The 144,179-nt window shown below is 38.5% G+C and overlaps 4 protein-coding genes and 2 long non-coding RNA genes across 9 annotated transcripts; 3 read left to right on the top strand and 3 right to left on the bottom strand.

Moving 5' to 3' along the window:
* Positions 1–6,769: 6,769 nt before the first annotated feature.
* On the top strand, positions 6,770–14,842 carry LOC133221896 (uncharacterized). Its single transcript, XR_009728101.1, has 3 exons — positions 6,770–8,733; positions 8,887–9,029; positions 14,595–14,842. It is a non-coding gene; the product is annotated as an uncharacterized LOC133221896 (long non-coding RNA).
* Positions 14,843–41,779: 26,937 nt separating this feature from the next.
* TMC3 (transmembrane channel like 3) lies at positions 41,780–64,478 on the top strand. Its single transcript, XM_061371393.1, has 22 exons — positions 41,780–43,149; positions 44,434–44,577; positions 45,710–45,785; positions 48,577–48,658; positions 49,299–49,405; positions 50,420–50,518; positions 50,608–50,750; positions 52,185–52,332; positions 53,924–53,967; positions 54,116–54,263; positions 54,532–54,641; positions 54,780–54,858; positions 55,263–55,508; positions 56,910–57,038; positions 57,614–57,681; positions 57,909–58,037; positions 58,651–58,761; positions 59,188–59,313; positions 60,690–60,768; positions 60,966–61,008; positions 62,096–62,390; positions 62,869–64,478. The coding sequence occupies exons 1-22, from the start codon at positions 43,040–43,042 to the stop codon at positions 63,707–63,709; spliced, it is 3,357 nt and encodes a 1,118-aa protein (XP_061227377.1). The 5' UTR covers positions 41,780–43,039; the 3' UTR covers positions 63,710–64,478.
* Positions 64,479–64,949: 471 nt separating this feature from the next.
* Positions 64,950–69,303, top strand: STARD5 (StAR related lipid transfer domain containing 5). Its single transcript, XM_061371390.1, has 6 exons — positions 64,950–65,111; positions 65,197–65,246; positions 65,382–65,514; positions 66,111–66,228; positions 67,217–67,310; positions 67,849–69,303. Exons 1-6 carry the CDS (start codon positions 65,022–65,024, stop codon positions 67,994–67,996), a joined length of 633 nt encoding a protein of 210 aa, XP_061227374.1. The 5' UTR covers positions 64,950–65,021; the 3' UTR covers positions 67,997–69,303.
* A 2,665-nt stretch (positions 69,304–71,968) lies between these two features.
* On the bottom strand, positions 71,969–103,130 carry IL16 (interleukin 16). 4 transcript variants are annotated; one of them, XM_061371387.1, is made up of 21 exons: positions 101,898–102,022; positions 93,729–93,838; positions 92,746–92,882; positions 91,962–92,094; positions 89,695–89,788; positions 89,086–89,228; positions 86,801–86,911; positions 86,348–86,462; positions 86,057–86,130; positions 85,761–85,974; positions 84,592–84,709; positions 83,435–83,567; positions 82,486–82,573; positions 81,339–81,811; positions 78,997–79,138; positions 76,736–77,825; positions 76,046–76,229; positions 74,341–74,442; positions 73,398–73,647; positions 72,464–72,589; positions 71,969–72,206 (listed from the first exon to the last, which is right to left on the bottom strand). In XM_061371387.1, the coding sequence occupies exons 2-21, from the start codon at positions 93,753–93,755 to the stop codon at positions 72,013–72,015; spliced, it is 3,948 nt and encodes a 1,315-aa protein (XP_061227371.1). In that variant the 5' UTR covers positions 93,756–93,838; positions 101,898–102,022; the 3' UTR covers positions 71,969–72,012. The 4 variants fall into 4 exon arrangements, with proteins under 4 accessions (XP_061227371.1, XP_061227369.1, XP_061227370.1 ...); XM_061371385.1 differs by lacking the exon at positions 93,729–93,838 and having other exon boundaries at positions 101,898–103,128; XM_061371386.1 differs by lacking the exon at positions 93,729–93,838 and having other exon boundaries at positions 78,997–79,135; positions 101,898–103,128.
* A 3,690-nt stretch (positions 103,131–106,820) lies between these two features.
* Positions 106,821–116,586, bottom strand: LOC133222035 (uncharacterized). The gene is made up of 3 exons (XR_009728160.1): positions 116,241–116,586; positions 111,824–111,925; positions 106,821–106,910 (listed from the first exon to the last, which is right to left on the bottom strand). It is a non-coding gene; the product is annotated as an uncharacterized LOC133222035 (long non-coding RNA).
* A 13,603-nt stretch (positions 116,587–130,189) lies between these two features.
* CFAP161 (cilia and flagella associated protein 161) lies at positions 130,190–135,441 on the bottom strand. Its single transcript, XM_061371100.1, has 7 exons — positions 135,331–135,441; positions 135,101–135,190; positions 134,690–134,925; positions 133,371–133,455; positions 132,430–132,588; positions 131,024–131,097; positions 130,190–130,396 (listed from the first exon to the last, which is right to left on the bottom strand). The coding sequence occupies exons 1-7, from the start codon at positions 135,391–135,393 to the stop codon at positions 130,207–130,209; spliced, it is 897 nt and encodes a 298-aa protein (XP_061227084.1). The 5' UTR covers positions 135,394–135,441; the 3' UTR covers positions 130,190–130,206.
* Between the last annotated feature and the right edge of the window lie 8,738 nt (positions 135,442–144,179).

The raw sequence follows: 144,179 nt of genomic DNA, 5'->3' as shown, positions 1-144,179 counted from the left end.
CAACTGGAATTAACTGCAACCAAATGTACCCTTGGAACCAAAGCTGTAATTTATAATACAGGCAAGAATGAATTGCAGACTCCACAATTGATAAGCTAATGAGAAAAAGGTCTGCTATTAATTATGAATCAACTGGGTCAATACCCTCTAAATGAAATATATGAAATTGCTAACATTTGGATGAAACTTCTTTGCCAAATATATTTATAAACCTCATACAAAATATGATATTTATAAAAAGAATAAAAGCTCCTTTCACTGTTCAAAGGCAGCACTGTGAGTGCTTGATTTCCTTTTGCTCTAGAAATCCAACCGAACTATTTCAGCAAGTGCTATCCTGTGTATAAAAGAACTGAAGTAATCTTTTACCTTTAATTTGAGACCTTACAATGAAGCATAAGAGCTATAAATAGGTCTCCAAGGGTGATGGTACACCCATGACTTAATGGTCAAAACATCTAAACCGATGAAAGCTTGTGGCCAGGTGATTTCTCCTACTAGATGACAGGACCTTGAAGCATTTTAATAGGCAATCTTGGCATTCTAACATCTTGTCGTCTTTACAGAAATAGTCTCAAAAAGGGTAGCCAGGGACTGAGGAGATGGGCTAATGCTGCCTCTTGAAAGCAGCTTATCATCTGCGTGGGTCTCCAACTTCAAACAACACTATGCCTTTGTAACTTGCAAAATCAGGAGTGCCACTTACCCGGAATCCTTTTCATCTGGCAGTGATGATTTTTTTCATATATATTTTATAACACTTCTGTTTTTTTATTAAAAAGGCAGAAGACAGTCATTTCCTAAGAGGAAATAATAGTATTAAACATGTGAATCTCTAATTTTTGTGAGATAGGTCTATCTTATTACCTTGCTGCATGCTTTTTATTGTCCCTTTTGGGGAGGGGAATGGAAATCAGAGGATTGTTTTGTAATTATATGCAACATTAATGAGAGTTTAACTGGACAAAACTGTTCTTAAATTGTAATACATTTGTTAATATTGTAGAATTTTGTTCAAGCAGGTGGACAAAATGCTCTAAAAGACATTGACAATAAGGGACAGGTTAGGGCTTTATTACTTGGTTCCCCCTTCGTAACATCACTGTAGAGACTGCTGTATTTAATTTTTATCATCACAGGATTTCAGAGATGTTTCTTGGCTTTCCAGGTTGCCTGAGGTTCCTATGGTTGCTTGTTCACATTAAAAATATGCCAGTCCTGCTTATTTGTTGCAGAGAGAAGCAGGGTTTTTTTTAGTACACAAACAAGGAAATCCAACTCTGCTCACACAATGTTCCTGGTTTCACCATGGAAGTCCAAACCACAGTAGCCATGGGAGAGGTTGAGACATGATGTGTGAACAAGGTCCCTTTGTTTTCTTCATCTTTCAGAGTAGATTGAGGCTGCACTTTTCAAATTAGCTGAAATAAAACATAAAAATATAGAAAGAATCTGGCAGAGTGTGTGGAAGTCAGTGAGTACTGACCCACTGAAAAAGGGTCTTTACTCTGAAAGGGGCAAATGTCTGGAGCAACCGTTACAGCAAGTACAGGAATAATGGCATTTATTAACTTTTTCTAGACTTTACAAATTTAGAAGTATGTTAATGCTTAATTTTTAAGTTGCCACTACTTTATTAAGTTTTATTTTTTATGAAAGTCCCTGAGGTCCATTTTATTTAATGATAAAATACTAATAAATCAAGGTCTTTCTATTTGTGTTAAAATGATTGTATTCATGATGGAAACTACTGACTGCAAGTTTAAACCACCAGAATATTTGATACAAAAATACACTAAGGCTTCAGTTTTATATCTTGGGAAAGATATATGGTAAAAAATATAGCTAAGGCGTATAGTATTGCATGACTGTAGAGCAAAGTGCCTGACAGCTTATTTGATAGGAAATGATGGGGTGATATTTGACTGTCATCATAGCTTTGATAGCAGCTCCAGCTTACTGCTTTTTCTGTCTGACTTCAATGCAACTAGCATCACACCTGAAGTCAAGAGTTTTGTGCTAATATTTGAGTTGGTGCTTTTCCACCTCATGAATCTTGATGGTTAGGATATCTTTCTTTTGTCCCCTCCTTTCCATATTGTAATGATTAAGATACAGTGTCCCCATCTACCCAAGGCTTCAAACTCATATGAGTAGTCCCATGAGGACAGTAGTTGAAGGAAGCCTTTGAGTCTTGTCTGCTGTGTGGGTTTCATGAGACTTACATGAAACATCTTCAATCTGTGCTGTGGTTTTCTTTTCAGATAGCACATTGCTGAGCTCAGCTAGCTCTGTTGAGGCTAGAAGTATTAAATCACTACCAACATTGAAAGTTTTTAGGTAAGAGAAGCATGGTCTGTCTCCACATGAATTATATCCTTGGCTTACAAAACACTTGTTACTTGGAACAAGAGTGGGATCTGTTTCCTTTACTTTGTTCTTTCTTGTGCCACATCTTTTCTCAGCCTCTTCCAATAAAATCTTTGGGGTTTATAACGTATAATAAAATGTAGATATATTAGTGTATTATAACTTGTCCATTAATCTAAAAGTAGGAAAGAAGAAAAGGGTAGGTATGGTAAAGAAAACTGTAACTGTTCATGATTCTATCAAAGAAAACCCTTTTTGGAGTGGAAAGTGTGTGTCATGATGATTGTGTGTTATTACAGTAACTAGAATTTCCTATATCGTTGAACTCTTTCAGTTCATTTTTTATACATCCAAGAAGTTGTACTGCCATGTATTTTTTACCTCCAGACTTTCAGTGCTTCTGTCTTGGTCATTTTATCTTTCTAGAGACTCAATTTTAATTTGAGTAGTTTTTTCTTACTTGCAGTGGCAGTGAGAAGCATTAGTCAGCCTTACCTGGAAGAGGAATTTATTATATAAATGTCCAATTATACACTGTTAAAAAAAAAAAAAAAAAAGAAAACAACACAGAAAAAATAAGACATTCCCACATTTCACATTTATAGAATTAGCACTGCAGAGTTAAGACCACTTCTACTTCAAACACATTCCACCTGCTCAGGAAGTTGCAGATAGATTAGAAATGTCTATGAAATCTATCCACCAAGAAATTCTGTTACAGTAACATTAGCTGATTTCCATTCAACCTGAAGAGGCACAATCATTTTCTGTCTGCATTTTCCTCATTAGGTATTCAAATGAAATCTAAACACATGAAATCTGCATTACTATGAATATATTTTTTCATTAAGCTACAGAAACTAATTGGCACTGAAATTAGATTTCACATACAATTCATGTAGTTAAGTCTTTTGAAGAATCAAAAACATAAACCCCAACAAACAACCCCAATCAAACAAAACCTGCTAGCAGTTTTACACAGAGATATCTGCTGGTTTAGTAAACTAAAGAATACTGCCTCTACGACTCCATTCTAGGCCATGCTTCATTTCTTTTGTCTTTCTATACAGTTATTAATTTGTTTTCCAAAGTGCAAATGCATTATGACAATAATCAGCTTTTAATTTAAATTCATTCCTTAGTATATCAAGTCAAGCAGTTTTCCGTCCTTCCTTCAGTCCTTCCTTCCTGTGGATTTTTTGGGGAAAGTGAGGGTAACATGACATTTCTTTTTTCTGTCTTTGTCGCTGTTTATTCAATTAGAGACAGATTGTGTATCTTTTACAGTCATTAGCATGATAAGTCTATTGGCATTGATTGGTCTTATGGTGTAAATGGGAGGAGAAAAGGGTCTCAGTATGACTTTTACAAGGAATTTGTAAGTGATGCAGCACAGATGAGTTCAGTGGGCTGGGAAAGGGAGACATCTTGAAAAATAATAAGCTAGAGGTAATTTCTTATGTTACATACTCTATTTCAAGAGTTAGCAGTGGTCAGTTATTTAAAGGAATAAAAAGGAACGAAAATACTTACCTTGGTATTACAAGTTTCTTGTTCATTTTGATGACTAAAATTCTGAGGCATGCTAACGATTGGCCATTTAATAGCTGAGCAGATGAGAAACTAGAGAAACAATTCAAGTAGCCTCTTGCTGGGTTATCTCTTTCCATACAGGCATGTTATTCTATCTAAATGTCAAAGGTAATATTTTTCTCCTGAAAGTTTGGGGAAGGGGCAGGGCAGAAGTCTATAATATATACAGCACCTCTTCTGTCACATCTTCAGCTCCAGCAAGGGAGGTGACTTCTGTGTTGTTAGTTGACATTAAGCAACAAGTAGTTCTCTGAACAGCAATGAACCTTTCTTTCTAAGAAACATCTGCTGGATGCAGTGGAGAGTGTGTCATATGTGCTGCTTATATCCGGTGGGCTTAGTTAAAATAAATAGTGAGATAAGATTTCTTGCTTTGATTTCCAAGTCTGCTGTTACTTTGTTCCGTCACCTTGTTCAATTCAGTTCAGTTTACCCAGTTGTAAAATGTGTTCCATAATATTTACTTGATTTACTGTGATTAAATCTTCTGTTATTAGTTTGGGTCCCCTTTGTTCTAGTTATTGTATACATTTATAAGAAATCAAAGTCTCTGCTTCAAGGAAGGTATTACCTTCATAAATAATGTAGGCCGTAGTAGTAAGAAATTCTAGAATGAATTAGGGGAAGTTGGGCAGCTGAGAACACAGCTAAACATTGTCATTTTGCAAAGAACATTGGGAGGTGTTAGGTATTGAGCCGACATCTAATAACTCATGAATAAATATTATCTGCCGTTTCTTCAGGAGGGGCTAACTTAAATTTTTTGACAGTTTGTTAAAGGATTTTCTGAAATCCTGTGAGTTTAGAAAAATAATTATATAAACCATATATGTGTTTTATGTGAACTGTAAAAAGTAAGCCATATAAAAACAATATCTTGTAGGAGCTTTTTTAAATGTGTATTTTATCAAACTGACAAATGGAGAACTTTCTATTATTTTAAATTAAAACAATAGCCAATTTTTCATGAATTTTAACATTAATTTTAGTGCTTTCCTCCTTGCATGTCCTCACATAATTTCTCAACTTGGTTTTAGCAGCTATGTATATTTATTTACATGCTGTATCTGGAGTAAAATACTTCTGATTTAGCTTTTAAGTTAAAAATACATATGTTCATGACTTGAGTCAGCCTAACAAAGCTGAGCTTTATTGGTCAGTTCTCATGAGACAGCAGTATACCAATGTTAGACATTGGTACCTTGAAGTTAACTACTAGAAGGCATGCTGCACTCTCCTGGATTTTTAAAAACTATTCTAGTGTCCTGACACAACGTCTCTTTGGTATGAACTGCTGCCAACAGTAAATACAAATCATGTGTGTCCCCTGTTTTGTGAAATTACGGCAACTTTGAAATTATGCCAATTTATGATACAAGCAGAAGTGCTGCTGGCTCTGGGTTGCTACTGTAAGTGTAAAACATTAAAATGATGATTAATGAGAAATACAGAATTTAGTCCTGCCCAGGATTCAAAGACCTAACAGGGAGAGGAGGCAGGAATATGTATCATAGGCTGTAGGCCTGTTTGTTTTCTTGAAACTTGATTCTCTTCTGCCTGAAAACAGCTAGAAGTTGGGGAAGATCAACAGCACTTGATTGTGTGCCCTAGGAAGGAAAGGATTGCTTTGGGTGGTGCTAACAAGTGATAATTTGGATTTGGCACTGGTTTTCCTCCCCTCTCTTTTATCATCTGCCAAATTCACTTTACTTTGGCACTGTTTGGTGTGTGACCTTTTTATCTAAATTGCTTCTGGAGTTTGTTAGCTATTTTCTTTCATTACCATCATCATCTAACCTGAGTACTTGCCACTACTTACACAAACTTCTCCAAAGGTAGGGATCATTATCCAAATCTAGGAGAAAAAGCTTGTCCAGCATTAAGAACTAAATATCAGTGAGAGCATTAAATGTAGACTGCAGAGTTGGTCCAACACAAGCTTTTTTCCATTGTTTTGAACACAGTTAAGTGGTGGCTTGGAGAGCCCTCGTATCACAGGGAGACATGAGAAAAGAAGGAAGGGACACCTGTTGAGAGTTTCACTTTACTGTTTTCAAATTCCATTCAACACATAAAGTAAGAGGTATTATTACTTACCTATTATTAATTCTCTATTATTATCCTAGCAAGATTCCACTCTAGGCATTAATTTTAATTGCTCAATATATTTATTCTTTAACAATCCTCTCTCCCCTGGAGTCTGGAAATGCAGATGAATCTGAATGACACACAAGCAAAATCTGACTGTATTTATGTGACAGGTGAAGTCAAAAGAAGGAAACAGTCATGTCACTTGTGCAGAAGACCATTCAAAAAAAGCTTCAACACTGCTAGAAATACTCATGGCTTCATTCTGGTCACATCTACATAACTTAATACTTCTATAGCTGGTACTTTTTGTTTTCTGATTGTGTTATAGTTGTGCAACAAAACTGAAAAGAGGAAAGTAACATTTGGGACGAATTTCACATCATTAAGTTGAAGTGTATCATTTCCTTTAAAAAAGTTAACATGGCAAGAGATTTAAAATGTATGTTAATTAATAGATACAAATTACTGTAATCACATCGAGATATAAATTACTGTAATCATGTCCGCTTAAATCTGTTAGTGATTATAATGCCATCATTTCAGTGTCATGTTTCTAAAGATATTAATTCTTTGCTGAGAGTAATTTTTGAATTGGTGTAACTGTATATCTGAAAACCCATTGCTCCTGAGAGACACAGATTTCACTTTCAGTGGTGAAAAACATTCATAAAGGCAAATTGCTGTAGGTAGACATGAAAATCAGATAACTCTGAGTCTGTATTGACTTAACTACTGTAGTGCAATGCCATTGCTACCCCTTTCTTGAAAACAGTTTTGATGAATGCACATGGAAATAAGAATCCAAGGAGGCAGCCAGTGTTAACATTGACATCTCCCAGCTTAAAAGAAAAAGGTGTGGGGCTGAAGTGAAAAATTTCCAGCAAAGATCTGATGTGTATAACACATAGAGAGCCCTGAGGCAGGGGGATTACAAGGGGGTTAAAATCACTGTTTTTTCCACTGCTGTAGGAGAGTCCTGGAATTTACCAGGGTACTCACGCAACATGAGGACCTCTGTAGAGAAACACATGCTTACCGTGGTAATTTAGAGTGACTTGAGAAAATTGGTCTGACAGTGAAAAGGGCTTTTATTTTCTACAAAGTTGAGGGTGAACTGCTATAGTATTTAGCTCCTGCTTTTATCAAAATTAAAGTGGACTTCTAAAAGCCAAAACAAAGGAGTGGAGTCTGTTTTGTAACATTTTTGTGTGTCACTTTTCCTGGTGTGGGTAAGGGAGAAGAAGCTGTTTTGTACTGGAAGTTTCTGCTCTGTAGTCAAAGAAGGGTGTTCACAAGATACAGATGTTTGCTGTGTCTGGGATTTTTTTGCCCATCTCTGCTGGGGAAATTAAAAAAAAAAAAAAAGAGTTAAAAAAATTAGTACTTTCTAAGTCTAAATGATTTACACTTCTGATTTGCTTTTAGTCAACTCCTTGATTGACAGAATCTCTGACCATCTATAATTTTAATACTTGTGTTTTTAATTGGACAATACATTCCTCATAACTTTTCCTTGCTTCCTCTTAATGACTGACCCTGTTCATTGAGAAAAGAGTTAATAGCCTTTAATGGCTTAAATTTTGTGAACAACCATGTCCATGAGAAGCCCCGTACACAAACAGTCCTGGTAAATTCAGCAGGGTTCTTCATGTACTAAAATTGCTCATACAAGTAAGTGTTTGAGAGCAAACAGTCAGTATTCCTCTCCCACATTCCTTCTATTCCTCCATGAAAGAAAGCCAGCATATGACTATCAGAAGCCATTTTTAATCTACTGTGTTCCAAATAAGGATTTAATCTAAACTAAACAACTGGTTTGAATATTTGCTGTAACTATTAATTATTGAAAAAGTTTTGAATTTTTCTATGGATTCCTAGCTTTTAGTCCTTCATTTGAATCATCTGTAGTGTTCCTACTTAGGGCGTTCATTAGGTATTTAATGTTTAAAGTATCTATTTATTACAATTTTAAAACCTCTAGTTAGCTGCATTTTACTTAAAGTGAATTTATTACTCTAAAGAGGTTCTGGAATGAGTGTTTTATCAAGGAAGCATAAATAGTTCAAACTTTTGCCCTTCTAACAAAGCACTGCATATTTGCTTAATTATAAACGCATATTCAGAACACATACAATAGGCTGTAGTATATTTATCAAAGACAAACTGCCTGTATAAAGCTATCATTTTTGTCTGAAATGAGGTTACTTCAAAATTCACAATTTGCACTGCAGGCACTGATGTTATCCAATTACACTTTTTATTAATTTTATTATAATTGGTGCATTCTTGATACAGCTGTTTCACAGATACATGTTTTAATAAATTGATTAAACCACCTATTTTTCTGAAGCAGTTAGTAAAACTGACCACAACAGACCTGTGAGTTTCTGGAAACAAGTCTGCAAATTTTCCCATAGTGTTTCTTGGGGGGTTGGGATTTCGCTTTTTCCCTACCTGCTGCATTGTCCTTGATCCTAATGGTAAAATGAAAATAACTGCATTTAATTTAGGCTGCTTGTGAGTCAACTGTGTATCTGATCTACAGGTGCTGAGACAGTTAACCGGTTCACCCTGTAATTAGGTCTCTGCAGCACCTTCTCCATACATAAATGGGCAGACGGATCCCTGGTTGTTTTCTTGTGGTCACCAATGCAACTGAGGGACCCATCTGAGTGACAGGTACTTACATTCATTTGGAATTTTTAATCATAGCTTAACACTTGTCAGCTTCAAAGTATACACTGTTGGGAAATTAGTGTCACATCATTTGATACAGCGGTTGTAACTCTGAAAAGAAAATGGATTGTTTGATTATTGGGTTTTTTTCCATAGCCAAGGTTAACTGTCTGGACAGCTGTGAGTCAAGCCTTCAAGACACGCTGCTTTATCTGATTGGTCTCAGTCTTGATCTGGCACATGAAAGGAAATGTGAGGAAGTTTCAAGCAGAGATCATTTTGCAAGTCCAAAGATGAGGGTAAGGTCAAGTTTGCTTGCATTTTCACAGTATCTTGTTACACCCATAAAACAAAGTGCCATGCAGACAAGATGAGGTTTAATGTAGCAGTGGTTTTCAGCTTCAGAAGATTTACATTGCTGAAGTATTTTTCATGTTCTGTTTCCCAGCATCAAAGACAAACAGCACAGCAAAGAACGAGCGGTTATAATTTTTTAAAGGTGACTTTTCCTTCCAGGGGACAAACATATGGTGACTTCATCTGAGTTTTGATGTTTAACTCGCACATGTGCTGCCACTATCTCATGGACCTGCAGGGTAATGTTAGCATTTAGTTAAGGAGTAAGTTGTCATGGTTCACGTTACATTAATTTAGCCCATAATGTTGCTGTAGCTGCTTTCCTGCAGTAGTAAACTACCACTTCCTCCATGCATTCAGAACTCTGGAGATTACTGCAGGAATTTATCGGGTGGGAAAATACAGCTTGCTTTCTTTCTGTCCTTTATGGCTATTGTGAGCTGTGTGCAAAACTTAAGAATTTTAGCCTGCAGGGTAGAAGGAGCTCTTTTTTCCTCCATACGGCTCACCAAAAACGTTTCCTGAGCTATGGATGAGCATTGCCTTACAAAGCCAGCCCTACCAACTGCCTTCCCTCTGGAGAAACTGTTCTAGGCTTGAGGCTGGCTCCTCAGATTGTAAAAATTGTCCTAATTCCACCAAAGTCTTTGTGAGATTTCCTAACTACTCATTTTCCTGGAAGGTTTTAGATCTGAAATGTGTGCATTGTCATGCTGCAATGCTTTATGGCTTTATGTAATCACTTTTTCTTTCAGGAGGATTGTTGGTTAGCTGTACATTTCAGTAAAACCACAATTTAAAATTGTGTTGGCTGTTGTAGCATGCAGTAAATTCTGTGGTTAAAGGAAGAGGCATGTTGAGCAAGACTTCTCACTCTCCAGTTCAATTGTACAAAATGCTATTTTGTGTGTGTTGCGCACGAGGAACAGGCCTGTGCACTAGTCACTGTTGCAGTGGACATGTATTTCTCAACATCTACCACAGAGACGCAGAAGCTGGGAGGGTTTTTTTTCCTCCAAAAATACAAATGCAGAAGAGATAATGAGCAGAGGTTGTCATTGGTACCTCTGAGCAACTCCCATAGGGTCACTGGGTATCAGCATTTTTGTTCTTTGCGCATTCAGCTATGTGGAGACTTTGCGCATGTAGTTATGGCCAATGCTTAATATGACACAAACCGTGGGAAAGCATTTTGTTTCCTTAAGGTTTTTTTCACACTTCACACTTCAGCCTTATATTTACAGGTCCATTAAATGCCAGAAAATATACGATGTAGCTCTATGGTGAAGAATCTTTTCTTCAGGTCTTCAGATCTCTTAGCCTGATATTTATAAGGTAAAGCCATCATCCCCCGAACTAAAAATCTGTGCATTTAAATAAATCAGCCTTCTTACATGAAGATGTTCATTATAAATGCCATGAAAATATAAGATTATAAATCAGCTGTAGAAAATAGCTGGCATGCAAATTGTTCTATCACAGTAATATAAATAAGCACAACAAACACACTATGTAAAAGGCCACAATAATGAACACCTTTCTGAATCCTTTTGGGATCTCTGTTCAGAGAGGTAATTACAGTGGTGCAAACTGTAATGTAATAGTGAAATTAAAGTGAAAGATGTTTTGCTACACAAAACTTGAAAAGAGAGAGCACTGCTCTGTTAGAAATTAGCTATGGTTTTATTTTATTGTAAATTTGAAAATTCTCCAGGGTTTTAGTCTGTTTTGGATTTGGGATGGGTGGTGGTGGTTCTTTTGTCTTCAGAAAAACTCCTTTTAGAATCAAAAAGGCACAGTCCTAGGATGCTCTGGTCACTTGGATGGTTGTTAGGGAGAGCTGTGCGCAAGCTGGCTCTAAACACTCCGCAAATCCCCACGGTGCTCTGAGGAGAGAATAATATAAGAGGGAGCATGACATGTCCTTATGTCTCCTTTGCTTGCCTTAATAAGAACTGGGAGGATTTCATAGGGAATTTTAATATGTGCATGTTCAGCTGCCCTACAGCAATCCATACAGAAATGCTCCCCCATTAGGTGACAGAGTCCATTAAAAAGACTCAATGTTAGGTGTTAGGGTAATCCTGGCCTAATTTTTATCACTTCCTTTGAAAGTCACTTCATTTATAAATGCTGAGTATCTCAAAGTATTTCTCTGCTTTTTTGTGTTGTTTTCATCATTTTTTCATAATACCATGAAACTATGTTTAACTTCATGCAGTGCTTTTTTCCAGGGAGAGCTGATCTCCAAATGAGTTTATCCTGATCAATCTGTGTCCAATCTGTTACTGGCTTGATCAGATAGAAAGGAATGATATCAGCAAAGCTGGCATATTGCTCCTAACCCTTCCTGATGGTATATGCATATTGCTCCTAATCCTTCCTGATGGTGTACTCAATACTTGAAAATACCAAAGGTCTAAATTTAAAGGAAGATTTGCAAAATCATTGTCCCCTTTCCAAGAGAAAGGGGCAATTTCTGTAACATTTAGCTTCCCTCTCTCTAAAAATCTCAACAGCAAAAAGTGATTTCAAACTATGTAGTTTTTATTCCCATTTAACTTCTAGGGCATGCTATATTCCCCCAAAATACACCATTATTGTTCCCCCCAAAACACACCATTATTATTGTTCAGGTTTTTATACATACAAGTAAGAAGTGTTTGCCTTTAAGCAGACCTGGTTTTTCTTTTCAAAACAGTCTTTCATTATTAACTTTCAAAGAGCAAATCAATCCCTCTAAGCTGCCACACTTTTATCCTAATTATTTTTCCATTTGCTACGAGAGTTTCTTATTCCACATCTGCATTAATATAACTTTGGTCTTCTCCCTTTTAAAAGTAATATTAATACTCATTTATGTTTCTTGACTTTCCAGCTTTATTAAGGCATTATTGAATATTGACTCTCACCTTTGTGAATGTTTGCCCTTGAAGTTTTTAATGTTTCTGATAAACATGCACATTTGCTGCTATCACTAGCAGCCATTAGTCGTAAATTAACTGGTTCAGCTCCTATTCAGCTCCCAGGTCTCCTAAGGTACCATCAAGAATCCTTCTCTCTGAGCCAGCCTTGCACGGGAGGAGCAGGGAGACCAATTTCAACACTCTAAGAGCTGCACCTCAGTATAATAATGTTTATAGCCAAGAATATCTCCTCCTTAAGTATTTTCTTACTTCTTTTTGAGTAATGGAAATCCTTTGGATACTTCTGATGGTGTATGCCCCCTGCACTGTCTGTGCAAAAGTATCCAGACATTCCAAGACAATGGTGGCATGATCCTGAAGTGTAACCGTAGTAAATTTTTGTGGGTGTTACTGCCTTTTTAGTTCTTTGTGGCAGATCGTATCTTTAATCATGCAGTCAGACCCTCCTCTGTGGTTATGTCTGCAACTTGCATGAAAAAAATAGCTGTCCAGTAACATAATACACTTCTGTGATGTACTCTTGTGACTGCTAATTTTAAGGTGTGATTACTGACTACAAGAAGAATCTGGTAAGACACAGGTTCTTATATTAGTCCTCAGATAAAAATGACATGCCTTCTGTAAGCATGTGATGGACTATATGAAAGACAATACATCTTGTGCTTGATAACCTGCATTTTTAGCTTATTCAGTCAACTGTTTAAGTTTGAGAAGCAAAGACAAAACCAAAAGCAGATAGTTTTGGAGAGAAGTGATAGCCAATCTGTGATAGTAGTAAAGAAAACTTCAGTGGTGTCATTAGTCATTTGTGACAAGTTAAAAAACTTCTGATAAAGTCTTCCCTGATAACAAAGTTTAATTTTTAGGAATTCTACATATCCTGTTGGTTTTTAATTTATATTTTACATATGCACACTTTTTTACCAGCCGAACAACATAAAGTTGCTTAGGTCTCCTGGCAAAGCCCATTGTACAGCATGTACAGCAGGTTTACCTCATTAACTTTTCATTCCTCTTCTCACAAGTTCACATGGGTTCCTCGTGCTGATGTTAGTGCTAATGATGTGTACATTTTTCTGAGGTTTTAGGTTAGTATTGGCACCTTCTCACTGAAACAGAGGGAGATATCTGTCTGGGAGACAACAGGTTGCAAAGGTCATCTAAAAGCTGCAGAATAAGATTTCAAAGTCTTGGTCCAAGGGAGAGGCTGGAGCAGTCTTGAGTCATCTGACAGGATTTGACAAATTCTCCAGAAAGACGTTAGAATCAAATACATTTGAAAACTGCACATTGATGGGCTTTTATAGAGTTACTCTGTGGGAGGTGCTGTACTGTATAGGCTAGTACAAACTCTGAACACAGGCTGCCTCAGAAACACAAATGTTTTGTTCTCTGATTGTTAATTTATTTATTTTTTTAGTTCTACACAATGTAGTAATTCCTTTGCTAAAGCTACTCCCTAATTTACACATAAATGTGCCAGTCCCCTTCTGTCTCTGTCTATATTAGAGCAGCATGAGAAAATTCAGTTTTGTTCACTTACTTTTCAGTAGAACACAATAACAATTATTTCTTAAAGTAGATAATAAATTCTTAAAGTAGAAATAAATGGTAGGAATATTACATTTTGACATGCAACATTAAAAAAACTGCAAAGACTGATGGCCTCTTGTACCAAAAACTCCTTGTTCTAAAATGCAATTTGAATTAGTTTGTTTGAAACATTTCTAGGCATAAAGCCCAATTTTTGCCCCCTCTAGCTTGCAGAGAAATATACACAAGATAATATAATACTTGATGGATAATTTTTCCTTACTGTGAGATGCCTTTTAAATATGAATACTGTACACATGTACACATATTACAAGCTAACAGTAAGAAGTCCTAATAAAATCTATACCAGAGTCCTGTAGATTATTCAGGTATGTTAGTGCATAGAATCAAATAGTTATTTTACACTTAAAAATTGATGGAAAGTTGCATCCTAAGAAATTTATCTTAGTTAATGCATTCTCCAGTACTTTGATATATGCTACAGTTAATGCAATTAAGAGAAGGGTACTGTGATTCTACACTGGCCATGGGATAGCTGATATCTGTGGAGTGAAGGCTGCTGCATGTACATATGTATCCTGCTGGTTTTCCAACTAGTGTTCTCCATTATTTGTGCTCTACCTGACTTTTCCATTTCAGTAAAATATAAACCTATCTTTAAACAGTGGTTGCACTTGAGGTGCTTCTTTAATCAGTTTTCTCTTAAAGGGCTCTCTGGCATCTGATTTTGCCAAGTTGTGAAAAAGCTAATTGCTTCCATTAGGCTGCTTTAGGTGAATGTGGACTTTCAGAAGGGACATTCACATGTTTCATATTCAGCGGAAAGGAAGAAACCTGGTGAGTAGAGCAGCACTATAGACAAAATGCTCAGCTTATGCCTCAAAGCCAGTTGTAGTCAATAGGTGCTTCTTCAGCAGCCTTGTGCAGGACTGACTTCTATGCAGGGCAAGGATGAATCTTGGGGTCAGTCTTCAGTGACAACTTAAGTGAACATCCAGAAAATTAATTCACTATATTGCTCTCTAGGTCTTCGCTTCATCTCTAGAGGAAATCCATGCAGGAAAAATCCACCAAGGGATATTTAACAGAAAGATAACATCTGACTTGAAGTCCCTGAGCCAGAAATTGCTGGAAGCTGGGAAAGGACACCTGGGAAAGTATCACTTACTCTCCTGTTACAGTCCTCTACATTTATCTTCTATCACACAGAGTAATTTGGATTAACCTAGCAGGGCTGTTCTTTCATGCACTCAGATTTATATAGATTCATTGATGTATAGTAGATATTTACATGTCCATTTTAGCTAGTATTTGTTGTAGCTCTTCCTAAATCACCTATAGAACCAATGAGAAGGAAATTATTTTGCAGAAGGCTTTTTGGAGAAACATAGATTGAGTTCTCTTTCTCCAGGTAATCCTCTATCTACTGATAGCAGAGGGAGATACAACAGCTGAGCTGGCTGATACAGCTGCATAGCATTGAATGGTTCCTCCTGTCCCCAGCCTGTCCATCACCATGGTATGTACTCCATTTTTAACTCAGACATGCACAGTCTGTAGCAAGTCTTGTGTAATAAAAATTTGTGTTGTGCTGTGTCAGAATACCACAGTCAGATTTAACAGAGAATAACAGTCGTAACACAATTACCCTATTTCATAGCTGCAACAAGAATGAGACATGGTGTGACTTTTTTGGGTGCCTGTGTGTGGGGTTATCACTATTTAGTTGCAGTGTGAAATTCACTGTATCTCTCAAGCCTCCAAGGGACACCTCTTGACCCTTCTGACTGGTTCTCAGCATGGTGGACCGGGCAGCTCAGTGTCCCTGTGAATAGCTGTCATTCTGGTGACATACCCATTTGCTGTCAGCACAGTCACAAGCAGAGATTCCAACAGAGAAATAACATGCAAAGCTTTGCCCACGCAGGCTGGGACAGAGGGGAAGACTGGTAGCTGGGTGAGGCTACTGCAGTTTTGAAACACTGGTGTAAATGCTGGTGGCTGAACATGCCCCTGGAGCTGCCGTGGGGTTGGTCCCATGGGCTTCCAGCCCTGCCTGCTTTTCCTCATTCATTTGAGACAACCAGGAGAACAAAAGACTGTTTGTAACACATTTAACCGGGGTTTTCCCCCCTCTTTGTTTGGGATTATGCTGAGCATAGCTTAAACCCTAGTGCCCTCTTCTGATCTTGAAATAGGTGTCAGTTCTCAGCACACCTGCCCCTACAGCTCCAGCTCAGCAGACAGTGGCAGACAATTGTTTAAAAGTTAGGCAAGCGTTTGGGGACACATATTTTAATTTGTAATCAGCTTTAAAGCCTTCAGCGTTCATTCTGATCAGAAACAGCAGCTTAGGCAGAAATCAGTCTTTCCTATTTATAAAAAACATTTTTTTCTTCCTGAGGAGCTGAAGGCTTGATCTGAAATCCACAGAAGTAAACGGCTAAACCCTTATCAGCTCTGGTGCAGCCCTTAATGCAGCAAGTTCTTTGGCCAGTAGAGTCACTTAGGCTGAAAGAGGCATACTATTGTACAATCTACAAGGAACAAACAGTAATTAAGGATAATCTTGTACAAAATGTTACAAATGTTACCTTTTTGGGCATATTCAATATGGGAAACACTGGTCAGTGATAATTCTACAATGCCTTACTTTTGGGAGGCTTTTCAGTGCTTACTAAATCAAATTTAGTTTCTGCGTACGTATCTCTAGACAGATGTATGTAATGCATATTAGGTATATCTCTTACACTCAGATAGCTGCTGACTGTATGAATAAGTTCATTCATCATTTCCAGGCTGCTGCCTCTGGGCTGGAAGGCAGCAGCTGTCAAGGAGCACACAGCAGTCACTTGGTGTATTCAGAAACTCTGCGTCCAGTTTGCGTTTTAGGGTGATTCCGCACAAGGGAAAGTAGAAACTGCATTATAAAAATGTGTGTTTGTTTTCTAAAATCATTTTGAAATATTTTGCACTCATCACCATTTAAAAAATCTAATAAAACGTTTGCCCTTAAGGCACTTGATATGTCCAAGATTTAGCAACATTTAGCCACACGTTGCTAAATCTTATAACCCTAAATTTACTGCAAAATAAGGTTATGAATTAATTTTCACAGTACTGGCTTTTCTAGACTGTGGCTGTTTGCTTATGTTTTAAGCAGCTAATATTCTGCAAACTGAGGGTTGTGCAACTGCAAATAAACATTCTCTACTGACAAAAGTATTTGTTGATAATTTTAGAAGGGAATTGTTGAGAGACTGATGGGCAGATTAACACTAGAGGCCTCTCTAGCAAGAGGTTTATCAACACATTAAGCAACAAAAGGGATATTTATAGTTCTTTCCTGCAATATGCTTTTTCCAGCTCTCTATTGCCATCTTGAGTCTCTTACTGCCTTTTACAGAAAATCCAAATTGGGGCGTAACACATTTAGAGACAAAGGGAAAACAGTTTTCCAGTCCCAATGACTAGAGCCCCTTCCAGTCATGAAGTATAACAACATGACTTAGTTTAGTTGAGATTATGCACATTGTGACAAACTATAGCACGAGCTGAAGTGGAATGCCGGGGCAGTGTCAGTGGAAGTTTGTTATAAGGGGTGGCAGAATAAGGTTCTTGGAAAGCAGCCGAGTTCAGGCCCAGTGGGGAATTCTTGGATATGTGCATCATGCAGACACCACTGGCAGTGGCTGTCAGAGAAGCTAATAAGAGTTTAGAGCATATTTGCAGGGGAATAGAGAAATCCTGACAGCACTGTCCTATCTGTTATGCAGATGTCTTGATACCCTTCTCTTTGTCCTATAATCACCTTTCACAAAATTTTTACCTCCTTCTAAAAATAGTTAAGGCAGGATAAATCATATATTGTGGTTTGCATGATCCTAACTGCATACTAAATAAAATCTATGGATTTCAAAGTCCCTTGGGATGGATGGATGGATGGATAGATAGATAGATAGATAGATAGATAGATAGATAGATAGATAGATGACATAAAAAGTAGAAGCCTGAGGTCTCCCTATGTGGGCATTTCTCCAGCACCTTGTGCTTTCTGCTTCAGACTTCTTTTTATAAACTTATAACTTGTAAAAGTATTTATTATTATTTATTATTCTCTCCCATTATTTCACACTTTGTGACAGTGTTTTCATTCAGTATTCAGAACTCAGTATTTTATGAGTAACCAGTGTCCTAAGCAGCAGGAGTATGATTGTGAGATCATTGCTACTAATGGAATACTTGGTGGGGGATCTTCCCCTCCACCGAGTGCTTGACATTGACTAAAAATAAGTTGCTAAAATTTGACTCTAAAAAAAATCTACTGTCTATAGACCATTTTACAGTTGTGGGTGTATTTGGGCTTAATATTAGCAAGTATTTTCCTCTTCCAGAGGATACAGTTTTGAGGCACCACTTGCACTCCTTCCTAATACATCTCTTAGTAGTAGCTGACACTAATGCAGCTTAAACTGTGCTATCACAGGGTTAAATAAAACCCTGATGGAAAAAGCCTGAGCTGGATTTTCCACCTTGCTTTCTGCTGCTGCTCTACTGTAGTAAATATTGGTCCTCTCTCTTAGCTTGTCAAACCTGAGTTTCTGCAGTGTGTGCCAAGCCAGTACAACTAGCTTCTAGACCCTCCTGACTGGTGCATGGGATATGCTGTGGTGAGATACAGAAATGCCACTCATTAATTTTCAGATGCAAGTAAAACTTTGAAGATGTTAGGCCACAGGATTGTTATTATGCAGAATAACTGGCACAAAGGGAAAATATGTATGCTTTGTACCCGCTAAACTGAACACATGGGTGTCTCCCAGTCCTCTGGAGACCTAACTTCTCTACTATGTCATGGTTGTATACTCATTTCAGTACTTGTGTTGCCTCTCTAGGATTTGTGTTGTTCCTCAGATACAGGTTAGGTATCAAACTTAGTGTTTCTTCAAAAGGTTGGCCTAATTTATCAGATCCTGCCTTCTGCTATCGGACTGCTGGCAATGATCTTGCAGAGAGGTACTTTGGCACACCCATCTCAGGCTCTCAGAATCTATATTTCGGATTAAGTTTAGTAACGTTCTTGGGAATAATCTTTGGATGCTCTGTATTGGTGTTACCACACTGTTGTAGTGCTGCCTTCAACACTCCTTTTCATGTATTTCCTGCAAGTGCCATGTTAAATGATGATGGGATTCTTGGAAAAACAACAGGAAATGTTATAGTGGTGTCCGTAAGTTCTGTCCATTGATTTTTCCACAGAATTGCTAGTCTCTGGGCCTAAAATTGTTAGTGAAACATGCATGTTTGATCATATTCTCTGTTGTTGATTCTTGTTTGTGTGTTAGAAGCCCTGACCTTTTTTTGTTTTATTATAAGGAAAAAAAGGATAAAAAGAACTAATTATAGCGATTATTGTGTATTTGATTATAGGGATAGTTGTTTAAATTAGTTATATTTCTAAAAACTATTAGCAGTAATTCATATGGACAAACTCTTTTACCTGCAGGTATTGAGATGCAGGAGAAATGTCTGTATAGAGTCATAGCTCTGGTATAAAATTTGTACGACATGGAATAAGCAATTGCTTTTTGAGTCCACCTCAGTACATTCAAAGTATATAGGATGGCATACAAAAATGAAGGGAAGCTACAGGGAAAACTGTCTGTGGTATTGTTCCTTGGTAGCCTTAGAGGGGTCATGAGTTGTGGAGGACAAGACAGAGATTATGGTGGAAAATTATAAAAGATGACCTGCTACCAGTGTCACAAAACCAGGAGTAGCTGGAAGGTCTGTGCTTCTGACCATGTGTAAGGAGATCTCAAAGTGCTTCTTAGATGATTTTGAATATTTATAGCTGAGAATTCAAAATCCTGAAAATAGCTTTGCTTTTGAAAAGAGAATGATTCTTTCTGATTTATTGGGGTGCATTTACCAAATAACTTTACCCTCTCATGGCTTTAGTTTCCATTTGAGGGGATAGTTTATCCCCTAGATGCTAGCAATAAACAAGACCTATTACGTTCTTTAGAGCCTTCCAGGCTCATATGGGTAATTCCTTCAGTAAATTCCCTCTTCATCTGGATGATTCCTCAATAAATTCCCATGACCAAGCTCGGTTTTCACTACATTTCTTTAAAGTCTGATCACTGGATGAGTCCCAGTAGATGTCTTAGAACAGCAAAGCATTGGGATGGTGAAACTGTGTATTCTTGCCCGCCAGGCAAAGCACTGACTCTTCATTTGTGCCATGCTGTTGACAATGGCTTGTCAGGAGCCTTCTGTGATGCTCCAAGCTTGTGTACTCCTATATATGTGTTACTGTAGAATATATGAATACAGTTTTAAACTGATACGCACTAACCCAAAGAAATGAAAAGAGCAGTCTTCCTTCTCTGAATCCTGCAATAAAGTCTTTCACTATGTTAAAATAACTCTGGTACCAGGAAAGTCTAATCTTATTAGGATGAGGTCAAAAAGTGCTACTTTACCCTAAAGCAGGATATTTACTCAAGCAATAGATGAAATTAATGTCTCCCAATCTCTCTATTGTGACTGCTGGATGGCTTCCAAGGCTCAAGCAGGCTTGTGTAGCATTAACTTGAGTTCTTCAGGATTCCTGTGATCTGAAAAAAAAGACATAACCTATAAATGCTGCTTTAGTTCTTCATTCATGGCACTGGCAGCACTGTAATGAAGCAAAGGACAGAACACAGTGGTGCATTTGCTGAGCCTTCCAGAAGGACTCAAACCAAGTGCAGTTTCGCTGGTTATAGCTTATCAGTCCCAGACTTCACCCTCTCTAGAACAGAGACACTGACAGTTGTCCTAAGTCATTAAGTATTCTTATTAAAAATATATTTTAAAAAACCCCAAATGAAAAAAAAAAAACCAACATCAAAAAGCAAACCAACCTCCACCCCCCCTAAAAAACTACCTGGGTTGTGACTACTTTGTACATTTTAATTCCACAGGCACAAGATTCTCAGACCCACTGCGATTCCTGAGTTTCCTACTTCACATTTAATTGAAATGGAGTATGGATTTGTATTCTCTGAATGGGAATAGCACTTCTTCAGCACTTACTTTAAGATAGACAACATGCAGCATGAATTCTGAATACAACTGACATCAGCTCAATGTAGTAATATACTGAACAGAAAGTTCACTGAAAAGTCTGTTATTTTTCCTCCTCCAGCACAAACTCACTGTATTACTGTCCTATGCAAACTGTTTCCTTTCTACTGCTTGGGAGTTTAGGCTGTTTGGAGGGTTTACAAGTGAATCTTATTCCACAGAAGATTTTTGTACCCATTTTGTACTACTATTGAAAAGATTTGAATCAACTGAGGAGCTAAATGAGAATGAATGATTGAGAATGAATTAAAATGAAGCCTCTTTCCATTGTAAATACTTACATGCTGAGTAGTGCAAAAATTTGTTTTGGGATGAGAAAATGAACATGAGCCAGCAGTGTGCGCTTGCAGCCCAGAAAGCCAACAGTATCCTGGGCTGCATCAAAAGGAGTGTGACCAGCAGGTTGAAGGAGGTGATCCTGCCCCTTTATTCTGCTCTCGTGAGACCTCACTTGGAGTATTGTGTGCAGTTCTAGTGTCCTCAACATAAAAAGGACATGGAACTGTTGGAACAAGTCCAGAGGAGGGCCACGAGAATGATCAGGGGACTGGAGCACCTCCCATACGAAGACAGGCTGGAACTTGATGATCTTAAGGTCCTTTCCGACCCTAACTATTCTATGATTCTATGATAAGTGTTTACAGTGGAAATATTGACCATTCTTTAAGTAGTCATAATGTTCTGAATGTTGCTGCTAAACCTTAGTTACTTTTTTTCCTCTGTTTTCTGTCACACTGTATGAAATGTCAGGTAATACACTTACGGAGCACGAACCATCAACCCACTTTGTCTAACTCACTGTGAAAGGAATGATTCGTTCACTGTGTAATCACACTTCTGACTATGCTCATTTTAATAGGATAAGTATTTTCCTAATTTCTCTGCTAATCATGAGAAACGCTTTCGGTCTCAGTTCAGAGATTGTTGTTAAATTTCAAGCTGGGATTAACACAGTGCTAAGAAATCAAAACAAGTCTAAGTAATGGATTTATTTTGCACACACTCAGGTGAGAACAAGTAGGGCTGATTGTTTATATGCTTAGATTAATATGTACCCATCTCCACTTGCACCTGTAAAGGCCAGGATTTTCACTGGTTAATGCAACTTTCTCAGCAGAGTTTAATTACCAGAAATAAGCACAATGACAGAAAAGTCAGTTTATTGCACAATTAAATTGGTCTTGCACTGGTTTAGAGAGATGTTTTTGAGCTGGGTGAATAATTGTATGTACTTCAATTGTAGTGGCTGTACTGTAAATGGACTTGTATCTTCACTGGAATGAAACTTGCTTTTCTGAAAGTTTGGCAGGAGTCAGGAAAGGTAAGATTAACTTCTAGCACTATCATAAATCTGTTCAGCACAAATGTGCAAATTTTATCTATAAATCAGGTATTAGGTTTTGTTAGCATAATTTCCCCACACCAAGCTAAATGCTGGGAAACATTGCTCATCTTTCTTGTCTAACAGAAAGTAGTCCTTACTATTTATTTATGGAATTATGGATATTATTGGTTTTGACAGCATTATCTATATAACTAAATGCTTATTATAAACAAGCCTGACCAATGAAAACTATGGGGATTTTTTAGATGTGGTTCTAAAATCTGGTCATGTTTTAATTTGGACCTTACATGAAGATACTACCAAGAAGAAGGTTTCTAATAAATCTCAGAGCATCCTGCTAAATAAGAATTTATCTCAAAAGTAATGTGTTTTTGAATATGAATAAGTAATTTCATAAAACCTTGAGTCTTTATTTCACTACAAATGGTAGTGATATGATATGATGTTCAGTTTCCTGTTGGGCTATTATTAGATGGAGAAAACCAGGCTTCCCAGACCTCCCCAGAATGGGGCTTTTTCTGAAAAACAAAGAAAAAATTATTAATGTCCATAAAAGCTAACTCCTACTCTGCAGGGTAAATAGAAATAGTCCAACCATCTGCAGTAGCATCAGTAGAGTTAAATAACTTATATAATATCTGGAGTCAAGAAGAAAAGATAATGAAATAAGTCATCCTATTGGCAATATAATACTTAGTGACAGCTACAATATTTAGCAAAGTGCATACAGACTAAACACAGTTTTGATATCACTCAAGGACACCTATGAGAGAAATTATATAATTTTAACAGAGCTACTTTAACTGTGATGAAATGCCTGGTATGATCCCTTCTTGGAGAACCACATCTTCATATTCCAAGATGATGCACTTGTTGCTTTTAGCATTTTATGTTCCTAGTTATGCAGTGAGAGTTGACTGACAAACAGCAAATGTCATATTCCTCCTCCTCACCCTGTAACCATAAGGTTGGGGTTAAAAGTGGGAGGGAAAAACAGGATAGGGATAAAATAGAGCACAAGAAATTTGGCAGCCTCAGAAATCTGTATGTACGATGAAGTGCTGAATGACGCATTAAGGCAAACCACCTTAATTATACATTACATGTGGTAAATTACAAGATAAAAGTATTCTAGAAACTAAATCCACCCTATATCCCTATGTTGCATTATCCTGAAGTGACCCTGGGCAGCCAAATGTTCTTGCAGTCTGTCCTTGGCTCATTTTGCATTATACAGGTTCCCAAGCCAAATTTGCTAAGTTAAACATCTGAGCTGCAAATAAAGATCCCCAAAGCCTACTGTGCTTTCCTTGTTCTAAGACTCCCTTCACAGTATGGCCTCAATTCAAATAAGTACTTAATATGTACTTAAATCCCACTTAAATCAATGGGATTTAAACATTTGCTTAAATGCTTAGCTAAATCATGGTCTATTAAACTGTCTATGTTGGAGATCAAATTATAATTTATATTGCTGTGATTTTTTTTCTGGTGTTCTTTATGAGACCCCAAACTACATTTCACTGTAGTCTTGCTTGAACCAAAGTTGGAACTGTTGAGAGGGAATGTGTCTAAGACCTCAATTCATCATATTCAAGAAACAGGTTATTTTGGGCATCAGATATTGTTAAATTTGTGTTCCTGATACAGTGAAACCAGATAAGCTCAGTTAAGAGACTCAATGCTTTTCAATCACCATCATTCTGAAGATGAATAACATAAGCTTTTCTGTAACGATTGCAACCCCTGGTAAATGTGGGAGCATAGTTTTTACAGAAGGCAAATACATGAAAATATTTGAGGAGGAAGGGAGATTCTCTTTTCTTCTTTCACTGATTTGTTGGCAGTCTTGACTATCTTTTTTTTTTTTTCCCCACAAATGCAAATAGGATTGATAAGGAAAAGAGTCTTTGTAGCAGAGGAGGCAGCAGGAAAAGAAGTTGCCAAAAGGGCCATCAAGAATCCCCAAGAAATAGGATGTGTAGGGAAAATATGTTAAAAATATTGCAACTGTATATGCTTTAATTTTTTAGGAGAGAGTCACATGTCCTGCTATGCCTGGGATGCCCAAAGTGATTCCTCTGGCCTTATCACTGTGTTTTTGGAAAAGAGTGAAGATGGATGGTGGGAAAGTGAGGACTCTTCTTGACTTCTGTAGAGCAAGTTCTCTGCTTGTAGTGGAAATCAGCCAAAAGACAGCTCATATGTCAAGAAAGCCCAAGTTAAAGGATGAGTGGAAAATACCAGATGCTTACATTTGTCTTTGATTTTCTCAAAGCTGCTAATACTGGTTTTCTGCTTAATTAGCTAAGTAAGGGATGGGCTGTCCTTCTCTTTCATGTACAGATATTTCTCAGATCATGTTAAGATCTGAGTTAGCCACCACTAGGGCACTGCCGTCCATGAAAGAGGAAGACCTTGATGCTGCTTTCTTTAACAGCATTAACAGGAGATAATTGCTGTAGAGCACATCCAATACTTCTCTCACAGTTCAGCTACCCTACCAGAATTGCCTCAAGACAAGGATTCCTGAGACAACTCTTTGTCTGACAGCTTACATTTCTGTCCTTGGAAGAAATTATACTCATAGGGTACATTTTCCCAGTTCAGCAAGATTTATTTCTAGTCAAAGTGTTGTCTTTTGTTCACTGCTTTAGTTTTCTGTTAAGCAGCTAGGCTTTTCCTAAGAGATTTCAGTATGTTGTCCGTAACCTCAGGGGTACAGATGGACAAATAAATCTAACTCTCTTGGACATGAAGTGACTTTTCTGTAAGGGAACTTTTTACGGGCATCTGTAAGTGTTCCTCAGCATTTTTATGCTTCCTGAAAGGTGAGAATAAGTCAAACATGCAAGAAAACATTTCACAAGAAAAGGTGAGCCTCTTAACTGAGGAAAAACTGTATGGTGTTGATCAGCTGTAGGATCAGCAAAGCAAAAATCAAACAGGTTCTGGAGAGGAGTAAGTGGGATCAACAAAGCCATCATTATTAGATATCATAAAGCCATTTAAAGTACACTTTTCTTTGCGTCACTTGTCTCATTACAAAGCCTACAACAGAGTCTACTGAGTATATCTGATACGGCCTTTTCAGGCAGCAATTATAAGTGGTCTGAACAGATATAATTTCATAGTAATTTTAATATTCCATTTGTTTCCATATTTTTATAAGATATACATGTATAGTCAGCTGTACTTATAGAAAAATGAAATGCAGAATAGGTTGTAATTTTAAACAACTGGCAAAGTTATATTCAGAATATAGTTTAATAATAAATGAATACTAACACTTGAAATTCATGCATCACTATTTGGAAAAATCCTACTTCAGAATGTAAAACATGAAAAAAATAATAAGACTGCGTCTCTGATTGACAGTTCTTTTTATGCATTAATTGATACATATTTTTAAGGTATTTCTTACTAGGGTTTTTGATAATCTCCAGTAAGCCATTACTACTTCCCACTCTTTTCTCACAACTATTAAGTGTATATATATGATAACAATTAGATTTAATTTAAAATAAAATATTGATAAAGTATTAATTTTTCTTGGTGGGAAATGCCATTAATGGAACAGTTTCCCAGGGAAACAGAAACAGAGTGATTAACTGTCCTTTCTACTTGAGTAATGAGATATTTCTAAAATAAATAGTTTTGCCTGGTTTAACATTTGTCTCTTAGTTATTTATGCACAGGTCTAGGACCTCAATCTATACATGGTATGTTCAACCTTGTTTTGGAGTGTCTTAACTCTCTTAATTCTCACACTTTTTAGAAGGGGTAAATTGCAGCAGGCTAGAAGAGAATTTATTTCAGATTCCATAATTAGAAAGAAGGGAAAAGTTATACATGTGTCTAATTTCAGCGACACAATGACTGAAACTATTTTTAAATGGGAAATATGTCCAAATGCAAATTCTCATGAAAAGGTTCAGAGTTTGAAAATTAGATAATTTTAATGTAGCCTTATGGTTGTTTTTCAGTTAGAAAATTAAACTCCAGAAATGTCCCCTCAGCTAAATGAGGTTTCTGCAATGTTGAAATTAATCAATCAACTCTTCAATAAAAGCCAAGCCTCAAATCCACAAGCATGAAACAACAGCTAGTAATGGCTACATAAATTGATTTCAGAAGGTTAAATATGCACATTCAGGGCTTAAAGAACAAAGTCTTTACAGCCTTATCCAAACCAGTATCTGTGTGACTCGCATTACTTTGCATACACTGTAATCATGAAAATTAGGGACTGGATTTAGATGAGGCCATGAAGGTTGATTCATGTTGGAATGCTGGATCAGAGTAAGTTTTTTTCTGATGAACAAGATCTGTGGAAATCTTGACACTGAATCATTTTGTTCACTGCTGGGGCAGGAAGAGGGATATAAAAAACCCAAAGGTACTAAGTATATGTGTGAGGGTAGAATTTTTTTGCCTGATGGCTGGGCACATTTAAAGGATAACAGTAGGGTTTCTCATTAGACCTAGATGAAAGTCAAAGCCAGCAACTGTAGCTGGCTTCCATGCTAAAGCTGTGGCTGAAGTTGGCATCAATACTTTTGACTAAACCTTGAAGCTGGTTTGACAAATGGGTGCATGTAAATGTAAATTGACAATGGGTGCATGTAAATCTGTAAACAATCACTCCTAAAGCCTGACTGGGTAGAAATAGGTAGGCTTTGGTTTTAGCCAAAAGGTTGCTCCATTATGGGCGTATCAAATGGGTTTGAATAAATCTAAAAATTCCAAATGGCAGAGAAACCTGATAAGAGCAAGATTTCAACCAAGAGAGGTCTTCTGTAGGTTTTTTTTCTGTGGGATTTTCTAAACTAATGCTGTAACCAGATACAGGGTAAAAAAGGGATCCTGGGCTGTGTTGACATTTCATATCTGTTACAGAAGAGGTTCTCAGGCTAAAATCAATGTTATGTCCTTCAGATCTCAAAAAATTACGGTTAGGGTAAAGGCATATAGATCTGGACTAAAGTTTTTGTGTTACCCATGCTAAAACTGTTTCAGGTGAAATAAGGTAAAATTTGGATTGCAGTTTTTGCATTAAGTCAGAGTAGGAGTCCTTGGCTTTCATTTGTTTTGGTTGTGGTGCCCTTCCTTGTCAGGACAAGGCTTCCAGGCCTAGGTGACTGACCAAGCAACTGGCCAAGCTTTTCACACTAAAGCTCATGTTTGGATTTATGCATATGTTCCTTGGCTGAATTAGAACTTAAGACCCACAGTCAGTGTCGAGCTAGGATGTGAAATGACCAGTGGTCAAAAAATACAAAATTAGGACTGGTAGGTGTATAGTGATCAGGCACCATGAATGTTAATAAAAACAGCTGAAAAGCAGCCAAAGACAGGAAAGATGAAAGGTGTAATCAAGTGTAATCAGCACAAAAAGCCTAACTGCAGAAGACAGAAATGTACTGAATTCAAATGATCTTCCAAAAAAAATTTTATTTCAAAAAAGCAGAAAGAAAAAATAATCTGATGGTGATGATTTGAATCATGTGCAGCATATGATCACAAACTGAATGAGAAGATCAAAATTAAAAACAGGAAAGAAAAAAATTGCCTCAAAAATGGGGAATTATTTAAGTATTTTTTCCATCATTTTTAGTGAGGTTTTGACAATTATCACAAGAATTTATGGTTTTGAAAGAAGCAGCATTTTGGTGCGTCCATGTGCATTAGAAATATCTTGAGCCCTTTGGCTGAGACTCTGCACCTCCAGCTATAACACTGCGGTCTCTGCAGCCATCTCGTGAGGAGTCTGTTTGTGTTCACTGACGCAGAGCTAAGGAGGGTACTCATGTAGTAAGTAAGTAGCACATAGTCTTGCTGGTAAGGTCCAAACTCTAACCTTAACTTCCCTGTCACAATTAATTTTATTGGGCCAGGGTAAGCAGAGTGCTATGGCATATGGCAATGAGTAGCAATTGTAGATAGAATCATAGAATAGTTAGGGTTGGAAAAGACCTCAAGATCATCAAGCTCCAACCCCCTTGCCATGGGCAGGGACACCTCGCTCTAAACCGTATTACCTAAGGCCTCATCCAACCTGGCCTTGAACACTGCCAGGGATGAAGCATTCACAACCTCCCTGGACAACCTATTCCAGTGCCTCACCACCCTAACAGGAAAGAATTTCCTCCTTATATCCAATCTAAACTTCCCCTGTTTAAGTTTTAACCCATTACCCCTCGTCCTGTCACTACAGTCCCTAATGAAGAGTCCATCCCCAGCATCCCTTCAGATACTGGAAGGCTGCTATGAGGTCAGCGGTAGACAATTTCCCCTTCACATTTAAATCTTGTTTCCCCTCCTCCTAATCACCATAGACTTACTATAAGAGTAAGTATGCAGAGTTTGGGGCACTGGCTGCAGAGCAGCTGAAGGTCCTTTTCATGCTGAAGCTGAATCTATCGTATTATAGCACAGCAACCATCAGAGCTGCTGTTGACTTTCCTAAGGAGCCTTAACAGCATATTGATAGGCTGAAAGGCTGAACAGTCCATTTCTGTTTCCTCTTTACATCAACTTAGATGCTTCTGTTTTCGTGTTTGCTCTGATTATAGCCTTACTGTTCCCATCCTGCCAACTCAAGCAGCCAAATTTGACTTGGGGATGGTTTTTCCTTTCTTTTCATAACTGCTCTACTGTCCTCCACTCCATGTCTTCTTGGCAGTTCTTTGCTCTGTGAATCAGTAAAACAAAGGGTGCTCACTTCACTAGAAATAGCAATCATTTTCCTGAGGGTTTTGTGGATTCAGCTTATAGGAAAGCAGAGACTACCCAGGCTTCCCTCAAAAACAGATTTGTCCTGACAGGATCAAGTGATGGAGGTATAAGCCATTCAGTTCACGATTTCTTCTCTGAAGAGTCTTAATGCCTTTTGAGGGTGCTGATCCCTGTGTCCTGCTGCTGTACTGCTGCCAGCAGTCAGTCTTTTGCCACAGCATGTGCTGTTGTGTCCCTGTCAAAGCTTCCCTTTCTGCTTCTAGTGCTTCAGCAGCAGCAGTTCAGATCAGAAGGGCAGTCATACGCTGTTAACCCATGCAGGTAGAAATATGTTCATAACACTGAACACCATTTTTCTTTTAATTACTTAGAACATCCTGAAGATCTCTAACAAGCTGGCCTACCACTACCATCCTCTCCGCATGTGAGCTGGCCTTGTTTAACCATCCACTTGGCCAACAGGAGGATTCCAGTCCTCAGATATGTCTTCAAGTGACCTTGCTTCCTTGTTATCACAGGCAGCGAAGAAATGGTTTCTTGGTGTTGGCTCATGCCTTTGTTCTAAATAGATACCTGCTTTATCATGGGTAAACATCTCAACTGGAAACCAAGAGTATCTGTGCACCATTTTTGGAGAGCATGGCAGAGAGCTGCCAAAAGAAGCTTATGTCCAAAGCTTTGCAAAGAGCTGAGTAGTTTGAGTAGCTGTGACCTCTGCTTTCTCCTCTGGCTTTGGTCCACCACTGAAAGGAGTTCTGTCAACTGTGCTTCAGAAATACATACACAGAAAAGGGTTGTTTTATTAAAAAATACATTTTCTTGCTGTTTGATCAGAGAATTGCATTTTTTGTAGCACTCATTTAAATGCTCAGAGACTATTATGCCCAACAGATGATCTTGCAAGATTTAACAGCCGAACCACCTACATTCAGATAAAAAAGCAACGTAAATTGATTAAGCAGTTGTCAACCGGATCTGAGATGTAGGAAGAGATGGGAGAGCTAAATCAAAGCATAATTACCAAGAGTATAATAATTATTGACATGGCTTTCTGGGTTTTCAAAGATGTTCATTACTAAAAGAAAATCTTCAGACATCTCAATATTTCTTCTGTAACTTCTGTTCCCAGGAATCTCTCAAGAATTTGCCCTAAACTGATAATTCATCCTCATATGTCACATATTATTCGCTGAACCATGGATGGTTCATGAAGTATCAGTGAAACTCATTGATAATTGATCTTTTAGATATTCTGAGATACAGACTTCATGGCACATTTGGAGATGACAACATGCTATTTATCAAACCAGTCTTGCAAAATAATTCCTTTCAGATTGGTTTGGTATGAGTCATATCGTCCTTAATAACAGCTCCAGCAACAGGTCTGATGCAACCTATTCCCCTCCAGTTCTTCCTGTTTTTGTCTGGTAGCTGATGCATTACTATATTTCCCATTTCTATAAAACTCTATATTGTAGACACTTTCCCTCCTCAGGAGACAAGCTCTACGCATTGCTTTTCTGCCTTTTCTTTCCATTACAGAATTTCTTGCCAGGTGCTGCACTGGCCAGAGTAAGATTACCATCATGAATGGGTACCTGAGGATTTTCACCTTCTAAATGGAGATTTGTGATCCAGTGACTCAAACCTTTCCCTTTCAGGTATTCGTAGTTCCTAAATGATCTATAGTAAATCACATTATTGTTAAATGTTCCAGGAAGTTAGTGCATGTCGTTGCAAATGACAGAACCTTGTTTAGTTACATACATCTCAGATTCCAGTTGTTTTGTCTCTGTCTATGTCTGTGGATGTATTCTGTTGGCTTTTTTTCCTCAGGGAAGTACAGGTTCCTAATCACATTGTTCTGGTTTCTTCATATCAGGTCATGTTACAAAGTCCAAATCTGGTTAAAGCAAAATCCGATTACTTTCTAGTTTTTAAACAGAAAAATGAATGTCTGGACCTCATACTTCAAAATTTCTGTTTTGTAGAATTTGTCTACTTTTGGTGAGCAAGAGGAACAGAGCGCTCAGCATTGGGTGTATCACCCCCTTAATTTTCTTTCAAGAGGCTATCCATAGTAAGTAAACAGTGGATTAAACTAATAGCCTGATAAAATAGTATTCAGAAGAATGCTTTGGCAGTCAAAATGCTGCTGTTCCCACTGTGTCATTTACCTTCTTCAAAAACTCCTATGAACAAGACTGCACTCCAAGCTTGTTTTATCATCTGGCACTTACAATTTATTGATTTTATTATTTATCATTATGAGAAGAAAGAATGACAGAAAAGAGTCACATTTCTAGGAAATGTATTACTCATCTGAATCAGACTTCTCTTTTGTATCAAACCCATATAATTACTTATGAGAGCTTCACTTCTGCTTTCAGCGGATGGTGTTTCTGTAAATATTTGAATCTGCTCCAGGTCAGAAGATGTGGAACTAGGCCTCAAAAAAAGCTGTAATGCATTCCCACATTTTCAGCTGTTCTATGATGGGCAATTAATTGCAGGTGGAGTTCTCATCCTATCAATATTATGTTTTCAAGTTCTTATGGTTGGAGTCATAGAATAGTTAGGGTTGGAAAGGACCTTAAGATCATCAAGTTCCATCCCTGCTGCCATGGACAGGGACACCTCCCACTAAACCATCTCACTCAAGGCTCTGTCCAACCTGGCCTTGAACGCTGCCAGGGATGGAGCATTCACAACTTCCCTGGGCAACCCATTCCAGTGCCTCACCACCCTTACAGTAAAGAACTTCTTCCTTATATCCCATCTAAACTTCCCCTGTTTAAGTTTTAACCCATTACCTCTTGTCCTATCACTACAGTCCCTAATGAAGAGTCCCTCCCCAGCATCCCTATAGGCCCCCTTCAGATACTGGAAGGCTGCTATGAGGTCTCCACGCAGCCTTCTCTTGTCCAGGCTGAACAGCCCCAACTTTCTCAGCCGATCTTCATATGGGAGGTGCTCCAGGCCCCTGATCATCCCTGTGGCCCTCCTCTGGACTTGTTCCAACAGTTCCATGTCCTTTTTATGTTGAGGGCACCAGAACTGCACACAATACTCCAGGTGAGGTCTCACGAGAGCAGAATAAAGGGGCAGGATCACCTCCTTCAACCTGCTGGTCATGTCCCTTTTGATGCAGCCCAGGATACGGTTGGCTTTCTGGGCTGCAAGCGCACACTGCCGGCTCATGTTCATTTTCTCATCGACCAGCACCCCCAAGTCCTTCTCCACAGGGCTGCTCTGAATCTCTTCTTTGCCCAACCTGTAGCTGTGCCTGGGATAGCTCCAACCCAGGTGAAGGACCTTGCACTTGGCATGGTTAAACTTCATGAGGTTGGCATCAGCCCACCTCACAGATGTGTCAAGGTCCCTCTGGATGGCATTCCTTCCTTCCAGCGTATCAACTGAACCACACATCTTGGTGTCATTGGCAAACTTGCTGAGGGCGCACTCAATCCCACTGTCCATGTCACTGACAAAGATGTTAAAGAAGACCGGTCCCAACACTGATCCCTGAGGGACACAGCTCGTTACTGCTCTCCAGCTGGACATTGAGCCATTGACCACAACTCTTTGTGTGCGGCCATCCAGCCAGTTCTTTATCCACCGAGTGGTCCATTCATCAAATTGATGTCTCTCCAATTTAGAGACAAGGATGTCATCTGGGACAGTGTCGAATGCTCTGCACAAGTCCAGGTAGATGACGTCAACTGCTCTACTCCTGTCCATCAGTTCTGTAGCCCCATCACAGAAGGTCACCAAATTGGTCAGGCAGGATACTTGGTCCCACTAGCACATTTTCAAAGTCCTTAGAAAGCACAGGAAAAACTGCACAAAATCTTTAGTAGGCTTTGAGTCAGAGCCTAAATATCCTTCATTTAAGTTTTCTGATGATAACTCTTAGTAACAGTAACACTCATTTCTCTAGTAATCTGCAGATACTAAGCATTTAATGTGGCATGGAATATTTATGTTATACTGAAAAAGTAGTGCTTGAAAAGTTCACTGAAGACTTAACCAAAAAGGATAAATTTAAAAACATTCTATCCTTAATTTCTGATTTTAAAATTTCTGATATTAAAAGTAAAGAAAAAGAAGAACCCTTAGTGAAAGAGTGATGCAGTCTATATATCTCAGAGAGGAAGGAAGATAATGAAAGTGCTTTGCATGTTACATAGGTTCTCTTTTTTGTCCCTAATTAATTGCTCATTATTTCCTATTAACAAATCCAAAAAACTGTCTTTGAGTTTTAAATGCTGATCTGGACTTCAAATGGGGATTTAGTTGTTTCTATACTTTCAAATCAATTTCCTATGACTTTAGTGTTCTTGGGCTTATATCAGGTTTCCAGTGCCATCTCTTATGCTGTGGAATTAAACTAGATGTACACAACTGTATCTGGGGTTGTTTTTCAGTCAAAAGTGTCTTGTCACAATTGTACTGCAAGTAAGTTAGTGGAAAGAAAAAGGGGGAATAAAAAAAGATTAATGGTATGAATCCATGCTATTTGAATGGGCCGTATATTCGAAGTCCCAAATTTCACTAGTTACTAGTTCAAGAACTGTAATAGTGGCAGAGCTAGTCCAGTGGCCAAGGAAAACATTTCAAACCTTCCAAATGAAACTGTGATGGCTGTAAAGAGATACTCAGGTCAGGATATGTCCTAGTAAACGATCTACCTTTCCTCTTGTTTAGCTGACAACAACATTTGTTTTTCCAATGTTTTGTTTTCTTTCCCAAGGGCTAATCGACATTTAATTACAGATAAAACACATTTACCAAAGCTAACTCGACAGCAGCAATGTACAAGGAAGCAACTTGGCCACATGGTGGAGCTTTCTCCTCTCTCTGCAGGAAAATTGGTCAAAGGAGCTGCCTGACTGCCAGAATCCTCCAGCAAAGAGGGAGATACTAAGTCCTGTGAGTTGTCCTAGAAAAATTATTCTTTATGGTGATTTATGCTTTTATGTGTAATGAGGGGTGTGGATGGGGCTTCTTTTATTATTTTCTCCAGGTCTGGAAATCGTTTCTAATGGTGAAACTAATTACATTTAATTCAGAGTAGCAAATTCCTGTTCACTTCCAGCGCCCTTAGCCTACTGTCACATGCAGATGAAGGGGTCCCCAGCCTATTCATCCCTGAATGCATCAAATTCATAATACATATACATTTATTTTACAAATAAAAGCAGCATACTGTCCTCACCATGTTTCCTCACTGGACTCATTGTATGCTTTGCCTCCCTCAGCCTCATCTTGTATAGTACATGACTTGGATCACATTGAACAAAAAGGCTAAGGACCAGCAGCAGATGCAGGAACATTACTTAATAAATTGCTAATCCATCCTCATTAACAAAGAAGTCCAATCAGAATGGATATTAAGACAAAGAGCTGTTAGCATTTGTGCAGACTTAAGGGAACATCTGTGCTTGTGATGGAAGAAGATTCACTGTGTGGTGATAGAAACAAAGCCTCAAAGGAAAATCATTTCACTTCTAGAAGACTTTTTATAAGAACTCACTTTCACTGATTTTTTTCCCAAATTTCCTTGGTTTCGTCATCTTTTCTTACCTATGGTTTAACATGTTATCCCTTTAGAAATGTGTACTCATTATGTAAGAACTAATTAGATGATGAACCAAGACTTTCAGGGATTCTCTTCTCTCACTCACTTTTGTGTGCTTTGAATTAGAATCCCAATTTAAAGGTCTGTCTATAGGTACATATTGCACAGTCTGGAACTCAGAGTTGGTTCTGTTTAATTCTTTAGGCATTTAAATCAGTTACCCAATCAAACAAATCAATATTAGTTACAGATAAGATGATTTATGAGTATTCAGAGAATACACTCATTTAATTAAACCTACAAAGATTTGATTTCATTTCATTGATAAAATTTCTGCATTTAAGTTTCACCTTGGGAACATTTTTAAATTGTGAAAAGAACTGCATGTCCTAAAACACTGAGACAAACACATAGCTTTATAAAAATGTGTGAAAACTAAATTTTGTGGCTAGAAGACAATTTCATGATGATGCCATAAGCAGGAAAAGACTAGAAAGGAGAGCAAAAAGGAGATGATCACACTAATTCTGTTGTGCAATGTTAATGAAAATCTAAATATTAATGATGGGTTGTGAGTCACAATCCTGTTATCAGACTTAAACTGTTTTGCATGAACTGAGACTTAGAAGCTGTCTATATGTGTCTTCATAGCCCATCTCAGAGGAGTTAATTTAGCTAAGCCTGTGCTGCCTATTACAGGGCTTTCTCAAAACATTTCACCCACGAGGCATATAAAAAATACCATGAGACCAATGAACACAATATACGAACTTACAAAAACCAGCATGTGTTCAATGTGTCTCCTTCTGGCAGGAAGGAGAAGATCATCACCACAGTATCTAAGAGAGTCTCTATACTGCTTATAGTTTTTGAGGTTTTTCTTTTAACTTTTGGTCTCAAACACCTGACCTCCACAACCTTGATAATAACATTTAATTCAGCAGCAAAATAAGGCTTATGTATTTTTTATCATGAGGGCCTTGGAAGAAAGGACTATTTGAAATATACATTATGATTGTGTTAGTATTTACTTAATGATTATAAACTTTATTTTATATTGCTGCATTGTTTTTACAATACTTTTGCACTGAGAAACATGCAGAGAAGCCCCCAAACCAAACAAGCAAAAATCCAAGACTTTTACTCTGTAAATATAGGTTAAGAAAGGATTTTCCCTTGAAGATGTGAACATTCTGTTCTCTTTTCTAAACAGCAGGCTATAAATGGTTAACGTAAGGGCTGTAGGTCTGATCATCCACTGAAGTCAGGGGCAGAAATGTGATTTTATTCATCATTTTAGTGTTCCTTCTGTTCAGCTGAATCACATCAATTCAGAATACTCAAAAGCTTGATAGCTTTGTCTTTTCCTTTTGAGACTAAAAAGCTATTATGAGAAAATTTGTTCTGTTGAAAAATTGAGGGTGCTAATGGATTATTAAATGTCTGGGTTAACCTTACTAGAGATGTTTTCATTGGGATAACTCAATTTAATACAGTATAATAGAATTTTCTAGTATATGTTAAAGCCCAAACGGTTATGTGTAAAAGCAAAGATGAAAGTCCCTTTGAGAAATCTGCTTGAAAGCTGATTATTTGAAATTGCTGTAACCTTATAACTGCTTATTCCAGTGATGAGATAATGACATAATTTAGAAGTGGGTGGCTTAGTGATATATGTTTCATTTAGATTCTTCCTAATAGGTGACATTTATTGAAAGCTAACTCTTGAACTGTGTTCCATGCCTTGTGCTATCTATCTGCCTTGGAGCCGTTGGGCACTGTAATTACATTTTGCTTCATTTCCTGTATAATTTATGAGAAAATCCTTCCATGGCAGGAAAGTACAAAGTCCAGATAATGAGAACATGACAACGTATAAGATTTAAGATGGTTGTTCAAATTGCAACTCAAACTGCCCATGACTCAGGCACTTTCAAGGTCATTCAGTATGTGAAGAGCTCAGGCAACACAGTGTTTTTTGAGAGTGTATAAAATAAAAACATTTTTCACCTTTTAATAAACATCAGTCTTGACATCATTGTTCCTAGAAACAGAGGTGTGTCTCATGTATAGACTTAGAAGAAATGCCAAATTTTACCATGGCATTTAGCGACCAGCACCCTGTCTTTCTGTGAAGAATAAGAATAGTTTAGTGCCAGGACATAATGTTTTAAAGTCTCCAAAGCTTTGCTGTTTTGTTTTGCTACACTTTCAAAGTTTTCCCCTTGGCAGTTTCTTGACGGTAATAGATGTATTTTTTAACTCATGTTTCTTAATGACAGTTGTTTGGGGTTTTTTTACGCTTTAGAAAACTCTTGTAGTTAAATAATTATGCTGCCAGCTCCTCTCATCACCAGCCTGGCCTACATTATATCTAGAGATAAGCAGCTGTATTTGTTTTCCAGGCTAATGATATTGTACATCCTCTTCAGGTACTGTTGACTCTGAGGGTGTATGGACTTTGTCTAAGTAGGATTTCTGAAACCTGTTCTAATCCTGCAAACTCTGTATATGCTTGGGTGTCTTTCATTGCATTGTTACCGTGTATTTCATGTGCCTAGAAACAGAAATGGGACACAAGACAACTGCCAATGAGCAGGTTGGCCACTGAAAGCAACATTTGGTTTTGTTTGCTTTGCCTCCTTGGTCTAAACAGAGAAAACTCATCCCAAATTCCTTGTGAGACAACTGCAGGGAGCAATTTTCCCCAGAGAAATGGATTCTGGTGAAGCCTTTTAAGTCCAAGCTTGGGAAAACTAAAGGATTCTGGGGACTGAATAAGGAAATGAGACAAGTTTAACAGAGGAAGCAGGTACATTTTCAAGGAATGAAGGAGGGACCAGCCAGAGCTAGAAGGAAACCTCGTGTAAAACGTACAGGCTGTGAATGAACTACTGCAGGGGCCCTGTGGTCCTTTGCTACACGGTACCTTTGACCTAAGTCTATGCTGCTGTTGAAAGGGATGAGCCTACTCAAGTCTCTACATCCTCCTGGTTCATTCCCACCACCTCTTCTGTGCTCACAGCAAGAATTATGCTGCTGAATGGTAGATGAATCAAAGAACTGATCTGCTGAAAAAAAATCTGGAAAGTGGAGAGAGGCAAGGGAGTGTCAAAAATATGATGCAGAAGTCTTTAACTTGAATGATCATTTAACCACAGCAAGGCCCACTTTGCTTTTCAAAGTACTCTGTTGATGCAACATCCTGGAGTGCAAGGGGAATGAGCATCTCTTTGCAGGCAATAATCTGAATTGTTGTGCTTGGGGTTTTTCCTTGGACAAATGATGATGTTTGCTAATGGGTTAATTATCGTGCATCTAAACAACCTCCTAGGTGATGCAGTAATAGAATTATTAACATTCTTTATGTAATGAATTAAGCTGATCTGGATTTCCTCTCCCATGTTTTGTGAACTTCTGGTTTATGAAGAAGTTAGAGAAGAAATGCAGGTGAACTAATATAACTATTTCAGTGGTAAAGGTCCTCTAAAATTGGAATACAGCATTCTTCTAGAAGGGGAAATGTACAATATTCCAAAACCCTTTAATATGAGACATAGAACTCACGTCTTGTAATTCTTCAATGCATGCTTTCCCAGCATTAAGATACTGAACAAAATTAGCATAATCATTTTCATATTCTTTATATCATAGAATGGTTATGAATAGAAGGGACCTTAAAGATCATCTAGCTCCAGCTGCCATGGGTGGTTACTCTGTGTGTGGAGGTCAGTCATGTTGTTCTATGCTAGGCATATGGAATAAAACCCTGGGGATTTGGGTATGACATAAACATGTAGCACCTCAACTGTCATTGATGGCAGAAAATCTGGTGAATGAAGCACAAGGGCGGCCTGACAAACTTGACCAGTGCAAACTCAAGCTTTCTGAGATAAGAAGGAAGTTTAGAGGCTTGACATCTTGCTGCCCAGATGTCCCTGCCTTGGCTGAAAAAAAAATGCTGACTGTTCTCTTTAAGGTCTTTCAGCTGAAGAACTTCATGAGATGCATTTCAACATGACCCTAAATTCTGACTGAAGGTACATTTTTCATGAATATTAGAAATGGTGCAAAACAACGTTCTAAGGTCTGGAGGACAATGAAAACCAGCTTGAATTGAGCCAGGCCCAAACTTTCTGTACTTCAGATGCTGACAGTTCTTTACTTCCTCGCCATAGGACAAAATAAGGCAATATAATAAATCATGTGTTCCCCAAAGACCCTTAAAAGACATTGTGCAAACTCAAGGATTTTATCTTAGTCAAAAATGTAAAACCAGGCCCAAGCCCTGACTATCCAGTTACTTTCTGTCACTGTCAATTCCTTTAGCTCTTCCTTTTTTTCTTTGAAAATGTGAAATTTATTTTATTAAAAAAAAAAAAAAAGTTCTTATTTTTCACTGACTCCTGCATCTGGCTGTGACGACTCATGCAAGCCTGGAAAATAATTTGGTTACAGTGCTTTCAGAAAGTTCTCTGGTGAAATGCATATGTCTGTAGGATCCACATGATACTTACTGCTGGATAGACAAAGCTGCACAAAATACAGATTCCCTTGTAGTAGAAGACACTACAGCCTATGACACTTGAACAATAAATTTTCTTATAGTGCCTAATTACTTTCTTGCCACCTGAAAGTAGAAAGCTGTAAGTCACAGGGGCAGTATGTCATTGCAAAGCAGGGCAGTGCTGCAAGCCATGTGCATCAGCTAAACTGGCTGCAACACCTGTTGGGGACTGCTCTGCCCCACCACGGGTGCTTGGCTTGACCTGTGGCTGCTTCTGTTTTGTCTTTAGCCCCCTCTGCTCCCCTTCTATTTGTCCTTAGCCTCTCTCTTGGCATTAGTCTTTAAAATACTCTTGATAATTTTCTGAATTCAATATATTCTGTTGTGGATTGTACTGTCACAGAAATGTATATTTTAATAGCCATGATACTCATCCAGGAATAAAAATAGTCATCTTATGATGATGTAAGATCACTTAATTGCACAGGAGGAGCTTTTTAAACGGAATATTTTTTTTATGTGGGATGTGAATCCACAAAGAAAACAACTATGATGGGAGTATTCCCCTTGATCCAAGCCTGATAAATGTCAGCAAGAGTTATGAACATGCTAAAATTGAAAAGCAAAACCTACTGTATGAAATTAAACTGTCCAAACAATCTTATGAGGAGACAATGACTTAAGAGGAGTTCAGTAGATCAATTTTGCTCTGAGTAAGTGAAGACAGTGGCTTTGGCATTGTTACCCTGGAAATCCCATAACTGCTCTTATGTCCAGCTGCACACCTATAATATCTCTGGGGACTAAACAGGTGAACTGAGATTGTAATTTGAGAATGAAACATCTTTCTCTGAAGTCCAACTGGGTTGTCTCTTGATCTTGGTTCTTTCAGCTCTAAATGTAAAGGTCCTCAAGCTAAGAGGAGTTTCAGGGTTTTCACACAGATTTGGATGCTGTACAGCATCATTACCTAGTGCTGGTTTCTATGGGATTGAATGTTTTTAGCACTACTAATAATTAGTTCACTTAAAGATGTACAGGTCAACTTTTTGAATGTTTCCAAATACTTTTTTCCCCTATCTGTTTTAAGTATTTAAGAATCGGGAGGTACAATATTCTTTTTATGCAGAGATGATTGAAAAACTCAGTCCTTCCAGGATTTTTTACCATGGAATTGGGATCAGCAGTGTTGTGAATCTTCCAAGCAGGGAGATTTTGAAAAGGTCCTAGAATTTAACTTCAGTGCTGGAAAATTTAATGGGTAAAATTTACACTGAAACTCCATGGTAATGGACACGCATGCAAAATATAGCGTACTGTTTGCCTGAATTTTCAGCAAGCAGAGTACATCAACCCAGCTTTTTCCTGCATAAGTGTTTGAAAATGCAAAATGATCCTATGGATCAAATGTGAGGCTTCCTATTACGCACAGAGAGCTGCCACTATAAATTTTGCAGTAAAAGGTTAATGTCCTGTTTTACATCCCGTTAATGGTAATTGAAATCAAATCTATAACCTCTGTAGTATTCATTCAGAGTAAAACAAACCCCAGTGGGTTTCTGGATTCAATAGAGCATATTGAAATGGGCAGCTGGGTGTTCTGGTTGCTAAACTGCTTGCTGAGTTGAAAAGCAAAACAAAAACCCTCTTTGTGGTCTGAGTTAATACTTGAGTTATTTAAAGGGGGCATTGCAGGGATCATGGGTGACAGAGGATGCCACCAACTTCACGGATAAGCTCTCGAAGCCTGCTTTCTATTTTCTCTTATAAAGCACTCTGCATCCTTCTGTCAGATGGACTCTGAATTCATAAGTCTCTTGCTGTTCATTGTCCTTTTAGTGTTTGGTAGTAACTTCATATTACATATGCAACTCCAGCCCTGGCAAGATTAGAGCTATAATAAATGTCAGGCTTGCATTGTCCCTTTGTCTTTTAGACTTTAGGCTTTCTTCTAACAAAGGGAAACAAAAAAAGATATCTTCCCTCTTAACATTTAAGATATACTAGCCAATTAAATCTATGTAAATCATTAATGTTAGTATTTAAATGGTTTTGGTATTGCTATACTACCATCATATTAAACGATACTGCTTTATCTGTGAAAGTTAGTAATCCTTGGAAACTACCAGTGATATTAAGTCTTAATCTCTCCCAGATTTCTGGGGAAGCTTCACATAAGATATACCATATGTGCTCTGCACTTTACTGTTGGCTACATTTTGGAAATGCAGCCATCTTTATGTAGTCCTTCCTTATAATCTGAAAAGTGTGGAGTGAGTTACACCCAATGGACTTACGCTTTCAAAATTGTAAAACCATGCAAGTAACTAGAGTATGAATAATCGGGCTTGTGACTAGTTAGCCCTTTAGTTCTTTAAGTACAGTACAATGGACAGAACCATGTTAATGGAAAAGTAACATTTCTCAGCAAGTGGCAATATTTTAGATTAACTCAGGGCAGAAGGAAAAAGCAGCCTGTGCTATTCTCTACAGGAATATTAGCAGAGAACTTGATGTTCTTTCTTGTCAGAGGCTACAAATAAAAGTTAACTACAACAGACCATTGATTTATGTAACTGAAAACCTTGCTGCATTGTGCATAGAGCTATTAAGGAGAGAAAATACCAAGTTAGGAACAAGTGAAAACTCTCTGTAAACTCTTCCTTTTCTTCAACATTCTAAGCATCATATTATGGCCATAGAAACTATCTATGTCAATTTTTCTTTGTCAGTTTTGCTGTTTTGATAATGTAACCCAGAATACCCACAACTCCTATGATGGAGAAGGGCATTGCAAATTCACTTGACGATATGTCAAGCTTTTCAGCTGCCCTGGTCCCAGCAAAGCTTGGAGCAGTTTCTCCTGACAATGCAACACCAGTATCACACAGATGCTGAAGGGAGAGGGTGGTGGTGATGCTGACTACAGGAATGGTGTCAGGGGACTCTACCTCATGAATATACAACTGCTGGCAAGTGCAGCATGTCAGCTGCCCAGTGCTTAACCTTGGGTTAAATGGATGGGTTACCTCTTGAGTTGATGTAACTGAGCAAAAACTATTGCTACTCTATTTTGGTTGAGACAGTCAAAACTGAAAACTAGGTTGTTTTTTTTCTATCAGTGTTATCATGGACATGAATACTTTGACTGAATTGGGAAGTTTATGCTCATATGATGCTAGTTAGTGATGTAAAAATATGTAAGCATTATATGATAGGCATTGAGTGCATCATTCCTGTGAAATGCAGGAATGCCATCCTTATTCTTCATGCTCACAGTACCAGTCCATACATTATCTTTAAAGAGATTCTGTGTTTTCATATCTATTAAATTAATTTTGTAACAAATAGTTCAGTAGAGCTGAAGAAATGAAATGAGCAACAGATGGTCATTTTTTGCAGTGCTTTATCTCTGTGAATAACCATTATTGTTATCACTAATCTAGTCAGTACTTACAGTAAATGCTAAAGATGATACAGCAATGACTGATACAGTTGATTAATGGAACATAATTGAGATATTACAACTGCCAAGAAACAGTGAATTGCTTGGTAATCTGTTCTTGCCTGGGTAGCAAGTGTTTTGATACCTCCAAGAGAAAAGCCATAAATTTAGGTATAATGAATACTGAGAGGTTGGGTACAGGGCCCAGGAAAGTAGCATCATGATGTTCTGTCAGGGCTGTCCTCTAGGAGAGGATCTGGAAGTCCTGTGGGAGAATGGCATTGTGTTTTTCTCTGTTAGTAAAAGCCAAAATGCAAACTATCTTACTTTATCCAAGAAGAATATTGTCTCAAGCACATGAAGCACAGATGTCAACAGTACATTGATGTTGGAAACATCACTCAGATCAGACCAGTGTGGTGGGATGACATTTTGAGGGAATACCTCATTGAATTAAACCCTGCAGCTGGCCCACTCTTGGACTCTGCTCCCTACCTTACTTCTGGGCATCCCACTTAGAAGCACCCTGGCCAGGACTGCTGTGCACTGCCTCTTTAAGGTCCTCTCCACGGCTGGAGCACCAGGCGCAGGCAGCAATCCTCTGCTCGGCAGGGCTTGCAGTCGCTCACTGCTCTTTACTTAATAACATTTGGCTGCATATGAGACGTCTGACGGCAAGCTGAAGGCTTCCTTCTCGTGTGGCAGAGTTTCACCTGCCCCCATGGCAGCAGCGACAGGCTCTGCTGCAGTGAAAACTGCCAAGTCCTGCAAGAAGTATCGCACAGTGAAGCGGCACGCCAGCATCTACACCTACCAGGAGCCACCCCACAGGTAAGAGACTCTCCTCTCCTGAAGAGCAAATCTCCCTTATCTAGCCCAGAAATAGGATCTTGTCTTTTTACTTTGATGTAGACAGTGTGGTTTTTGTTTTAACATGGAAAGGAGCATGAGAAAATTCATTCTTTTCTCTGTCTTTAGATGTATTTCAATCCTCTTTTATTTTCACAAGAGTCATGTTCTATGCTGCAACATAAATGCTGTACATAAAACAATGTGACTCCAATGAGTTTGGGGTATAGCAGGGTAAGAAATCTCTCAATACTTTTCCTGTGTAATTGTACATTTCCCTCAAATATCCCCTGTGACTGAGGGGACAAGACTGTGTACTGGTGGTTAGTGGTCTGAGGAAGTATGTCATTGAATGTTCTTACAAGGCATGCTTTAGTTTATGATTTATTTTTAAGTGATTAAAAGGTGTTGCTTCTTCAGCAAAATTGCAGGGAACTTTCCCAACAAGTATATAGCAATACAGTTAGAAAACTTCCCAGCTGGTGGTTGTTGAAGTACTTCAGATCCCTTCATTTCATTCAGGGGCAAAAGTCACCATAGGTTTATAGACCTAAGCCTGTGCGAGAATGAATATTGCTGCTGTTTCATATACAACAGCCTGTTTCAGATACAGAATTGCAAGAGCTGTAGCTTGCCAAAGGTGGTGACAGCATCAGAAAAGATGATTTAATAATCATCATCCACAGAAATCTGCATCAAAGCACATGAATCTTTTTAACAGGGACAAGTAATCTGTGGTGTGTGGAGTCCCACACTCCCATCCCTTTCAGCAGGGAGGAGCAACAAAGGGTGAGCGTGACTTAAGCATTTGTCCTCCCATTTTAACAGGAAAATATTTTATCATTATTACAATAAACAAAAAAGCCCAGCACCAGTAGTGAATAAATGATCGTCAGCGCTTTTGCTGGAAACGTTTAGACAGCACTTTGTTCTAGAAAAATATACAGAATGTCTTGCGAGCATGGTGTACAAGCTCTATGGCTGGAAAAGCTTGGAAAGAAAGACTGGGATTTGTGCTGGGGAATAGAGATAATTTATGACTGAGCAGCAAGTGGTGAGGAGGGAAAGAGGCACATCCTGGAGATAGGGGAATCATCCAAATTATTCATCAACCTTAAAAGAGTAAAGTTGTGCGAGTTCCCAAGCTCGCTGCTTTTATATTGCTCTAAGAGGTTAGATCCTGTGCAAATCCACAGTCTGCTGGAGATCTGAATGGGAAAAATTTGTCTTGTTTTTCCTCTCATGGGGTGTGTGTTGGGCTGTCAGCAACTCAGATGAAGATATCAGTGAAGAAAAGGCTGAGAGCCATGATCCAGAGCAGGTCTTCCAGAATATCCAATACCAGAAGGAGATTATGTCCAATATCCGCTGCCGGCCGTGGCCAATGAGGCAGAAGCTGAGAGCACTCAGGTAAAGGTGTTTGCACCAAAGCTTTCAATCTCCCTATGACAGTGCTTCCAGCCTTAGGAGATTCTATTTCAGTGTACCCTGGAAGGGACTATGCACAGAAATGATTAAGAGCTGCTAGGAAAGCATGCTCTGAGGGAGCTCTGACAAGATCCAAGGGCTGGCCGAAGGCAGCAGCCTTGGGTTGGAAAGTCTCCAGGTGAAGTTGTCTCTTCTGCATGCCTGTGGCTCCCCTTAGACAGTGACTGTGCAGAAAAGAGAGACTGAAACCACACTTTGGCTATTAGCTATTAAAATAGTGTGTCAGCTATTCAGTAGTCTAAGGAGAGGCTGTTGGTAATGCTCAGTAATACATTTTTAAGCTAAACTGTTTCACTCTGTCCCAAAAAGGAAAAGCAGTCTACTGTTTTAAAGGTAATTGCATGGTATGAAAGCAGAAGCTGATCAAAATCTCCAGTTAATACATAATGAATGATCTGTCTCGGGCTTACTTTATTTTTCTTTATTATCTGACATCTTTCTCATAAGCCTCTGTATATTCTAGGATGCCGTTTTAGTCATAAGGAATCCCTAGCAGCAGTGAAGACCCTTTGCAATCTTCAAAGCAAAGAGGGACTTTCCTCAGGCAGAGTCTGTGACTTGATGCCTTTTTATTCTTGATGAGATTTTGGTGTTCACCATCCCCCTTCTGCTGAGGTCAAAGACTGCATATGACTAGATGAATACTGCACCTCTTTGCTTCTTACAAGAGCGCTACACCATGTTTGCAGAAGAGGTGTTAGTATTTACATGAGATTCACCAGACCATAATGGTGATCTTTGAATTTTACTCATTTGGGTTGCACCAGAGTTTGAATCAAAAGGACAGATTAAAAAAAATAGAGGAATAGAAAACTCTTCCTGCAGTCAAACTTTTGAATGCTGAGTTTTCTCATTAAAAATTCTCAGTGGTTATACAGTATCAGTAAATCCTCAGCAGGAAAAGAAAAAAACTTTGTTTGGATAAGGGTTTATTGGTGAGAAAATCCACGATTGTATTTTTGAGCATTTGATACCTTTGATAGTTGCCACTTGCACGGAATAAGGGGCTCCATGTAATGGATCAATATTGACTGAATTCCCCCTTTTTGTGCAGACAGGCGAAGGAGATTGTGCTGAAGTATGAAGGGAGGCTCACTAGAACAAGAGGTTACCAAGCTGCTGGGGCAGAGGTACACCTGCTTTTTATTAAATTACAGCTCTTTTCTATACAACAGTCACCTGCAGATTTCATTCTTAGAAGCACACGTTTGCTCTGCAGTCCTGATCTCCGACTCAGGAACAGTGTCAAGGGAGGGAAAAGCAGTTTAAAGCTGCTGCTTTCTTTTTTTTCCATATTGTGAATTTATTAATTACATTCTTGCAGACTCATTTCATGTGTTGAGGGATGGTCCTTCTATGAACACAGTATACACTTCCTTCTCAAATAATTTACAAAAACTGATGCCAACACCACAATGCCAGTATTCTCTGAAGAGCTATTTCATCAGACTCTGGGGCCACAGATCAATAGTTTAGTATGAAAAATGTGTCTAGCTTTTAGTTTGGAAGACAATAGGTTATAATACATAGTTAAAGAAGATTTTTGCTTGCATAATGCTTAAATAATTTGAATCTAATCTTAGCAAATCTATTTACACCACTGAAAATAGACCCTGGCCATAATTCCTGGAAATTAATAACATCCAGGAAATTGTCCCTAATATACAACTAGCAGAGGAGAGATCTTTAGTCATGTAAGTAGTCAAGAATATTTTTGTCATCATAATGAGCAGATTTTTAATGATTAACTTATCGTCATTCAAAAAGGCAGGGTTGTAACAGTAAAATAGAACATCATGTGGTTTATTCACGTGAAGCAGTGAAAGGCTGTATATGTATTTGTTTTTCTGTTATATTGGCCTGCAGCAAAGGTTTACAGTACCACTTTCTAAGCTAGGAAAGAATCATTTATCCTTGTTCTGCCTTTGCGTGTGTGGCAAATGCACTGAAAGTAACAAATGCTGTCAAAACAAATACTGGGTATTGCCTTTGACCTGAGTAGGATTAGGGTGTTACCTAGAAAGAGAAGTGCTAAGGGTCTGCAATTTATGTCAGTAAATCAGAGATTGGGCTCATTACTTGCTCATATTCCCCTTCCTATAAAACACAGAGGTTTTCATCTTAGAGTTCACAGTGAATAAAAGTTTGTATCTAAACTAATTACCTCTGTTGTGTGTATTTGAAGATACTCAGCACAGGGATATAATTCAGCACCGCTCATTATGTGTAGGGGAAGTGTTCTTTTTTTTTTTTCCCCAGCACAAATTAGGGAATATAGCCTTTGCATCAGTACATCAGGACTAAATTTGGCAAATGCAACAGAATGAGTTGTGTTTTGGTTTTTAATTGGAAGGGTTTCATTTTCATGTATTTTCTTAGAAAATAGCATGGTGACCAAGGAGACAGGAATTGTGGCACAGCAAAACAAGCACTATATTATCAGAATTAAGAATTCAGTGGTCGAACATGTACTAAGAGCAAAATGCAACTGTAAGTGTATACATTTTTAAATGAGTTTTTAAACTTTGCAAAATACACACTGTTCATAATTGGACAATCCATTCATGCTATTACTTACGAAAATAAACATGGAAGGCTGTGGGGTTTCTTGGTTTTTTTCCTTCTCAGTTCAATTATTTTTTTGTATTTTTTTACTTTTTCAAGTAATTTTACATTTTCCATTAATGCCAGATGCCCATACTCTGGATTCTAAGAGCATAAATTACCTGTTCAGGTATGCAGTGGGTAAGAAAAGAGGTGACAGCTATCTTACAATTTTAACAAATACTACTCCCACATGGACATTTTTGTGTATTTTCTAAACCTCCAGTACAACTGGCACAAGCAGCTTGATTCCTTTCTCAGCCCGGTGCCCACTGTTTTCAAATGAAAGTAACCATCCCAACAATTTCCATGCAACTCACAGCATTCACAATTTCTTTGTCTAATTAAAACACTCCCTTTCATGCAATAAAATACCCACAGCACCATAAAAATTAATTAACTTTGGGCAAAGAGACTGATAATATATTCAGCAACTAAAATGTTATTTATTCCTCTTTGATCTAGAAGATTAGATTACATCATACAATATTGACACTGCTGCCGCCCAAAATATAGGGTTGGGGTTTTTTTTAATATCTAGCTGTACTAAAAAAACTTTATAGTGCACAATATATAAATATTATTTTTGTTGATACAGTAATGTTATAGCTCTAATTCAACACATCCAAAACCGCACTCAATTTTGCACATGCAGATTTTGTTTCTTCTCCCACGTGTATGTACAGCCCAGTGTCTGCAGGAAGATGCTTTCCTGCGACTGTGCAAAAAGTTGAGTTTGAATAAATTCTCTAGAAAATGTAACTGCAGGTTTTCTACTGGTGTCAGCTGAGAATATAACAGTTGAATTTGCTGCTGTTGAATACAAAACCTAAGTTTTCCTTCTAGAAATTTTTTTCTTAGGCATTATGATTCTCTAAAATTTCTAGTTAGTTATTCATTTGTTTATCCTAGAAGTCAAACTTATTACTGGTAGTGCAGTGGGATTCCTTCATAAACTATAGGGAGGCGATGTGTCTCGGCAGGACTCAACATGGATGACTTCAGCTGCCTGGAGCTGCTGCCTGGCCCTTCTCTGCAGTTCTCCTCCACAGCCACCAAGGGCGACAGGGAATGGCACCTGTTGGCTTCCTTCTGTTGGCTCCTCATGGTCTTTATGTGTAAAAGATGTAGATTGGTGGTGCCTGACTGTACTCTCAAACATGCTCCAAGATCTTAGTTATTCATGTTTGCAATACTTTTTGTGATATGAGACATATGAGCAAAATATTCTGAATTTGCTTGGGATTTTTTGGTTGGTTGGTTGTTTTTTTTACATGCATAACTGTCATGTTTCTCATTTCTCTGCTTTTTGCTCAGCTTTGGAGAAAGTTTATTCGACTTGCATATAATTTTGTGGTCATTTTTATTCCTTGGGAAATGAGAATAAAGAAAATAGAAAGTAAGTATAAAGACTTAATGGTATCGTACAGCAAAGCACTTTTTAAAATGCTGAGTGTTAGAGTTCATTTTTTAATTCACTGAATTAAATAATATTTGGGAGAGTTAAATGCACACTTTCAGCAGTTTCGTTTTCATTTAAAACTGTTTTTTCTTCTTGGTGCTTTAGACACTGCACCATTCTCATTTATGGTCTCGGTGGGGGCTAGCTTTTAAAAAGTGTAATTTGTCCTATTGTGGTTCTGAAAATGCAGTGAGATTTGGTTATAGTTTATCAGACTCCTTGGGGCAGCATCGTTGGGCCAGCATCCCCAGATCTGCCCAGGGTCAAGTGTGGTTGTAACCTGCGTCACCAGCCCTTGAATCTTTCAGCTGAATTAAAGCAGGCCTTAACATTACATAGCAATTAGGTCACACCTCCGTGCTCCTTGCTTAAACGCTGCTGGTAATTGTGGGACTTCCCGAACAGAGTTTGTATTGGAATTATTTTCTTCAATGACAAACTAACATTTTCTCTGCTGTATGTCCTGCATGAATAAGAAAGGTTTTTCCATTATTGTAGTATTCAAATAATACTTAATGAATAAATGATAAGAGCTTTTATAGACTGTGTAGCTCAGATAACTTTTCTGTGGTTTAAGGTCATTTTGGGTCTGGAGTAGCCTCTTACTTCATCTTCCTGAGATGGCTGTTTGGAATCAATATTGTACTTACTATAATGACAGGAGCATTTGTAGTCTTACCAGAGGTAAGAACATGCTGTTAATATTTACATAAAAATGCCTACTGCTGCACTTTACTTTCCAAATTAAGTAAATGCCACACTTACATGCGTACATCAGTTTGCAATGTACAATTTAAAATGAATTATTTAAAAATGAATTCACCTGCTAAGAGGGATTTTATCTGCCAAATGAGAAGAGAATGTTGCTATCAGTGTTAAGAGGTGATATTCTGTCAACATGGTACTAATGCTTTTACAGAATATATTTTTATCTGATTACTAAAATGGAGAAACAAATCCTAAAAGCTGTAGTTGGTACTGAGCACATTCAAGTCCTGTCAGTGTCATTTACAGGCAGAAAATATAACATCCCTCTCCAGGCTCTGGATTACTGTCCATCAGAACTTATTTTCTAGATGTTCTGAACAGCCACAACTTTGTTTGCTTCTGCATGCAAGTAAGGCTAGTTGTGAACTTTGTTAAATTATTCATAAACATTATTTCGCTTCACCTAATCTGAGCTTTAATAATGTTATCAGACAACATTTTAGCTAAGGCAAAAAAGAAATTGTACCCCCAGGAAAAATAAAAAGTAAACTGAAATAAAAAGGGCATTTACTTAATTTTTTTTATTTTTTTTCGATTTTTTTTTAAAGTAGATGTAATTTTGAAATATCATTCTGAGATCAAACACTGCCATGTTTAATTTTAAAATGCTTAAAATGAACATAGGTTCTAAAGCTATTTTGTTACTGGCTTTAGTTATCTCTTTCCATTTCTCAGCCATTTCGAAGATGTCTACAGAGCACTAAATTTCCTCATTGGTAAACCACAGATAGCAAAAACGAACAACCCACCTGGTTAAGTGGGAGTTGAATGCAGGATTTCTCATGGAGTTTCTAGTTTAGAACAAGGAGAGTCCTAATACTCACTCTCCTGGTAGTATCATCTGTGCGGGCAGCTCTTGGTGGGTTCTGCTGGGCACCAGTGGGTCAGATGGGCTCACACAGTGTCTGAGACCTCCTCTCTCTTTCCCAGCTACTGGCCGGGGCAGCGTTTGGCACCACAGACAGAAAGACCATTCCTGAGGAGCGTGTTAAATCTGCTCAAGACCTGGACACCATCTGGTCACTAGGGGCAAGACTAAAACCACTCTTTATTGTTTCACTGTTATTATGTTGTTATCATTAGTTACTGCTCTTATTTACAGTCTCTGGTCTTTGCAGGGCTACCTCCAGTACTCTGTTTTGTTTTATGGCTACTACGGTCATGACAGGAAGATTGGGAAAGCTGGGTATCGGCTGCCTCTTGCCTACTTCCTTGTTGGAATGGCAGTGTTTGCTTACAGCTTCATCATTCTCTTAAAAAAGTAAGACTTCCCATTTATTGCTGTTAATAAGCTTGTGTGTTCAGGCAATCATAATGGCGTATTTATTCTGCATAGTTCTATTAATCTGGTCAAGTCTGCTAATATCAGGGAGGCAGGCTCTGTTTAATTTAGCTTTCTCTTCATCTTGCTATCGTCTCTCTTCAATATCCCAGTCTATAACAGGAGGGTCACAAAGGAAATGATCTGTGTGTTTTGTGTTTGTATAAAGTCTGACACTCATTGAGGTCCTTTCTATTTTCCTCTTTTCTGGTATAAATATTGCTATGACAAAAATTTACATTTTAACTATAATGCTTTCAGCATTATTATTCCCATCTATTGAAATACAAGTACAAAACCCCCTCCTAGTTGTAATATAATTTGCGTTATTTCAGCTCGTATGTGGCACCCCTTCAAATGTAAGCTTCATTTCTTCGTTGTTGAAGGGCCAGGAGTAGGAGTTAGCAAAGAGAGCAAGGCTGCGAGTGCTGACCATAAATCCAGGAATGTGCATTGCTTGTAGAGGAGCAAGGTCACTCTATCCTCTCCTGATCTGCTTTCATTTCCCTTCTGGATACCTATTACCTGTCACAATGCAGTCCAGGGACATTTTGAGCACTGCCTGTAACAATTCTCAGTTTTGATGTCAAACTTTCCCTTTTCATTTATTTTTATTCTACCTGCTGGTTTGTGCCAAGGGCCACCGGTATGTTTGGCACTGATCTACACACTTGCAGTTTCTGGATATGATTAGCCCTTCCCCTTCTGCCTTAGCTCACTGACTCTTCGCTTAGCTGCTTACAGTTCCCTTTTTGATGCTGTCCTTTTGGATGCCCTTTCATAAGCTATTAATTTTCATTTCATTTTTCATGCTTTGCAATATTCTGCTATCTTGCCTATCTGAGATGAGTAGATGGGGTTTTCTTTCTTTTTCCCAAGGTCTGTGAAAGGACACTGGGTTTCTATTTGACAATAACACGTATTTTGAGGGTGATAACAATACAGGAAACAAACAGATCTTGTGCATGATAGCTGGTTTTGCCAAACGACCTTGTAATCACAGTAACAGTGATCTTAGTGGGTGGTATCTTCCAGCAGGATCCTACCTGGAGATCGTAAAATTGAAATATGTTTAAGTCCATGCTCTGGTGAGATTTATTTGCTTACTTGCCAGCTATAAAGAATGTCAATATCAAAATGCCTTTCCACAGTGAGTCACTTCTGCATTAGAATAGAAGGGAAAGTCATGCTCAACCCCACCCTGTTTTATTCTCTTCAGAACACTGCCAACAATGACACGAGTTGCTGCAAAGTTCTGATAGCCCTAAAAGCAGCTAAACACTGAGCCAAACCAGTGATTTCCTTCATACCCATATTCATGCATTAACAGTTGAATATTTCTTTTCTTTTTTTTTTTTTTTTTTTTTTTTACAGAATGGCAAAAAACTCAAGAATGAGTTTAGCAAGTGCCTCTGATGAAAATTACACTTTTTGTTGGAGACTGTTCTGTGCCTGGGACTATTTAATAGGAAACCCCGAGGCTGCAGAGAGCAAAGCTGCTGCCATAGTTAATAGCATTAGGGTGAGCAACTGACCCTCAAATTATTTACAGTTGTTTTGTTTGTTAATCGGTAAGATATATAAGTCTTTCCTCTTGTTCCCTTGCATTTCCTATTCATTTACACATCTATTTGTCTATGGGAGCATGGGTATCATATTTCTGTGTAGTATTGCAGTCACATCAAACTTGTTGACACTGTCATTCTGTCCCAGCAAGGCCACTGTGCTCCTCTTTGGAAGAGCTTTATTTAATACTGTTGTATGTGCGACAAGAACTTCGGTAGACAGAAGTTAGATGCAACTTAATTGAGTAATAGAATCAAATTCATGTTAAGGAAAATATACAACTTCATAAAATTTTTATTTTTTTATGCAAAGCAAGTGTTTTATGCCTTAGGGATTCATTCATAACAGGTGGAGCAGGAGAACCCCACCTCACATTTTGCAAGATGATTTTTTAAATAGCAGTAACCTTTAGTTACCTCTTTTACTGAGAATCATAGAATCATAGAATGGTTTGGGTTGGAAGGGACCTTAAACATTATCTGGTTCTAACTCCCTACCACAGGCAGGGACACCTTCCATCAGATCAGGTTGCTCCAAGTCCCATCCAACCTCGCCTTGAACACTGCAAGGGATGGGGTAGCCACAGCTTCTCTGGGCGACCTGTGCCAGGGCCTCACCACCCTCACAATGAGGAGCTATTTCCTAATGTTTAATCTAAATCTACCTTTAGTTTGAAGACATTACCCCTTGTCCTATCACTACATGTCTGTAAAAAGACCTTTTCCAGATTGTCCAAGATTAAAGCTTGTTTATGATTTCCTGTGCATAATTTCTTGTTATTTCTTCATTATTTTACCAGCTATTATTCAGACTGCTCAGGGAAGTGGTCACAGCACCAAGCATGTTCAGAGTTCAAGGAGCATATGAAGAATGCTCTTAGTCATGTGGTTAAGTTTTAGTTAGTCCTGCAAGGAGCAAGGAATTGGATTAGATTTTCCTTGTAAGTCCCTTCCAACTGGAGATATTCTATGAATTCTGTGATTTATTTCATGTCTCTGTAACAAATGGTCTAGGGACATGTTTCAGCTCTCTCAACATTAGAAAATTACTTTAAACACAGATGTTTTCCATTTAGAATTTAAGAACAGCTGGGGTTATCATCAAGAGTAATTTATTTCCCAAATTTGGTGTATTCTCATTAAGTCATTGAACAAAATTACTTCAAATTGTGTCAAAGGTGAATTAAGAAGCTATGATACTTAGTCATTTCTATGACTGAGGATAACTTTTGACAGTTCTGTATTACAGTGCTGACACACGGATCCTGCAAAAAGATGTGGCAGTGTCAAGTCTCTGGTTGTACCCCATTGACGATGCATGACTGAAAGTGCACAAGTTATCTGATTACTGTATATTAGCTTCTCAGAAATCTTCCCTATTTGAGCTCACTTATCATTCCTAAAAAGCTGTGCGGGGCAGAGAGGTATTTATCTACTTGCACTTCCAGGATGTGAAGTTTTTTATTAGTATATTTGGTATCTTTTGTGAAATATATGTGCAATTTTTGCTGAACTCTATTCAAACGATAATGCTGTTTTTCTTTCAAGGAAGCTATACTGGAAGAGCAGGAAAAGAAGAAAAGCAAAAACTTGTATGTATATAAGATCAGAGATACTTTTCAAACCATTGTTTCAATGTAGATAGTGCTAATCTGCTTGTCTCATACTTCTAAACCCATATTAGAAAAGACCCCTGGTGTCATGAGACCTACTGTATTGGCTATGTCTTTATTTTTCCAGGGCAGTGACTATAAGCTTAAGAATTATTGCAAACATCCTTGTGCTTCTCTCGCTTGCTGGAAGTATTTACATTATATACTTTGTTGTGGATCGATCCCAAAAGTTAGAGCGCACCAAAAAGGAATTGACTCTTTGGGAAAAAAATGAGGTACGCAGTGTCTTTATGCCACTTCTGCGCTAGAATCAGGATTAGTAATTTTAAAGCTGAGATGTCTGGAATAAAGATTGATAAATGATATTCCAGATTGATAATTCTGGATCATAAGTACTGTTATTACAAATGTCAATAATAACTTCTTAAAGCATCTCTTCCAAGAAAAGCAGTCACCAAAGTATGTGCATCAGCATTATTTCACTCATGGCACCACAGATGATCCACATGAAAAGCTACAAAAATGCATCTTTCTGTTCTGTAGGTAAGCGTAGTTGTGTCACTGATTACAATGATTGCACCCTCTGCTTTTGAGCTTGTGGCAGCTCTGGAGATGTACCACCCAAGGACCACTCTTCGCTTCCAGCTTGCCAGGTAGGGGCATCAAGCAGTGTAGAATTGATGTGAGAAGAAAGGGAGGAAGAGATGTGTTCTGGTAGAATGTTTTAGTCCAACCAAACCAGACAATGTATGAGAATTCAATGGTATAACAATGCTCATTCTTGTTTTCAGGGTTCTTGTTCTATACCTGGGAAACCTTTACAGTTTAATCATAGCTCTCCTGGATAAAGTGGACAGTATGAGTGTCACTGTAAGTTTAACTTGATGTTCTCTGATGTGTAAAGCTAGAAGACTATACAGATAAATAGGCGTCATAATGTAGATAGTGATATAAATCAATTCTGATAAAATTTGTTTGAAATTGATTAAAACATTACAATTTAGGGTTGTTCAGTTCAGTTTGCAATGTTCATTTACAACTACTTGGAGGTTTTTTTTTGATAACTGGATCCATTTGATTGCTGATATAACATGATAAATAGGTTCCTGTGCATAGCTTAACTATTAATAATTAATTAAAAAAAAAAAGCCAGTCACTTAACTGCTGCTTAAAAATACACGAGGAGATGCCTCTGTGTGTGCACTGTAGAAGGTACAGACATCTGCATGTACATATAGTTGAAAAAGTAGCTTTTGGGACATTTATTATTTCAGGACTCTGATGTTAACCACAATGCAAGCAATTTTGCCACCTTCTCAACAACTAGAACTCCTTCTAAAGAAGACAATTTATCTACAACTATTCCCAACGTACACTTTAAGGGAAATGGCATTGCCACACTGGAAGAGAGTCGCACTCAAGGCATTACAATCTCTGACTCACTGGTTAACAGAACAGTTTCCTTAAACTCTAACACCCAGAATCCGCAGGATCAGTGCTGGGAGACATATGTTGGCCAAGTAAGTAATTGTTTTATTATGTCATCAACATATTCCTAACCCACATTTGTCAAAAATATTAAAATCACTTTGTGCTGTGTTCAGTTTTAGAGCTTTTCTTTATATAAATTCCAGATTTTAGCTAAGGATTGTGTAGAAAAATAAAGTCAGTGTGAAGTTACATGGCTGCAGATCCAAGCTTTGTTTTTTGTTTATTATCTACAATGTGTTTAGTGTTGAACAGATGTTCTTTTGGCAGTCTTTGGTTTATGTCGTCAGCTCTGTAGAGGCAGATCTCCAGAGATCCTTGCAGAGCCATATACACGTTCTCACAGTTAGACTGCAGAAAATCTGCAGACTTAATATGACAATTTTGCTTCCCTCTGTGTGAAGCATATGACCCCTTTACTTGGAGCAACTAGCAGTGGAACCAACACATTTTAACCACACACAAGATGTCCTTTGATCCCAGTGTGCTTTGGTCACTGTCAGTGTCTCATGTCTGCTTAAGCTACTAGACTGACTGATGATACTGTGCTTCTGACTTGCTGAGCTCCTTGTTCCAGAGTGCACAGTATTAAAGGTCCTGTTTGATTGTTTGGAGCAGCAGAACCCCCCTAGGTTTATTAGCCTGATTTCTATTCCCATATGCCACTTTCCCTGTTGCAAATCATCAGGAAATTTTTAGAATTAGTGTGCATGGCATCTGTGGGGTTTTTTGGTTGGTAGGTTTTGGGGTTTGGTTTGGGGTCTTTTTTGATTGGTTGGGTTTGGGTTTTTTTTTTTGTTTGTTTGTTTGGGTGTTTTTCTTCTTTGTTTGGGTGTTTTTTGTGGTTTTTTTTTTTTTTTTTTTTTTTTTGCCCATCAGAATGGGCTAGAAATGTTTGGAAATGAACCTTTTTATTTAATTGTATGTTTTTAAGATTCAATTAAATATAGGAAAAACCCCTTCATTTACAAGCAGTAAACAGGTCTCTTATGGCTTGATGATCCTACTGCCACTGGGGTTTGGTTTTCTACGAAAAATAAGCATTTGTCATTGTGAAACACTTAGCAAATACATATCACAACAGTCAGTGTAATAAAAAGGACTGGGTACAGTAGAAAAACCAGCCCATTCCAGTTTATGGAGATAAATTTTCAGAGCAGTCATTGAAAGAAAGCCTGAAGCCATCATCACCAGAGTTTTATTGCTGTAAGCAACAGAAGGAATGCTGGAAGTTTCATTATATTTGTTCTCTTTGCTAGATCAACGACAAGTAAGAGAATTGTCAAACTGAAAAATTTAAAAGGAAATTATTTATATTTAAATCGTATTTTATCAGGATACTAAGCTTGAGCCAAAATACAAGTGCAAATGCAACAAGAGCCACATGCATTTGCTTCCAGCATGACTTATTACCTGTGAATAATGTATTTCAGGAGATGCTAAAGCTTTCAATTATCGACATGATTTTCACAGTCGCAAGCATCCTGCTAATTGATTTTTTCCGTGGACTATGTGTCCGATATTTAAGTGATTGCTGGTGCTGGGATCTAGAAAGCAAGTTTGTAAGTACAGTCTTTATTTTATCAAACTAAGATACTGAAGATGATTAGGCTCCTTCCCTGTAAATGGGAAGTAGTGGGTAAATGGCACAGGGTAAATGAAGAGATTGGATGTTTTTCTCAAGCATGGCTATGGTGCTAAAATCTTTGTCTTTCTCAAAGCAAGATCACAGAGCCATCCCAGAGTCAAAGACGAGACAGCACAGAGTTGCCCCCCACATCATCTTTTCTGTATCTGTAACATCTATCCATAATGCAGTGGTCCATGGGACCCCAGCCAAAAGCATATAGCCCTTGAAGAAAACTACAGCTAGTAATATCTGCTTAGCAAGAAGCTGTTGGTATGAAAGGCCGAGGACTGTTCTTTGTCCTTAACTAAAGACGTGATGTAAACTAGAGAGAAATTAATCCACTTACTAGCTTTTACTGTGTTCCCACTGCCTGCCAGAAGTTGGTATTTCAGCTAGACATGTCAGTCTATGAGCTGTCTGCAAACTGATTTTGTCAAATGCTTCTAATTAAATGACCTGAAATAAAGATTAAGACAAGGTATTAATCCTACACTGTGCTTCTTGCAGCCAGAATATGGAGAATTCAAAATTGCAGAGAATGTACTGCATTTAGTCTACAACCAAGGAATGATCTGGTATGTAATCCAGAAGAGATTTTTCTTTGTTGGCTGATTACCAAATTAATCTGATGATTTTCAATGAAACCTATTCCAGTAGGATATTGGTAATGCCATCATTTATACCTTATTATAATATCATCTGTTCATGGTGAGCTGTTGGTTTGTTGTTTTCTTTTTCCTATGTTCTTTCACTATTAAAATTGCTTCTGGCAACACTGAGCACTGATATATTATTTTTCCAGGATGGGAGCTTTCTTTTCACCTTGCTTACCAGCATTCAATGTTCTCAAGTTGATTGGACTCATGTACCTGAGGAGCTGGGCTGTGTTAACGTGTAATGTACCACATCAGCAGGTTTTCAGAGCATCTCGGTTAGTCAAAATGAGAACAACAGATAAAGAATAAATCAAATGCAGGCAACAGAAATGTATTCTGTGCATAGAAGCAAAATAACAGAAGGTTTTAGCCCAGAAAGTTGGCAAATTTGACAATACTGATAATAAAGGTCTGTGGAAAAAAACAGTGAGAAACTGCAGGGTTTGTGAAGTTGCACAATATGCTTCTCCATTTTTTTCTATCATGGTGAATATCTTAATTATTTACTCAAAATTGAAATAATTTAGTGCATCTTTAATTCTTAAGAATCACTTATTTCGAACATGTTTTTAAGATTAATCAACATCTGCTACTGTTCTTTTTCCTCCCCAACAAAACTGGGCACTAATGTCAGGTTTTATTGAAGAGTGCCATAAAGCATTCTCTGTCTGCAGCAGTGGTATCTGGAAAACAGTGCAAATAGGATTTTGATCATTAAGAGCCTGTTTAAACTGGGTCTGTTCAGACTTTCTAATCATAGCAGAATGATTTTGATCTTTCAGAAATGTAGATCTTGAACTCGTTAGGAAGACAGAAACTTGCAACTTTCCTGTTTACTCTGTTTTTCTCTCTGATTAGTATAATCTGAAACGTTACATTTTCTTGCAGATCAAATAATTTCTACTTGGCCATGTTGCTGTTCATGTTGTTCTTATGCATGTTACCAACAATTTTTGCTATTGCCCGATATAAGCCATCTTTAAGCTGTGGTCCCTTTAGGTAAGTTATAATGGATAAATGAAAAGTGAAAAGACTTTATTTTATCCTCTCACAGTAAATTCATTGGGTTCAATACCCAAATTACCAATTAAAAAAAAGCTGATAGGACAGTGTTCTGCTGCTGCCGATGTTTTGCCAGTTTTAGATTTAATTGGGTGAATAAGTCAATGTTCTGAGTGAAGCTCGATGTTTTGCTTTATATCATGGTTCAGTTATTTTATGTTTACACAGTGTAATGTGCCATTGAGCAATCTGGCACATATCGCTGTCTTGTGCCTCAATTCAAGCACCCTCCAAGCCTGGCCAGTGCCTTTGTGCTTTGGAAAAATTGTTAAAAAACAAATAATTATTAAATTCCTTCCCCCCTCCCCCCCATTAGGGCTTTCTTACAATTTAATTTTACATTTATTTCTTTCCTTCCTGTAGTGGACAAGAAAAAATATATGATATTGTTTCTGAAACAATTAAAAGTGATTTTCCCACATGGTTTAACACGGTGATTACTTACATCAGCAGTCCTGTGGTTGTTCTCCCTGCACTATTACTATTATTGTAAGTACTTTGGTTTTCACAGGCAGGTTAAATTGGTTGTATTAATATTGGCCTTATCTCTGGAGAGTTAAACACTGATACTGAGGAGCAAACACTGCATTATTGTCATTTATTAAGCATGTCGGGGAAAAAAACAAACCACAACAAAACAACACCTTATTGACTATATGGCATAAGGATCAGACAGGAATTAGAGTATGTTAAAAAGACTTTCATCAAATTTTGAAGAGGAATTTCTTGTTCTGGGATACTGTTAGAGCAAGTTCCCTACATTGTGTCAAGGCTTGCAGTGCTGCTGGTTCCAGGAACTTTTAAGATCCTTCTTCCCCCTCAAATGCTCCTCAGAAATTAATTTTCCATTTTATCATGTTCAGTTTATGACTGTGAACAGGGCTCAGTCTATAATTTAAAGAGGCTACTCAGTCACCCTGATTTCTGACAAGATAAATCAATTATGAAGGTCTGCTCTTAAGCGTTAATGTAATATAACCTGCTGCAGACTTTCCAGAAGTAGTTCTTTCTTACTCTAGTTCCTAAATAATTGTTCACAGCTGGGAATTCATATTTATTTTGAGCTGTTTGAAAATCACTTTGCTTCTGCAAAGTATCATTAGTCTTGCATGTACCTTTGTATCATTTTTTGCCTTTAAACTACAGATGAATGCAGGGTTTGTCCCACCAGTGAACTTTTCAGATAAATCCAAAAGACTGAAGCTCTACTTCCTACTTGTAATTTGTCCCAGCCATGTAAATATGAACATATTTACAAATTTAAGTAGATCTATTGACTGCTTCAAACTGATGGCTAAGCACACATGTAAGTGTTTGTGGTACGAAGTCTAGCTGTAAGACTTTACCTCATCTGAAAGCCAGTGTAATCCATTATGTCAGGCCAACATTGATCTTGGTTGTGCCAGTGTAAACAAGGTGCTATTCTGGTCGGTCAACAAAATTACACTGGTATGAGTGTGCAAACTCAGCTGTAATTCTACTGTCTCAGTTCCATAACCTTGGACTGGGAAAAAAAGACAAAGTGTTTATCAAAATTTTCATTTTGAGCATGTCCAGAATTGAAACAAACAAAAAAAACCACCTAGAAATGCACCCAGGGATATATGCACAATGAAAAGACCTGCAAAAAAAAAACAGCAAAAACATAGGCACAATTAAAAGTGCTGCTAAATCCTTTGTTCAGTATCATTTCTTTTCCATGTGTGTTTGCTTGAAAGAAGGCCACATCCATTATCACATTATAAAAGAAATACTACAAAGCAGCAACTATAAACCTGGGTATCATTTTGCTGGCCTACAAACCCTCAAAGCGAAAACTGTCAGGAATGTTTGAAGTGACTCAAAATCACCTCTTTCATTTCTAGCATGCTGATCTATTACCTACAAAGCATTGCAAGATCATTAAAATACACCAACAATCAACTGAGAATGAAGATCCAAACAGTAAGTACAGGGAAAAGTACTTTTACATGCAGTTTGGTGGGTCCTCAGTTAAGGAACTAGCCTGATTAAGTCTCTAATTTTCAATGTTTCACAGTGTAACACCAATCCTATGGGGTTTTTTTGTCCTTACACAGCAGTGAATGTACTCTCTAATCCATAATAATTTAGTGCTGCTTATTCTTCTGAATGTATTTCAGGAAAGAACTGAAGATAAGAAAAAGGTGGTTCAGATGGCAGTAGGTAAGTCAGTGAGCTTTAGAAATGCCACTATTAATGAAGCACTTGTATTTAAAAAACATTTTGACTTCTCATACAGGGAAGTTCAACTACATTTTAAAAACTGTTTACTGTAAAGTCCTCCTTTTAGATGGTTTCTGAGCTCAGCTTGACGTAATCTTGGAAGCACTGAGACAAGGTGTGTAGTTTACACCTAGTTTCTGCTGGGATCTTTGGACTGTATACTTTCCTGCTTTTACCACCAACAGGGCAGAACCTGGGAGGCATCTCTGGTGATTCAAATCACGTCAGACCTTGCGTAAAATTCAGAGTCTAGCAGACAGAAGAGGAGATAGGGCATGGCCCCTATTCTTTCACCCGTGATGGTGAAATATTTCATCAGCTATGAAAAGATTTCAGACTTAATTGTCTATTGTGCCTGAGGGAATCTGAACCTGTACCTTCCACTTCTCAGATTTCAGCAATGAGAAACCACACAAAGGATGCCATCCCTCTAATAACTCCCAGTGAAAATAACCATGTAAAAATTTGCCAAGCCAAAGACATGATTCAGTAGCCTTATGGCTTGATTTTAATGCTACTGTAACACCCTAATAGCTCTCAGCAGACACACAGATGGTGAAATACCCAACATATAGTAATATAGTGACCAGGAGTGACTATCAAGGGCAAAAAGGTATGTGTCCTAGTTAGATTTACTTTGTAACAGAAGCCAAATTCAGGTTTTGGCTGTGGCCACCACAGACACTGGAACCAGCTTGATGAATTTGGCCACCTTCATATTGGAAGTGGTGTGCACTGGGTACTAAACGGGGCTCTGGAAAAGAGACACTGGCTTGTTGCCCATTTCAAAATCCTGCAGTGCAATACCCAGTGTCTTTTCTGTGTTCCCCAGTGCTACACCTGCCATTTACCATAGCATGCCAAAGCACCCCTTTATCACTGTGTCTCCCACTGTGGCACCACTTTCTCTTTTCTGAACACAGTGGGTTCTGTCAGCACTGGACCCCATGACTGCAGGACGAATTTAAGCCACTGCAACTTCTAAATTTAGAAACCTCAGTGGTTCCTGTAATAATTTGTTTTCTAGCCAGAATCCAAAATCTGGATGGGAATGACAAGAGACCAGAGAAAGAAACTGATATTACCCAGGAGTCTTCTGCTCGGTCCTCAACTCCCCGAAAGAATGGCAGTGTCCTGAACTTTGAATCTCCCGTGACCAAAGGCACCAGAATACAAACCATTTCCCAGTCTGTGCCCCAAACTGTGCCCTCAACTGATGTCGCAAGACCCATCAATGCAACTCCCACAGCTTCAACGTCTTTAACACCAGCTTGCTCAGCATCAAGTATACAGAAGCCAAGAAATGACCTTATCACAAACAGGCAAGTCTGCTTTGGTTTTAAAATGGCTTTTATTTCAGCAGCTCCATGACATACCTGTGTTTATTTACAAGATAGCTGGGTATTCCAACTGTCTGGAATAGTAAAATGGCTGAAGAATTTTTTTAAAAGGAGATTCATTCATGGATACTATCCAGATTGCTGGTTACATCACCTCTTTAACTCTCCCTTAATTGAGATGGGATTATACAACTTTTGAAACCTCAAGCGAAGATAAATACCAGGCTTCCCCTCAGGCACACAACTAAAAATGTTTGTGCAGGATCCTCTTTCCATGAACACAGTAAAAGTGAAGGAACTTGGTGCAGAATGCCTGTGCAGGTCTAGCTGAATTTCCACCCTTTAAATCTACAGTTTGACTTCCAGAGCAATGAACTTTTTATACTTTATTTATTTATTAATTGTGTTAATAGATAAGTGTGTATCTCAGTATCTCCTTTCTTTTTCCCCCATCCCAAAGGTACCCAAGCATTGTGCATAGGAGTGTAAGTGATCTCTCTAAAACAAAGCCCTACACACCAGTGAATTTCAAAAAGCACACTGAAGATGTTCATTCTGAGCCTCTCTTCAGAAAAGGGATCCGGCAGGTAAATCCGGATGCCCCTGGGGCAGGAGCTCCTGTTTTTGTGGAATGTAGACCATATGCTACCAGGTATTTTCTTGTTAATGAAAATGAGACCCGGAAAAAATCGCTGCGTTCTACCTCCCGACTCCAAAGGCACTTCAGGAAGGGGGAACCAGAAGGTATTATTGAGTTGTACCCACAAAACATCAGGAGATATGTGGTTCGAACACCACACCAGATGTATTCCCCTCATCCCAGCGAAGATGAGGAGGATGAAGAGGAACTTGGTAGAGAATTCATGAACAGATCTCATCGCCCGCGCTCACTGTCTGATCTTCGCCCAGCACCACGGTTTTACATTGGGGAACATGGTGATGGCCACATTCTTATGAGCAAAGATCTAGCCAGAGTGCATTACAAATCCTGGGATGATGGTTTTGAGCTAGACCTGGATAGGCCTCCATATGCTTATAAGAAAGTGCACCTGAACTACCCTGAGCCTCGTGTGAAACCAAAATCAAAGCAAAAGCTGGAGCAGTCTCTAACAGAGTCTGATTCCATCTCCATTGAATCCAGCAGTGATCCGCAGAATAGCGGCAATGACCAGTATATTCAAGTCATTCACAGCAAGGAAAAGTATCCGAAGCCTGGGTCAAAACTCAACAAAAAGAAACCAAAAAACAGTGTTGACCTAAATAAGTCTGAGCCTAATGAACTAGTATGCTCAAATGTCTGAGACAGCACCCCAGCCTTTCTGTGTCTTGAATGTACGTGAGCTTGTTGTAGTTGCTGTTTGAGGTCTACCAGAGTAACTATGGCATAATCTTTGCAACAACAGTGTATGTAGCCACTCAAGGTGGGAAAAGCATAGTCAGCCTTGTGTTTTACTGTTGATGGTATCCTGCTTTAATACCACAACTAGTAAGTTCCAAAATTTGGAAAATTACTCCAATTTATTATTCATTGCTATGCTGTTCAAAACCAAACCCCCACCTACTGGAAAACTGAAAGCTATGTACTTGGGGCACTTCCAATAAAGCTGTGCAGAAACATGTCGTATCAGGCTCTCTTTGTCTCTTTGACACAGTCACAGCTAAAGATGCTTCCACTGAATAAATTCAGCAGGTAAGTAGCTTCCTATTTACAGTACACCCTGATCGACCCTGCTTGAATATGGTGTATCTCCAATCAGCAATAGGTTGACTACAGAGAATGGTGAGTTTAAAAGTCTTGTTCAGTGTACTGCGCGGTCATCAGAGTTATTTGATAGTAGCAATACATGCCAGACTTCTGGATGAAATCCTACGTCTATTAATTTCCTGGCAAGATTCCCCAGTCCAGCCTCATAAGCTTCCCTGTGGAAAACTTTCTATCCATGGCTTCAAAAAACTCGCTTCATGACTCCTAATTTACTTTTATCCTGTTTTTTTAACACATCATTCCAATTTTTAACCTTCTTTGGATTCTGAAGATTGTTCCGGTATTTTGGGTTTGTTGTTTTTGTTTTTTCTTTTTCCTTCATGTTGATGTGGGTTACACAGGAATAAAAGGACCACTGGCCTTCAGCAAGAGCTGCCGTCTCCTTCCAGTTGGTTTCACCACACTGCGCCATGCCACCCAGGGCTGCATGGAAGATGGGCCTCCTGCCGTGTCTCGCTGGCCTCACACGGAGGTGTGACCAGCATGGCCGTATCACAGCCTGTCCGAAGTGGGTGAGTCCCAGCTTTAGGTAAGAGTACAGCACATCCTTTGCCCTGGCTCCCTGCCGGTTGTGAAGGCCGGGGGCGGCTGCCTGCGGCCTGGTGGCTGCGGCTGCTGCCTGACACGAGGGCCGGGAGAGCCACGCTTCAGTCACCCTCGGCTCTGGCCTAGCCTGCATGGGTGTTCTGGGCCTCGCCGCCCTCTCCCCTCCGTTAAGCATGCCGAACTTAACCGGCAGGCCCCGGCCCCTCAGGTGAGGAGGCGGTGCCGCCGCCATCGACCCAAGGGGGCGGTGCGCACGGTGGCCTCATAGGAGGCATCCGAGCGGTGGCTCCGCCTTCCCGGCCATGGACAACGCGCAGCTCGCCGAGGCGGCGGCCGAGAAGATGGGGTTGTACCGGCAGGACCCCAGTGGCTGGCGGGGCTGCCGGCGCACGGTGAGCGGGCAGGGCACAGCGGGGCGCTTGCGGAGGGCCGGGGGGCTGACCCGGCCCGGCGGCTGAAAGCTTCCCGTTTCCGCAGAGCGAGGTTTCGGTGTCATGGAGACCTTCCGCGGAGTTTGCTGGCAATGTGTGAGTACGCCCGGCGTCCCGCGTTTGGTTCCCGAGGCGCCGGGGTGAGGGATCGCCCCCAGTGCTGCTGCCGCGGGTGTTTGAGGCCGGGAAGGGTAGACCAGCGAGGTTTGGATTCATTTCATCCCACCGCAGGTACAGGGGAGAGGGGATCTTGCCTGCCAGCCCCATGGATGTCTGGGAATGTATAAAGCCGGTGGCCGGAGGGCTCAGGACCAAGTGGGACCAAAACGTGAAGGACTTTGAGGTCATCGAAGTCATCAGTGATGTAAGTTCCTTAAAAACCGTGCTGGTGTGATAGTGCAGCATGGTGTTCAAGGGCGCTGGGCCCTGCACCGACCTTCTGGCGTGCAGCCTGTATTAAATTCAGGGCAGTCAAAAATGCTTCCAGAAGTTGTACAGCCTCTGTCTGGATCAGTCTGGTGCTACTGGGATTAGAAATATTTTTTCTTTTACTTCTCTGTAAATTGTATATATTTGCTTAACAATGGCTTATCTTTCTGAAAAGAGCTACTAATATATTCTTGGCTAAATACTTCAGGCATAAAATATGTGTTTAACATTAAGTATTCCTGGACTACACTGTTGTTAGTTATCTTAGCTTTTCAACGTCCCTTGTGGTAGCTGGCCTTAATCAACCTGGAAGCAATGTGTTAGCACTCTGTTTTTCTCCATTAACCTGTCCATCAGTACACCATAGTGCCTTTTTAGCTGCGTCAGTTTGAGTTTGTTCAACAAAGGGTGTAACAGAACCCTTTGGTACGGTTTAGAAAGCGTATGTGAGAGAGTACCAGAAAATACTGGGATTTTTCTGCTGTGCTTTTGAAAGCATCAACTGACATACCTCTGTTTTGTGATTTTCAGGCTGTCTCTGTATGCAGAACCACAACCCCTTCAGCTTTCATGAGGGTTATTTCACCAAGAGAATTTGTGGATGTGGTACTGATGAAGCAATTTGAAGACGGGACAATGCTATCTGCTGGTAAGATGCTTGTGTTCGCAACGTGTTCACAATATGGTATGAGATAACCAGCAGGTACCAGAGATCAATATAAAATAAGAAGTAACGTTCCATAGATGTTGATCTCATCGTATTTTATCAGAAAAAGTATTAGTGGTCTATCTACATTGTTGTTCTTGGAGTCTATAAGTCATCTTAATGTTCAGATAATGATATTATTGGCCTGTGTTTTCTTCTCTTGCTATGATTTTGAGGTTGAATAAGTATTTAATTTATATAAAACTGGTGTATGTGTGTTTGTGTGTGTATGGTTTTGTTGTTGTTGTTTTAAGAATTTGCAAGCTTTCTAAAAGGAGTCCCATTTTAGCCTAAATCCTGGTTTTTTTCTACACTGCCTCTAGTTGGTGAAGTCATTGAATAGATGCACCACTCCTGTATGTTGAAATAATTGTTCTTGTGCAACTAAATAATTTTGATATTTAAAGGTCTGCCACTTCATGGAAGGGTGTTTATTTGTTCCACTTTCATCCTATTTAACTGTTACAAGTGAGTGCTTTTATTGCCCCATTGTTCAGCTGTCCCATTTTCCCATCCTGTTCAGGAATGCCTTGCCAGGAATTCATATACTTGGTAGAGTGCAGCTTCTCAGTAGTAAGTGGCATTGCATACCTCCGTGTCGTGGATTTGTTGGAAGTACTTGAATGACCTCTCAAGAAAAGCAGCGCCCTGAAACCACATGGGTTCAATGAAACTCCCTCAAAATGTCTTAATGCTTACTTCAGAGCTCAGTAACAATTGCTTCTAAATTAAACACTTCTTTGATTTCCCCATTCCATGACCTCTTCTGACCGCCTTTATAACACAGCCCCATGCTAAAAAGGTTCTACTTTCATTCTTAAAAATATTCTCATATAGTGAGTTTGCTTCTCAGCTGGTGCTTTGAGTACCAAGGACTCTTTTCATCATCTTCTGGGAAAATGACACTTCTCTTGAATGCTTTTTCTTACAGCAACCAATGTGGAGCACCCGCTGTGTCCTCCTAGACCAAATTTTGTGAGAGGTTTCAATTATCCCTGTGGCTGTTTCTGTATACCTCTTCCAGGGTAAGAAGCAATCTATTTGAATGTTACATATTCTAAAGCTCTTCTTATCCGTTGTGTGGTGTGTGTATATGGCCTCTTGGCAATGGCATGTTTCTGTCTTCCTTTGACTGGTAATCATTATGACTGAGTGCCCTTTTTGTTCTCTTTTTTTGTCCAATATTAGTCTGTCCTCATTTCCTAGAGGGAAGTCTTTAATATTACAGGATCCATCATCACAGTAGGATTCTCGTTGACTTCTTAAGCAGAGATTCAGCAGAACATACAAATATGGCCTTAATTTTTGGGAAATGAGTGTCTGGTTGTTTATTACATTGCCATAATTCATGAACAGTCGCAAACCTAATTTAGGGCCTAGTTTAACTGTAATTTGACTTGTGGGGATTGTCACATTCATTGAAATTTGGAATAAATATCTGTTGTTTGCTTAAAAAAAAAGCATTTAGAAGCATGTATAATCAGACAATAGATAAATGTCATTGTAAATTTCTTAATGCTCTTAAACCCCTGGCTATAAAAATCACTTCTATTGTCTTTGCAGGGAACCAGACAGGACTCAACTCCTCAGTTTCTTTCAGACTGATCTTGGTGGCTATCTTCCCCAAACAGTGGTGGATTCCTTCTTTCCAGCTAGCATAGCTGGATTTTACAGTAACCTGACCAAAGCTGTTAAGCAGTTAAAAGCATGACAAGACCAACTACTGACCTCACCAGCTGAGGGTAGGGAAAAACCTGGCAGCTTGAGGGTAGAAATAGGAAGTTGGCCTACAGGACTTTCTACCAGCAAAGATATTAGGAAAAGTGAAAGGGGAACAATGAACTTTAAAACCAGTGTTTTCGATCTGTCTATGCAAAGCAATGTATTCTTTTCTAATACTATATCCTTCATTTTCATAGAGAAATACCACACCAGAGGCTGGAAGAGTCCTGGAGGCAGCACTGGTGGCTGTCTGCAGGGAGATAATGTACATTTTGGATCTGTTCTTGGCCTCACTTTGTCTGTCTGTGAGGAGGAGCATTGCTAAAATCCACTTAGCACTACAGCATTAGCTTGGTGTAGGTCAGCCTGTTTTGTCTCTGAAGCTCCTGTGGAACAGTGGTCCTTCCTCAAAAGAAGAGGTAGCTCTTTTGCTGCCGGCACATTTAGACCTGCTAAGATGCTTCAATGGGTCCAAGCCAGCAAATGGTAAAAGCCAGAAGAAATTGGATTGTTGGAGGATCCTAGTTTGTTCCAGTAGACTTCAGTACTAATAGTAAATATGCCTTAGGTGGGTTTTTTTTTAATAAATCAAAGTCTAGCCATGCAAATGAATTTGTAGGTCAGTGGGTTGGTAAATAGACCCTGTTCTTTTCTCCCCTCTGTACCAAAACCAGTGATTTCCACAATGTTATGAAACAAACTGCACTGACATAGTGGCAGTAAATAGAGGATTAAGCACTTTACTTGCCATTTTTTAAACTGCACTTGACAATTTTTAACTGCACTTGAACATTTTTTGTTCACTTGTGGTGAGAGGTTGTAACGGGTAAATAATCTTTTTTATAGCTTTGTCTTGACAGGCCATGAGGATGCTGCTTTTTTTCTAAGACTGGTTTGCCTGACAGCAGTCTTGGGAAATCAGCTCCTGATCTTGTGTCCAGTGATGGGTCTAGCTTTTGAAAATACTTACAGTGCTGGTTATGGCAGGAATGTCAGATGGTACTGTGTATTATGTATAATTACAAAAGGAAAACTAATTGCCAAATTAGGAATTTAAATACAGGTTGTGATTTTAATGCTGTAACTCAGTAATTAACAAGGTTAATGTGCTCTGCTTTCTGTCCTAGTATTTACTTTATATTTAGTATAGGACATGAACTTGCACACAGTCTTCCACTGTGAATCTCACTCTGTGGAATCGATTTTAAAGTGAAACAGTTTTTAGTCTCCTTTGTATACAAAGATGTAAAAACTTGCATGCATGTGATGAAATAAATATTTTTTTTGCTACATCCTGCTGTTTTTCCTGGATCATCCTTTAAAATGGTTCCCCACCATTGCCCATCAAGGAAACTTAAGCCACCTAGACCTCCAGTATCTCTCTGAACTGAAGGGAATGGAAGGGGAAAGCCTTCACTTCCATTTACACTCCCCAAGAGCTGTAGGTAAAGGTGTTTTGGTGATAACCCTTTCCCCTCACAGCTTCTTTGCCCTTTTGTAGTCCTTATTTCCAATTGCTGCTTTCTGTAAGATGTCTAACAAATTCACTGATGAGATTTGGACCCTGATATTACAGAGGCTGGTACACATTTATCTAAATGTACTAAACTCATTAGGCATGAAGTGCAATATCTCAGCAAAAAGTTCAAGAAGCAGAGCTCAGGCCTCCACTCGTTATTTCTGCAAGTAAACCTTTTGCAAACAGCTTTTTTTTATTCGCTACATATCATATAGTTAATGTTTTTATTGCTCTGAGCAGCAAAGGTGATAGATGAGGCTCTTTCTTGGAATAAGTTAAGGATCCCTTTTCTACATGCTCAAAACTTTCTACCCAGAAGGAAGTAAGAGTCCTTAACATTCAGCCCTCTGGCCTGCCAAACTGGAGATGGAAATGTCTTGGCAAAGCTCATCTCGTAAGATCTTGGAGGACTCACCAGTGAGACGCACTGCCTGTCAAACAGCATGTTTTCACTTTTGATCTTGGCAGATGCTAGGAAATGCAGAGGCATAGAAAAACTGAAGAACTTTGGACATGAAGTGAGAACATCACCTCTGGAAAAAAAACGAGTTCAAACCTGTAGTGGTGGGTGTATGTAATTTCTTAAATTGATGATATTAAATGCTGATTCAGGTGAGAACACCTTCAGCAGATGGCATTGAAGTAATTAAGGCACTCTGTGCCAGGGGTGTAACTAGTCTAGTCTCTTGCTACACTTATGCAGCTGACAGAAAGTGCATTTTATGAGAAATAGCATTACCAGTGCTGAAGAGTTCACACTTTTCTGTACAGATTCTGTTATCCTATAGGATATTCAGAAATCCTTTCTGTAGAGTTTTTCTATACTGGTGGTATGGGCAAGTGGTTAAAAAGTCTTATAATCGTTTATATGCACCTTAGGCCTTAGACTTAGTTAATCCTAAACCAATAATGCAGATTAAGTTACATACAAGAAGTTCTATCCCAAAAAATAAATATTCAGAGTTTTATGTATGTACCAGTTAAAAAAATGCATTAAAAGATTCCCTCTCACATTTCTCCTCTTTTGGTTGCTAACCAGTTCATAGAAATCTTGCTTTGAGAATTGTGCGGATTGTTTTTGGAAAAGAACTCAATTGGGAAAGGGTTTGGAAGTGTGGGGCAGATAGCTTGTCAAGAATATTCTTTCAAGGATTAACATAGAGCTGACTTGTGAGGAAATGCCAAAGCAAGTCATATGTGTAGATGCAACTAATACCTTCTGCTGCCTACCCTACTTCCCTTTCAGTTGTTTCTATGACATTGTGTTAAGTGCACAGAAAATAGTTTCTGAACTCCTACAGCTTATGGTTTGGTGAAATTAAGTAACTGAAGAGAGGTGCGACAAATTCCCAGCTACAGGAAGGTAAAAGGCCAGGAACAATAGCCAGTGCAGCAATCTGGCTTTCAACCGGCTAGTCACTACTTCTGTCCTGATGGGGAATCTCTCCCTTTGGTAAATTAGGTCAGAGAAGAACAAATGCGTGCACAGGACCATCTTGCCATAGACAAACATGCTGCTTCTGGTAGAATTCCATTTGCTGCTTAGACAGCACTGCCAAAATGCTCATGGCAGTGTTTGAAGCGTAGGCTTGTCTCCAAGTTATTTAGTATCTCCAGAACGAACATTTGGATTCAGAACTTCTAATTCCCTAATATTCTCACTGGTACTTTTCCTTACAAAATCAACACAAAGACATTTAAAAAAAAAACAAACGTGTGGTTAGAAGGTAAGACTTGCTTCTAAATGGCTTTGTTACTTTCTTGCTGTAGTCCTTGGAGACCTCTGGCCAGAAGATGGTTAGAAAAAGCTCCCCTATATTGCTCTCAGCTTCCTGCTGCACCCTTGCAATACCCTGAGACATTCCTTTCCTGCCTACCCCATGTTTGGCTGCTGATAGCTTTCTCAACTGCTAGTAAAACAATACCTTGATGGATTTTGGCTATCCTGGGTGCTCTATGGTTTAAACAGAAAAGCTGGAGTTTTCTAGGACACCCTGTCATTTTGACCTACAGAATTGCAACCCCCTTTCTCTGCCCTATACACAGTCTGTAAGGTAGTATTGAGATGTAGGCTAGACATACTTCTTCCTCCTTGGAAGGTAAGGCAGGGAGCAAGACTTGTAAAGTAGGACTGAAAACTTAGCACAGAATGAGCTTCCAAAATTTAAGTTAATGGCTTTAAACAGGAGAGTGCTATAGATGCCACATATTTTATTACAACCAGTATATTATTAATAAAGTCATTATTTTATAATTCTGTACTTAAACATCTCTTTCTGAATGTTGAAATAAGAGTCATGCACATCTTGTGCATGTCTTAGTTTATCTCAGGCAGCTTGCTCTGTAACTGCCAGCAAGATCATGTGTACTTTTCATATGCAGTTTTGGGGTATCTTACTGTGCTAGCTGCAATGGCTGCAAGTAATAAAATGGCTGCAAGTAATAAAATCCTTTTTTCTGTTTGGCAGTAGTCTAATTTCCTCCTCTTACAAAGTTTTGGATGAGTTGGTGGTAACAGAGCTTGGATTCTTCCTCTTAATGATAGCTGTGATGGGCCCATCAGGTAATGCCTTGATTATATTCCATGCTTCAAAACGGGTGAGTCCTTGAATGGCAGTTGTGTGCACTTGTAACAGCTCATCCCCAGGCTGGACAGGGCTGCTTTGTTCTAATACAGTCCCTGGAGAAAGAAAATTACTTTCCTTTAATTCTTTGTGTGGGAGAGACTTTGATGTATCTTTCACTTATTAAGGACAACCAGCATGTTTGGTATACACCACATGGTCTCAGCAGGCAATGAATTACTGGCACTGCACAGGATAATGCTGCGTTTCCAAAAAAATGTCATTTCTGTGGGTATAAATCAGCAGTCAGTTATGAACTGTGCAGGTTTGCGTCAGCTAAGAACTTGCCATGTACGCATTTAAGTGTATTTACCTTTAAATATCCTGTTAATGATGATGGGTTTATCTCCATGAATAGATCCTTTCCCTCCATCCAGGCTGAATCCTAAACCGGCAGGTGTTTTTTCTAGAGTTACAGTGCAGATTGTATGTTCAGTTGCTGGAAACAAATGGAATGTTAGCAGATGGGCACTACACAGTCTGAAAAGCTAAAACATCTGTTACAAAAAATGAACTTCAGTTTTGTTTGAAAAGGCACCATAAACTGCCAAATGAAAGAGAAAACTATAACTTTTAATTCCCCTTTTTACTATTATAAGGCCCCCTGAGAAGCTGGGGAGATAAATTTTTGTTTGAATTTGTGGCAGTGGAAATACAAAGATGAAATCTGGTGGCATTTGCTAGAATGAAAAAAAACATGTTCAATGAACAAAATTTAAGGTAAACATACTGGATGTTAGTTATGAAATTGTAATATACCCTACAAAGACGTTAATGTTTGTAAAAGATGCAGTATGTAAATAAAGCCACAGATCTCTAGAGAAAATCCACAAAAAACATCTGAAGAATGTGAAAGGTTTTGCAAAAATCTGACCTTGCTGTGTTTCAGGTGTAGCCACCTGCTATCTCAAAACAATAGCTCATTGCTTGTTCAAACCAAAATTCTCTTGTAAACTAGAATCTAATAACATTAAATAATCTCTGTTCACATAGATGTCATTATACCTTCACTGTTCTTATCTCAACCCGTGGGAGTTGAATTCTTTTTGATTCTCCTCTTCATCCCTCCTGGAGTAGGGGGAGGGAAAGAAGGGGGGGAGTGAGTGAATGAGCTGCCTGACTGGTTTTAAACCACAACAGTGGCTCTCAGATTAACTCAGCTGAGCTGCACTATGAACACTCGAATTTCAGGTAATGAATAAACATTTAGCAGGTGGGGGGTTGCAAGGCAATGCCACTGGACTTACCAGACTCTGGTGATGCATCACTTGCTACTGAAGATGTACTAGAGTTGATTGAAGCATTGAGATTTTCTCCATCTTTAGCTTTTCTAGTGACAACAACAGCTTGTCTGGGTTGTCGAGCCTGTCGCATGACTGCTGAAGCATCATTGTGAGTCACACCTTTAAGAGACTTTCCATTAATGGATAGCACTTCATCTCCTTTCTGAATAGTTCCTTCCTGAGATGCTAGTCCATTGGGAAACACTTTGTGAACCTGTTGAAGAGTCCGGTTACCAGACATGCACCCAAGGAAAGAGGGGGAAGAAAAAGGACAAACCACTAAATCAGGTAATAGTTTTCACAATGTGTATTTTGCATTCTTTGCCAGGAACAAGTTGCTTCTAGCATGTTTCAGGACTGAAATAATTTGTACAGAGCTCTCCTGCACACAGCCCTTCTCAAGCAGCTAGGCAATCTGTTTAGCCCATGTTACCAAGTGGCCAAAGCCTTGCTTGGTATGTATCTTGCTTATGTTACTTCCTGTCCTCCTTGCTGCTCTGCTAGTGGGAGGTAGAAGGCGTGGAGGTAGTCTCTAGCCTCCAGACCCCTTAAATGACTACCTGCTTATCTCATTCCTCCTGACCACCCTACTTGGTCTTCTATAAACATGTGAATAAGGTGTTGGTTACTTCCTGCTGAGGGCTGTGTATTGTCCTGCCTTGAGTTTCAGACCTGTTGGGGAGTATGCTGCCTGAAAAACAGGACACCACTGCCAGTCAGCTGGGAAGGGCAGCTCTGCGCAGTAGAGTCTTATTTTCACCCATTTGAAACTATGATTCTGACTCCTACCAGTACAACAGCCTACTTTGATTATGTCAAAAGCCAACCTCTGTAGTAGAAAACCAGTAAGTTGTGTATTTTTAGAGAGAGTTGTTGATTTTAGAGTATTTGTAAAGATGCTACTTACTGTTATCACTTTGTTTTCTAGATCGCTGCCCCCTGCCAGGCTGAATCCAAGCCCGGTATCATCTTCTTTGTGTAAAATCGTAACGTGGATATCATCAAATTCCTAGGCAAAGAAAGAAATAAAGTCAAAAACTTTCCAATACGTCAATATGATTGGGAGATCAGCATATTTCCTTTTTGTCTGTTGTGCAGTTTATAATGAGACTTAGTGGCGCAAGCATAATACTGAGATGAATAGTATTCAATTTTGATCAAATTTACCTAACAATTACCTAGTTTACAAAACTTTATTCTGTGTCTAAAATTGTTCTGGTTTGTTAAACAGGTTGCCAGTTGGATCTGGGCTATTAGTTGAATTATAATAAAGAATATAGATACGTACTGTAGAAGTAGAAAATAATACTGAATCATGTTAGAGAACCTTTTCATTGAAAAAATGGGAAAAGAATTTGGCACATAACTTGCATTAATACAAGTGTCAGAGCTTAAAAATTGCTTCTCGTTCTTATTTTTATTTTTTAACAATATTCCACTGATAGGTAGATTAAGCTTCTCTGGGTTATCCCAAAGATGAGTTTCTATAGGGTAACCACTCCCATTTAACCTAGTTGCTGAAGGAAACATGGCTCTTTTGACCACAATTTCACAATCATGTTCAGTATGTGAGCAACTGAAGTTGCATTTTTGATACTGTGTCTTGTTTACTTCCATAATTAAATCCACTGGCCAGCTGCAACCAGGCAGAAGGTATATGCTGCTCAGTGTTAGTCCTGACAATTCCATGAAAACAAATGACTTGATATGGAAGGCTAATTTCCCATTGAGGGCAACATTGCAACATAGCTTTACTGCTAATAGGATCAAAAACATTAACATAGGAAGTTGATAAGCAACACAAATTGATACAAAACTTGGCTTTCAGAAATTCTGCTTGTCAAACTGCTTTTTGATTGCAGCATACTAGCAAACCTTGATGCAGTCAGTAAGAATTTTGTCTCCAACTTGAGAATATGTCTGCCTAGTCTTCTGACAGGCAGACATGAATTCTCTACCCATGCTCCATGCAGTACAGACACAAACCAGGACTGACCTGGGAGACATGCCACTGCAGTTAGCCAAGAGGCAAACAGTATTATCTTAGGCTCATTGGTGCATTAATGCAGATATGCTGCTTTTGCACAGCTTGGAGTGTCTTATCACAGCAAGCACATAGCTGCCAGCAGAAGATGAACTACTTTCCATGTAGAGTTCTGGGTGTTGTCTGCTTTTTCTTTCAGTGTAAGCAGTCTTCAAAAGTCTTTACAGTTCTGAAATGCATATGTTTAAACTTGATTTTGGCTTATTCTGAGCTTTATTGCAGTTTTAGGTTAATCCAGTAAGACTAAAGGTTGTTCAGTATCCCATAAATGATGCATTGGGTGTCTCAGACTGGTAACCCAAATAGAAAAGTCCCAAAAATATCAGTGTCTACTTCTGCATATGCTGACCTTACCCACTGAATAAGTGCTATTTTGTTAATTAAATGGGTATTACTCTTGCTTAGTTATCTTTGAAGATTTCAAGTTTTTGATCGAGTTAAATGTTTCTGCTGGTACATATTGAGATGACTGTTTCATTTGTTATAATATCAAGTTGTGAAGATTAACGTGGAGAATTCATTCCACAGCTTTCTGAAAATCATGCACAAAACCAAAAAGTAGATTTACCTTTAAGGTAGCTTCATCTAGTGATCTGACTTCCTCTATCAGCTTTGCTAATTCTTCAGGGGAAAGCAGAGAGATGACAGACTGCCCTAACATGCCGGATGCTTGAGGTGAGCCATGTTCCTGTTTCTCTTCCTTGTTCTCATTGTCTGCTAGGCTCACAGTATATTCTCTCAACTCAGAGAGGCTGTTGCATTGTGACAAGAATAAAAAAGAAGCATTGAGTTATGAAAGAACATACAAAAGCATAGCACAGACAATTTTGAAGCAGTTATCTTTTCATCTTATTACCATTTAACTGGGGTAGTAGCTCCCATAATACATATTTTAAATGCAATATGAATGTAAATTAATCACATTAGCATGTTAACAAAAGTAGGATACATCACATAAAAGAGTAGGAATAAACTCTTGGCTGCAGCCAAAACCAGAGTTAAATCTCCTTTATCATAGAGATGCTAGAAATATTCCAGTTTACATAGGAGGAGGTTTAACATAAACATGTGTTTATATAGTACAAATTAAAACCAAGTGTAACAGTCATGTGAGCTATTCGACCTTTGTGCCCTAAAGTTCTTAACTTAGGCTGTGCTATACTACTGTGTGCTACTGCCTTAGAATGCTGTCAGTGGATCAGCACAGGTGCTCACCGATGCTGATCTGTAAATCTGATTTTTAAATATGGTATCTTACTTCAGTGAAAACCCAGTGTCCAGGTGATGGTTCTCACTTGCAGGTAAGAGGGAAGTCCCATCATCCTCCACAGAGGACTGAGACAATGCGTCCAGACTTTCCCATGCACTGTTTCCAGAAGAGGCTGGAGACTGAGGAAGGCAAAGCAAAGATTTCATTAAAGCAGATGACACCTGGCTACTGATGGAATAGATTTTGCTACACTTTTCATCGCATGGTTTTATCATCTCACAAGACTGGGTAGCTGTAAGTGGGAAGCTTCTTGATCTTAGGCTGTGTGCTTTTGCTACCCGTACAAGGTGGGAATTTGCAATGGCTTCTGTAGTTAAGAGACCTGAGGAATTTTCAGTGTTGGCATTATTGCATTTTTCTGAGCTAGCCAGAAGGGCCTCCCTGGGAGAGGAAGATCTATCAAGGCTCTTTGTACCCATGACCACAGGTGACTGTTGGCTAGTTTCACAATTTTGGAGAAAGGCTTGGTTTAAACGGGCTGGGGCCACTTCCGACCCTGTTGCATTGGGAGAGTGTTCTTTCTGGACTGATGGTTTCAGGCTAAACCTTCGGTGTGTTTTTTCAGGTGACTGCGGAGCACTCAAGGATTCAAATGAGCTTATTCTTTGTTTTATTGATGATCCCCTAGGAGAGACATGGCATAAACTGGATTGCAGTTCTGTGCTGGAAACAGTCTTGAGGTCAGGAGGACTTTGATCTGCCCGTGTTTTTACATCTGGATTTGCTTTCCTCAGTCCTTTCAGACTTTGGCGAAACCATGCTGGCTTAGGTGCAACAGGAGGAGGGCCCTTTTTCACACTGTCATTTTCATCTGATTTTAGCACTTTTGAACCAACTATATCTGATTCTGATTTCTTCAGAACTGTTTCTGAGCTGCTTCGATTTTGATTCTCTTTCTTTGTGTCCATGCCAGGTTGCAAATCTAAGTGCACATTGTCTTCACTCATGGTAGGATTGAATAAGCTTTTTATGCAGTCAGAAATTTTAACCCAAGGATCTTCTGTTGTTGTATCAAGACTATAATCGACCCGTGCTTGTCTTTTAAGTATAGGTCTTTGGATTGATGAAAGTGGATTCCCTGTATTAGAAAAACATTGATTATAAATGAGCAGCCTTCTACTTCCCCATTCCTTATCTGTGCATTGTTATTAATTCAGTACATTTGAATTTCTTTCAAGACTCCAATAGGTATCTTTTAATTTTCTAAAAGGAGCTTTTTTAAAATTCACAGCTCTTGAGCTGAAAGTTCTAACTCTTGACACTGAAATTAACTGAAAAACAAGGCTTTTCCCTGCTTATATACAAGATTCCTTTTCTAAAAGGCCTGCAACTTCTGAAGTTCTGGGGTGCTGACACAGGCTACAACAGTTAAAACAGAAGGGTAAAGTCACAGTGATATTTGGAGCTAAGTGAAAAAGCTGATGTTACAGTAATTTATTTAAAAAAAAAAATAATTTTCTTTCCTACCTTTATAAGTATATCCTGCCTTAAAATGACTCTCCCACTAAGGTCTTTGATTAATATTTATGCTTCCTTAAATTAGTGCAGGCATGTCCAGTGGTATTTTTCCATTAAGTAAAAACTTAATTCTAAATTAGGAATATGTTTTATTTCAGGTTGATTAAGCATTTTGACGTTAGACATGATAGAGCTGAATAGCAGTAAATTTTTGTTTGTGCAGTTGCACGGTTACTGTTGCCTGCTTCAGTATAAATAAAGAAAATTTTTTAGGACATCATTTTTTTTAATGATCTGAGCCACAAGTTACAGAATTTCATAATGGTTTAGGTTGTAAGAGACCTCTTAAGATTGTCTAGTTACCTTATCATTAACTTTCCTTAATTCTAATTAGCACAACAAAATACTAATTTATTATCACTTATTTGTACCATTGCAATACTTGAGCCTTGAAACTGCAGAAAAAGCCATTTAGAATGCTAAAAAACCCTTTAATATCAAATTTTCAATATAAATAGTACCATCTGAAGAACTACAGTAATAGTATACCTGTCCGTTATCACATTTTTACAATAAATCACTTATTATGCTGCTTTTGAGCTAACATTCCTTTTTTCTATTCCAAAAGATTAATCAATAACTTTAATTTTCATCTGTTCAATCAAAAAATTACAGATATGGGTTGAAGATTACATTTAAGGAGAAAAGTTAAGTCATCTCGATACCCATTTTGCAGTCCAACCTAAAGGCTAGGTTTAGCTGCAAAGAAAAGTTAATGGAATTAAACATACCGATATTTGCTTTTCTTTCTTGATCTCTGCCTGCTGGAACAGCAGTTGTGCGTTCAGTATCATATGATGTAGGAGAAGTAGTAAAGACACAGTGGGTTACATCAGTTTTATGTGCCTCTAGCTCTGGCTCTCCAACTTCCTGCTGTACAAACAGGAAAGAGAAGTGTGTCAGAATGTAATTATACAAACCACACCTCATGAATCTAAAAAAAACTTGGCCATATTTTCGTTTGGTTTTAATCTGAAAAGAAATATTGAACAGAAATCAAGCTTTCACTTCTGTTTGGGATTTAATCCTCATAGGACTTAATATATTGTAGATTACTAGAATGTTGGCATGATATTTTATGGTTGCACTTGTAAATAGACTGTGAAAAATGCAATTAATATCTCAAATTTAGTAATAATAATAATAATAAACTAAAAGACTGCTCACTATAATTCTCAATTTTTGCAAAACCAGCCATTCACTAAACTTTTGCAAATCAGTCAAGCAAATTTCCTCTAACTTCTTATGAAACTCTCTTTCCTGGTGAAGCCTTTTGCCCTTAACCGTAAGCCAGACAAGCTAAATTGTTACTGCAGTTTCAGAGCTCTCCCTTTCTTGGTTTCGGCTGGACACATAGGGTGAGAGGATTAGTTTGAGGTTGCAGTAAGTGCAACTCTCAACATCATTAGCACATGCTGTAGAATTACTTGATTCCTTTGTAACTGACGATACCAAATTACCATCTGCACTGCTGTGATACTGGAAGTGCTTTCTGCTGTGTAGTTAAGATTTAAGATTAATTTACTAATAGGAATCAAAACTAAACAGGACAGAACGTGAAGGTCTAGAAACAAATGAGATTGTACTGAAAAAAAACAGTAATTGAATAATTTCTTAGCTTTTCTGTAATGTAGTTGTGTTTGTTATGTAACTTTCTTATTCTAGGAAAGCTTTCTCTGTCTCCTGTTTAGTAGGATCCTTCTTAAAAGTTGTGCATTGGTTCTGTTGCTATTAGATATGTACGTCAGATATTCAATAGCCAATTTTGAAGCACTATGAACATACCACTTGGTCTTACTCTTTATTGATAGCAGTTATCTTTATACTGATGCAGTTCAGAGCACAGTCAAAAATATCAAACATTTTTGGCCATGAAAAAGCAACCTTATGTTCTACAGAACCCCTATAAGAAACTGAGATATGCAGGCCTCAAACTGACTCATGCAAAATGTCTGGGGAATAAAGATTAAAAAAATAAGATTTTCTCCTTATCATTTAGAGTAACTGAGTACTGAAGGAGTAGCAAGTTGCATGCAGTGATAAGTTCAACAAGTACTTGTTTCCCTGTATTTTACTTCTGAAAGAGGGTTTTCTAGTAGCTTCTGACAAGTGTGTTTCTACTGCTGTCTTCTTAGTGTATGGTAAAAAAAAGTGACTTACATGAGATGGTGAACTGAAATGTTCTTGGACATTAACACTATACATGGATTTCAGTCTGAGATAATTTTATTTTGATCTCTGCAGCTTAGGAACTGGCTTGGCTGTTTGGTGGGGTTGTTATTCTTCATTGCATTGAGATCTGTTCATTCTACTGGCATATTACTAAACCCTGGGGGAAGAGGTTTCATTTTTAAACAAACCACAGCTTTGTTTCAACATGCAGATCTCTTAGTCCCTCATGCTCATGCAAATGTGAAACACTGTCTTTCTGTTCTATCTTAGATGAAAGGGAACTGAAATTTAGTAACAACAAATATACACTCGGTTTTTCAAATACTGTAGCTCATCAACAAATATGTATGTGCCTCGCAATTTAAGTGGATTTGTTTAGTATCTGGTCTCAAGAAATGTGCATGAGCCCCACATTACCTGCTGTACATAATGTTAGCACTTTCTTCCAATAAGAATCCACTACTGAAACAAAGAAATTGTTTCATGACTTCTCTACTTCATAAATGATTTGACCAAGCCAACCTCAGAGGCTATACAAGCTCCTTCAGTCCCAGCGCAGACCACATTGCTGCTACAGTCACACCGGAACCAGAGATACCACTTGTGGCACACGTTCACAAGGACTGACAGTGAGGGAGGAACTCATATTTGCTGCTGCTGTCATTGAAATTTTAATTCAGATTCCTTGATATAGAAGAAAATTTCCTCCAGACTCTTCTCTGCCTTCTGACCTTAGTTTGAACATGTTTTGAACGAAACTGGCTTCACCAAGATACATGAGCCTCATCCTCTTCCCCCAGTTCCCACATATGTAAACACTCTCTTTCATCCATGCTCTTCTTCCTGCCATCCTTTCCTTGCCTCACAAATGTGCAAGCACATTTTGCAAATTTTACTTTACCTGAACACTTGCAATAGGTGATACAGCCACATCTGACACAAGCTTTTCTTTTCTGTCCACATTACCCTGGTCATTACATGTACAGTCCTGCTTAAAATATTTCCTTGGTGGAGGTTTGGGTTTTGATGATTTAGGTTTTCGAACAAGGATCTCCGATGATTTCTTAGTGTTTTGCAAGGGTTGACCTCCTTCACAAGCAGGAGGGGAACTTCTCTCTGAATTATTACCAGACAATGAGTATAGAAGGCCAGGTTGTCTGGTAATTGGTACATCAATGCTGTGTACTCTTGCTTTCAAGTCAGTCAGTTGGTATGCAGCATTGTTACTACAGGAGGATCTAGGGTTGTAGCTGCTGTCACTGCTGGAGCGGGTCATTAGCTTCTGTGTCCTGCGGTTACAATGAGCAGCATTCCTTTCAATATGTTTTTCACATGGGTGTCTTCCATGCCAGCTCATTTCCAGCTTTTTAACACCTGTATCAGGAACATGTTCAAAATGTCCATTCAGATACATTGCTTCTAAGATTCAGCTGATAAAATTTGCAGCTAAATGGCATCATTAATTGATGCAAGTGTATGATGTGTATGTTAAACATTTGTAGAACAAGGATTCAACAGTTATATTCTTGAACAGCAAATAATGCTACATTTTATATATATATATGTGTATGTATATATAAAACAGCAATATACTTTTACTGATGATGATTGTTACCTATGGTCCTTTAGAAGAAATGGGGACACTCAAAAGAGTATTGTTGCAATATGTTACTGTGAGAGGATGTCATACCTGAACCGGGCAAATACCTCTAATCACAACTGCGTATGCCTTTCCTGATGAGGGGATTAAGAAGCCATTTTTCCCCAGGACATCACCTGTGTCATGCAGTTCTTTGTTATAGTCCTGTCACCTATTGACAGTTGTTTGAAAAGCTTTAAGCTGAGGCTATGAATTGGAAAAGATGGGTAACAGCAAGAGGAAACTTGCACAGAAATTTTTGCTGGCTATCAAGCACATGTGGCCTTTCCTCCTCCCCCTGGTAATGTATCTTAGGAGGCATGTTAGGAGCATTGTACAGTGAGTTCCTTTGTTCCGTTGTTCCTTTCTGCTTAAGTTAGAATTGCCACATCTCAGTGAATGCACTTACCTTCAGTACTCCATTGGTGTCTGTCCTTTCCAAATCTGTTGCTTTCCACAGCTTGTGCAACAGCTTCTTTTAGCTGTTGCTCAGACACCTAGGAAATATCATGCCATTATACTCTCATGAGATTGCTGCTGGGTGATGAGTAGTTTTTAAGAATTTATTCCTTTCACAAAAATTTCTAGGACCTGGAAGTACTCTAACAGAAATGAACAGATCTAGTTGTATCACACATCAATTAATTTTGAAGCTAAGTAAGTACGCACTATTATATTTATATATATTCCAGTATCGGTGAAGTATATCTATGGATATGCTATCGATTTTTTAGATAAAGTGGGATCTTTCAAAGATGTTCTTTTGCGTATTTCATTAAAAGTGGACTTCTAGATTTACTGGTACAAGAAAATTTAATACCATGTTTTTACGATAATATATGTGAAAATTTATAGTTGATAATTTATATGTTTTTTGGTGTTAGGAAACACTTTGTAGAAAAATCTCGCAAGAATATTTTACTTCATTATTGAATTAATTATAAAGATTGGCTGGGCAAGACTTAAATTTTAACTACTGAAAGATGGGTGCATAAGCATTTCTTTCATTTTGGGGGTTGTGTTCCCTCATTGAAATTATTATTATTGCAAATTCTTTCTTGAATAAGAAATATACTTCAGTTTTCTTCCTTACATGTTCTTTCTGTGTTCTCCTTATTCACAGCACAGAAACTCATGCAGGGCTGTCTCCAGTGAGCTTCAAATCTTACAGGATTATAATCAAGATACAGCTCAGGTTTGTTTGTGTGCAGTGATGTTTGCAAAGAGATTATCATCTTTGTATCAACATTTTTTCACCTGTTTTAGATTAGCACCTACTAATCTTAACTTAGTCTTAGTTAAACGTAGTCTTAGTTCTCAGTATGTGCTTTATTGTAAGAAATAATACAGTGTGCTACCTGTGGTTCAGGGTGTCTGCTAATAATAATCTGCACTGCACCAGGATCACAATGGCTTAGCACAGCGTAAACTTCATTAAGAGTCGTATTTTGTACTGAAGCTTCATTAATTTCAATAATTTCATCTCCACACCTAATGAGAGATTGAAAAAGGAAAAAAGACTGAGGATGCAAACAAAACAGACCTTATGTCACCCATGTGAAAATATACAAAAAGCAGATTCATGCGGTTGACCTCTAATTTGATCACAGATTAAATTGTTATGTTTCTTTGTTCCTGTTACAGAAAATGGGATGCGAAAGAGTTGGACAGCAAGGTTTTTTTGATCTAAGTGCCTTGTTGCATGCAACCTTTGAGCTTTCTTCGTGCTCAGCTATGTACACTGTGTCTTTGATCTTTCTGCTGTACACAGCTCAGCTCCTGCTTCCACCTACATCTTCCTTCCTTCCTTCCTTTCAGGTTAACACTTCACTTTTCATGTCTTTATGGTCTGCTAGTGTTATTTAAGATCAGAAAGGACGTAATGTTTCTGCTACATATTAATAACTTAATAATAGAAAAAATCACAGTTCTTTCAGCTAAAATCTTAGGCGTGTAGAGAGGAAAGTTACAGGGCATCTGAAGTTAAATCAAAAAAGCCTTCACTAGAAATTCTATGTTCTGTTCAATTCTAAATATTTTCAACATTATAATACTAATTGGTCATAAATCGTACAAAAATTAATTTCTACACTACCAATAAATCTCATTTCAGCAAATCTGTATTTCTATTTTGTAAGAAGGGATAGAATTTGAGAAGCTTGCAACAGGAAAAACTAGTGCTCAAACAAGGCAGATTATGCCGTATGTCTGGGTTTTTCCAGATACTTTCTCACATTTGGAAATCTCCTCCAGGAAGAATTTGATATGCTTGTCTAAGACCTTCAAAGTTAGCCCACCCTGGACAAGAGACAATTGTTTCATGGGGTTGCTGTATATAGAAATCCCACATACCCTAAATAAGGATGTTCAAACCCTCAGAATAGCACACACACGCTTTAAACTCCAAAGTTACAGAATGCAGTATTACTTCCTGCCCAAACATATCAAATGCAGAACCATAAAACAGATCAATGAAAAACCTGTGGCATAAGGCAGACCCTCTTTCTCATCCTACCTGAGTCTCCCATCCATATGTGCCACTGAGCCTGGTGAGAGGGTATGAATAAAAATCCCTGAAATACACTGGAAGTAAGGGATGCTACATAACCCGATTCCAAGGCCAACACCTGGCTCTGAAAGAATAATAATAATAAAAAAAGACATAAGAAACAGTCAAATCAAGCCATTGGAGAGATCATTTTTAAAACTCTTTTCAATTTAGTTACTTTTTTCTGTACAAACCAGAGTCTTGTGTTCATGAATGTTTCCCATTCAATATAAGCTGTTGTTCCTACTGAGATTTTTCATTTTTTTCTTTTTTCCTCTCTCCCCACTCCCTGATTAAAGTGAGTGCGCACCAGTATTACTTGGGGGTTCCAAGATCTGGTTTGCAATTCAGTACTGGTGTGTCACAGACACAGTGCAATGCATTCTGTCATTACAGAAGAATTCAAATGGAGACAAATTAGAAGGAGACAGAATAGGGGAAAAAAAAAAAGAGGAAAAAAATTATCAAAAGAATTAAGGATATGTGGCTATTGTTGATATTTGCTATATCATCTCAATCTCCTTTCTGTTTTATATAATGCAGGTTAAGATTTTTGTGAGTTTACCATCTTTGTTCTGGACAGTCACTTTAATGTCAAATCCTATGCTGAGTGTTTGGTAAGTCATACTGTTACTCCATAGAGACTTTTGTTCGTTGCTTTGTTGCCATGTTTAAAAGTTTATTTCATTCTGTGTTTGTTTATAAATAGAAGATGATGACAGTTGGAGAGGAGGTGAAAGAACTACAATGGTTAAGTATTTTATTTGCTTTTAAGCCTTTTCAAAAAATGGAATTAACTGCATGAATAATTATGGGTAAGAGTTGCATAATCTGCTTAATAATTGGTAGTTGTTGCCAAGAGGTTTACTTTTTCACATGCAGGATATGAATGTGACTTTAGTGCTTGAGTGGAAAAAATTAAGTATTGGCTCTTGAGGACAGATGGTGTTCAAATTCCTGCTGTTGCTAGATAGTTGTTAGCACTAACAAGCATCAAGATCTCATTTAGCCTAGTAAAAAAAACTTAGTTCAGAAAATGAATCAGGTTAGTGAGGAAAGACATTCAGAGAGCAAATAAACAGTGTTTTGTCAATCAGTGACTTGTTTGCCAGTGCTCAGTTAATTTTAGCCCTTACCTTTGTTTAGGGTAACTTCCATTATGACCCTGTCATTGGGCTTTGTAGCATTTAATGAGAATGCTGCACTTTCTGAACTGAAAGAGCTGTTTTCTTTCGTTATGCATGTACTAGAGCTCAGTGATTGGCACAAGTGGGGTGACAGACAGCTGGAAGCAGAGTGAGGTGTGCTGAAGCTTGTCCTGACTGTAAGTGTCAGAAGACCCTTTTTGGCCTGCTAGAAAGAAAAAATAATGGATGAATGAGTTGAATTCATGTGTGTAAAGACAGAAACTGCTGAAAGGAGAGTACATGACCTTGAATTTTTGTAAAGCATCATAATGTGTTAATCCATGCATAGATTCTCCATTCAGTTCCAGGATTTCATCACCTGTTTTTGGAGAGAAAATTGTACTATGTTATTATTACTGTATTGTTTAATAGGTCACATGACACATACATGTACTCAAAAGGAGTCTTGCAAATACAGTAATGGATGCAGGTGTGAAAGTGACTTATGGTTCATTTCAGCTTCACTTTAATTTGCCTTTAGGTATCATTCTTTGGGAACCTGGACTGGGAAAAGGGAGAGAAGTGGTATTTCCTACCTTCTTGTAGCCTTCCATCAGCAGCAGCAGCTCCACCAGGAAAGATGGTTTTGACGTAGATGCCTATTGGTCCATAAATACTGTCTTTCCCTCCAACAATGCTGAAGCCCAAACCCTAGTTTTTTGAAGAAAAAGTGTGCGAGAGCCATTTTCAGTTCCTACAGTATTGTTAATGTGTTGTAAGTTTAAGCAACACTAATAGACCTTCCTAGGTATATACTTTTAATCTACTTATTCTTTGCCTAGATAGCGTTGCTAGCTAGATGTGGATGTGTTATTAGAACCTGAAGACTGTGCTTCAGCAAAGAGATACTTTAGAAGGTTAAGAACCAACTGAATGGTAACCTATCAGTCCTGGCAACTTTAATACCTGAAGTCACTTCCCTGCACTTTGCAGATTACATTTGTGAAATGAAGTAAAACTCTGTGATAAACCGACAGTGCCAGTCTTACCTTCCCTTGTCCTTTCATCAGTACGATGTTTGAGATAACTGAAGCCTGTGAGCTGCAGGATGCATGCACTAGCTGTGCTGTACTTAGTGACCTAGATGGCCTTGAAATTGCCTGTGAACATAAAAATAAATAAATAAATAAAAAAAAAAGAAAAATCATTTTAATGCAGAGCCACAAATTCTTGGGCATACATTAGGACAACTTGTTTGTTTCAAATTTTCTTCCTCATAACCACATGGCATAAATAGTACCATACATTAAAGCTTAAAAAAAACTAAACAATTCTCTCTAATTTTCAGAAGCCACTTGTTATTCAGACCATCACTGCTCATTGAAATTGTCCCACAGTAACTAAGCCAGAGTGAAACTAAGAATGTTATCCCTTGAAATGATGCAATGGTGTAGAAAGATCTATTTATGCTCTCACTTGATTTTTCATGCCACATTTCCATTTGTGGCCATTAGGGCCCTAAACAAGTATTATTATATCTGCCTGTAAGAACTGAACTAAGAAACAAGAAATTCTAACTCCTTCCTTCATCTTGCAACTAAGTAATTTTCTCTTGGGAGAAAGAGAAACTGTTTTTAAGCATTTCTCCCAGAATATAACATAGGGCTCACAGAAGTTCTTAAGACTGTGAGCTACCCTGTGCTGCCTCTGTTGAGCCACCACATAGGCTTCTTTCTACTGCTGAAACAGGTGAAGCACATCCTTTTTGCTTGATAACCAAAGTAAGAAATTTCTCAGGGCTTTTCCTCCCTTTATTCCATAAATAGTGGATTTCCTAACTTCAGCCCCTGAGATTTGACCCATTTTAGTGAAACTTTAAGGAAATATTCAATGAAAACCTCCTATCTGAACATGGAATTTGGTATTGCAAACTGATTTAAGCACTGGCAAAAGTCATTTTAAAGCTAACTATGCATGAAGTTCAGCAGGGCCAGTGTTAATTGTACCTATTACAAGTCCAAGACAGTTCAATGCTTTTTTTGTAATGCAGCAAAGTGAAACTAACAAGTGTTGAAGCATGTGGAACATCAGCCAGAATTTCAGCTTCTGCATATGCGAGAAAATAAGTCTCAATTTTGACATGAAAACAAGATTAATTGTTCAGCATGGGACTGAGAACATGATTAAGAGGGAAATGTGTGTGCAATACCAAAAATATACTTTCCAGAAAGCATAACTCTGCCAGATGAGGTTGATTACTTATTCCATTGTTGGGCTTCTGAATGGGCAATTAGAGGTTTTCAATTTTCTTTTGCTTCTGTGCGGGGCACTGTATTTAGTATTTCTGTGTGTGGTGGGTAACAATGCTGAAAACCAGGATGCTGCCAAAGAGCTGCAGCCAATGTGTGCATGTACCACATAGGACCCTCAAGCAGCAGGGAGCTCAGCGTATCGCCGAGGGTCAGTGTGTATTCATGAGTGGTGTTAGGCTTGGATGTGTGCTTCAGCTTGCCACCTCCTCACTCTGTGGAAGCCCAAGGTGCCCCCAGGGTGAGGGACTGGCCAGGAAAAGGCAGGGAGCAGCAGTGAGTCCCCAGCCAAGCCTTAGGCAGGGTGGGAGGTGGCAGCTGAGCATGGGGAGCTTCACCTTCATCTCCCCACTCCAGGACTGAGCCTGGAGACCTTCATCCATGAATGGCAAGACCCTCTCTACCCTGCCCATCTTCCGCTCTCTCGGTCATCTGTGAGTCACTTGGCATCCATCTGGAGAGCAATACACTGTCAGTCTCTAGCCCACGTTAATGGGGTTGTTTAAGTATGTGTGATTCACTGTGGGGCAGAAAGCAGGGTGCCTCGTGCAGCCAGCACAGCTGAAGACAGTCACTATCAGCCATGAGGTGACTGCGGGGCTCGTGGTGCCAGGGCCCAAAACTCAGGCTGGGGTTTTGTCACCACCTGCACAGAGCGTCTCCACAGCCAGTGGCGGGAAATCGCTCAGGAAGGGCTCTTCAGGGATGAGCTCTGAGGCGGCCCCGGGTGGCTACCACGGTGATGTGAACCACACAGCAGGATTGACACACATTGTAAAACCTGCTGGGGCAATGGGACGGAGAAGATGATGAAAAAATGGTGCTTTGCTGGCACAGAGTCTGTCCCACTCTTAGTCCTCACAGAGGACAGAAAGGGTTAAAAAGTGGAGGAGGCCACGTGCGCCATCTTCCCTGACTGGGTCTGCAAGGTAGGTTTTGGCAGGAATGTGACTGCTGAGGTTGTTGAGGCGTTCTAATTGGAGACAGTTTTGTCTGTGTTTCAGGTGATTTCCTGTGTCACTTACTGGGGTTCTGCCTCCAGAGAAGTCCAGTTGTTGGGAAAGAGATTTGCGGCTGGTGTGGAGAGTGTGGGGCTGCCGGTCTCTGAAGGGCACGGCTTTCTGGGGCACCGTGCAGTCCATCTCTCTTATCCAGTACGAGTTTATGCCTGACAGACATGGGGAGAGAAGTGTGGTTATTTCTCAAGCATTGGACATTTCTGCACATTCATTTTATCAGGGTAAATGTTACTCAGAAATGTTTTTTTCTCTTGTAAATCTCTCTGTGAAGGGAGTGATCTTCTTAATCCTCGCTGTGGGGGTAGCCATTGATATTAAATATAATAAAAAGCAAACATTCCCTACCAAAAAAGCACTGGCCTATTTAGAATACAGCTACATAATACATATAATACCATATAATACAGAAAATTGGATGCTTACGCACAGAACATCTGACTGTAGGAGACTGTGAATATAAAAACTGGTGCTTTTATGCATCAGCAATTTTTAGCTAAGGATCCCAGACTAAATTTGGACAACAGCTGCAGTTTCTTTCATCACTGCAGCACCATCACACGATGAAGTGCTGTGCACTTCCAGACTATTAGAAGAGAGTACTTCTTAGCAACTTACTGGTTGAGTTACTGCGAGTCCGTTGACATGCAGCTTTATTGTGCAGAAAACCATTTTGTATTTCCAAAGGCTTTTCCTTACAGGTTGCTGTTTCCTTAAAAAAAAAAAAAAAAAGTTGCTGAAAATGATCCTTGAAAATAAAATTTCTCCTAATTTGTCTTGCATAAATTTCAGCTTGAATCAAAAAGCATGGAGAAAAATAAATTATTTAAAACCATCAAGATAATAAAGGATAAAGCAGCTCAAAATGTTGCTATAAAATGATTATAATTTGCCCAAATAATAAGATAGAAATAGATTCAGGTTTTTATCCAAAATGGACAGAAAATTGATTGGAAACCTCCAGTTCGCTCAGATAGGCAAGTATTTTAATGTATGGGTAAACTGTGGCCATACTTGTTTAATATCTTGAAATAACTTGTGCTTTTGTGTCATTGGTCTAGATCACCTCAGAAAGGCCTCAGCTTTGCAGTGGGGGAGAGGCATCTAACTTTTCATTTTAAAGAGATACTTTTTTAATCAAAATATGATCCAATTTCTTAAAAACCTTTGTGGACTAGGCTTTAGTTCTGCAAAGATTCATCCCCTTCTACTTGGAAACTGTTGCTTTGGAAAATATGGCCACTAATTCTAGCATTTTAGAATCTGCAGATGAAGAGCATTTTAGAATTTGCAGGGTTTTACAACAGTTTGAAAACAAATAAATTATCACATCTGATAAGAGTTGATGCTGGGAATAATTTCTGGATGGGTATGGTTCCTGAAAGTCCTGCTTCTTTTGCAGCACAACAAATGCCATTGAGCCTGAGGGAATCACAATTTAAGGAAAAACATTACTAAATACAGACAGCATATGAAAACTGAAATACAGTAGACCTCCAAATGTAATAGAGGTTTGCTCAGCAATATTCTGTAGGGGGTAAGAAGGCCACAAGAGCATCATCAGAGCAGGATCTATATGTTCTACTGTGTTTGGATCCAAACAAGTCAAACACTTCCTTCTAGTAGCCTGACTTGGAGATACCTCAAGAACTAACGAATGATAATTTTCCTCTTCGACAGCAGGTGGAGGCATTGTCAAGTAGCAAAATCCTACTAGGGCTTTCCAGTCCCATTCCCTTAGGGTATTCTTCAAAATAAGAAATGCGGAGAAGATAAAGAGGCATTTTGAAAACGATTTTGCAGTGTTTCTCTTGCCAAGGCAGCTAGCTTGAAAAGCGTTTGCTATTAACCCTTAATTAATTTGGTGCAGGCTTTAAATGCCCAAGTCACCTGGCTGCCAGTTGGGTGGCACTATGCTGCAGAAGTTTAATGTAGTTCATCTCTGGATACTTAGGCTTTTAAAGGAGAGAAAACAAACAGAAATCTTGGCAGAATACAGCAGACATCTGGGTGAGACAGTTCACTGGCGTATTATGAAGAGGCGCACTCAGATCTGATAGCAGCTCCAGTCAGGGTTTCTTTCTCAGCCTAGGATTATAACAGCTTTCTGTGTGACCCATTTGTAGATAACAGAAAGTGCCTTTTTCTCTTTGAATATCAAGATCTGGATTCTGCAACGAATCTCTTTCTGAGCTCTATCATCTTCAAAGTGGTAAATGTGTGGTAGGGGACTAACTCTGTCCAGTCATCATCCTCCAGAATTCTTCCAGAATTTGCAAGCAAAAAGCCTTTGGTGCCATATGATAGGGATGCAGATGAGAGGCCTGAAATGCAAGCCTGAAATGAAGCGTGTCTAATCCAGTGAAATGGACTCCGTGAAAGAAAGATCAAAAGGGTTTTCCATGGAAAGATTTGGTGATAATCCAGGGTTACTGACCTGCTAATGCTGCCTCCTGTTCCCCTCTCTCTGTAGCACACTCCAGTAACATTCACTGTGGGAGGTTTTTAGATCCTAGACCCACAGAACTACTTCAGTAGAGTGCCTGCTGTTTGTCTTCTGGATTCATGGATCTTCCCTTAAATCCACCTCTGTCTTTGCTCAACTTCCAAATGGAAAATTAACATTGGCAAGCTAAGTGTTTCTAAAAGAAGGGGTCATACAGCTCTTGCTAGAATTTCCCAGGGGCTTGGGAAACCTCTGTTTATCTGGGGAAACAAAGCTATGCTGAAAGTCACCAGAGTCTGACCACAAGAGGTTTGGGATTTTGTCAGGAAGAGCAAAACCATGTTCTTCAAACGTCTGATGCACAAATTCCCCCTCTCTCTCAAGTTAATTTCAAATCACCCCACAGCTTGTGGGAGGGAACCACAAATTTCATACTTACTTTGCTAGCCATCATGATGTTCACCAGCCGTGTTGTTGGGTGAATGAGAGATTCAGCCTCTTTGCTGGACAGATCTTTAAGAGATTGTCCATTTAGTGTTAACAGTTCATCCCTTGGGCTCAGACATCCATCCCTTTAAAAAAAAAAATAGGAAAAAGGAACACATTTGCATATTGTTTTACAAAGAACAGTATAGCACTATTGTGCTATGTGTCTCACTAAATGAGGAATAAGCTGCAATCCTTCCTTTGCTTGAAGAGAGATGCTGTGAGATGTCTTGATGTGTGATACACCCCACCTCCTGCTAGGATTTTGCCCTGTTGCTGCTCTCTTCTGCTCAGTCCTCGTGATCAGTGACTGCCTTTCCACATACAGCTTACATTTCAGCAAAATATTCCTCCTTCCTTAGCATCCTGCATTTACAAGTTGCTTTATTCCGTGTCAGGAACTTTGTCTTAAATTGATAGGCTGGTGACATCCTACATTGCTGTTTAGTAGGGCAACTATTTGAAAACTTGATGTTACGTATAGTCTTTCATTCTTCCAGGTTTTGTTTCTTAGTGTAACTGAGAAGCATTAGACCCCTGAATGTTCACAGTTTTATTTTTTCTAGTATCATGACCTGTCTCTCCAACTGGAAGTGGTGTAATGAATGATTCCAAACATCCCAGCCTTTCCCTGAAACTAAGCTTCAAGGCGTACCTTGTCACAGAAAGCTGGTCATGCAAAATCTGTGCAGAAAAATGGCTCCCTAATAAGCCTTCTGACTCCACATGTACTGTACCTGTTTGCTGCTGTTCCAGCAGGCACGTGGCAGCCTGTGAGACCCTTCCAGAGAGATGCATATTTTGGGCTCCTGGAGAGCTTTATTCCTGAGCTGCTGTTCCCTGTGGTTGCACATAGCCTGCAGATGCAGCTGTCCTATTCAGAAGATGAAAGGTTGCATGAAAGAAAATGTACCAAGGATTTTAAAAGTTACTTAGTTATCTTGAACCTTTTCAAGAAATATAGAAAGTGCTCTTGTTCTTAGAACCAGATTGCCTCCAAGTAGAACAGGAACAGGCCTTTAGCACTATTCAGTTGTGAAAGAATAATTGTGTTATTGAGTCAGTGTTTAAAAAAAGTTGTTTTCCTAAAGGCTTCAGTGGCTTCTGGCTACAAGAGGGAAGTATCAGAATAGAGTGCTCCTTTACATAGAGGGGAAGAGAACAGATAATAGACTTTTCATAGTAACTGGACAAATTTTGTCTATGTTAACTATTATAAGGGAGGAAAATAAATGTGTCAGAAAAGGAAATACTCTGGAAAACAGAAGAGGTCTGAATGGAAAATAAGTTTATACAAAACACTAGAAGCACCACCCCTGCTGCTGCCTTGTTAAGAGGAGGCAGGGGAGCAGAGAGGTCTGCAGAAGTGGCAGATTCTTTGTCCACTCCAGACTGGTTGAGGTTGCTGTAGTTTGTGTGTTGCATATGGAAGACTAATTACAAGCACATTTTTAACAGAGTTATGAATCATTAACAAATGGCCATACAGAAAGGGAAATAGTGTCTTAAGTCATATGAGTAAATAAACAAGGAATGGATTGACTCAGCAGGTGGAGGACAACACATTCATCTAGAAAATACACTCCTGCAGCACATATGCATGTATGCTTAAAAATATAAAAGAGACAAAACTGGAAAGTTAGCACACAATTTCTTTTCCATTTGCTTAGTAAATCTCCTAATTCAAGTATTAACTCATTCTGCTCCTAACTGAACCCACCTCCTCTGCCCTCGCCAGCCTCTCCATACTCCACAAAGTGAAGAGGGCTCTCAGTGTATCCTGGATCCAGGCTTGTTCCCAAGAGATTTGTATGACTGAGGTATAGATTTCTGAAGGGGAGGCAAATTTCATATGTTAGGACAGGCCACAAGACATAGCGGTGGTCAACTGTCTGTATTGCTCCCAGGTCCCGTGGTCAGAGTGGCACGAATTATTTCCAGTAATCTGTAGTCCTTTAACAGCACAAGGAAAACTGTGTAATCATCTTCTTCACCATCAATAGGGGTTAGAGTTCATCCAGCTCTGAGGGCTAAAATCATTATGTCCTTTGACCACAAATCAATAGGCATCACATCATACCTGACTGACAGCAAACACAAACTTCGAATTTACAGCAATGTCAATAAAGCTCATTATCTTGTGAGCTGACTGTTGAAGCCTGTTTCCCATTCTGAAGCTTGCCAGAGTAAATCTAAGTCTGTGAATGAATGAAGTATTTAACTTGGAGCCCTAAGCTCAATGGAGGCTGAATTCAGTAGGTAATGGATAAGGACTATACTTGTATTGACTGACCTGCTCACTTGGTGGGTTTTTTTGCATTCCAGATTGTCTGCCATTAATGAGGAGTGTCTGAATTGTATGAAGACTTTTCTGTTCATGAAGAGTGCTTCTAGTGAGTAACGGGTAAGTGTATAAGCATGGACAGAATTCTATCTTAAACCAGATTGTTTGAATTCTGTATTTACTTTTCATCCAAGGTAAATATCTTGGGAAATACATAACTGAAATCAGGACTGCATTGTGCTCTTTTTTATCTTGTGTCACTGTTTTGAAATTTTTGGCATGATAACAAAATAAAGATTAGAATTCAGATGTCTTAAAATTTCAGACCTTGAGTAGCAAAATATGTGAGCTACCTTTTCCATTTGTTTACATTGGCATTTGTTTTAGGTATCAGTAAGAAATTACAGGCCAGATTCTGTGTACATGAAGCATCCATTAAACTCATGGTTTTCAGTAGGGTTGTTGAAAAACATGAGAACTGTAAGATATATAGTAAAGGTGGGAAATTATTCTGTTGGTTGGCTAAGTATTTTGGGATGTCAGCTGAACATGGGTTTGGGTGGAGGTGAAAGAATAATTGTATTATAGAGTCAGTCTTTAAAAAAGTTTGTTGTTTGGGGTTTTTTTTCTGCAGTCAGAGCTCAAATTTGGATTTGCCAGCTTCTCGTGTTAGGAGTCTTTATTATTGCATACTGCTCCCTTAAAATAGCTATGTATCCTTTCATATGTACTGGTCAGGCATGCACACAGAAATCTACATAGCTGTTCACACTTCATTTTGTTCTTGATTTTAACTTAATGATGGGCCTTTTCAGACTGTCCCCAACTCCTCTCTGTTAAGAGCACAGTCATGCTTATATCCTTCTTAAATCTTGTTCATGGTGTTTATAAAAATCCTCATAATTAATTGTCCAGAAGTTATTTGGCTTTAATCAGTTTCACAGGACATCACAAAGTGCAGTGGGTTTGGCTCTGAAGTTTTTCATTGCAGTACCACATCAATCCTTTGGGGAAGAAGTTTTACTTTGTACAATGGGGCACAGGCCAGGAGGGAAATTAGGGATTGTATTGGGTCATACATGTGAAATGACACTAAGTAAAACCTGATATGAATGTTCTTTTCCAAAGCAATAAGTTGTATGCACTTAGTCAGAAGGAAATTAGAGTTTAAACCTGTTGTACACTGCAGAAAGATCTTGGGAACAATTTTTGTTTAAATCTGTAGTCATTTTACCAAGTTGAGCTACATTTGAAATTAGCTCCGTGTGTCAACCCTTTCTGCAATTAACTTATGTGAATCATTTTAAAAAAGAATAAGTTTTTATGGGGCTTGAGGGACATGTGACAAATATCTGTATGTTGTCAGCATCTACGCTTTTTTTGCACTTTTTTGGGTCCTGGATATAGATCACTACATTCACATCCAACTTATTGCAACATGACAGAAAATTAATAAAAGCTGTTCTTTAGAAAAATAAACACTTGACCAGTTCATGTGCAAGCAGTCAATTTGCTTTGGGGTTTTGTTCTTTAATATTTTTTATTTCCTGTCTCATTATTTTATGCATAGAAATACTGCTGATGGTTCCAAGAGTAAAGACAGCATTTATTTTGCATCCTACTCCTTTTTATAGTGTTCTGTTTGTTCTGAAAAGTGATTTATAGCTCTGAACATAATGAATGCTGAAAATTTGTTAAAGTTGGCAGGTGGATTCTAGGTCAGCCTTGCCTTGTCTTTATTAGGACATATGTTTAAACACATATTTGCTGTAAGTGAATAAAATGCTCTCTGCTTTTAAGGGGCTTTTGCCACCTTCAAGACTCTGGGGAAACCTGTATCTGCACTATAATATCCACTCATGGCTTTGAAAACAAAATTAAGAAAGTCTGTGGGAGTGCCTTATAAGCAAAATATGTCTTTAAACTGAATCTGCTTGGCTGCACAATGAAGAGTAAAGGTCGAGTTCAAGGAACTTCTTGAATACAATTTTGTCGCAGGTGAGAGTAGATTAATTTTTCATGTGTTTAGTTCTGGAAAAGTAATTTGTGCTTCCAGGCCATCTCCCCTGCTTCCCGCCCCCCCCCCCCTTTCTTTTTTTTGTCATGCTAAATGCAAAGCTTTTGAGGATGTTTTTCTATCTGCCATTTAAGAGATTTCATTTCCCTTCATGCTTTCATTAGGCATTTCTAGCCTACAGTCCCATCTCAAAACATCTAATTCCAGATGTTGTTTAGAAATAAGAGTAACCATGGCATCTGTGGAAAACTGAAATCTTTTGTGTGCTCTTAACTTAAAACACAGTGGTTAGATTGTCTGAAATGAAGTAAAGTATTATACAAGGCTAGTTCAAGTAAGGTCTTTGACTCAGCTAACCAAGTGTATGACAATGAGGTGATTGACTGCTGGTTTAAAAAAAAAGAAAAAAAAAAGACCAAAAATTAATCTAACAAGAGTACAATAATGAATTTAAACATTTAGCTTTCTGCCCTTCTAACTGTGAAAAGGCTGGGATTTCTAGGGGAAACAGTAAGAGAATACAGTCTTTGGGGATTTTCTTCAATAACTATTTTACTTCTGCATCAGTTTTAGCAGAGGAAAGTCCAGATTCTGTCTGGCATAAACTGACATGACTCCACTGACTCTGATGATGCCTTGGTCTTTCCAAAATAGTAGATGTAATTCATTTTCCCAGCAACATATTCCCTTTGCAATTAATTAAATGGCAGAAGCTAGAAAGCCTTTGGATGATGCAAGAAGCAGGGCATGGGATTAAGGTTCTGCCCAAGGCAGATGATTCAGTATATCAGATGTTACAGATGAACCTTTCCACCAATTATCTGGCCTTTGGTATATTTTTCTGGGAGTCTTTGCCCTGGCACACATTTTGCATGTCTTAGCATAACAGCTTCTTTCCCAACTTACTTTGGAGATAACATGGCCCCAGTGTCACAAAAGCAAGAAGGCTAGGAAGTCAGAAGGAGAGAACAAGCAGGAAAAAGGAGGAGGACACATAAATACCTAAATAAATGCAGTCTCCTCTCTTGGCTTTGTTTTTCCCATCCTGCCCTTAGGCTCAGGTTAGAGATGTTACGGTCTGTTGCTGTTAACACTTGTCCTGGTACCAAAGGGCCAGCTAACTGGTACTTGCATAAAAGTGAGTTAATGGAATTATATTCTGTGGTGACAAAGGGAGAAAAATTACCTTTGTCCTTCAAGCAGAGGGTCAGGGACCAAAGGAAGCAAGAATAAAGAACTCTCTAGAAGTGGGTGAAACCATGCAGTTGGATCAGCTTGGATCCAAAGTTTCTGTAAAGAGTCAGCCCTTCCCTGTTATAGTGTATTCTAGATGTTACTTCATCACTGCTACTACCTCCTCTGGCTGGTAACTCTTGATGCTTCCCAGGGCATTGGTGGTGCAAGGAAGAGGTAATGGAATGCTGCTTGAAGCAGCTCTCAAGCCCAGCAGAGACTGCTCTTCTCTGAAGGAGTTGATATTATCTAATCCTGTGTGTTCTCCCTACAACTGGCATAGTTTCAGGCTTTGTAGTGACATGAGCAGGCACGGACATCTTCCAGTGTTTGCTGTGTTGATGCAGAAGGTATCAGACACTGCTCACAGTGTTTTTATGTTTTTCTTTCAGGACACTTGAATATTGCTGATTCTGTGAGAAGTAAACTATAAAAGAGATCTGCTTGTTTATACACTGACACACTGACTTTCCAGCTCTGTCCATACCAGACTAAGCACACCACATCTTGGAAGATAAGTGGTCCAGGAGCTGGCTGAACAGATGACACCCAGGTAATTTTGGGTGCTCTAGATGCAATGAACAACAGGCAATATGAGTGAACATTGGAACACAGAAACCAAATTAATTAAAGGGCTGTTCATATGCTGTCATAGCTGCTGCCAGTACATTAGGGATGGGGGAGGGAGGGGAATCTTTGATATATAGAATATATAACGAGATACTTTGAAGAAGATGTATAGATTAATGGATTGGACTGAGATTTTTCTCAGGGGCTATCTCACAAGGCAAAGTTGTTATGTGCTCTAAGATTTTAATACAGCTTCTCTTTTCCTGGGTGTGCACGTTATGTACTTCTACTGCTTTCTTGTACAATCAGCCAAGCAGAAGGAGAGAGAAATGATAGTCCTTAGTGGGAACATCTTTAGCTGCCTTCGTGCTGGGAACAGGTAGATGAATGAAGCTGCTGATGCAATGCACAGAAGATGCTGAGGACACAGAGACAACAAGAAGGAAGAATGTGGCATTTGATAGGAAGTGGGTAGTAGTTAGGTGATGTACTTTGCTGCAGATATGGTTCCTTCAGTGTTCCTGACTTCTTTTTTCCTCACTTGCTTTAAAGTATTCCATAACCAACTGTTTTCTCTTTTCCTGTCTTTGCAATTCCACACTCTCTCTACCATCTCCATTTCCTTTTCCCCAGATTGTCTCCTGTTTAATTCCATTCTCTGTACAACACGGTGGCGGCTTTTCTGTGAAAAAAAAAATTACTGGGAATAGGACTGCAGCAGGCAAGTGAGGTAGGTATCTGTGGCAGTAGGATAGGCTGAGGTTAAAGCAGGACATAACAGCTAAGGACTGTTACACAAGGCCCTGTGTGACCTAAAGTGTCCGTGTCTTGGCAGGGTGGAAATTGCCATCTGGTCATCCAAATGTTTGAGATAACTCCATAGTTCACATGGATGGAGCGCTGAGGTTTTTGCCGTGAATATAATGAACTGCTAAATAATGGTGGATGAGCTTCTATTTAAGTCTTGTCTCAACCTTATTTCCTTCCACCTGTTATATCATCAGAATTTCAGCCTTCTGAAATTCTCTTGTGTATAATAAGACCTGAGTTCCAGCTCAAAGTCTTTTCTACAGGTAGTGCAGTAAGAACAAAGTGTTTGTGGTGATTCTCCGTAGTTTAATATAGGTTGTACTCATGCTGCAGTGCTTCCCTCAGTGGCTACAGCAACATTTTCCATTGCAGACTGAAATGAAAGGAATTGATGTCATGGTGCATAGATGCTGTCTCTTCAAAAATCCTCCTCTTAGCTCTCATTTCCTTATTGTAAATAGCACCTAGTTTCTCAGACTGTTAGTAAGAGACACAGAAATATCCTTTGGGATCCTAAAGATTTTGAAATCAGGAAAAAAACCTCTAATACATATGCATAAGTCCTGAAACACTGGTTTGCTCATGGTTATAGTGAATCCCATACATGAGAGTTGATACTTAAGCTTTTTGAACAGAAGAGAGGAATTAGTATTTGGAATACTGATGTACCAGGTTCCCCCTTAGCTCTGGAGAAGAAGTACACAAGGCATATTAAATCATGCAGCACTTTCAAACATTCTTCTCTCCTTACAGTGTGACAGCAAAAAATAAAATGGTTCAGTTCTGTGAGAGTTATTAACACCTTTAGAGTCATGCTTTTAGGGCTGCAGGCGCTAGAAAGCAGAAGAATAGTGGAATATCCTCAGCAACACCACAGAAAGAATGGAATCAATTTTCTTGAACAAAGACAAGGATCCTTCAGCTCTGAGTCACACATCATGAATTCCTGAAGTGTCACATGGGGAAAACGAGTGTTATGCTGGGACTTGAAAAATACTTGTTGACTCCTTTCTTAAAGAGAGAGGGTTTAAGCTTAAACATTCTAAGACACATGGTACAGGAAGATTTTCCTGATAGGCTCATGCTATATGAAAGATAGAGATTATTGATTTCATACCACAGGGCAAAGCCTCACCAACAGTAGTACAGAATAAGGTCAGTGTAGCTGTTACTGAAGTTCATCTTATTTAGCATTCTGAGATAAGACTTTTCAGAATCACACACTGATCTGTGACTCTGAAAGGTATGGAAGATTAGCAAATAGCATTTCAGAAGGTTTATATTGGTATAAGAGCTCTGGAGAGGGAATTTAATTTACCCATTTTTGACAGTGGCACAAAGCAACCCACATGCTGCTGCAACAGACTGAGTTGCTGACTAATTTATGTCAACGCTCATCCATGATCCTGAACCATCCTGTTCAGTGACACTAACAGCCTAAGAGTGGATTTATACACTTAGCAGTTCTATTTTATCTGCAATGGCATTACTTATGAGACTTGCTTTGTTCCTGAGATCCCTTTTTGAGCTGCTTGTCAGCAATAAAGCAAATGGTCTAAACTTACAGTCTGCAGTAAGATACTGAATAGTTTCATATGGGTATCAATCACAACAGCTATTGGAGCCCTGCGTATTTGGAGGTATGCAAGCAAATAGACTGTGGCAGCTGACATATGCTTGAGAAGGTGCTTCAGTTTTGTTAAAAGAGGGGGGACTTCACAGCAGCAGCTCCTTCTTCAGTCACTGAAGGAAATCAGCAGAGTTCATATGGACTATTTCTGAAAGGGAAGAGGTGGTATGGTTTTGCAGGTGACTGAGTGTGTTCTAGGACTTGGGTCAGTGTCACCTATTTATGTTTTCTGTCAGAATGTAATAGAAAGTTGGCTTGGCTTTGTCCTTATGCTGGGACTTTGCCATAGGCTGAAACATCTCATATCCAGAGCTCTGTACTGCTGCAGCCTTTGGATTATTGAGCTGCATGCTGTGATCATTAGCAAGAAATTCAAGGAGTAAGGGAAGATTCTGATTTTCAGTGGCACTCTGCTACTCCATGTTTACATGTAGAAGTCCAGTTTTAGCCAATTTATATTGAACGTATGTAAAAATAATATAAATAATATAAGATATATTTTAGCAAAAGAATCAGTTCTTTCACATTAACCACTATTCACACAGGTAAAAGCCGTATAATAAGGGAGGTGTCATGAGGACCCAAACTGCTAAAAGACATGTCAAATCTACAGTGAGGTCCCTTTCATGCATCACACAAACAGGCAGAGAGGAAGAAGAAAAAATAGGATATTTTCTTAATTCAGGATTGTCAGAAAACCAAGATAATTCCTGAAAAGGAACGTTCTAAGGGCATCTAAAATATATTGTTCAGACTGAAAAATTATTCAGATGCAGGTTAACATAGTTGCTTCTTGATTAAAAAATAGTGTTGTAATATGAAGCTGTTAAGACTTTTTACATCTCTAGGAAAAAGTGTTATTTCTGGTGGTTTTAGAACGATCATTACCTCCTTCCTTAGTCAGAGAGAAAGAACATCTGCCTGCTGAATCTCCTGTGTCTTTCTTTGTATTACTACAATTCAGACTTAGAATTCAGAATATACTTAGACAGTTTGTGATACCTCCTGGCATCACTTTACAAATGTACTTTAGTGGCAGTTTTATATTTTGAAGTGAATAGTACTTTTGAAGTGGATAGGTTAGAAAGCACTAGCTGTACTAGTCTGAATACACTGAGAGTGGCCTAGCAGGCACTGATTCCAGCAAAACGTCAATCAGCACAGTGCAACAGCACAGCAGGTAAGCTAATACATTTTCATGCTGTTTATACAGAGCAGGAACACTGCAGGCTGACAGGCTCTGAAAGAGCGAAGTACAATCTTGTACTCCTGCAAAGTATGAATTAATCCATTTAGGAGCTGCTGCAGGGGGAAACATTACAATATACTGCACCAAATTGCCTACCTTAGTGAGTAACTTTCTTCTCATGTTGTTGCAGCTCTCGTTTGCTGCAGCTTTGGACTGGACTGTGCTGGTGATCACGCGTGGAGGATCAGGTGGGCTGTCTTCTGTCTCTGATGTGCATGGCACTTGTGTTCTAGGACAGCAGTCAAAGTCCTCCTGACCCCAGCTGGTAGAGATCTCAAAGGGATCAGGGTATTTCTCATCGGGACTTGACCCGTCATCACTGGTTTTGGCATTACAAAGTATAAGTGATCTTGAAATGGAGCGAAACTTTCTTGATTTCCTGTTCCCAGCATTGCTCTTTCGATCCATCTTCAGAGAGCTGGTAGTGCTGCTCTTTTTCCTATCATTCTCCCATTTATGAGGCATGATAGTTTCAAAAACTTTCTCTGCTTCTCTGGTGCTAAATATCCTCCAGGAAAGGAAATATAAAAAGTAAGTTGTAATATACCCCACTTTCTCCCACTTAATAACCTACACTACTGAAAAGCCCTAATGAATAAATCGAATCAACAGAGCCTTTCAGTCTGCTAACAGCCACGTGATATCTTATGACTTGCTAATTCTGTTTCTGTGCAGTGCTCTACTAAATTCTCCTTCACCTTTCCATTCTCTTTCCATGCTCCCCAAGCACAATGAAGTGCTTTTAATATATGTTTTTCATGTTTCCATTGTGCTGCTTGCTTTGGGCTTCTGCTGAATATGCATGTTGAAATCCCAAATTGAAAAGGAAGACACTTTAAAAGCATTACCCTATCCTCCTAATATTATTTGGAAAGAGGAAGCTCCTTCTGAAGTTTGATTCATGAAACAACTGCAATTCAAAGATTAATCAAATTGTTGAGGTTAAGCTCCTTGCCTGGCATGTCTGATTTGTAAGTGGTTTAGCAAAAGTAGATCTTAGGCATGAGAGAATAAGGAATGTTAGGCTGCTATAAAACTCCTACCTTTGCAGACCAGACCTCACTTAAGACCGTGCATTTAACAGTAACAGAGAGATCCAGTGAAGCACTTAAGATGTGAATATCTGATTAGGGATTGAACTCTATAAAGGAATACAGCTCCAGTATATCAATCAGAAAGTGTCCCATTACAAATGGTCTGTTTCAACGTATGATTCAGCATACAAAATTAAAAGAAAACTGAAGAAATACTATTTAATCAAAATATGGCAAAAGTTGGAGCCTTTGTAAGTAATGAGCATGTTAAGATAACAAAGGGGAGCTTTGTTAAACTGTTTGTTTTTCTCTCAGAAAAGTTTTTTCTGGAAATATTTTGGTAGATATGTCAGTGCTGAAAATTCAGCAAGAAGAAGCCTACATTAATTACTTTGACTTTCTAACTTAATTTTTATTATCGTGTTTATTACATGCACATTCTTATTGTTTTTGCAGTACATAATTGATACTGTATGTTGCCATTCCAGAAAAAATGCCTCTTTAAACTTAAGGATTTGCATAAATCAAAGGTGTTGTAGTTGTTATATACAAAATTGAAGATCCATGTAATTTGAAAAACACTTTTCAGGTATACTATTGAGAGAAGTTTGTCCTCCAAACTGGATTGTTGTGTTTGTTTTGGCCGTTTCTTCTGCTTTTATGCAGAATTAAGTAGGTATGTAAGCACTATGTACTTGAAATGCCACTGGTGATGCAGAAATAAATGACAGCAGATTTTCTAAATGATTCTTACAACAATAAAGAGGCCTGCAAGTTCTGACCAAGCCAGATTCATATCATAAAGCCAAGCCAACCTTATAATAAATCTGCAATATTATTTCCTCCCCTACTCTCCTCCTCCTCCTCCCAGTAATGAGGAAAACAAAAACAGATTATAAATACTATGCCACTGAGTACCTGTCTGAGGGAGTTTTATGGTATTGCTGGAAAGACACAATTCAGTGTGAATGTGAAGCCATTTGAATTTGTAAAAAAAAAAACAAACTGCACACAGCTTTTTAGGTGTGCAATGAGGAGCAGCAATGAGAACCCTTCATCTTCCAAGGAAAAAAGATGTTTATGCAGTTCTTTCTGGTATTTTTGATAGGTAATGATCCTGCAGCCTTCCATCATAATGTATTTCCCATCATACCAGTCCTAATATTCTCTGCTCCCTGTTGTCTCTTATCCAAATCCCTGACACTTTAGAAACTTGTGCCCTGAGTATTGGAAGTCATTGAATTTCCCAGCAGGACATTATTCCAGGGCAAAGTTCAAGTCTGAAAGTATCCAGAGAACATATCACATTCCACAAGCTGGTGTGTTTTCTGCTCTTGTCCTGTGTGTCTTTGGGATCCCCTCTGCTCCTGTGGGAGAGTCGAACCCCATTGGATAGGAACATTGGAACTGAATTCACTGGGCTCCCACCTTTACCCTCACTTGCATGAGGGAAGCTTTCAGGGTCAAACTGAGCTACCATATTCTCCATTCCCTTCAGTACATAGAATGTTGTACTTACTTCTTTTATCAGTGTCTCTACTTATGAATAACAAGATTTGCAACCATGGCTGAATGTAGCCACTATGTGGATGAAGGACTGCTCAACAGCACAGCCACGCTCCCTTCTGACTTAGAGCACATGCTGAATAAAAGGACATCTGAACCCAAGTGTAAGGACACAGTGGTCAGAGGGAATGGGGAAAGGTATGATATAGATGGAGCTCAGCTTTAACACATGGGCTTTGTGGTTCATGTTGAATCTTATTTCTCCAAGATTGCTCTTCCCTGCTGCACTGTTGAGAGAACCTATTTTTCAGAGCCTCTATGTAATAATTCATTTTGAAGTACAGAGATGAGAAGTGCTATGAGTTATATTAGAACTATAATTTTGAGAACTGAAATAAGTAGTTGTTGGTGGTATAATTCAGCATCACAAGTTTACAATTCTTTGTATGCTTTTTTTTTTTGTTGATTAGTTAAAATCTGACTGACACTTATCTCTACTAATATGTAGACTTTCAAGGTTTGGAGATTTTCTTCATTTCTTTTTTTAAAAAAATATACTTTTTAAGTGTTTTGGTAAGCCTAGAGCTTTGTCTTTTATATGTATGTACCTAATTGCAAATTTTGTGTTGGGAAAACCTGTTAATTTTCCCAGTGAATTAGGAAATTAACCTTGTAGAGCTTGATATTGTTTTCCATGTATGTTTGAAGGTAGGTAAAAATGCAATCTAGCCCCTTAGTCCAGAATGTGGAGTTCAAAAAGCAGTAGGACGGCTAGGGCAAGGGAAACTTCTGCAAGCACCTATCCTCAGCAACCTGGGGGGGGGGAAGGAGGTACTTGCTAAAGGTGTCTGGAATACACATCCCTTGAAAATCTGCAATAGGAATCGATGCTTCTTCTCTGATTCTGGTGATTGCTATTAGACACTAGCAATAAGAACATCAGAAATGAGCCCAAGCTGCACATTCAGACCTAAACAAACTTGCCTACAGGGGTAAATTATAAGAAAAAGCGCTTTTCATTCAAGGATTTCAATTATGTACAAGCATTAACTGCTCTTATTTCCCCAAAGAGAAATAATTAGAAAACAACTATTAAGCACATGGGTAAGCAGAAGACTTGATAGCTTAATGGTCAAAATACAGTTCTCTGGAGATCAGCATGCTAGAATGAAGGATGGAGAGATGCAGTAGTCCTTTCTTGCTCTGCCTAAAGCTGCTGAGCTTAAACAGGAAGCACTGCCATCAGTACTAAATACTCCAAGGGGTGCCTCTCTGACTATGCTAAGTATCTGTGATGGAGGGAACACATATAAGCACCTGTTGAAACAGTGAAGGAAACATTGCTTTAAGTGCATTCTGCCATCTTACCCCCATGCAATGCTCTTGAGCAATTTCACCTTGTGCAGAGAGAATGTCTTTCTTGCCCTGCTGCATCAACTGTTTCCTCCTCCCTACCCCCAACAGAGTTCCATCAGCTCAAAGACCAAGTTTAACCCTGAATGACTTACCTAGTATCTTAAAGCAAGCCAGTGGCTGAGGTGAAAATAAACGCAGTAGACCTGAAGACTTCCAGTTAAATACTTGTTCTTGCTCTGAAGTATTAGTTCACAGCCCAAGTCTTAACTAAGGCAACATCCTTTCCAGAGCTGCTGATTCAGGATTGCATAAGTGGAAGAAATATAGGAGGTACCAAAAACATAGTCTATAAGTTTTCCAATAAAAATATCCAGAAATGTTATTTTATACAGAAAATAATATTGCAAGTGCCAGAGAATCTTTATAATTCATTTCCATCTTCCACAAAATTTAATTCAAGGTATCGATGGCACGGACAATTACTTCAAAGTCAGTTCTCCAAAACATTCATCTTTTTCTCCAGTGCACTCACTGCTTGTCATTTTCTTTTGCCATTCTTATACCTCCAGCATGCCTGATGGAAGTTGTCTGTGGTTTGTAATGCAAACCAAATGTTCCTTCTCTGTTGTTTTTTTTTTTTATATTTTTTTTTCCCCAAGCTTTATTTTTCCAGCTTCAAGTCTAAAAAGCCCTAACTCAGTCTGTCTTCTGCAAACAAAATACATTATTTGATCTGTGCCCATTTGGTTTAAATTTTTGGTTGGATGTTGAACGAAGCATTTACAAGATGCAAATACTTTGGTGTAGCTCCCAGACTGAATACTGTTAACCAGACAGTAGGAAAGATAGAACTTGTATTGACTAGCAAGAACTAAATGAGTTTTACATTACCAAGTGCTAACAGCACGGTATCTTACATCCCACTTTAATCTAGATCTTATGATCTTTGTCAGATTCATTACTGAACAGTACTATTAGCACTGAACTATTGCAGATGTCTAGGATTTCCAGGCAGTAGGAAGAGCTAGAGATTTGGAAGTTTTCTAATAAAAAGAAGCTCTTGGAGAGTTGAATTGACTGTTAAAAAAAATAAAATTTAAAAAAAGAGAAATTAAAAAATACCTAATCCTAAAATAAAAATTCAAAAGGAGGAACTTACAACAGCAAGGCAGACAAACCTGACTCCTGCAGAAGGCTGTTCCTCTTCATAGGCCTGGCAAAAAAAGACAGAGTGAATAATTGAAAACACACTCTCGTGGTGCCACGTGACTCAGTTTCAGTAATTCTGCTCAGTACATTGGAACGGAGCTATTGTTTCCTAATTGAAGAAAATGTCAGCAAGGATAGATAAACAAAAGCAATGGGATACAGTATTGGGGAAACTGTTTCCAGCAGGGTCCCAGCTACCCAGAGAAGAAAAGACCATTTAAGGAGGTTGTGTCATTTGTTTTTACCCATTGCTCACTGATTCTACGATTGATGGGGTTCGGGCATGTGAAACCTACTTGGGGGTAGGATAGGGGGGCAGCCAGAATCTGTGCTAATCAAGTGCAGGGTTTCCTGCTGGAGGCCGAGATGGCAAACGTGTTTCTCATAATTTTTAGCAGATATTTTAAGCTGGTAAGAATTTCATAGACCACTTCTGCTCCAGTAGCAAAACAAAGCAGGAGGCACTTTTGAATGCCAAGCCCTTGTATTGTTCACCATGAAGTGGCATGGACCTTTAAACCTACCAATTCTCCCCTTTATGGGCTAGACTGCAGTTCTGTGATACAACTTGATCAAGGACTCAATATTGGGTTTTTTCCATAGAGCATCCAGGAAATAAGAACTATTTCACAGATTCCACATTGCCTCAATTACACTTTTTATTCGCTATAAAGTAAATGGTTCACAGTCTATTCTACTGCTGTAACAACTCCCCCCATGAAATACTGCTTGAATTGCACCGACCATCAGTTGTGGAAGTAGGCAGCCACCTTTCCGCCATGTCCCTAGTCAGTCTCCAGCTGTCAATCTTGAGTTCTGTTCACACTGACAAATAAAATCTTGCTTCAGAAACCTACTTTCTCTCAATGAATTTATGTGATAAGGTACTTACTGAGATTGTTACTCTCAAATTAAAAAAGATCCATAAATGATACAATTGTCTCTGAAAGAGTTTACTGAAATAATGAGTCCCCTTTGGAATGTCCTCACAAACTAGAAGTACTATACTTTTCAGGAAAATGTAAACAGAAACCTGAATTTTACACCTGGCCCTATCTGGTCATGGAAATGGTCAAGAGGAAAGTGCTTAAGACACCTCCTGCGTTATGTGTTCTGTGACTTGAAGGTCCTGGATCTGTTGGACTATCACTAAACTTGCAAAAGAGAGAGAGAAATTATAAAATACGTTTAAAATATTGCACTGATATGGTCTCATGTTTAGTGGCCCTGTGACTTGTAGATAAAATGTGGACTGTGAATACGAGCATCAGCCCCATGAGAATGATGTATGTCCTGGGAGGAAAAGTGAAGATGAAATCTCTGCTCTGCCCAGTGTCTGCAGGAGCCCTGAAACACTCTGTCCTGAAAAAAATTGGCTAATTTGTATGTTAAGTGTTTACAAAAAGAGAGTTTGCCACTATTATCCCAACAGTTATGTTCTCATGATATTAGTTCCCCAAAGGAAAACTGTCATAAAGAACAGTTTTAGCCTGGGTTGCTGGATGACAATAAACATAGAGCATTACCCAACTCCTTTAAATTCTAATCTTGTAGAAGGAAGAAGACACTGAGTAGCCAACAAGTTATCAAGTAGCTTTTCTGGAAAGGAGGAGAAGTAGGGAGCTGACTTTGTGTTTTGGGAAAGAATTCTTCACTGTATTTAAAGAGAGACAACAGTGGCCTTGTACATAAAAAGAGGTTTTATAGTGCTAGTACTGTACAAATGAAATATCAGTGAGGAAGCAAAGCCACATACTGTTTACCACTTAACTGTCTTACACTGTAGCACACACGTGTTTTTGTTTAGCAATAGAGAACTCATTCACAGAAAATCTCAACAGTCCTGAGTTTTGATCCAAACTGATTGAGCTGGAAGCTCAAAAGCGTTGGAAAGCTTTTTTTTTTCTTTTTTTTTTTTTCTTTTTTTTTATTCCCTCCCATTGTCACATGCTATTGCATTTCCTGACTATGGGCTGAATACTGTAGTGCCTAAGCCACTGGGAGTTTTGTTCATTCAGAATTTGGACCTCAGCCAGGGCTAGGAGCAGAAACATAAATATCACAAGGAGGGGCAGATTTTTCATGTTGTTTCACTCTAACCTTTTGCAGTTTTTTCCATCGTCTCTGTACAGTAATTTTTCAGTGCCCAGTGGTGAACAGAAAAGCAGGGGTTTAGAAGCCATAAGGAAAAGGAGAGAGAGAACCTCTGCTGTGCCTGCCATGTTGCATTAACGGTATGCTTTGATACTGGATACTGTGGTCAATCTTCACTACTCAGCTCTTAAGGTGTTGTACCAGGAAAAGGGCAATGAACACTATCAGAGGCTGGAATTTTGTATTAGAAGATTGAAATTATGTGGACTCTCCTTTACAGAAAGGAGCTGTATAGATAAAGGTTTATGAGATATTAGGTACTATAAGGAAAAGCAGCTGGGTTTCTTTACTGCCTTCTCATGTGAGGGATGGGAAAATAAGAATGCAGTAAAATGAAGAGAGTTCAAACAAATAAAAGGAAGTACTTAAAACCTAGAGCAGAATTAATATGTGGAACAAGAATATAGCAGAAATCATGGGCACTTTGAAGTTAGCTGTTTCGCCTTTGATTTCAGTTGGACAGAGATTTCACCCAAAGACGTGAGTTGATGGAAATATCTGTAGTTAAAGGGAATAGTATGCAGAAGGGGCAGCAACTCTTGATTCAAAATAAAAGTCAAACAGTACTGTTCACAGGTAGAGTGATACTTCTGCCATGGGATAAGGTACTAGTTACCATAAAATGGAGTAACTTTTCTGATGTCTGGAGTTAGTGTCTATTGGAGGTGGGAGAAGGAAATAGAGGAGCCACTGAATATATTCTTTATGACAGTTGCTCTTTTTTGTCTGACTAAAACCAGGATGTGCCTGGAACCATAACAGACACAGGAGCTGATCCTTCTTTTCCCCAAGTTATTTTCCATATCTAAAGGTTAGGATTCTAGTGGACAAATATGCAGGCTATTCAGTACTAAATATTTTGCCTGTTGCTACTGGTGATAACCTTTTCCAAAAAGGAGCATATAAATTTAAACAGAACATTAGTACTGGGCAAAGCAAACCTAAGTAATGATGGCACTTAGCCTCGGTCCTGATCTCCACCCAGCTCCGAATATTACTTGTATTAATAGGAAAGCAAGCCAGTAGTTTGGAGTGTTCTAGTTTTTGTCCTTTCCTTACATTACTCAGCAAGCTGATTAATTACTTTTGACTTAAACTCAGTCACAAATTTCACATTTTGCCATATTCCAGACAACAGTTATGTCGCACAGGACAGTCCATCTCCTCATTGCTGCTAAGCCAGGACTGGATTAGTCATCACTGCCTTGGGTTTTGCAGCTTTCACTCTGCCCTTCCATCCATCAAAACATAGCAACATGGCACGTTGAGTCACCCTATGAGCACAGTTAATCCAGTATCCTTCTCCTTCTTGCTAATAGTAATTGCTTCAAAAGGATTACCTTGTAAAAAAATGAAAAAGGTAGTAGAGAGCTTGCTTTCAGGAAGATTTTCTTCTGAGAACCTTGTTGGTAACAGTAGGCTGGCACTCTGAGGTTTTGTACATATTCCAAAATTGTTGGAGCTTTTTACATTATGATTGGATAGCCTTGTTTTAGCAGAAGCTACAGCTGCCTCATAATGGATAAGTATTGCATTATGTCAAATTAGGTAAATCGCTTTCTAAATCCTTTCATCACTTAGTACCTAACTTTTGCCAGGAAGCAGGAAGACTCTTTTTTTTTTTTTTCTTCTAAAGATGAAATGAATCCTGTGTAATGCAACTGTAATTTATCCATTTCTGTCTCCCATTAAGATTTTGATTTCAAGAGTATCCAGAGGCAATGAGTTTCATGTGTTATCTAAAAATGTACTTCCTTTTAATCGTTTTAAATTCATTGCCTCCAAGATTTATTCCTAGTACAACAACTAGGAAAAATATCCTGATATTCAAGTCTCTATCAAATCCTTCTCTCACTGACCTCTGTACTGACATCATCTTCTATCTTCTACATGCTTTTATCTTTTCTTCTTTTGCCCCTCCTTTCTCTCAGCTTCATGCTGCTTTCATATGGTTGGATCTCCTCCTCCTTCAGATCCATTTTTTAAAATCCACTTCCTTTTGTGAACTTCATTACCTGACTCTTTCATAATGGTGTCCCACTCTACAGCATTCTAGATTGTTTTCCAGTGAACTGCTTTCCTGTGACTTCATAAGAGTTCCTAGACCTTATCTTTCCAAAAACATGTGTTGCATGACATTGCGCTCACACTGATTACTAACCGTATTCTGGTGTCCTTACTTGTTGCAATGCCTTAGAGATAAGCTGTATCTTGTTAATATACTTCCATGGAAGAGGGTCTGAGTGTACATCCATCAAAATGTATATTTACCTCATCTTGAGAACACATCCTAGAACTCTGTGAAGAATATGTTACTGTATACATGCAATGCTTTGTTTGCAGATAAAGGAGCCCATGTCATCTACATAAATACTGTGTTCAGAGCATGTGACTGAAAAATGACAGCACTATAAGTGTAAAGAGCATTGACTGTAGCCATGGTGCAGTGTATGAGGTGCAGCAATAATTGAACCTTTTTAACAGTGTTGTGGGTTGTGTTTGCTTTTTTATTATTTTTGTATTGGGTATATAGACTACATGTAAGAGATTATCTTGGGCTTAGAGAAACATGACAGAACATTTATGTCAGCTATGAAGCTGCTAAGTATCTGGTACTGAAGAAAAGGTCCATCATTTTCTTAAAAGCCATTGACCAATACACAGTTTATAACTGTGCACCAGAGTAGTAAAAACATTATGTGAACTTCCCTGTATGGTGTCATTCCAATTTAAGACAAATATTTTTAAAAGTTATGACTTTACCTCTTCTCTCCACGTTTCCAGTCACATGCTGTTCCTTTTTCATCTGACTTTGCATTCCTTTTGATTTATGATTCCTTGAACTGTAGGCTGACATAAGGGGCCCTTTAAGTTGAATGAAAGGAGAATTATCAATTGCCAAAATTATGATTTATCAGGAAAAAAGCAAAGGGCAAAGAAAAATGAACTTACTCTGCATAAAAATGTCATATGAAGATTTTCTCTGTATTTTTCATGATTTCAGTATAAAAGGTGCATTTGGACCTGTCTGGTTTTACATTTGATTGTGAGTCTGTGCTGGATTCTGTCATATTCATTGCTACTGCCTCCTCCTTTACTCCTTGAACAGCCAGATATGAATGAATGGCAGTATTAAAGAGGTGAATGTGTTTAGTTCATCTGAGTACCAGTGGCAGAATTAGCTCCATATTTTACACTCTGGTACAGGCACCACTTTCTACAGAAGCCTGATCTTGGTCTTACTGACCTTGGGGGTCTGTTGTCCTTTAGTATTTCACAGATAGCATGCAGTCCTGTCTTGCTTTGCTGGACTTGATGGTTTGAGTGCAGTTTTGGTTTTGTTTGGGGTTGGTTTTCTTTTTGAGGGGGTTGTAGTGGAGTTTTTGGGTTTGAGGTTTGGTTGGGTGGTTTTGTTTGCTTGTTTATTTTTAAATAGTACTGCCAGTGATTGATGAATTATGCAGTCTCTTGGATATCTATGCCTGAATAAGATGACTTTACCACATTGTAAGTACAGTTGTCATTTTAACTTGCAAGGCTTTAGCAGTAGCTAATTCTGATTATTTGTCATTCCTAGTGCCAGCAGAGGCAAAGTTACTCAATACAGGCTGTTGCTTAACTCTGAACCAAGGAAGTCTTTCTCATAAGTGAAATGGTATAATCTATCACATAAATAGCTCCCTGGTAAGACACAAACTGAAAATGGTTTTGTGCTTCAGGAGATCTGATGACACTCTCATAGGTGTGAATAGGTGCTGGAGTCAGCTGTAGCATCCTAAACAGTCTAGGATCTAGTGTCTTCAGAGATGACTTTTCCTCCATGTTTTGAAATCAGCCTGCAACTTCTGAGCTGTACCTGATGTTAGATAGCTTGGAGGTAGTGACTGAGAGACCTCACCTGAGAATTCCTGATCTTGGGTTTTGTTTTTTTCTACAGAATTCAGGTTTCAAGTCCAGAAGTAGCTGTAATTAGCTAGTCTAAGTGACCTGTCAAAGGCAAAATTAACCTCTAATTCCTGTACTGATGGCCCCAGCTGAAGCATATATTTTAAAATAAGCATTAAATCTGAATGTAAATGCATTATTCCACTAATCTTTAAAATTTGCTACACCCTCAGACAGATTGTTACACAGATTAGTTACCATTTCTTTTAAAAATTGCTGTGTCCTGGTAATCATTTGCTTTATTTTTGTGTCTGTCAAAAAAGCTTGACTATTACTGCTTGGCACTACTACTTCAGCACCATTTCTGAAGATAAGGAAGGGAGACCATGGGGCAGGAGGCACCAAAGAACGTTATTTTATGGGTTAATATTTGGTTGCTTTGGGTTTTTTGCAATGACCTCAATTTAAATATTGGCTAAAATAACTGTTAGGACCACAGTGTTTGTAGTCCAAGGCTACCAGATAGTAAGTAATTAAGCTCAATAGCATCAGGGAGTGGAAGGGATACTATCATGCTGAAACCAGGACAAATACCTTCATCCATAAGAAATTGGTGTTACTCAGATGACAGATATTCATTTTGCAGCTGAAACAGGGAATGAGCAGCTACATGATTCAATTGTGTGATAGATTGCCTCCAGAGACACGGCTGTGTTGTGAATTGACTATCTGGAAAAGGCTGTCTGGATATGCACAAAAAGCTAGTATGTCTGTGAATGTTTAAAAGAGCATGTTGAGGATCTCACAATGCCATGTATTCCCATAAGCTTGGTCCTGGGAGTAGCCACTGACGTGGGAGCAATCATGTGCTCAGGGAGGTCAAATTTCTACTAGTTTCTGTAGAATAATTAATATTATCTCCTTTTGGATTTCTGAAAAGAAACAATCTCTTTTGGAATTTAAGTTCCAAGTGGTTGTCCAAAATCATGCTCTAAGACAACTATGACACCACCAACATAACCTAGGTTTTCCTTTTTCCTTTTCTTTCCTTTTTCTTCAATATCTTTTAAAATTACTATAAACTTTGGCTTTTAATTCATGGAAATGAATCTTAAAAGACTTGACTCACACATTCAGGAGGTGAGAGTACCTACACTTTTGGGGGATGCATACAAGGACAGAGTTTTAAAGTTGGGGATTTTTTAGTATTTTTTTAGGGGTTTTTTAGTATTTCTGTACTCAAATTTATTAAATGAGCATAACAAAAATGTTCAGATTTTGACAATGTCAGTTTAAGTTCAGCTTTAATCTTGGGTGATGGCGTAAGTTACCTATAACTGAACCTTACCAACCACATCTAATACAAACCACTCACTATAAAGCAGTAACAGTCAGGCACAGCTCATTTTTTGGCAGAACACTGTACTGAGTCTGAAGATCTGCTTCCAGCTCTGATAGTGACCTGCTGTTCTGACTGTGGATAGGCTTACTTTCCATCACTTCTGAATCCTTGTCCTCATCAATGAAAATTGATTGTGGCTGTCACATTTTTTCTTGGATGTGTGGGATGGGGATTTCTCTTGATGAAAAATGTTGTAAGATAATTAAATGTTTGGGTTTTGGGGGAGTTTTGTTTGTTTTGTTTTTTTTTTTTAATGGGACAATAAACAAAATAATTAACAGCTACTCGTGGAAAAAAATAAGAATTTGCTGATGTCAAGTAATGATATTTTACCCCAAACTATCTTGTATTATGCAGAATCCATTGCATACAAGGTTTATTCCACATGATAAAGCATGCAAGTTATTTTATAGTGTACAGTGTATGTCATACTGTAATATAGATAGCATAAATATTATAACAGCACTAGGCAAATAACAGCAGCAGATCACATCACCAGTGCTCTCTAATAGCAAAGAGCTATAAAAGTGATGAAGAGGCCATCATCTGTTGGGTCAGTCCTTCAGCATAAATTGCAGCAATTTGGCAGCCCCCCCAGCTTTATGTCAGCAGTTCACAGCCACAGGCTGGTACAATGGGGGAAGAGGGGAGTGTGTTGTCCCCACCTCCACCCTAACAGCAATCCCCCTGCAGAGGAGCAACAAACGGTGCTCCAGGAGCCCCTATCCTGTGTCTCCCAAGGGGCTGCCCAACTCAGAGCATACTAGCACCACAATAGAGGTTACACTGGCAATATGGATAATACAACATCAATATATGTGTGCTATGCTTGCCTGCATGTTTTTCCTGTAGGCTTATACTGTGTAAATCAGTTACTAATGAGGCTCATAATAAAGGGTACTTTTAAGTGAACACTGAACTAATAATGCTGGCAAGGCTTTGAGTCTACAGAAGTTATTTATAGTATATGACTAAACAAATACATATCCCTTTTGAGGCTGAGACTCTGGAGCAATTTACTGATTTCCTGTATAGGCTAGTTCATACAGAGATTCAAGTAAATACTGCATTTGGATGTCTTGGTCAGAACTATGCTCTGAAACTGTAGGGGATAATCATATTAATGTTTAATTTTAGAATAGTTTGGAAATATATATATGTGTTCAGAGGATTAGATACTACCCCTATCCAGTTCTCATGGAGAAATGCATTTTTCTGCATTGCTTCTTTAAAGAAAAATAAAATATTTAAAGAATAAACCATTCAGTTACACAGCAGAGTTGAAATGAGTACAAAGGTTATAAACAGTTCTGGAAAAAAATGGGCTTAACAAAACCTAAAAAGAATAGCAATAAGCTCATATCCCCTCTTCTTTTCATCTCATTTTGAAATTAATGAATAATTCTTATTTATGAAAATTAACTACCAGTCAGAGAGATTATGTTGATTTAAAATTGTTTTGAGTAATGAATCATTTGATTTGTGATTTTGTTTCTTTTGTGTGTTCTGATATTGCAAGTTTACAGAGGCCTCCAAAACTGAAGAAAGCTACAAACTCACATAAGACTCTGGTCCACTCTACTGGCTTTTATATGTGTCAGGAGAAATAGGACAAATATGCAGCAAAATGAAAGTGTCCTAAATTAAGGTATGTCCATGCAAAGCATCTTTGTGTTAAGTCATAATGCTGATTGTTACTTCAAATTTCTCATATCATTTAAAAACAAAACAGTGATGACAGTAAATAAACAAAAAAGTAGTTTGTGAAACACCCCTGCTTTACCTCTCATTTGTTTCCTCTTAAATTCTTAATTTAAACCAGTTGAAAATTATAAATGTAAAAAGAGATAACTGCATGATGCCTAAATAATTTGCTATAAAAATATAACTTACCATTGCCAAGTCTCTTCTTAAAAGTCCACTGTTACCATGCCTTCTTGGTTATGAAATGTGCAGCGGAGTCAATTCCCAGTGTGTTAAATACTTGACAAAATAATAAATGCAGTGTAACTCCACCGTGTTTGGATATTTGACTGTAACTCCTAAGCATTCAAAGTGACTACTCAGTATAACAACTTTTCCTTTGCAGAAAATGCCTTGCTATTTGCCAGCAAATCTTTAATGCTTTAGATTGGGTATTTCCAACTACCGCCCTACTTGCTAGGCAGATGTGTATAAAAGAGATGTTATTTCACTGAATCAACCACTGAGATCGTAACCCTTTTCCTGTACCACAAACAGAAATGTAAAACCTCAGACTTTCCTTCTGGACGTTTACTGACTTGTGTCTGTTTTAAGAAAGCAAAACACAACTAGTCCAAGGGCTAATATATGGAAAATGTGTTAAAATGTTTTAGATCATCTCATTGCTTCTCATTCCTGCAGTTCATTGGTTAACTGGCTTGTTCTGTGTTTATATAGTTGCGTGGTATAAATACAACACCTAAACTTCTCACCCAAAATTGAAATGATTCATTTATTACTTTTCACCTCCCTCCCTCTCCCCCCACCCCCCCCAAAAAAAGGAGAAAGAAAACACACAGTGCTCATTTAACCCAAGTGAGTGAAAACGCCTTTCATAAGGTCTGCAAGGGCTTTGGGAGGTTTTTCTTTGGTGAATAAAGTCTGTGTAGCTGGAGGAAGAGTTTTGTCTGAAGATGGCAGAAATCAAGCTAAAGCAAACAGGCACAAGCTAGGATGCTTTTGCTGTGTGAAAATAAGATAATAGTAAAGGAGGTGCAAATATTCATATTAGACCACTTCAGACAGATTCACTGTTTTCAGGAGTGGAGGCAGGAGAGAGGAGTTATTTTGGTGAGGGTTTTCTAAGACTGCTAGTTCTTTGCTCTCTGCAATTACATCACTGGTCAACATTTATTTATGGTTTCTTGTGAGGTAATTACCCTAAATAGATAACATGTAGGCTTTCCATCTTCCTGGGATCTTATAAATATTAGTTAATTAAGTGTTATAGCTACAGTGGGGGAAAAAGCACAAACAAAATCCTGAGTGAGGGCCATACTAAGAAGTGGAAAACTGGACTGAATAAAGACATTTCCTCTCCTCCTTTTTCTGTCGTGGAGAGAACGTGGCAGTGTGATAAGTCACTATTCCATAGGATATGCCACGCTGATTTCTTATACTGGCTGTGGATCCAGTCACTGTTAGAGGGAATTACAATGGGTAGCCCTTGCTCTCCTTCCCATGTCCTAGCAATCATCTAAGTACCTCTAGCATAACTCTGTTGGGATGGTGCTATTCTGCCTTTGTTCATCATCATCTCCAAATGGGTATTAGACTTAATCAAATTCTAGCCCTAACAGCTTGTTTCAGGACCACAGCTGGAATCAGCATGTCTAGACTAGCACTGATTTATTCCTGGCTCTCAGACCTATGTGCACACTACTATTCCATATGCTTCCTGTTAAAGAGGTAATAATGCCATTTTACAGCACAACTTTAAATTTTCTTTTTTTTTTTCCTCCTGTTTTTATTATAATTAGAATTTATTTTGCTTATATGGGAAAATGTCCTGCTCTGGACAAGGCTGCTGCCAGTTCTGCTGGAGCACAGCAAAATTCCAGACAAACAAAATAAAGTTCACAAAGGAAACAGTTAAATTTTCTGCCTTCACTGTCACAGAAAATGCTAAACACATTCGTAAGTTACATAAAACTGCATCAGTTCATGTTTTCCCCTTCTGGTTTCACAGCCCAGAACAGCAAAAAGACCTTGTGACATCTCTAGGCTCTGACATTTCAAGAGCTTAGTAATAAAAATAAAACTCCCCAGCAGAAAACAACACTCCACACCCTCCCACTGCTGAGCAAATGAGTTTCCCTTTTTCCTCACTTACCCTCAGACTAAACAATGTTAAATTTACAAATCTGACATCTATTTATAGCAAGCACTTTACCCTAGGAACCACAGAGGTTGGTGTATATCACTGTCCATAATCCACAGGACAGCTTTGAATCTAGTATATCAAATGATTAGGAGAGAAACCTTCTGCCTTAATACCTAAGCAGTATAGGCACTGAGGCATGCTATAACTCTAAGGCGAGGGAGGGAGAGAAGGGGTCCTCTGTGATAAATTAAGCTCTGATTTCATTCTTTCTCATTTACCATGGATAGTAATTGATAATGTCAACATCATCATGCACTTCTTGGTGGTCTGCAGAACATGGGGAAGTGGGTTGCTGTGCAGGTACTGCAGGTGAGCCAAATTAATGCATATCCAACAGTGCTGATAATCCTGACAGCAGACACTGAAGGAGCTAAGATGGTGAGTTGTGCCTGCTGTGAGGGGAAAGTGGGTTAAAAGGCCATGTTTGGAGCAGTGGGGTAACTGGTGTGAGACTGTGGAAACAGCAGAGGATAGTTCAGATATGTGCAGGGCACAAGGGGAAGGAAAGGATTAAAGGAGGAAAGATCTCAAGTGAGGGTGCTAAACTGGATTTGAGGAGTAGGTACAGAATGAATAAAAGGTGCTTAGTATAGGCATCAGATGAGCCTAAACTGTATAAAATGTGGTGCTGGATTAGGCCCTGCAGATTGGGCTCCAGGGAGAGCAGAGAAGAGGTTCGGTGAGGAATTGACCCTTTCCCCTTTTCTCTGGAGATGCAGGGAAATGACATTCAGGCTGTATGCTCAAAAGCAGCTCATCCACAGTCTGTATGCCACTTTTCATCCATTCATCTCACTATATATAGCAAAGGTCAGTGGATCCTGCTATCCTTGTTTACAAACTGATGAGCAGAGAAGTTGTTTAGAGAAAGTATTTTGTCTTTGAAGGCCATGATGATTCTGACAGCCTCTAAAAATCTTTCACTTTATAGAAGTACCCCAAATCCCTTTTAATTCCCTTTTCCAGGTTATACCTGTTTCTTTTCAGATAATGAAAGATAAATAATATAATCTTAAAATGAGGAACACTTTATTGATGTATTTGATAGTCTTGTTATGATTTCTAGTATTAGCCTCTAACCCATCTTTAATATAGCCTGACACTTTGTTTGTTTTTTGACCACTACTGCACACTGAGTAGAAGTTTCCATTAAGCTGTCCACAGTAACGCCTAGATCTTTTTCTTGAGTGATTTTGCAAATCATCTCTGTATACGAATAATTCAAACTATTCCTTTCAACACACATTACCTCACACTTACCTACACTAAATTTCAGCTGCCATCTTGTCCAGTCCATTCCTTTAGGGTTTTGATTTGTTTGTTCTTTTTTGTTTTTAAAGTTGTGGCTCTTTTACACAATCATGTATAATTTCCCAATTAGGATGTCTCTGCTATTGCATGTTTGCTTTCTAGGTGAGTCGGAAATATTTGAAATTAACCCCAGTTTTGGTGTAGGTCTTGGGATCTCCACTTCTTCATATCCCTGCCAGCTCAAAATAACCATTAACTTGTATTGTGTACTCAGTCTGGATACTTTCTGAGTCATATTTTTCTTAGTCTTCTGCTATTCTTTAAATGCCTTATGCCATTTTAAATATACAGCTAGGTTAAACCTCTAAAGTTATACTTTTATCCTTTATTCATTATTATATCTTTAATGAAGAATCTAATGCCAATTGGCTGTTAAAATGCTGTATGGACAAAAGCAGCCAAAGTAGTTATAGGTAAAGCTAGCACTTACCTAGAGCAGCAGAATACCATGAAAGAGAAAATTGTAATCTCAATGCACAAAAAGTCCTTTCCAGTCTCCCAAGAGCATCATGGAGTAATTCACCAACAGCTGAAGTCAGTAAAACAGCTCCCAGGTGTTCTTAGCCTAACTACTGAGCCCAAGCACGTACTTCTGTGCATCCAACCTCACTTCTCCATCTCCCCCTCCCTCCTTCCTTGACTCTGGGGGAAACAGTTTGTGCTAGTCTCAAACTGTTCAAGCAAAGAGAAATGAGAATAGGGGGGATTGGAGGATGCAACTTTTTCCTTTAGCTAGCCCCAGGCCACCCACTCTCACTATGGACTTGGATGTAGCCTTGAAAATGGATGCATGTGCCAAAAAGCATCAAGGAAAGAACAGCATGCTTACTACTGAATAAAGCATTAAGCAAGCCACTCTATGTCCAAGTCTGGCATCCACTCTTTTTAGCACAGATGTTAACAAGGTGGGAATAGTTCAGAAAACAATTATAAGAAGTCTGATGAATGTGTTTTGCAGTAAGGGACTGAAGAATCTGTTTTATTTTCTTCCAGCAGATTCTTGCAACGTGATTTCTTTGTTGTCTGTGTACAGACAGAATTCAGAGGACTGGGATTTGAAGGCAGATATATTGGGATCAGAAATATGGTTAAATGAAAGTTCAGCATTAAGGTAATTAGAACTTTCTGGAATGTTTATCCTGCTCTGTGCAACTTAACACAGCAGAGATGTACTTTTGGGGGGCATAGTAGCTAATCTCATTTCAACAGTTAGTACTCCCATAACCAATTTTGGGAGCTGTTTCTGTTTAGTTTTTTCTTGAAAAGCATGCCCAGCCGTTCATATTTTCCATTAATATTCTTCTGGATTGGAATAATGTAATATAGTAATTGGCAAAATCAGATAAAATAGATCCAACTCACTAATGGTTTGTTTTCTTTACCTAAGTGAAACTATTACTTATAAGTTATTAGGTGTTGCCCTGATTGTACTCAACATACAAACATTACATAGATTAATGAACTTTGAGCTGTAAACCCAATAACTTTCTATTCTATAATCAGTGTTCTTTTTGCAGGATCCTTTTGCAGTTACAGGACCTATACAGCGCAAACTGTTTTTAACTGTGGCTAAGGTGGATTTTTTGATCTCTAAAACACTCTTTGAATGAACTTTTTTAACTTTGATCAACAAAAGAGAACAGTATCAACACAATACTTCATAGCTTATTATTGAAGACTATAACTATGGCTATATTTTAACTATGGCTATATTTGACTATTAAATTATAACATGATCATTGCTTATTTCTGTGCAGAAAATAGCCTATGTTTACCTGTAGAAGTTTAATATGTCAGATCCCCCCAAGGGATTAGCTCTGCAAGTTTAAATGTATTTTGAAAAGCTTTTGTTGGAGTTCTTTTTTCTTTCCCCTCTGTACCTTTGTTCTCATGGATGTGTTTTCTGAACTCTTTAAGAACTCCTTTCATTGCCTATCAGTTCAGTTTCAGATTCGTTGTCCCACCCACATGAAGCCTCTTAGCCAGCGATGTTGTTCTGTTGTAGGCACAAGAACTCTAGGTGATGAATACTCTCATCATGACAGTTACACAGGAGTCCTGTGCTCACTTAATCGCACTGTTCATTTGGAGAAATTGCTGCCCTACCACAGAATGTTAGTAAGTTCTTTCATAGAATGGCTTCAAGTATGTTTGGAAAACCTTATTATGCATTTATTTAAATTCTGACAACACCTTTCTTTACAATATGAACCTTAGGTTACTGCAGAAAACCTAAAATTGCTATAGGTTACGTGGGCTGACCAAAAAACCTTCACCACTTTTTGACTTATACGTAACCCTTCTAAAACCAAGCAGCTAATGGTTGTGTATGTAACAGGCCAAATATGTGGTATAAATTCACTTTTTCTCAATTCTTTCTGTAATGAATGAACATTCTGTTCTCAGAAAAAATTGCTTAGATGAAAAGGTTGCACACATCAATCGTATAGTGCAAATAGTTACTCCCCAAATCCTTGTTAAGCTAATTTCATAGGAAACAGGAATTCAGGAATTTGTGTTGGTGTTTCTGAATACTGTATAAAGCCTGGTGTTCAGTAGAAACCATTCACTAGTCCCAAAGTGTGATGCTGTGTAAAATGAGTTAGCACTTAAGGACAAAATTCCATAACTGCCTAACATGGTACAATCACTTGATATATAGCTAGATATTAATTAGCATGGGACAGAGGAAAGTGTTGAGTTACAAGTACTTCTGGAAGCATCAGCATTTTTAGTGAGCAGTGAGAACAATATGCTATGTTGTATCAAGGGCTGTACATTGTAATTATTGAGATGGAAATACGGACCCCTTTAAAAAAAAGCGTCATTTGTATCTGAAAAAGAAATGTGGATAAACTGATAACTTGATCAAGATTGATAACTTTATTAATTCAACCTGTGAAATTTGGTGCCATTTGAGAGCAAATGTATATATCCACAAAATACTTTTTACTATCTTCCTTTAGGACAGAGTTATGTCCATTTGACAGGAAGAGACACTGATGCACAGATATGGTAAATGGAGAATGAAAAAGCATGATACATGTATGAGAGAGAGCAGAATAGAATTTCATTACCTATATTAGTGAGAAATGGAAGTTTTGTTCTTATTTGAAAAAGTAATCGGAGATCCAAAGCTCAAACATAGTTCATTTTTGGCCTGCTTAGTCTCTTTGCTCTTTATCTACTATGATCACTGATCACTGACCAGCAGGTCGAAGGAGGTGATCCTGCCCCTTTATTCTGCTCTCGTGAGACCTCACTTTGAGTATTGTGTGCAGTTCTGGTGTCCTCAACATAAAAAGGACATGGAACTGTTGGAACAAGTCCAGAGGAGGGCCACGAGAATGATCAGGGGACTGGAGCACCTCCCATAGGAAGATAGGCTGAGAAAGTTGGGGCTGTTCAGCCTGGAGAAGAGAAGGCTGCGTGGAGACCTCATAGCAGCCTTCCAGTAACTGAAGGGGGCCTATAGGGATGCTAGGGATGGACTCTTTATTAGGGACTGTAGTGATAGGACAAGGGGTAATGGGTTAAAACTTAAACAGGGGAAGTTTAGATTGGATATAAGGAGGAAATTCTTTCCTGTTAAGGTGGTGAGGCACTGGAATGGGTTGCCCAGGGAGGTTGTGAATGCTCCATCCCTGGCAGTGTTCAAAGCCAGGTTGGACGAGGCCTTGGGTGATATGGTTTAGAGCAAGGTGTCCCTGCCCATGGCAGGGGGGTTGGAACTTGACGATCTTAAGGTCCTTTCCAACCCTGACCATTCTATGATTATATCTACAATGGTGCCATAAAACCAAAACACAGAGTTAGTTACCACCCCTCACCTGGGCTGATTCAATTTACATGCACTTAAGAAGTGAGCTGAGCCCCCATTTTTGTAATTATAATCTATTATACGTTTTACTTCACAATAGGGATAAGCATGAATTTGTAATGCCATACACCTACGTGACCACTGGGTGGCCTGCCCCATCCTCTGATGTGTGTCTTGGTGCTGTCTTCAAGAACTTGCTCAGCCAGGGTTAACTGCACTACGCCTGTAAGATTTGCAGTTTCATACTCAGACGTTCCCCTCTCCAGGCAACAGGGCAGGAAGCACTCTTTAGTTACCTTTCAGTCTGCCCGTTCTGTTAGAGTTAGATGCTGATGGATTCAACTATGCCTGCTTGGGACTCCCAAAAGAGTGTTTTACCATTACCACAGCAACCTGCTCAAGTTGTTAACATTTGTTCTACTTAAGGTCTAAAAATATTTTATTGGTCATAAAAATTTTTGTACAATACAGTGACTTCTGCCAGAATTGCTGGTTTGTTCCAAAGCTGGTGTTTCAATAGGAAAGTTTTGAAAAGCAAATTTCAACTGCCACTTTGGCAGCAAGTTAACAAAATACAGTAAAATAAATCAAGACATCACAGAACTTGTGCCACCAAAGTTAAAAGTAATTATGAAATACTGATCACACAGTAAAGTGATCTAGGTCTTCTACTCAACATGTGCTAGAGACCTGAATATATCCCTGGCCACTTAAGATTACACTGAAGGAACTACTTAGTTTAGATAGTTTCAAAAGAAAGCAATTAATAGTTTTAGATGAGGAAAGATTGTTCTCCTGCATATGCCGAACTACATGCTGTTTCTGTGTCAGCACCAAAGCACCCAGGGTATGTATGTGTATACAGGGCCAATTCATTTTTATTTCTATAGATACGTATATTTATATAGCAAAATATGCCTCTCTTCATGGTCAGTTAACGTCACTAGTTATTTGTAAGACTGTAACACATCTTGGGTGTTCTGGCTAATCTGATGCTGCCAAAATTGTCAGCAAAAAGACCGGAAAAGCTGATGAACCTTAAACTTTTCCCTAAACAACTGCTCAGTTATTTCTTCAGGATAGAGAAGAGGCAGAAAGCCCAAGCAAGAAGAGTAGTAGGAAACCAGGGAGGTGGATAGAAATTGCTGCCTGACGTGAATTTCACAAACTGTGTTTCATCTTTTAGAGGTCCTATAACAATAATCCGTGTTAATTAGCATTTCAAGAGTTTTAAGAGCTTTTTCCCATAAAGGTAACAAACTTTAATTCAGTGCTTTGCTTATTCTCTAGTTTCTTGCTTTAATTTTGTTTAGAGATTTAATGTTTTCATAAATTCTACAGGTAACATTTTCAGAAACAGCTAACTGCCATTTTGAAGTTGTTTTCTGTCAGACTAAGACCTTCAAAGGTATGTACAACCTAGTTTCTAGCAGTTCCTAATATGAATAAGCTGCAGAAACAGCTCTTCAATTTCTCGGGACTGGTGTCACTTTTGCAAATGGGACTTAAGTTGGCTAGGTATTTTTAACTATGCCATATAATTAAATAACTAAATATATGTATGAAAGTAAACATTGCCATGTATAATTCTTATTCCCCTCTGTGGATTTGTCAGACCCACAGGGACAGCACTGTGGTCTGTGGGCTCTTCTCCTAGCAACTCCTATTAACGTCAGAATTACTTGGGCAGCTACAGCGCCATACCCCACACTAAGAGTTTACTATTTGGGGCTAGTTTATGTATAGATTTCATATGTCTTTATCTCTGTTTATTTGCACCAGGTCTACATCAATTTCTTGTTATCTTAAAACCACTTTTAATAACCACTTTATGCCATTACTTACCAAACTGCTTGCTGTAGTTATTCATATTTGGAAAAAAAAAAATGAAGATACGGTCCCTGCCCCAAGGAGCCTATAATTAAAACAAGACCAGCATTATAGAAACATATATACTAGCTGGCCTGTAACTGGATGGTCTGTTTAGTTTTGTTTTGACGTACTATATGAAGCAGCATTTAACAGATGTTGGGAAATTAGCTCTCTGAGCTTCTCATATAAACATACACCAGAGATGCATGTGTATGAATTAATTTCATCACTGAATGGGGGTATTAATGTCATCAGGCATTTTTTAATGTTTGTGCCTATTCTACTGCACTGTGAGTCCTCCTTGCCAAAAAACACAGAAACTTCTCGAAAGCTAACTGCTGTAGTAATGCTTTCTAGTGCTGCACTGATGATTCTCTTCTCTTGGGTAACAGACTGCCTTGTACAAGCCCAGAAATGAAAAAATGAACAAAAGTGTCAGTTGTTTCATTACATACCTTTTATAACAGTTTTGACCAAAACAAATCCCTCCCAAACCAAAACAGGAGTGGTCTTTACTGCAGATTGTACTTCTCATTGTAAGTAATGCTAACCTAGCATGCAAATCATGTAGTTGACTTTTTATGGCTGTTCATATCACTGCTGAAATAGCACACATCCAGCAAGGTGACAGATCTTTCCACTCCTCCTCTTATCCAGGAGGAATGCAGTATTAAGAACTAGATTCCCTTTTACAGCTTCCTGGATGAAGTCAAACCAGCATGAAGCAGGGTGCTTAGAAGCTGTGGCTTGCCCCTCTCAAAGCTGTATATAGGCAGGTCAGGCAGAGAATGGATGTGACATTTGAACAAAGCCTCAAATAGAATAGAAGTGTAGTTAACAAAATGACAGAGATTCCCTAATTTCCACTTGTATTTAATGTATTTTGATTTCATATCTATATTACTATTTTGTGGCCTCTTAGTTTAGTTTTCACGCATTAAATAGTCTTGAGTGCTTCTAAAGCAACAGCTTTGGTTCTAAAAGAACATTCCACCTCCCCAGTCCCCCTCAAATTACAGCAGACATGCAATGTTAATTTAGGATGAGTGGGCACAGATGTTATCAAAATCATGCTCTTACCTGCCAACTCCACCAAATTTTCCAGTGCTTGGATACTTTCTTCCACTGTTGTGTGGAATTTCTTATTGTAATATTCTCTGTGCTTTTTCTGGGGTTTTTTGGTTTTTGTTTGGCTTTTTGTTGTTTTTGTTGTTTTTTCCTCAGATGTCTTATCCAGTTACCAAACCTGCATATGGCCTCCTCCTCTGATCAGTTGAGCTAAAACAATACTTCATGATAACCACAGAAAAGAAAAACAGCCTCTTAAGGATATTGATGTAATTAAGGTGACAGGCCACGGACTTGTGCTGAGTGCTTGAAGAGCACTTTATAACCACAGCAAATCAGTAAGTTTGGGATAGGCGGCATGGCAGAGGAGAAGTGATGTGGTTGGAAATATGATTTGGGTAAGCACTAAAAAGAGAGGGAAGAGGAAAAGCAGATTTAAAACTGGATTTTCATTATCCAGTGTTACCAATGTGTGAGTTAACTAGTTTACTAGTCAGCTTTTCTTTGCTGACTGTATGAATTCTCTGTACCACTTCTTTACTTCAATAATGTGCTGCTAACACATGTCTGTACAGCACAACGTGTGCAGATGTAAGTTTTCTCAGTGCCTCAGGCCTCTGAAAAACTATAGTGGCACAGCAGTAAATCTGAACTAATGCACCCTGTCTCTCAGCAAGGACTAATAGCTCAGGATCAGCTTCATGCTAACAGCTTATGAGCTGCCTGGAATGGAGGCAAAGTGAGTTTTCTCTTCCCACAACGTACTTTGTAGAGCTATCCATATTGGGTCTCATCTGGAAAAAGCATTAAAAGGTTTCTTAATACTCAATTTTGTGTTTCATTGGTATATGGCAAAGTGGTTTGCAGAGGAGGCAAGCATCACTGCCATTACCCAAATGGCAATCTGAACTATATTCCAGAACACACTGTGTCTCTAACTGACAGTTGCAGGATTGTTCAGATCCTACACTAATATTCACTCACATAATTCTTCATATTAAATCCTGTGTTTATCAATAGATGACCACAATGGCCAAATCAGACAGACTGTGGTGCATTCTACACATGACTTTTTTTTCTAGTTTAATGCCTGCAAAATCAAAGCAGAAATTTGTCAACCTCTTGTGACAATGTGCAGAATTATAATCTCTGTAAACTGGAGTAAGTAATAACAGTGCCTCTATAAAACCATGCACTGAAAGAAAAAGCTTCTAAGGATAATTTCCTTCAAGTATGTTTTGGTTACAAATTACTTAATGTTCCCATTAGCTTTAAGAAGCTGACTGTATGCAGCTGACACAGTGTTCTACATTCTTCTAGCTCCCTTTGTTGCTTAACTTTATTTTCCAAAATCACCATAAAACATTAATGGCATTTCCTAGCCCAGAATTCAGGCCTGATTTAACTTGATTGGCTTTTGTGCCAATTTTCAGAGACTCATTTGGATTTAAACATTTCGTGGTCTTTTACATATGTAGCGGTAATTGTGCTATTTAGAAAAATGTGGTGCCATCATGTGGACAATATAAGAACTGTAAAAAACAGTTTTAAAAAACAGATGAATGTCTGTATTTGATATTATAAATCAGCTGTATTATAAATATCAGTTATATGGTATAAGAAGCTATGCACAGATCTGTGGGTTTAAAACTGTATTAGGTAAGAAAAACAGATAATGGGATGAGGAACTGCTAATTCTATTTTCTTTATTTTCCAACAGCTTGGGAAGTTCTTTCCCATGAGCGCAGACTGATCAAATCATGCACATAAGTCTCCAAGCCATTTTAATCAGCACCAAATTCCAACATTACCTACTCCTGTATCTATCTCGTTTTCCTCTAAGAGTTTACAAAACTTGGTTTTGTACAGCCCACATTGCTTCTGTTCTGCTTAAATGCTTCCACAATCACACAACAGCTCCTATCCATGGAGAAGGCACTCTGCCCACACAGCTCTCATTCCTTCATGAGTTCACACGAAACTTTGTTTCAGCCATGGTTTTGGTTTAAGGCCTCTTCTTGTTTCTTGTATTTAACTGAAAGAGACTTTGCCAGATTTGAAATAGCTATCCCCAAGACCAATAAATGCCCACAACAGTCAAATTGGCTGCATGAGTGCACTGCAGTGTTTCTAAAGTTTTTCTAGTTTAATACCTACAAAACCAAGCAGAATGTGAAAACATGCAGAATTTTAATCCCTGTAAATTGGAGTAGTAACAGTGTCTCTATAAAAACATGCATAATTAGTTACACGTCAGGTTTCATATATTTACACAGAAAGTGAAAGATAAAAGTTCCCAAAGATAATTTCCTCAATAATACCCCACATATAACAGACCTGTGGAGGTTTGCACACGAGGATTGTGATTGGAAACCTGTCTTCTGTGATACACTCCCCCAAAGCAAACCTGCACGTCCTGCTCTAAGACCCTCTATGCCAAGTGCTAGTTAGCCAGTCCCACAGTCTGCTGATTTACTTTATACTGAACAAAGCCAAGAGCTTTTAAAGCCTTGTCAGTGGGTTTGAAATAGCCTACCTGGGAATAAAGCTTTGAGACATGTTTGGACCAGTCCCTTCTTTTGTGAAAGTTTAGTGGTTTTGTGTTGGTAAAACTTACAGGTTTATTTGATCTTTATGAACATGGACGGCTTTTTGAATCCGTTTTGAGATTTAAGTAGTATTTTACTCAGAAATTCACTTCCTTTGTGCTGAAAGAGCCCACTCTTGTGGTATAGTAAGAAATGGAATATGTATGCATGTGGCTTTACTAAATGGATATAATGGAATGTCATGCATTAAGTTTCTCTGTGATGCTGTTTCAGCTTCTATATAAAGGCAGGTAACTATGAAGTAATGACATCTGTTTTCCATGTCTTTGCATCTCATGCTTGGTTGATTTTCTCGTTTAAAAAAAAACAAAACATGAGTTACAGCTGCAAATTACCATTATTGGGCCATTTTTTTCCTGTGGATTCTCCAGTGTCTAATTAGATATGAACACAGATTGCAATCTTTTTCTGACTGGATAAATTTACAATCTCTCTTATTCTTTTAATAATTTAATTTAACAATAAATAAATTTACAGTCTCATTCTTTTTCTGCTTTAGCATATATTTTCCTGAGACTTATTGGGGCTTAATTTTAACAATTTTACCTTGCTATCAAACTTGGTAGAAGTGATTATGAATTGAAAAATTCTGTGGGTGGGAGGCAAATGGAAAATGGTGGTGGTTGGAAAAACCTGACGGAAGTCTCTAGTCTGTATCACTGTGCTCAAGTTTTTGATCAGTTGGCATTTAAATGCTTAGAATACATGGCCAAACATAAATCAATTTATACACTTTTAAAGTTCATTTCCATAAATTGGAAGCCAATCTTGAGATAGAGACAGCTCATTTGTGATTTTTTAATAATTCACAACATTGTGCTAGGCAGAGTGTGGAACAAGCTCAACAACCAACTTTCTTTCAGATGAACTTTAAATGTCAAAGTATCCAGTGACTGTTCATGAGTTTGGTTTTCAGTGTTCTGGAAACTGTACACTCATTTTAAAAAGAGTGACACTGGTTTGGGTTTGGAAGAATTGGTTAAATACCCTCTGAAAGCCAGTAATTTAGTGAAAATGTATTAGATTTCCTTAATTTTGACATTTTTGTGAAAATGGGAAAAAGGAACCCTTCCTGGTTCATGAATTTTTAACATGGTGCATGATTCATAAAACTGTTAGTTTTTGCACACTGCATAACCATGACGAGATTGTGCAATATTACTTATGGTAGACTTTCATTTCCATTTTTAAAACAAGCATCTCTAGAATCTGAACAGAAAAGCCAAGAGTCAGAATCTCGCTGACCTCTGTTGGCTGTAGGCTAGGTTTTTTTTATTCTGTCTCTTCACAAGACTCATTCTTTCTGATCCACCCTGGTGGACGGTTGCGCCTATCAATCATTGTACTATCCTCATCAGTGGGATCTCCTGTAATTATTTCCCAGTAATTCTTATCTTCTTCAGCTTTATGGGTGTCCAGAAAAGTGTGACAAATTACTTCATACTCTCTTCCAAAATAAGACCTGCAAAGTCAAAGAAAAATGGGGACAGGTAGGGACAATGAATACATATACAAATTCAGCAGATTTGCATTATCTGTAAATTGTTCAAGGTTTGCTCAATTTTTTTTGGCTTATTCATAAATATCACCATCCAATTTTAAGTATCAGACCCTTACAAGAAATGCAATAACCCACTTGCTTTCCTACAAATAATTTAGGAATTTGAAGTCAGGAGGAAATGACACTTTTCTAGCTTCAAAGCTAAAGCAGCCCCATCAGTGTAAGACTCTGGTACACTGACTCAGTACGTATAAGCTGGTTAAGTTACGATCACCATTTCTCTCTGACTGAGGAAAACTGGCTACTTAACAGCTGTTTCAGCCTCAAAGTTTCAGGTTTTATTTCATCTTCAAAAACCTGATACAGATACTCAGTCACCTATTGCTCTGAATTTAATAGGAAACAATTGCTATACTCTTTTACAATGCTTAATTAAAATAAAATAAAATAAGAGAAACAAGAATATGCATTCTGCATTCTTTTCCATTTCATCAACGTATTCCTAAAGTACCTGTCTTTCTTCTTAGAGTAATTCTTGATGTTGGCACATTCTTATGGCCATCCCTGCCAGTTATAAATTATGCTTACCTTGTCCAAAAGTTCCTTGGAACAGCCAAGCTGCGATTAGTTTGGCAATGGGTAATAATAATTTTGGAGTTTGCCTGGAAAAGAAAAAAACAAAACCAAGGGAAGACACTTGACAGAATTTTTTATACTGATTTTAACTGTTCTTACTCAAATCAAATGCTTTTATTTACTGTTTAGTGTAAGCTGCATCACTCAAGAGTACTGTATATTTATAGTGAGATATTTTATACCCTATCAGTTCTCAACACAACTGGAGTTCTTAAGCCCTCCCTCCTGCTAAGCACTTAAAAACACAACTGGAGTTCTCAACCACTCCCTTCTGCTGGGCACTTAAAAAGTAAAATGTCAAGGAAGTATTAGAGAGTCATTCCAGTGGCCTCTGCCATCAGGGTGATTCTTCTTACAGTTGATATCTGGCATATGAAAGATCCAGATGGTTTGGGGATGCAGCCTAGAAAGTGACCTTTCTATTTTACTAATTTGCAAATTTTTTTTAATATGTAACAGAACTGATTTTAGTCATTTTCTCTTACCAATACTGTAAATAAAGAATGTTGTCTTTGACAGTTACATAATTTTGACTGTATTAGTCAAATACTAGTGAGCCGAGTCATGTAAATGAGTCACTGTTCAAGGCTGTAGGGGAACAGTTATATTTGTGGTATTTTGCCATACTGCAACACTTCAGGAAGACCAACAGGTAAGTAGAGCAGAAAAATACTCCATCTGCTTAACTTATTTACAAAGGCTTAAAACCCATATTTAGAAAGGCACTTATCCAGGTGCTTTGAGGGGGTTTTCATACTTTTTAAATTTAATCTGCATGAGTTCTTAATTGATCAGAGCTCCTAATACTGGAAGTGGAATTTATTGCTCAGAAGTGCTGAAAAGCAGATTGCAAGTACTGCATTCTCCCAACTTGATAATGTCAACCCTTAAAAAATTCTGATGAGAAAAACTGAGCAAATCAGCCTCAAAATAAACACCAGAACCTCATAGTTGTATATGCAGATTCCCCGGTTAAAGAGATTGTTCTTTCCCTCTCCCCCTTCCTAATATTACAGATCAGAACTTACATAAAGAAAACACATGAATAAAACTGAAAAGAGGGTAAATTTGGATTAGATATTAGGAAGAAGTTCTTTACTGTGAGGGTGGTGAGGTGCTGGGTCGAGAGAAGCTGTGGCTGCCCCATTCCTGGCAGTGTTCAAGGCCAGGTTCGAAGGCGCTTGGAGCAACCTGGTCTAGTGGAAGGTGCCTCTGCCCATGGCAGGGAGTTGGAAATGAGCTTTAAGGTCCCTTCTTACCCAAACCATTCTATGAAAATACACACAACTTGTTTATAAGTACTCTATCTACTGTTTCAGTTAAATCTTCACAATGTTTCTACAGTTTTAATTTCTTACAGGAACTGGAAACCCTTCATGTTCAAGACGCAGCTGTGGATCCAAGAAGGCAGCTTGCCAGTGGGTCAAATAGGAAAGCTCATCTGTCAAAAATACTGGCTGAAGGTAAGATTTTTTAGCAAATCTTACAAATGATTTATGGTCACTTGCTAGATACATCTGTAAATAAAAATATACAGTAAGGACAGTATCAATATAAAAGAAACAGGTCTGTAATTTACGAAAATATTTTTCAACTTATTATTTTGTTTTGACTCCTGAAAAATCAGTTTGCCAAGCTAAAGATATACATGAAAAGCCCATAACATAGATCCTCTGCTGTTGATAAGCTAATTAAGTAGCTATTCTGTATGCAGACTGGTGAATAATTGAATTTACATTCCAAAGATTCTCTCTCACCAAAGTGGTTGCTCAGAGGAAAATTTTTTAAAGTTTATTTTGGGTGCACTTGTAACCCATAATGTCTTATTTGCTTCTAACTTGCTGAGGGGAACATGTTGACAATATGAATGATTAATAGAAATCTACTCCCTCAAAATGGTGGAATATATTATATATGTCACCTCATATACCTGCTATAGATTTGTCTTTACAAGGAATGAAATCTCATTTTAGAATTATTTAAAGCAAAAAATAAAAGTCAAAATCTCCCTCTAATGATGAATTTCTTCATGATTCACAAGCTAATTTTAATTTTCTTTCTTTTCTTTTTTAAAAACTCCTTCATCCACACATTCTGTCTGACAGCCCCCTTGGCCTGCACACCTGATCTCAGGCAAGTTGCATACACTTTCTAAGTAGGTATTGCTTATCTTGATCTATTTATGATTCCAAATCTGTTCTGTAAAGCTAAGATGCTGAACCACTGTACAGTTTCATAGTAATTAAATGCACACTACCAGTATATGCTACCATTACCATTAGCAGCTTTATTGTCTTACCATTTGGCTAGAAAACCCTCCTGTTGTCCCAAGACCAAAGGCTTGCCCATATTTAATTGGTTCACCCAGTGCACTTCCATCTACACTGTTAAAATTGTAAAAAGGAAGAAAGAAATTATTTAAAAACTCAGCTTTACCTTTTTTTTTTTTTAATAAATTTTGCTCTACAGTTAGGTCTTGTGGCAACCTTTTGTATGAAGTTTACCTTTAAAAATAGGCAAAATATCTTAACTCAAAAGACATTTCATACATGATTTACTGGTTAAAATATTTAACAGAATAGAAAGAGACTGTATTGATCCCTTTTTATGATATATCCATTAACATACAGGGTGGAGAGATAACAACCAATGAAAAACCAATAGGAATTCAGCACTGAGGCCCCTTTTAAAATATACTTAATATGAGCATCTGAAGAATCACATACTAAAAGCAAAACAGCATGTGTTTATGTTTCTATGTAACTTAACAGAAGTTGCTAATAATGTATGTAACTGATATTGGGTAACTTGGTTCATTATATCAGCATGCATGCTGGTATATCCCTATTTCCAGAATAATCTCTGCTTTTCACAGAAACATTAAGTGCTAAAGTCACTAAGTATTTTCAGCAACAGCTGATAAACTTTTTAATGAGGGACTCAATAGCATTCAGTCAGCAGCTAAGCAAAAACATTTTGGTTGCAGTTCTAGAAGGCCTAAATTATGCTCTTAGTGTCAAAATTCTTTCTTGGGTCTAACCCAAAGTGTTTTGCTCAATGAGGATTATATGGGTTAGTTTGTACTCTTACGTGCTATTGTTAAATGCATGCATTCAGGCAGAACTTTCGACTGCTGAGCAGTACCCTGTTCTTCTGTTTCTTCTCCCACAAACAGCTGGAATTAAATATGTCTTTGAGAGAGGGAATATGCTGTTTGGTTAATGGTTTTTTTTTTAGGGAAACATTGTCCATGTACAGAAAAAGCATCAACACAAATTTTCACTTCAGAGACCTTAGTTGATTCTAAGTCATATTTGGACACGTTTTGTATTCTACAGCTGAAATATGACCACCTTCAAAACAGATGCAGAGTTTACCAAATGATACCATGAACTGCATTCTGGTTTCACACCATTTCTAAGCTGGTTTAAATTTTCTTGGGATTATTCACATAGGTGGAACAGAATCAAGAGTAATGCAAAACCCAAGTTAAAGTCTCTGAAATAAATTAATCTCCCTCAAATTAATTTGTATATTAGCAAACTTCATTGCATCTTTCTCAAAACAAGGTACTGAAAGCTAAAGTAGTCATTGAAAACAACAAATAAAGTTCCAAACCTTAAAATACAGAAAGTATTTCTACCCACGGGGGCCACACTCTTGATTGCACTAACTCCATGAAGGGTTTGCAATGGTAGAGGTGAAAATATGGACAGTTCATCCAGATTAATTGCCAAGGTCAGAGTGCCGCACACGCCGCAGGGATTCTCCACTGAGGGTTTGTCGTCACTATTCAAAAGCATCACTGTATCTCCAAAATGAACAAATCCATCCTTAGACACCGACAGGTGTATCTGAATAGAAATATACATAACTTTTTACAGAATTATCTGAAGCTAATATCAGAAGTATTTCAGCATTCAAAATGTTAATCCATAGCATCATTAATGCATAAAGAATACTAATAACAGCTACTCCAATCTATGGGGAGTCATTGAGGATTGACATAATCATCTTAAAAAAAATTACCTTCCTTAAAAGGTTATCTTGAAGTCTGTTTATTCTCTGTGTTAGAAGTTCTCCTCGTTCTCTTTTATGCAGAAAATCCCTCAAGAGGTCCTGGCAGAGAGAGGGGGGGGGGGGGGTAGATATGTTATCCAGCACTCACAACCTCAGGTTTAAACTGAACTGAAGGAATCTGAGGAGACGCCGAGAGATGAAGAGTCTGTCGAGGGGAGAGGGGCCCAGCTGCACCTCACCTCCCCCAAACAGGAGTCCTCGTTCCAGTTGCCGATGAGCACCCCGGGTCTGTAGGTAGCCATGCTGCCGCCTCGCCCGTGCGGCGTCCTCCGTCGTCATGACGATCGCTATAGCTACCGATTGGGCCATGGAGCGGCAGAGCCAGCCAATGAGCGGGAAGGAGGGGTCTGGCCCAAGAACAGTGCGGGAGGGGTGGGTGTTCTGGGGGGATCCTCAGCGAAAAGGAAGGCGATAAAATAAATCCATAAATGTTAAAAACGGGCAGGAATGACGATTGTCCTCCTCGGACATGCCCGGCTGGGCTGAGGGGCACTGCCGACGGCACACGCAGACCACAACAAGCCTGCCCTGCAGTTTGTACACTCCAGAGTATTCATTGTTCCTCTGTAGCTCACCTGTAGGACAGTAAATTATTCAAGATTGTAGCTTAAGTCCCTTGTGGTTTAAACCACGTTTATTTGGGGGGCGATGGCCTTCCCCGGATGAGCGTGCTTCATGCTGTAGCCAGAGGTGTGTGTATCTGAACAGTAAATTCTGTGAGCCAAGTGGGAGAAGCTCTTCAGCCCCTGACAGCAAAGTGCTGGAGAAAATGCTCAGGCAAGGGAAGATGTAATTATTCCTTAAACGGAGTAGAGGTAGCTATTCTTTGAATGGAATACAGGTGGTTATTGCTTGAATGGAGTAAAGTTAGTAATTCTTTAAGCAATCTGCTGTAGTGGAAGGTGTCTCTGTCCATGGTGGGGGGCTGGAACTAAATGAGCTTTCCCTTCCAACCAAAAGTATTCCATGATTCTCTCACATTTATGCCCTCTTAGGAGTACCTGCCCAACCAAGATGTAGCAGGGAAAGGCCTCTGCAAGTAAAATAATACTAATAACTAAATACTAATATGCTGAGGGTGGCGATGCAGCTGGGCCCAAAGCAATTTGTCCATCTCTTCATGCTGTTTGAGGGGTTGCCGAGATGCTGCCTGAGCCTTTTCAGGCACCCTAATACGTGAAATTGCTTCTGTCCAGGTCCAGTTATGTGGTGATATAGTTGCACAAATACCAGTGGAGATGCTGAAGTTCTAGAATTCAAGCCAAGGTACAGTTTTAGTATGGGACTTTATTTCCAGTCAGGTGGCCTTTTACACTCTGTGTTTGTCAAGGAGGTGTATCAGCTCAACGCAACAAATGAGTTCATGACAGTAACACTACAGTATCAGTGAATATTGTGCTTCATAGAATAGTTGGGATTAGAAAGGAAAGCTCACCTAGTTCCAACCCCCTGTCACAGGCAGACACACCTTTTACTAGACCACGTTCTAAAAAGTAAAAAACCCAGCCTTTGAACACTTCCAGCGATGGGGTGTCTGCTACCTCTCTGGGAAACTTCATCCAGTGTTTTATCACCCTCAATGTAAAAAAAATTCCTTCTTTCTGTCTAGTCTGAGTGAATGTATTAGGTGAATGTTTTGATTACAAACATTTTGCTTCATTATTATTTCAGTTTTGGTCCTACTAGGGCAAGGCAGACTAAGTGAATGTGTTATCTGTTTACTTTCCAGATAGTTTAAGCCAATGATTTTCGATGATGTCATAGATCCACGCACAGGACATTTAATCCCTTTACAACTGTCATGGTTTTCTTGCAAGCCTGCTATCTAAGGTTTCAATGCTAGGCAATTTAAAAAGCTTAAAATAAAGTGGGATTTTTTTTCTAGACAGGTGGCCTGCGTGTTATCATCGGTTACTTAGGCAACAATTCACATGAAACCTGGCTCTTTTGTATTTGTTTCTTTTTAAACCAAAACTTAGTACACAAAATGTTATTCAGCACATCCGAAACCTCCTTAGGGCCAAATACAACTCATTTCTTTTCAAATATCACCACCTCGTGGTCAGTTCTGGTAAGGGACGCTTTCCTATACAGCCGTGGTAGGAGCAATACTGGAGTTGTTTAATTGAAATAAGGAAGAAACTTTGTTCATTTTAACTTAACATAAAAAGCCAAACAATTCTTGGAGGTATCAGATGTGATTTGAAATCTGAATTGTTTGAAGAAAAACTATATTTATTCATTTCCTGTGTTGCTAGTAATTTCTGCTTAGCACTTAAGATTACGTTCATGCTCTTCACAGAGCTAAGGTTTTGATTAGGATGACTGTTTAACCTAACTGATATGGAAATTATAAAGCTGATTTATCACACTTTTTTCAAAACTGCGTAATATAATTTACCTTTATTAACTATTGCATATCTCAATGTGCAATGTCTAAGTAGTTTCAAATCTCTTGATTTTTTTTTTTTTTTTTTTTTTTTTTTTTTCAAAATTAAGCCACTTTTAAATCAATATTCAGTTCTGGTGTCCTTAAAACGGACATAGAACTGCTGGAACAAGTCCAGAGGAGGGCCACAAGAATGATCAGGGGACTGGAGCACCTCCTATATGAAGATAGGCTGAGAAAGTTGGGGCTGTTCAGCCTGGAGAAGAGAAGGCTGCGTGAAGACCTCAGAGCAGCCTTCCAGTATCTGAAGGGGGCATATAGGGATGCTGGGGATGGACTCTTCACTAGGGACTGTAGTGATAGGACAAGGGGTAATGGGTTAAAACTTAAACAGGGGAAGTTTAGATTGGATATAAGGAGGAAATTCTTTCCTGTTAGGGTGGTGAGGCACTGGAATGGGTTGCCCGGAGAGGTTGTGAATGCTTCGTCCCTGGAAGTGTTCAAGGTCAGGTTGAACAAGGCCTTGGGTGATATGGTTTAAAGCAAGGTGTCCCTGCCCATGGCAGGGGGGTTGGAACTTGATGATCTTAAGGTCCTTTCCAACCCTAACTATTCTATGATTCTATGAATATGTATTTTTCTGAAACTATGGATTATACTAAGCCGTATAATTAAGAAAAGCGCACTCTGTCTCACTGTGCATGGAGCTGATATATAAAAACCACAGAAGACTTCTGTAGTTTTGTAGACTTATACAACATCCGTACCTAGTTGCTCATAGATTCCGATGCAAATATTATAAAGAAACAGGTATCTGCACTTATGATGTAATTGTGTGGAGAAATATCTTCAAACATCTCTTAGCAGGATTACACCATGACTGTCCTTGTCACCTGGAAGGCTTTAATTTTTGATTGCATAGTATTCCATGAAAACAATCAAAAAGAGCTCCTTCTAAACATGTTTGTAAACTAAGCATCTTTCATGCAGGAGAGGTTACAGGCCTATTCAACCCAGCCCAGTTTCCTTTTGAGCAGATAAAAATCTATGTTTACTCCTAACAGTTGTTTGCATTATTAAATGGTGTGAAGAAAAGCTGTACTTGTGAAAGAACTGGTCTGTGTTCTGTGTGTTAACTTAGCCAGCGCACAAATTGACCAGACTTAAAGTTACATGTGCTTTATTTGAAACATTAGTATTTTCCTGGTACTTTTCTGCTACATACAATTATAGTCAGTGTACTTTCAGAACCTCCTCCCCTACTGTTCTAGAATTAAAGTTTTTTCTCCTTTTTTTTTTCATTTTGTAATGAAAAAGAACTAAATGATTGAGAAGATCAAAAAATAGCAGAGAGAGCTGGACTGGATAGTCTTTTAATTGCCTTAAAATTGTCAGTAATGTGTGAGAGTTTTAAATACTTTAATATATAAATGAATTGGTATGTATCAGTAGTACAAATTACCATAGTTCACCCAAATCTGGCAAAAAGGGCAAGGTCTGAGTGGATGTGAACATAAATTAAGTCCAAGAAAGAGGTATGCCATCTTTATTTAGACATAGTGGTAGAGCATTATATTTTTCTGTGAGCTCTTTCATGCATGTATCTTCTTATTTCATGGTGAAAAACATTTTTACTCACGTGACTGGTTTTTGGCAATTTATGAAATTTTATTCATATGGCAAAAAATACTACACCAATGTTTAATCATACACAGGTTGAATGAGAGCATTGTTAATAGCTGCCTTTACTGCCCTGGGAGAATATCTCGGGTTTTTTCCCAAGCTTTCTTTTGTTCTTCCTGTTGAAAATTATGAATGTGCCAAATTTGATTAACAATACAGACTAAATAATGCTGCACAGGATTAAAACATGTTCTTCAGAACAATTTGTCTCCATTCATTTTATTATTTCACACTAGCATTATTCGGACATGTGCCATGAATCAAAGCATAGTTATATTTTTTCTTTGATGTTATTAGGTTTCTGGCTATTAAAATGATTAATCTCCTTGTTAATAATATAACTACAGTTTCTTATTCTAAACGATTCCCCAAACAGTCACGTGTTTGTGTTCACAGCACAAAATGAATTAAGTAGTTTATGTGACAAGATTTAAGGATTGTTGTTTTGCCAGACACCTGTACTGGTGTTTCCCATTTTGGCTAAGAATTTCACCCTGGAGTTTTCCTGTAATGCTGGCTGCTGAGGAGCAATAAGCCTATTCATGGTATAATTTCTGAAAGGTAGTAATCCATTAAACAAACCTTTCAGTCTACGTTTAACAAGAAAGGGCAGCAGGATGTTTCTGTGTTGTATTGGCAGTAAGTTTGCTGATGAAACTTTCCACAAGTGGAAAGTTTCCTGATATCAGATCTTTTTGCAGCCATGTGAAACCGCTATGGTTGCTCATTTGGTATTTTGTAACCAAAAGATTCTGCTTGAGAAACAGGGAAGGAGGAGGAATCATTTGCAATGCACCTAAGACTCCCAAATGCTTGGCAGTTAAAGTTTGGATTGTGTGATCCACATCTCCATGGTATTTTCATTCTACTGGTCTCTAATTTAGACTTGTACAGAGCATGCCTTTCAAGAAATTGTTGTATAATGGAATATTTTCCCTTCAAATGGAGCTGTTTCATCATGACTGATCACTCTAGCTGTTTGAAGATTTTCTCCTCTGCCTGGCTGAATCTTATTTAGGAGCCAGGCTTGAAAAACTGCTAGAGCTCTAAATCTATCAGAAAATATGTCATTTCAGGAGCAGTCACTAATGAAAAGTATATCAAAATATTAAATATAATACTCTATGTTGCAAAGAGATTCATGCTAACTCTGAAGAAGCTAGAATACTTTCATTGGCAAGAAATAGCTCAGCTGAGAGTTATGGTGTTTATTAGCAGAAGCAGAAACATGATTAACAAAGCTACATTGCTTCTTATACTTCCCTTCACAGGACTGTGCACTATGTATGTCCACCCTCAGGCAATTAGAAATTCTTATTTTTCAGACTATGGGGTATTTGTCCAAGCTACCATGACCAGAACAATGAGGCTGGCCAGGTCATTGGCTAGGAGAAAGGTTTATATTTAATTTGCAGTATTTAAGGTACATGATATGATCTCAGTTGACTTCTTTTAAGTACTGCTTGCCAGGGGCCTACTTGAAGAGACTTTTGTTAAGTCATGTTCTACCATACTTCCAGTATATTGAGTGCATTGCGTTTACTGAACTACAAAGTTCTGTCATTACCCCCAGGCACTGACACACAATCATTGTGAGTGAGGCGTGGTCCTATTTATAACAACTGGAAATCGGGTCATTGTGTCTCTTGTTTACTGATCTGTTTAAACTTTGGTTTCCATGAATACTCATGCTTGAGATTTTGAAATTTGCTTTTTGTTAGCAATTTTTGCATGTAAAAAAGCAGTAACAGGATTGTAGGGAAGAAAAAGAAAAAAAAAAAAGCCCTAAACTCCTTGACTTTAGCTGACTGATTACAGGAGTTGTTCAAGCATGCAGTGCTTCCAGTGTGACCCTCCTGTTCCTGAAACTGGAAAGCAACATTTTTGCATGACCTGTCATGAACCCAGATCCTTCTTTTTCTTCCCACTTCAGGGCTAACTATAGATAGTGTTAAGGATTGCTTTCACTTCCCTGTTTAGCCTTGCCCACACTGTGATTCTTATCTTCTATTGTGGATTGCCTATGTGCATCCACCATGGCCTGGTTATGTCACTTCTCTCCTTTTGGATTTTACTTCCTTGTGACAATAGTGTTAAGATGGAGAACAGTCTGTTCCCTTTGTTTTCCATGGTGGAAATATCTGCTTCAGTCTCTTGAAGCAAAGTGATGATGTTTACAAATAACACTAGAGATGCACATAAGTCCATCTTCGAACCTGTTCTGAATTTGCTTTTTGGAAGCTGTAACCCACTGGGCCCACATCAGAAGTTTACTTGTGGTAGCTAAGGTTTAGAGCTAAATAAATGTTAGAGATCAGAAAGCCTTACTTTGGTTCAAATTAATCTGTATGGTACATAAAATGAACTTTTAAGAAACAGGAACAGAAAGTGACATGTATTTATACCACAAAACATGAATCAGTTAAATATTTCTGGCATAACAAAAAGGAACATGATGAGAATCGTTTGTCCTGAGGGGAAAAGAACATGAGTATTGTAATTGTTTTTAACATTTTCTGCCACCATTCCACTATTTATGGTTTTGATTTGGATGACCTTACTCTGGCACTGTATTTATGTCAGACATCACGGCCTACAGAAAGTATTTTATATGTCTGAAGATGTTGGCAACTGTTCCAGTTTGAAACTCTGAACATTTGGGTATTTCTTTGTTGCTATTGGTTAGTAAACTAGTACTTTTTAGTTGGTAGTTTTTTTTTTTTGAGCTGTGGGAGAGAAATGTTATTTCAGTATAATGCTGGGGACTCAAGGAACAGATAGCGCACCAATAATGTAATAAATAATAAAATTACTAAAATGGTCATTGCATTGTACAGTGTATTTGCTAGTCCAAAATGAAAAGCTAGGCTTTTCGTTCTTTGAACACCTCTTCTGGGAGAAATAACTTACTTGCTGAAGTAACTTTTGAGTATTGATGTGTCCTCCTGTTTGCTCTTTTCAGTGGAATTAAATGATATAGAATCACCCATTTTTCACCAAGTTTTACCTGAATCCCACTGAAAAACTGCTAGAGCTCTGAATCTCAGAAAAATGTAATTTAAGTAGCAGTCACTAATGAAAAGAATATAGAAACATTCAGTATGTCTCCAAGGAATAACAACGTATGTTGCAATGAGAGTCATCAGTGTAAAAGCAAGGGTTGGGGCTTTTCAGAAAGGTGGTAGAATATCTGTCCACAGGAACAGTATTTTTTGCTGTGAGATGCATGCTGGTTTGTTGGTGTGTGTATTGCTTATATAGAACACTGGGCAGCTTCCACAAGAGGGTGTCTGTACTCCCTGGTAAAGGGAGCCCCTGAAAGCACTATTGGATGTTTCTGTTTCATCAGAGGTAGGGAACTCTTGACTAAGGTTCACTTCAGAATAAAATGTGTTTGAAAGCTGTTATTTATATTCATTGAGAAAATTAAAGAGCAGATTTTCCTCCTCCTTCAGCAATGTCTCTGATAGCAGGAAACTGTTTTCAATAATATATGCAGGGCTAATTAAAAGGTAAGAATTTCATATGGAGATCACCAGGCCATTATTTAAACTTCTGGGAATCTGTCTAGGAGGGAGGAAGTAGACATACAAAAGAATGCAGAGAGTCATTGTCATACATACAACTGGTTTATATCTTACATGATCCCTAAGAAAATTTGTTTAATCTTTGTAGCAGTTCCTGAGGAGTAAGTAATGCCAAATAAATGCAGAAGTTTCAGGGCCATTTAGCTTTTTAACTAGCGCTTTCAAACGGGAAGTAAAACCTTAATTACCTTTGAGCGTCCTTAAGCAGTAGTAGCTATAGGAAACAAGAAATGAAAGAACAAAATTAGTGATGTAAAATCTAACAGGCTATATTCAATAAGTGAAAAGCTGATAGATTTTCTTTTTCAAGATACACCACTGATGTAAATGGACTTCTCTTTGCATGATATGATAACCAAAGATGGAATACATTTGCATTTAGCTCCATTTTACATTGTCTCTTGGCATTAAAAACTGTTCTCTCTCTTACAGAAGTCATGTGTGGACGGAGTTCTCTATGGAGAACAATCATTAAATCCACAAAGAACTTTTTAATCTCTGTTGATCCTGGCAGCAGCTTTTGGCAAAACTTATAGCAGCAATGGTGTCTGGCAGAAGACTGGCATGCTTTCCCATGATGTAACAGGGTATGCAAATGATTCAGTGCAGCTGACTTTGAGATAAAAAAATTCTGAATAGAGATGGTCATGCAGGAATGCAAATTCCAAGTCTTAAGAGTATAGATAAGCAATGAGGGTGATGATTCAGGCTTTTATGACAAAATATTAGTGAATGTCCAAAATAAGAAACATCAAAGAGCTCGTTAAGTTAACAAAGAAGTTTCATGTAGTAATCTAGCCCACTTAGGGAAACAATAAATTCAGGGACGAAAAAGCTGAATTAACCTTGAGAGACTGGCTGGATCTGTACACTGACAGTAAGGAGAGAGAAAAGTTTGCCTCAGGGGCTGGATGGAGGAATAAGTAGCATTCTTGATTCCTTCAGACTCAGGGCATGAAGAAAACATAAAATCTGACCATGGGGCTCTGGTTAATAAGGAGTGCAATAGTGCTATCATCACAGAGAGGGAAGTTTTAGAATAAATATTTTTCTTTTCCTCCTCCTGTTCTCTTCCGTTGTTCTACTCCTTTCAAATTCCATTTTATTTACTTCTGATACCTCTCAAATTGTTTTCTTCATCCATTTTGTTTCTTTTTTCCTAATGTTCTGTTTCACAGAATGTAGGGAGGCTGCTTTGCCCCTTGAGATTTCATTGGCACTTCCCATGTTACAGGTATTTTTGCTGATATGAATCCCTGCAAGTACTTAACTGAGTGTCATACATATTCTCATTATTTTATCCATTATTTTTTTTAACCACTGCTGTCTTTCCCTCCCCTCTTGTGCTATTTGTTATACACTGTCTAAA

Source organism: Neopsephotus bourkii, unplaced genomic scaffold (assembly GCF_033783945.1).
Source record: "Neopsephotus bourkii isolate Nb327-2 ecotype Australia unplaced genomic scaffold, CSIRO-AGI_Nbou_v1 NB_1572, whole genome shotgun sequence".
In the NCBI taxonomy this organism is placed as follows: Eukaryota; Metazoa; Chordata; class Aves; order Psittaciformes; family Psittacidae; genus Neopsephotus; species Neopsephotus bourkii.
Note: the sequence above shows the minus strand (reverse complement) of the source record. Positions and strands in the feature narration are given on the sequence as shown.

Excerpts from the sequence above, each read along its gene's own strand:
- CFAP161 (XM_061371100.1), bottom strand. The coding sequence starts at position 135,393 with ATGGCTACCTACAGACCCGGGGTGCTCATCGGCAACTGGAACGAGGAC. Across the intron at positions 133,456-134,689 it reads AATACTTTCTGTATTTTAAG|TGTAGATGGAAGTGCACTGG; the intron begins GTTTGGAACTTT and ends CAATTTTAACAG. Across the intron at positions 130,397-131,023 it reads CCAAGGAACTTTTGGACAAG|GTCTTATTTTGGAAGAGAGT; the intron begins GTAAGCATAATT and ends TTGACTTTGCAG.
- IL16 (XM_061371385.1), bottom strand. The coding sequence starts at position 102,266 with ATGCCTCATAAATGGGAGAATGATAGGAAAAAGAGCAGCACTACCAGC. Across the intron at positions 89,789-91,961 it reads ACATCATGATGGCTAGCAAA|GAAACAGCAACCTGTAAGGA; the intron begins GTAAGTATGAAA and ends TTTTTTTTTAAG. Across the intron at positions 81,812-82,485 it reads ACACCAATGGAGTACTGAAG|GTGTTAAAAAGCTGGAAATG; the intron begins GTAAGTGCATTC and ends TTCCTGATACAG.
- STARD5 (XM_061371390.1), top strand. The coding sequence starts at position 65,022 with ATGGACAACGCGCAGCTCGCCGAGGCGGCGGCCGAGAAGATGGGGTTG. Across the intron at positions 65,112-65,196 it reads GGCGGGGCTGCCGGCGCACG|AGCGAGGTTTCGGTGTCATG; the intron begins GTGAGCGGGCAG and ends CCGTTTCCGCAG. Across the intron at positions 66,229-67,216 it reads CGGGACAATGCTATCTGCTG|CAACCAATGTGGAGCACCCG; the intron begins GTAAGATGCTTG and ends TTTTTCTTACAG.
- TMC3 (XM_061371393.1), top strand. The coding sequence starts at position 43,040 with ATGGCAGCAGCGACAGGCTCTGCTGCAGTGAAAACTGCCAAGTCCTGC. Across the intron at positions 52,333-53,923 it reads CCATAGTTAATAGCATTAGG|GAAGCTATACTGGAAGAGCA; the intron begins GTGAGCAACTGA and ends TTTTCTTTCAAG. Across the intron at positions 58,038-58,650 it reads CAGGTTTTCAGAGCATCTCG|ATCAAATAATTTCTACTTGG; the intron begins GTTAGTCAAAAT and ends ATTTTCTTGCAG.